The sequence below is a fragment of the Ursus americanus genome, chromosome 21 (assembly GCF_024610735.1).
Source record: "Ursus americanus isolate L20-20 chromosome 21, mUrsAme1.1.p, whole genome shotgun sequence".
Taxonomy (NCBI): Eukaryota; Metazoa; Chordata; class Mammalia; order Carnivora; family Ursidae; genus Ursus; species Ursus americanus.
Genome location: NC_142147.1, coordinates 16,018,371 through 16,162,549, shown reverse-complemented (window position 1 = coordinate 16,162,549; position 144,179 = coordinate 16,018,371). Strand labels below are relative to the sequence as shown.

At 37.5% G+C, this 144,179-nt stretch overlaps 1 long non-coding RNA gene across 1 annotated transcript; it reads right to left on the bottom strand.

Annotated features, from left to right (window-relative positions):
* Window positions 1–38,946: 38,946 nt before the first annotated feature.
* Window positions 38,947–126,318, bottom strand: LOC148108225 (uncharacterized). Its single transcript, XR_015720848.1, has 3 exons — window positions 126,138–126,318; window positions 125,867–125,925; window positions 38,947–40,289 (listed from the first exon to the last, which is right to left on the bottom strand). It is a non-coding gene; the product is annotated as an uncharacterized LOC148108225 (long non-coding RNA).
* Window positions 126,319–144,179: the final 17,861 nt, after the last annotated feature.

The following is a 144,179-nucleotide window of genomic DNA, read 5'->3' as shown; positions in this document are numbered from 1 at the left end:
CATAAATTTAAAGTAATTTTCAAATATTAATGTTAAACATATTATACTGCAATTTTTAATTACCTTTTAGGGGCTATGTGCTGTACTCAGTGCAAGATACTTTCAATGCACTATCCCATTTACTATTATTATTATTTAGCCAAATGACACATGTCATGTGTGGGTAAAGAAACTGGGGTTCATATTTACTAAATATTTAAAGTCACACATCTAATAAATAACACATCCGGAAGTAAAACCCAAGTTTTCTGGTTTTAAATCTAGTGTTCTTTTATCTTTATGGCATCCACTTCTGTATGTGGTTTATTTCCCTTTGAAGAAAATATCTTACATGAAATAATTTATGTGAGAATATTTTATGTGAAACCCATTTACTTACGGATTTCAGAAATTCCACGACAGCACAAACTGAAGGGAAGTACGTTATAAGCAATGATGCCATGAACATCCTCCTCAACATATTTTTATTATCCATTTTTTGGATTAGTTACTACAAGTAGAATTGATCAAACGTTATGTGTACTCTAATTTTGATATATATTGCTAGTTTGTCCTCCAAGAAAATTTAAAACAAACCTTTCAAAAGAAAATTATAGTGCATCTTGCATTGATGGGTAGTCACCTCTGAAATATGTTCCTTTTGATAAATCATTCTACTAATTCCTAAAAACAGACTAATATTGATTTAAGGCCTAAAGTAATTGCAATCAGACCAAGGAATTAGTCATGACCCAGATTCCTTTTTAAATCATTCTAGCCAAGAATAAAAGGGAGCTCTAGAATTGGAAATAACCACTCACTGATGCAAAGCTTACAGCAAGTCTTTACTGTATGCCAAGCCCTGTGTACAAAATGACATGCTTGACTTCAAGGAGATTATGTGACATCTCGGTGAGCCAGGCAGATTGGTTACAATTGTTGCTACAGTTAGACCCCTGTCTGCATACAGGACTCTTTGCAGCGTGACAATGTGGCTCCTCCCATCAAGAGGTAGAGTTTATTTCTACCACTTTGAATCCTCTGTCCCTGTATCTTGTTTTAACAAAGAGGAGGCAACAGAAATGATGTGCCACTTCTGAGTCAGTACATCAGCTCCCTCTTGGAAACCTGTCCAATTGCCATCAGTTAATTGGCTAACCTGCTGGAGAGATACATGGCCCAGTTATCCCTATCATCCCAACCAATCGCCAGCCAATCCTCTAAAACAGATCTACGGATGTATGAGCAAAGCTGGCCATGACCAAAAGACCACCTAGCCAAGCCAAGCTCAAACTGCCAATCAACAAAACCAAAAACTAATATTTAGTTGCTATTTTAAACAATTAAATTTGGGGGTTGATATTTATATGAGGAAAGTTACATAATGGGGCATCAGGGTGGCTCAGCTGGTTAAGCCTCTGACTTTTGGTTTTGGCTCAGGTCATGATCTCTGGGTCATGAGATCAAGCCCCATAATGGCCTCCGTGGTCAGTTGTCTACTTGAGATTCTCTCTCTCCCTCTCTGCCCCTCCCACTGCTCATGCTCTCTGATTCTCTTTCTAAAACTAAATTTAAAAAAAGAAAGAAAAAAAGAGTTACCTGATACTTTCACTTTCTTTACCACAAAATTTAATTAAGAGGAGAGAGGCTGCCTGGGTGGTGCAGTCAGCTGAGCATCTGACTTCAGCGCAGGTCATGATCCCAGGGTCCTGAGATCAAGCCCCATGTCAGGCTCCCTGTTTAGCGGGGAGAGTACTTCTCCTCTCTCTCTCTCTTTCTCTCGGCCCCACTCCCTGCTCATGTTCTCTCTCTCTCTCTCTCTCAAATAAAGTCCTTTAAAAAAAGTTTTTTTTTTTTAAAAAAGAGGGAGAGAAAAAGAGCTCCTACAGCTAGGAGAATAACGAATATTTTTTTTCCTGTAAAGTATAGGTTTCAGTCCAATCCTAGAAGGAGGATCTGAAATGGAATATATGACACTTACAGAGTATTCTGAACAAGCACAAACATCCTATAGTTATCAGTGCTGGAGGCTATTAGAGGAATGTTTGGTGGGCATTACCAAAAAGATGGAACATATTACACCAAGGAGCTAAAGGCCAGTCATGGTACTAACTGTATGAGTGTGGTTAGGTTCTGATATGCTCCCCAGTTTTCACATCTGTAACATGGGGATGATACGGAGCACTTATATCACAGAGTTGTTATAAGAAGTCAACAAATCAATAGGTGCAAAGTACCTAGAATAGTACCTAGTATATACTATTACCTATTAGCCTTGAATGTCAAGTTTAGAATCTGATTTGTTATATTTGGCTATCAGATTGTTTTTGTATTATGTATGTGCACATACAATCCGTATATGTATACAGAAGGTCGTCAAGCACAGCAGATGGGGAAGGAAATTTCTGGAAAGACAGCAGCATGACACAGAAGGCGTATATGTGGCTGCAGATCTGAATAGCAATTGTAGTTTTACAAAGAATCTTCACACAATTATTTTATTTATTAAATTATTGATTAATCATTAATTACTTTATTTATTAATTTAATTATTACTGCCCACAAAAAACTGAATAATTTGGCACATTTATTGAGTGACTTCTATGTTGCAGGCATTGTATTGATAATGTGTAGGTAATGCAGGAGTAACCACATACAGCATTAAATGTAAGGACTCTGAAAATCTCACAACGTGGCAAGCTTCCCTCTTTACATCTACCAACAGGAAGCTTGAATAAAACATTCTACCCAATTCTAGCAAATGAACATGTTTGTGTATTAACACCATCCCAGTTTAAAATTATTCTGCTACCGTTAGCCTTTTATTTTTTTAATACACTAACCCATGTCTTTATTTCAGCTTTTCATTTTTTTTGAAGAGGGAGAAACATAAACACATAGTGAAACTGAGCCTTCACAAAATCAGTCCTGGGTTCCTTTGCTTTAGAATGTGAGTCCCAAAGCTTCATTCGAAACTAACTTTTCGTCATCACAAATCTATGGATTGAATAGACAGGATCAGGTAGATCTGTTTGCATTTATAAATTCTGCCTCTGTACATTTCCTTGTCAGAGTTACTCCTTGCTGTGTCAGTATATTCATGTTTTAAACTCTGCTTTTCGATTTTTATAATTGATATAAGAAAGGGTGTCTCAACTTCGGCACTATTGACATTTCAGATTAGACTGGAGTGGGTTTTCCTACAGAATGTTCAGCAGCATCCCTAGCCTGTGGAACTCCCCATCCCACCTCAGCTGTGACAACCCAAAATAATGGCTACATTGCTAAATGTCCCCTAGGTTTAGAACCACTGATTTGAGGAATTTACTATGTGGTAAAATGTTTTTGTTAAGAGTTTGTTCATTCATTTTTTTGTTTATTGAGAATATTGTTTGCAATAGCATGGAATAATCTAAGAGTCTAAGTGACCTCCAATAATCACAACTGACAATGAATAAACACATGAAATTATACAGTATGTCAATGACTCTCAAATTGTAAAATATAGAACCAAAGTGTCTCCAGAATAACCAAGTGTATAACAAAACAGTGGGAAGTGCATTTCCCTTTTGAAGAAACATGTATGTTTAATTATTGTGTCAAGAGGGGGGGAAAAAACTATTTGTTTAGCAAATAATGGAAAGAACTACTTGTTTTTATTGAAGATTTTCTTTTATTTACAAAATACCCATAATTCAACTCTGCTGAGTTTTTAATGTGCAGCATTTCATGTGCAAGAAGATCATTATGTTAATATAACAGATGTCTTTCAAACTGTCAAACATTAATTACAATTAACTAGAGTGTTTTTAAAATAAGATTAAATTGTAAGTTATTTTGAATTATGGTTCAACAAGCTAATGTTCTTTTTTCAAAGACTGAATATTGACTGATCATGGCAAACAGCAATTGCAAGATAGATTTTTTAAAAGACTATCCTCAGGGAAAAATGTGATACTTTGTATGCTATCTTTGAAACAGTTCTCAGTCTTTTGCATGGAATGAATGTAGTTTGCCACATCCGAAGTATAAATATGTCTGTATTTAATAGAGGTTGAACAAAACGTCATTTTTCAAATCCCGATCAAGACTTACCGAGGGTTCTAAAATAATTTAGTGTAATGATCTTTGATAAACTTGTAACAATTCATCTTTAGTAATATTTAGTGTCTACAGAAGATTGTAATCTTTAATTTTTAAAGATTAAAGAGCCTTCAAACAGAAGCTCAAAATAAAGCTATTAAATACTTTAATATTTGAGATCAATGTTTGCCTCATCAGTGTAAAAATCTCTGAAATGCACTCATATAATGATGTCAATTTCATTTGTAATCTTTTGACTTACATTGCATATTTTAGTACAGATTAAACAGATATTGAACTTGAATATACAAAAACTATATCATGAAAAAGACCATTCCCTAATTTAGATATTATTTGAGCTCTGCTGACTATATTTAACTCCTTATTCATCAACGGTAGGAATTAAAATTATGTGGTATGCTTTAAACTTCACTAGATTTCAAACCAAATTTAATCGCAAATTCCTGATGTACCAGTTACTACAGAAGTCAACACAGGCAACTCGTTACCTTCGCCTATATTCCTTATCTACAAAATGGGGATAATTAAAATAATTCCTACCTGTCACTTTGTTGCTGTTCTTTGTTTTATTTTGTTGTGTGCTTTGCTTTTGCTTGGCCCCATCCTGAACTGAGTAAATGTTGAGTGAATATTATTAGCTCCATTAAGTTTCCATATGGGGAGAACCAAAATTTGACCTATCACACATGTTGCTAAAATTCTTAGTATGTCACTGGTATTTGTAAATGGACCCAGGCATTCTACTAATAGTAACTTACGAGATTCTGTGATACGCAGAATAATAGCTGCCTAATGATGCCACCTCCTAATCCCTCAAACCTATGAATATATTATTTTTCATGGCAAAAGGCGCTTTGCAGATGCATTTAGAGTTAAGTACCTTTTAAGACTTACTATCACACTATACAAATAATAAAATACATGTTACGTTTCTGACATCAACTTCCAAAATAGATGAACTAGCCCAGTAACATTTTTCTCTGTTAAAACAAATGTTAACACTCCCAGACTTCTTTTCTGCCAAAATCATTTTGGCGGACCATGTCAGGTTTTTTTTTTTTTTATTCCCCTGAAAAATAAGGCTGGCCTGGGTGAAGCAGAATACAACAATATTCAATGGGTTCTTTTTCTTAACATTAGCTTGTAGGATAATGGCCTTCCAAAGATGTCCCAGCTCTAATTCCTGGAATTTGTGAATATGCTACATTACATAGCAAAGGGTAATCATGGTAGCAGATGGAATTAAGGTTTCTAATCAGCTGATTTTAAAATAGGGAGATTATTCAAGAAGATCTGGGTGGGTTCGGTGTTATCCCAAGGATCCTTTAAAAAGAGAGGAGGGAGGCAGGATAATCAGTCAGAATTATAGACAGAAAGATTTGACCAGACAGCGCAGTCTTTGAAGATAAGCCAAAGAGTGTGGATGCCTCTACAAACCAGAAACGGCAGGGAAGTGATTTTCACCTAAAGCCTCCATAAGGAAACAGCCTTAACTGATACTCAGACTTTAGCCCCTGAAGGCTGATTTTGAGCTTCTGACTTCCACAACTGTAGGTTAATAAATTTTTGTTATCTGAAGCCACAGAGTTTGTGATCATGTGTTATGTCAGCAATAGAAAATTAATACAGATTTCGGTTTTCCTTTCTCTTAAAAGTATCTCTTTTCAATCTGCCCTCCTATTTGGTCAAATACTTTCCTTGTATCCTTACTTTCTAAAAGAAAGCAAGCTGAATATTTTTTTTTAACTTGATATCCAGCACAATCCAACTTTTGGTTTTAGTTAGCCTTTTGAGTCTGATCTCTCAGTGTTTCTAAACTCAGAGCTACAAGAATATTATAAATGTGAGTTTCATCTGGATTATACTGACTTTTCTTTTGCTCTTAACATTAAATAAATACACAGGATTTGGGGATTATTGCAAAAGAGAAAAATGAACTCATACAAAACATTAAAAATGCCATTTCTTGGCTCATGTAACTGAAAAATCAAGTAATAAAGCTTCCATTAATCAAAGCTCTATCCAAGTCCTTGAATAATATCCTCAGGGATCTGTCACCATTCTTTATCTCTGTGTTTTTCCTGTTGACTTTAATCTCAAACTCTCTTTTCAAGATAGCACCAGGTTTGCATTCTACAGATTTCACAAACTAGCAGAAAAAGTTCTTTCTGAAAAGCTCCAACAAATGTGTCAAATATGGCTCTGGTTTAGAATGATTTTCCCACAAAACAGAGACCACAGTAAGGATTAAAGTACTAACATATTTTCTGAGAGGTTCGAACCAAGGCAGTAAAGGTAAGGGGAAAATAATGATGAGGTAAATAAAATTGTGCTACACTGCAATATAAGGCTTTAATATGCTACCCATTCTTCAGAGACACAGCTGAAGTAGTCCCACTTGGCATATTCACTGGGCACGTGAGACTTCCCAAGAAGGACTGAATGGGAAAACCTTGTCTGAGACTCCTAACAAGACAAAGAAAGGAAATCTATTTCTCATTTTCTTTTGTTGGCATTGCTCCCAGAAATTCAGACCCCACACCCCATCACTTTGGTGTTTTATCCAAATCTCAGAGTGGAGTGACAACCTGTACTCCAAAAAGGCAGAGAAGAGAAGGGATGTGGTTGAAGGAATCTAAGGAGCACAAGTGGGAACATAACCGTACAAGTGGGATCCTGTGCCTATTTCGGAACCTATTGCTGTGGCTGTGGAACATGGAGTTAAGACTCAGGTGCATTTAGCTTCGCGTCTCTCTGTGAAGCCAGAGATGGGTGGGTGTTTGCTCACATGCAAAATTAGTGGACTTAGAAGGCCATGTGTGCTGTTATTCCAGAAAGGGGTAAAGGATGCTGGATAAGCCAAAGCAACAAACCTCAACCTCTCTTAAGGTCACCAATTTTATCTAAAAAATATCCTTCAAGATTCACTATCAACACTTCCAAAAGACCTTCTAAAATGTCTCATGATGGAGCCAAGATGCCCTTCAACAGACGAATGGATAAAGAAGATGTGGTCCATATATACAATGGAATATTACTCAGCCATCAGAAAGAACGATTACCCAACATTTGTAGCAACATGGACGGGACTGGAGGAGATTATGCTAAGTGAAATAAGTCAAGCAGAGAAAGACAACTGTCATACGGTTTCACTCATTTATGGAACATAAGAAATAGCAGGGAGATCGGTAGGAGAAGGAAGGGAAGAATGAAGGGGGAGTAAACAGAAGGGGGAATGAACCACGAGAGACTATGGACTCTGGGAAACAAACTGAGGGCTTCAGAGTGGAGGGGGGTGGGGGATCGGGATAGGCCGGTGATAGGTATGAAGGAGGGCACGTATTGCATGGAGCACTGGGTGTTATACGCAAACAATGAATCATGGAACACGACATCAAAAACTAAGGATGTACTGTATGGTGACTAACATAACATAATAAAATTTTTTTTAAATGTCTCATGATCACTTTTTTTCTCTTAAAAGGGAATCTCTCACTTAGCATTTATTTATCACTTACTGTTTATCTTGTACTATTTTACATCATAGAGTAGACTTGAAGCTCTTCAAGCATTACTTGTTGAAAAACATACATTTAGATACATAAATCATATTTTTTGTGTTTATTAGAAAATACTTATTTAACCTATTACATGCTAGGCACTCGTCTGTACAAAGAGGAATAGAAATCCTTGACTTTCAGAAGATCTCTGTGTAGAAAAAATATTTTAAAAAATGATTTTAATTTGATTTGGAAAGTTATTAACAGTTACATACTGTATGATTCAGGCTCTTAGCAGGAAACCAAAACCATATACAGAAACCATATAGAAAAAAAAACAGAGAGAGAGAGAGAGAGACCAAATACACATGTGTGAGCAGGGTTAACGGGTGTTGAGACACCCAGAAATGAGCAACAGCAGGAATACATTCTCATCCTGAGAAAAAACGAGCAAGAAAAGGAAACGTAGTCACTGGAGCACAGTACGGATTGGAGCCATGAAGGAGAAATTGACTGGAAAGGAGCCATGGATGGACACATCTATGTTTAAACAAATAGAGGGCCAGAAAGAACAACTCCCTCTCCCACCGACTCCTCTCCTCTCCTAGCTTGTGATTTCCCGTGGGTACCTCCCATAGCCTTAGCCCAAGTAGATGCCATCAGGTCAGAGTGGTGAAAGTGGGGAGAGCACTTGGAATCAGCCTCCTGGGCATTGGGGCAGGAAGGAAAAAGTGGACAATGGATCTAGGCTCCTGGAGTGATGGCTAAGCACAAGCAGAAAGAGAAGCATGTACACTCAGTGTGGAAGTACAGGGAAGAATGCGTGCGTCTGGGTGTGTTTGAGTAGCAGGGAAAGGAGACCTTCAGGGAGGAGGCTCAGTGGAAGGATAGAAATGGCATTCCAACTCCACAAAGAGGTGAGAAGATCTCAAAATGTCAAGAAGATGAGCATCCCTCCAGGGAGCAGGTATTGTCTGGAGGGATCGGGAAAAGTATCCACAATCTATACATGTTACCTCTAGTGCTTGAGGAGTCACAAACACGGACAACACCATCCACTGAATAGTACTGGTAAATGGATGACCAAATAGACAACTAAAGTTTCCCTTATGTTGACTTCTACACAAATCAAGAATGATCAGTCCGGTATACCTGATCGCTATATAATCTAATTCTGGTAGAGAAGCTCCTTTGTGAAATATGTCTTGATAATTCAACCTTACTGGATTCCAATTTTTTTTTAATTAGTCTTTTGTCATAGTTTTAAAAAATAATTCATCCCAGGCTAGAGATACTGAATAAAATTTTATAGCAAGATTTGTACATGTTTCTTTGGTAATATTTTAAATTTCAAAGGAACTGGAGAATTAGCACTCCTTGTAATTACTACCCCCCCCTTATTTAATTAAAATGAAGTTCAGAAATTTAGTACCAGATTTTTAAAAAATGGAGCCTAAAAGATAGTATTAATGATTATGAGAACAAAGATAAAAATTGAAAAAAAAGGAATGTATAATGTCATTTTTCCCATTTCAATAGCTACAAAGTTCGTTGGTTCTAATAGATAACCTGGTGTCCCTAAAACCAATATAACTACGGGAGTTAAATCACATTAGGGCAAACTGGCATTTGGTGCCACCCTAGGCACACGCCACGTCTCTCAGCTCAGGCAGATGTCATTATGTTGTACCATCATCACAACTGGTTTTGAGTTTTTCTGCTGCACTTATCTCTCTGATGAGGACACTGCGTGTGCTACTGCAGTTAGCCTTCACAATAACCCCGTGAAGCAGGGACTTGCACAGAGGAGGAAACTGCTTCAAAGAGTTTAAGTAGTTTCTAAAAGATAAACAGGTATTAAACCACAGCGCTGGTACTCGAATTGAGACAGGTCCGCATCCTGAATCATGATGCTTTCCTGAATACGTGGTACATTCTGGGGGTTTTTAACGGAAGCTCTTGGACTTATTTAAGTATGTCTATAACCCAACTCATCTTGAGGCTCTAGTTCAAATGTCTTATTCTCTGAAATCATGCCCCCCATTTCTGGCAGACAGAAGTGAATGCACCCACTTTGCAGCTTCTAAGATTTGTGATTTGAGTGTAATTGGTATTTGTTTTGAGCATGCTAAGATGGAAGCACTGTATTTTACATTTTTAATGAAGAAATATGCTTTTAGGACATTTAAAAATATAGTAAGTATACAGCTTGTTGAATTTTCACCAAGGAAACATACCCTTGTTAGCAGTAATTAGACCAAGAAACAGCATTACCAGGATACCAGAAACCCCTTTTTCTTCTTTGCCTACCTCCATCTCCCCAAAGGTAACTATTATCCTAAGAACATGCCCTAGTTTGGAATGGGTATTATTTTAAGTATTTTACACATAATTTATTTAACACTCACAACTGCCCTGGGCATAGACAGAGTCTACATAACTCACCCAGGTTAATACAGCTAGTAAGTAGTATAGAATTAGGATTCAAATTCTAGCAGTTAGCTGCAGAGACCACCCATTTAATTTATACCTTCTACATGGTTCAGGTTGAAAATGGCACATTATACCGTTTTCTCATAGTTGTGGCTATGTCTTATTTCTCCCAGATAGTAGGCTCCGGATGTATAAGGTTTGTGTCTAATTCATGTTTGTAACTTGTTCAATAGTGTAGCCTATAGCATATTTATTCAATGAATATTTTGTTGGTTGATTAAATAAGAATGAATGAATGAAACAAACCAATGATTACATAAAATGCTGTGCAATGATATTCTAGAACCTTGAGACTAATGAAGTGATTTTAACCCACAGTTTAAAGCATTGGTTTTTTATTTCTCATAGTCACCAAAGAACACATCTCAGTAAACCCCAAATCACTCCGCGGTTTCCAGTAATTGGGTATTTTCCATTAAATATAGTCATGTAAGCAGTAAAAATTTGTGTCAAACATGTAATGCTGTCTGACGGGATTTAGAAAAGTAGAACTTTCCCCTAATATGAATAGTCTCCACTCAGGCAGCATCTTTCAGCCTCAGATTACAAAGTACTTAACTGTTTAATTCACTTTCTTTCCTGTGCTGACATTTCTTATTGCTATAAGCAAGATGCCTTTGATAAATACTTCTCCACCACTTCCTCAGAAGAAGCAATTCTGTTAGTTGTTAAAATGCATTCTTTCCCCCAGTACTTGCAACTAATATTTCCATTAGTGTAAAAGATTAAGCTAGAGAAACAACATCAGTACATCTCAAGGCTAATCCTTCAGGGTCAGTATTGATGACGATTTTAGAGGTCAACAGGCTGAGCTCATTATGGTCCAGAGAGGTAAAGAGAGTTGACCAATGTCACCAACTTGCTAAAGAATGGCATACTATGAGACCTTGTCTTCCAAACTCTGCACTACATTCATCCCACCTCTAATTAAATGGAATATGTTCTCCCCTCCAGTTGAAGACCATCAATGGATCATCTCTCCTGATCCTGCTCTTTCTGTTCATTGCTCATGTCTCCCTAATCTAGCCAAGGCAGGAGAGTCCCTCTGCTCTAAGTAACTGCCCTCCTTTTCCTTCACCTGCCTCTCTCTGAAAGGCTATGGATAGTCCACACAATATTGACTATGCAGTGGTGAAACAGAGGTCAGAAACTTCTTGCAGTTAAAGTGGATATTTAATTATATTACTCTGGGGCATCATGGACTCTGTGTTCCTGCTCAGTGAAGGATTCCAATCTGTCTCAGATTCCATGTGAAAGTTGCTCTTCACATTAAATTTAAAATATACCTCCCACACATATTTAAATGTAATTTTGACCATTTATATTAGCAGACAATGATATTTTGTGCAAAAAGTAATAAAGACATGGATTTTAAGATTTGCTAAGCCTCACGTGGTATGCTGAATAGTGGTCTTCCCAAAATGTCCACATCTTAATCCCTAGATCCTGGGAATATAGTAAAAAGAATTTTTCAGATTTGATTAAGTTAAGGATATTGAGATATGGAGCTTATCATGGATTATCTACATGGGCCCCATATAATCACAGAGTGTTTTTTTTTTAAAGATTTTATTTTTATTTATTTGACAGAGACAGCCAGTGAGAGAGGGAACACAAGCAGGGGGAGTGGAAGAGGAAGAAGCAGGCTCCCAGCAGAGAAGCCTGATGTGGGGCTCGATCCCAGAACGCTGGGATCACGCTCTAAGCCGAAGGCAGACGCTTAACGACTGCACCACCCAGGCGCCCCAATCACAGAGTGTTTATAAAAGGGAAACAAGAAGGTCAGAGTCAGAAAAAACAATGGGATGAGAGCCACAGAGAGAGAGACTGGATGATGCTATGCAGCTGGGAGGAAGGTGGGGTTCCAGCCAAGGAAGGCAGGCAGCCTCTGTCAACCAGAAAAGACAGAGAAATGGATCCTCCCCCTGAGCTCCAGAGCCAAGACAGACTTGATAACTCATTTTAAGTTCCTGACTTTCAGACCCATAAGGGAATGAATTTGTGTTGTTTTAAGCCACTGTGTTTGTGATAATTTGATACAGTGGCAATAGGAAACAAATACACCTTCTGTTGAAAACTGTGGGACAAGAAATGCAGAAGACATTGATTGGGTAGTGGAAGAAATGAAGGCAACGTCAGATTAAAATAGAAAACTCAGTAGCTGAAGTTGGCTAAAAATTTACATCAATTACTTAGAAAGAAATTGGGAAGATATTTGAATTCATCCCTTTATCATGTTTGAATATGATAACGTTCAACTGTACAAAAATGGTAAAATTCTTCATAATTTCCATTGCACAGATCAGTTCCCTCAATCTCCAATTAAATAAAATATTGTCATCTTCAAACAAAAGCTGTGTCAAAGAACTCCTGCTAATGTTACTACAGATTAATGCATGTCCTCAAGTGATTTCTGTAAAATTCAAAATTTTAAGAATGAGGAGGATTCAGAGTATGCTAATTTAGGCAGGTGTGCACGTGTGTGTGCATGTGGCTGTGTGTGCGTGTGCTCACTCACATGTGGGCACGCATGTGTGTTTGTGTGTGAGATAACCGTCTGGTTCTACATTAAGTTACTTTGAGTAAATAAAACCCCTTAAAAAATTTAGAATTCAAATGTCTTGTATTCTCCTGCATGAAATGCTTTTAGTCAGCTAAATTTGAGAGGTTCCCAAGTGTCACATGAAGGCCAGTTATGGAAATAACTTCACATGGAATTGGGAGTAGGCAGAACTAAGGCGAGGGCAAGCATGTGGGAGGCTGAGTAACTGCTCCCCACAAAATGTCCACGTGTTTAAGTGTGGAATCTGTGAATGTTACCTTTTATGACACAGGAGGACTTTGCAGATGTAACTAAATTAAGGATCATAAAATGGGGAGATTATCCTGGATAACCCAGATGGGCCTTCAATGCAATTACATGTATCTTTGTAAGAGAAGGGCAGGGAGATTTGACACAGGAGAAAAGGAAAATGCAGCCACAAGCCCAAAACCCAGCCGCCACTGGAAGCTGGTAAGGCAAGAAACAGATTCCCCTTTAGAACTTCTAGACTGTGTACAAACCTATTGGCAGCCATATATCAGCCCAGTTACACTGATGTCAGACTTCTGGCTTCCAGAACCATCAGACAATAAACTTCTGTTGTTTAAAGCTATCAAGTTTGTGGTAATTTGTAACAGCAGCCACAGAAAACGAATATGGATTTTGGTACTTAAGAATGGGGTGCTGTTCTGGGGCGCCTGGGTGGCTCAGTCGTTAAGCGTCTGCCTTTGGCTCAGGGCGTGATCCCAACATTCTGGGATCGAGCCCCACATCAGGCTCCTCCGCTGGGAGCCTGCTTCTTCCTCTCCCACTCCCCCTGCTTGTGTTCCCCCTCTCATTGGCTGTCTCTCTCTCTGTCAAACAAATAAATTAAATCTTAAAAAAAAAAAAAAAAAAAGAATGGGGTGCTATTCTAAAAAAAAAAAAAAAAAGAACCTAAAAATGTAGAAGTGGCTTTGGAATTGGGTCATAAGTTGATGCCTCAAGTATTTTAAGGTGCAGAATGGAAAAAGCCGATTGCATTCAACAGACTGTTGATAGAAATATGAACATAAAAGGTGAGGACTCAGAAGGAAGTGAAGAGAATGAGAGAGAAAGTCCTTATTATCTTAGAGAATACACATACTGTCATAAACAGAACGTTGGTAGAAATATGAAAGCTCAAAGTACTGCTTGCTGAGGTCTCAGGGAGAAATGAGGAACATGATTTTGAGAACTAGAGGAAAGGCATCCTTGTCATACAGTGCCAGGAAGCCCAGCTAAATTCTGTCCACAATTATGCGGAAAGCGGAACGCCTCGGCAATGAATTTGGGTTTTTAAGCTGAGAATTCCAAGCAATGTGATAAAGTTGTGGCTAGATTTCTTTTCTGTTGTTGGTGCTGATGGTAAAACACAAAAGTAAAGAGATAAATTGAGAAAAAACTTTTGACAAGAAACCAGGTCTTAACGATCCAAGGAATTCCCGGTCTATCTGGGTTGCAAAAGAAACTAGGAAACTGCACACTGTCAGGAAATGTCCCCTGAAGAGAAAGCCAAGGGTGTGGCTGGATAACCATTAGCTAGTGCTCAAAAAGATGAGAAGGAGAAGATATTCCCTTGCACAGAGTTTCTTAGAGACTGAGCCACAGATCCCCTCAAGCATCTTAAGAGAAGTCAGGAATAAAAATGAGATTATATAGGAAAGATCTTACAACCAAGAAAATAATATTTATTGGCTTCATTTTAAGTTTTATTCTAAGCCAGTAAGTTTAATATACATTATTTTATGAAAAACCACGATACTCTGTGAGTAACATACAATTGTCCCCATTCTATACATACAAATATTTCAGTTAGTTTTTGTTTTTGTTTTTTGGGGGCGGGGGTTGTGAGCAACAGAGAACACCAAAATCAAGTTAAAAATGGAAGTAAGTGAAAGATGATCAAGCAGTTCGTAAATATAAAGGAGAACACAGAAAACCAGACACTGGAAGGAGAAAATGCAGGGGACTTTTGGAGGTTTGGTCAACTAAGACAGATAGTGTCTCCAGGAACACTCTACCAGAGTAAGTCAGCTCTAAATCTTTTCTGTATTTGTGTTGCTTTTCTCAGGAGTTTATTTCCCAGTAGGGAGAGGGTGGTTGACTCAATCTGTGTCAAGAACTCATACTGTGTGCCTGAGGAGGGTAGAACAATTGAATGGAAGTCCCATCAAGAACATCTGCAGTGGGCTGAGTAATGAAATCTTACCAGTTGCAACATGTGGATGGAAACAGAGGGTATTATGCTAAGCGAGATAAGTCAATCAAAGAAAAACAATTATATGATTTCACATATATGTGGAATTTAAGAAACGAAACAGAGGATCATTAAGGGAAGGGAGGGAAATATAAAATAAGACAAAATCAGAGAGGGAGACAAACCATAAGAGACTCTTAATCATAGGAACAAATTGCGGGTTGATGTAGGGGAGGTAGGTGGGGGGGAAGGGGTAACTGGGTGATGGACATTGAGGAGGGAACTTGATGGAATGAGCACTGTGTGTTATATGAAACTGTTGAATCACTAAACTCTACCTCTGAAACTAATAATATATATGTCAATTAACTGAATTTAAATTAAAAAAAAAAGAACATATGCAATGGGAAGAAGTAGTTCCCAAAGAATGAAGTGAGATGCTAAAGGAAAGTGGAATGAATGCCGAAAAGAATAAAATACACAGGAAATGAATGGCCTCTACAATGATGGCTAGAGTGGCCCAATGTCTTTCCCAAGTGACCTATCTAGACAATGACTGAGACCTTAACTCAGACTACCTGATTTAAAGAGTCCATGTATCCATAATACAGCTGCTAACCTTATCCCATGGGGTTTCAGTTCCCCCACACAAACAAGGAGGAAATAAGGCATATATGACCTTTAGGGTCCTTCTTATCCAACCAAGCCTGTTACTTTAAGGCATTGAATGGTTCTTATCATTGACAACAGATATATTCACTTCATTCTTATTTACATAGACAGAAGCTAGGTAGTGACAAGGTCTCTTCAAGGCTGGAATACTTCTTTAATAACATGAACAAAACAGCATCTGGTATCAATCTTGTCCCACTGACTTGACTGTAGTGATTTAAAGCTTTCATTCTTTGATTCAAAATCTAATTCTTAATGCACTTTCTGTCAGCCGTCTTCATGGATTCTAAATGAGTTTCTGTCATCCTGACAGACTCATAGATAAATTGAAACTTAACTAGGGAAAAAATAAATGTTAAAAAACAATTTGATTCTGAATAAAATAAATGTGCTATATATTTTGGTTATTTTTGCCATAAATTGTCATTGGCTTCCCTGTGTTGGTGAGCTGATGAGTATGTGGGTTGACCAACTACTTCTGTAATTTACTGTCTGACAACAGACTGTAGGCAAATTGCCAGGCTGACTTTGGCTGAACCCATTAAGCGTTATTCCTTTTCAAGCACACTGACCTGAAGAAAGACTCAATCAGTCTTTTTTTTTTTTCCAGCATAACCTAAAATTACTGAGCATTTCAGCTATTATTTCCTCCAAGTGTTCACTTTAATTGGGTGAGTAATCATTTTACTTGGAAAAAAATCCATATATGGCCAATGATGGGTTAGCAGGCAATATCATGGGTTTTTTTCACTGGTACAGAACCAGAAGAAAGAAATTAAACTAGGAAGAGGGGGCATGAGAAAAGGAAGGGATGGGGGAGGGGAGGGGAAAGGGTGGAAAGAGTGAGGGAGGAAGGGAGGGGGAAAGGGGAGAGGGTATATAGAGAGAGAGATTAGGGAAGTGGGATTTAATGAGTTTCAGTCCAGTGTAGGAAAGTCTAACTACCCAAAGCATTCTACACCGATACTCGAAAGTGCTGAGTTCTCTCAAAATACATACAATCATCAATATTTGTAAACCAATTTACTACTTAAATGCAATGTCACTTCTCTCTTCAGAGTCTTAAAATACACTTTAAGTACAAGGGTTCCATTTATAGAGGGGAACTTGAGGTTCCATGAGGACAAGTGATTTAATCCATGTCACACAGCTGATTGATAGCACAGACTACATTAGAACCAGGTCTCTGACTCAACCCAATGTAAATTCCATATCGCCTCACTGCCTTTATACCAGAGGTCCTAATTAACTTCTGCCAGGTGTTGATTAGATTCTTTTTTCCATGGAACTTCCCTGAAAACATTGTGTGGTTGTTTTTGAGAGGATGTTCTCCAACAAGTAACCCTATAATCTTTGAACACAGCCTTGGATTGAAGCTCTGACAATTGTGGTCTCCACAATCATTACTGCCAACTCTTCCACACGCGTTGAGGAGATAAAGCCTTGGTACAATCTACCCTAAAGAAAACTCCTTAGTTTCCAGAGGAAAAGTACTGCGTGGGCACCCTCAGTTTGTCTTGCTCTTAGTTCTAGTATTTCATTCACTATTTGTCCTTAGAAACACAGTTTATAAACGATTTAGGTCTCATGTCACTGACTCTAAAATGAGAATAGAAATAGCATTCCTTAAAAAATTGTCCAAGCTAATGCATGGAAAAACCAATTGCACATGTAAAGTATCAACGTTAATGAGATAACAATTCTCCAAAGGCTTGGCCAATGTATGTATACTTCAAATATCCTTTGTAATAGCAGAGAGTTGTGCAGGAATGGGAAGGGTAGGTTATAGAATATCAGTAGCAGAAACTGTTGGTGCCTCACCCATATGTCCTCGGACTCACCAATCCTATTCGTACTCTAGCTTCCTACCTCAAGCACTTAAAGAATTTCTGTGGCATTCTTGGCTGGTGAGAGGGACACCAGGACTATAGAATATACTCAGGGAACATCCCTCAGCTGAAACTAAGTGAGAATTAAAGGACATATATGGCAAATTTTTCTCCCCTCAGGTGGAAAAATTCTAAGGAATTTTTTAAACTATAGTGTTTGTTGTACCACAGTGTTAAACATCTTAAAGAAATAGGTTCCAGAACAGCTGAATAAATCAAATGGAAACTTTTCATGTTTACTCTCTCCCTTTGTGACTGCCTGGCATCAGTGCCTTCATGCAGACTGTGCAAACGTGCCAAACAACTAACCACAGCATTTTATGACCCTGTGCGAGGAATGAATGCTAAGTATGTATAAATATTAGCAAACTTCCTTCTACAAATCATAATGCTGGACCTACTGGCGGTGGTGTAAATCTTTAAAAAATCAAAGAAAATAGCCTCTGGATCATCTCTATTTTTTCAAAAGAATGATAGGATGAAAGGAGGGGCAACTAGAATAAAAATCTTGAACCTTATTTCCGTTCTAGAGACTGTAAAATCTCTGTAAAGTGTTTTCTTTACTTTGTCTTTGATTCAAGCTTAAACTAATTCATTGCTTGACTCGTGGGACATATTAAATGTCTATGGCCAATAAAATATCATTAAAAATCTTCTGGTCTACTGATCTATTTCAAATGTCTATTTTAAGTTACTACAGTACACTAAGGTCATGGAAGCAAAGGACATGTCTTAATAGCCACACCAGTATTTGTAAATCTATTTTATCTGCATCTCTACCTACCTTGCTGTGTATTTATTATCCATACACCAACCAACACACAACACACACACACACACAATATGTGTATATACATATTAAGCAAGTTATGTTTTTTTCCTTGAAAAGGGATGGCAATAGTACCTACATCATAGAGTTAGCGTGAGGATTAAATGCGTGTGTGCACATGTGTGTATATTCATATCTCTACATATAAACTGGCATAGAACAAGCATTATATCAGCACTATAATCATCTTAACACATACTCTGCAACCTACAGTATACACACACACCAACATACATAACAGAGAGAGTTCATCCACACATATTTCTAAATACTATATAGGTACAGTATAATTATTATATGCATGTAGTGTAATGAGTAGACAATGTGACTTTGGTGATGATGTTGACTAATCCCATTAAAAGGCAATCTCCCTCCTGTGGGGAGTTAAGCAGGGCCTCTCTGGGTGCTCCATGAGAACTCCAACCCTGAATAATTAAAAGCCCTCTTAGCACCACTTGAAATACTTCTTCCAAAATCATTATTCAATTCTCTCTTACAGGTCAAATTTATTCACTTCCAGTTTCAAATAAAGTTATCAATCCCTTTAAAAGAAATTTAAAAAAATAATAACATAAATAATCATAAGCTATCACATTAATTGGAGTCATTTCCCTCCTGGGTGTCTCTAGATAGCATATTCCTTCCCTGATCAGCTTGCTGATCAGAGATTAATATTCAGTGCACCCTGCAGCTGCCCTTTCCCACAGAGTTGTGATGTGGAGGATCTAACAGAAGAACAAAGAGACAACTCAACTGTTTGGCATCGTGGCCACTGAGGAGCCCCACTGCCATATTACTTTCAGTAAAGGCCCTAGGGATTTCCATTACACGTATCTGAAATCATTGTCTGTTGAGATAAATACATGTAAAATGAAGAAAAACACAATAGAAAATTTAAATCCTACCCACATCTACTTCTCTGGACTTACTTATTTTCCCTCCCACCCAGAGTCTGTTCTCCAGCCAAATCAAACTATTGTCAGTCCTCAGGCAGTCTCTTTACCCTGCACTCCCCATGAATTCCTTGTCTATTCTAAGTAAATTCAAACATTTGCTCCTTATTGGTAGATTTTATCCTAGATAGGTTTATGTCAAGAGAACTGCAGGCTTTATTTGGAGGAAGAAAAGTCAAAGGGAACTACTACTACTTTTTTTTTTTTTTAAAATTGTATTATGTTAGAGAGAGTGTGAGTGCGTGAGTGGGGGGAGGCGCAGAGGGAGAGGAAATGAAAGAGAATCCTCAAGCCGACTCCCCACTGAGCGGGGAGCCCAATGCAGGGCTTGATCCCACGATCCTGAGATCATAACCTGAGCCAAAACCAAGAGCTGTATACTTAACCAACTGAGCCACCCAGGCACCCTGGGAACTACTATTTACTTAAAGCCAGCTATGTGTGAGACATTTTACTTTGTATGCCTTATCTTATTTAATCCTCACCTCAATTCTTTTAGATATTGTCTTCATTGCATAATTGAGTAATCAGAGGCTTACACATATGTTAACTGCTTTGCCCAATGCCACATACTGAGAAATTACACACAGGATTTGAACCCAGGCCTATCTTACTCCAAATTTCATATTGTTCTACTTTTACCACACTGTGGACATAGCAGTAATTTGGAGAAGGAAAAAAAATCTGATAGCCAGATTCACTGAACAGATGAACTTGTCCATGGCCATGTCACCAAAACTCACTTTTATACACAAAAAAATTGCTGCATGGAGAAAAGTAGTGGGGAGTATATTCTTTGATTCTCTACACATCTCCCATCAGAGGCAGGGTCTACATGCCCTCTCCTGGAATCTGAATGAGGTTGTGACCACTTACAGTCAAGGAGTAGGGCAGAAGTGACACTGAATGATTTCTGAACAGGGCCATCAAAGGCATTTGGATTTCCTCCATATTTGCTGAAACATTTGCACTTGGAGCCCTGAACTGCGGTAAGAAATAGGTTTCTCTTAGGCCACCATGTTTTAAGGAAGCCAAGTCATGGTGGGCTTGGCTTTGGTGGGCAACCCTTGTCTTCAAGTTAGCCTGGCCCAGGATCCAGACATGTACTAGATCTCAGGTGAGGATCCAAACATTTAGAGGCACAGATGGACTCTACTCTGTCCCTTTCTTGCCTAAATTCCTGACCTCAAAATCTGTGGACATTAATAGATAGGTTGTCTTAAGCCAGTAATTTTGGCATGATTTATAATGAAGCATAAATAATGGATACAAATACAGAGTTGTTACTGAGCTATAAAAATATATAAGAAACAATTCCAAACACTGTGAAGCAAACAAAGCTGAAATGAATTTCATGGTCCCTGGATACAAATCTATTTCCCCTCAAAAAAAAAAAAAAGGGGGGGAAAGAGAGACATATATGCTATTATTTCTGATTCTGGAAGGAATCAAAAGAAGGAAGTTTCTTTCAAGTTAGGTCTTAAAATGAAAAATGAGTAATACTTTGAGAGAATCAGAAGTAGACAATAATGTTCCAAAAAAGAGAACAGTACGAACAAACTATATAGCCTCTTTTAGAAAGGACATGCAGTACAGATAATCAGAGTACTTAATCTGTGTAAGAGAGGGAGCAGTCAGAAATAGGCAGGTCATTAAGAATTTTGAATATCCTGTTCCAGAGTTTCCATAGACAATGACAGACCCTTGAAGATACTCAGCTTTAGAAGGATGTTTCTGATGGCATACGGAGGAGAGAGTGGAAGTCAAGAAACAGATAATAGGAAAAGAAATTAATAGATTCTTTTGGGGGCACCTGGGTGGCTCAGTTGGCTAAGCGACTGCCTTCGGCTCGGGTTGTGGTCCCTGGGTCCTGGGATCAAGCCCCGAATTGGGCTCCTTGCTCAGCGGGGGCCTGCTTCTCCCTCTCCCTCTGCTGCTCCCCCTGCTTCTGCTCTCTCTCTCTGTCAGAGAAATAAAATCTTAAAAAAAAATAGATTCTTTCGATTTCGTATATCGCAGATAACAGAGACCCAAATAAAGGCAGTATTCATGGTAATGTAAGAAATAGGAATGTACAATTATTTTGATTTGGGGGAAAAGAAGTGATTGACTGAAGATAAGGTGAAGGAAGGCATAAAGCACCAGGTAAGTCAAAGCACGGGAAATGCGTGGTGAAAAGAAAAGATCTTCAGATACATTTAGTGTATTTTAAGACTGAAGGACTTTTTCCTATTTTTTGTGTGTCAAGAAATTCAGTCACTACTGATATGAGTGCATTAGAGATTCTTTTTATTTAACTTGCCTGGGGCCTCCATGGTACCTGTACACTGGGCCTTTGTGTTCCACTTACATTTGTTTCTAGACATAACCCTTGGAAATAGATGAATTTATTTTTTATTTTCCATCTACCCACATTCTTTGCTTCAACGTGATTTCACTTAAATCATTGTCTTCTTAAAACGGCCTGGTTCATGTAATATTTCTGCATTTTCCCATCTCGATTCCAATAAAATTGTAACTATAAGCCTAAAGGCGGGGCGGGGCTGAAGCAGGCCCTAGTTGCATATTTCGTGTGTCTACATGTGTTTCCCAAAGCACTGAAACACATCTGCTGAATCTCATACTCCTTACATGTCTCGTTTCACACCTGATGCAATCAGGTCTGATTATTGTTTAGTAAAATACTTGAAGATTAATTTTCTTACTACAGTAATGAGGCTACAGAGATGAAAAATATGTTTTAAAAATTATAAAAATGGGGAAGGAAACAGATGAGATTAAAGAGGAATTTTTAAAAATATGAATTAATTCACTCGACAAATTCTGAGTACTTACTATTTGCCAAACACTGCTCTAAGAGCTCAAAGTGCAGGAATGAATAAAGTAGACAAAGTCCCTGCCTTCAGGGAGCTTACATACTCTTTGCGGGAATGAGGAGTAAGATTATTATGTCAAGTATATTAAATGGCTATGTGCACACTGGCAAACATTCAGCAGGTAAAAGAGGAGAGGGGCTTCTGGAGATAGAATGGTAGGCATGGACTGACATTTGATCAATCAAATCAGCAAAGAGAGGTGAGAAATGCAAATCACATAGATTTCTGGGGAGAAGACCTTTCAGGCAGAGCAAGTGCAGGGTCCCGGAGGCACAAGCATGCTTGACAGATTGGAGACCTCTGTGGTAGTAGAGGAAAGCTCTAGCAATGAAACAAAGAAGATTAAATAAGAGAAGTGATGGGCGGTGGGAGGCTGTCAGATCACAAACGGTTTTGTAAATCAAAGAAGCTTGGAGTGGATTAAAAGCAGCCTGGACTCATGATTTGGGTCCTGTCTGTGCTACTGCCTGGCTCCGAAATCTTAACAAGTTACTCAACCCCTGAGCCTTGGTTTTCTCTTGCCTTAGACAGAGATCAAATTGAATCACACTTAATAAGGTGCCTGTGGGGGTCAAGTGAGATAATGTAATGCTAAGAAGTGCTTAGAAAAGTGTCTGAAAAACAGGAAAAAATAATATTATTATAGTTACTATTTTAGATAACACTTAAGGAGAACCTCAAATGTACTAGTTTGGGAACTGGGGCTTGGGGGTAATATCCTCAACTTTAAAACTACAACATATCCTGAGGATTCTTTAAGCAGAAAAGATGAAAAGGGGTTCCCCCTATATTTCTGCCTGGGCCCATGAGAACTGGTCAAGAAGTCTCAGAAACGTGATGAGCACTGGAGAAAATGAAGTGCACTTTCTTACTTTTCATTTCCTGCCTAACCGTCCTGGCCATCATACCCATGGTCTATGATTCAATGAGTCATCCGGAGAGTAAAAATAAATAAAATCCAGTAATAAATAATTGTTTAATTAGTATGGAATCAATAGATAAAAATATTTTTGTATACATTAATATATGTATATATTATATTGTCTATATAATTTATACAATTACAATAAAATTCAATAATAAACAAGTTATTATTATCTCTGTCAATTCCATTTAATATTTTATTAGAATCTCAGAAATAGCAAATACTTTGCTTGGATATTAGAAAGAAGGGACCAATTAACTAATCTGGGGTTGCATTTAATTTTTCCAAATTTGACCTCAAGTTGAAGACCAAATCTTTGGAGTTTATGATTCTTTTCAAGATATATCACTCTAAGAACTTGTTTGACTTTTGGAAATTTTCACTATTTTAGAAATGTACACCAATCTTAATCTCTACTTCTGTAATACTGGAAGCTCCTGGCCATTTCTTTCTGCCCTGCATTAGATGACTAGTAACAAGCGGGATGATACTGAAAAGAAGAGGGAAGACGTCTGTCTTTAGTATTGCCCCAACCTGAGGAAATGGCCAGAGACACCCAAGTATCTACTTGGGTAGATAAGTATACTCGTACTAGCTCTAGCTTTCCCACTCCAGGCAGAGATTCCAACCCACTAGATGAGCCTCTCAAAATATTTTGGGACTTCCCACATGTCCAGGAGTACACTTTACTTCCGATGTATTTTCCTCTGTATTTTTCTTTGAAAAATTAAAGTTAGGTATCTCTCTTGCTTCTCTGTTCAATGTCTTTATATTTGAGATAATACCACATGCTTGTTAAAAATCTACTGGGGTTCACGGGCGCCTGGGTAGCGCAGTCGTTAAAGCGTCTGCCTTCGGCTCAGGGTGTGATCCCGGCGTTCCGGTATCGAGTCCCACATCGGGCTCCTCCGCTGGGAGCCTGCTTCTTCCTCTCTCACTCCCCTGCTGTGTTCCCTCTCTCACTGGCTGTCTCTCTGTCACATAAATAAATAAAATCTTTAAAAAAAAAAAAATCTACTGGGGTTCTGAACTATTGCCTAGAAGAGTACTTCCCATAACCCTCCTATGGGACATCTTCAGGTGTTACATATAAAAAGTTTCCTTGTTCAGGGGCGCCTGGGTAGCGCAGTCGTTGGGCGTCTGCCTTCGGCTCAGGGCGTGATCCCAGCGTTATGGGAAGTAAATAATAAATTATGTATAAGAAAGAATAAGCACTCTTTTGTCTGAAAATGCACAAATGTAAACTTTATGAGATTTGATTCACATTTTTCCACAGTTAGAAATTATAAATGTAAATGTATTACCTTTCCATATTTTTAGTCACTACTGTGAAACCAATGAAGGAAGGTATAGTATGTAATGAAGAGAGAAGGAGAGAAGAGAGAGGAAGGATGAGGAAGATGGAGAAGAAGAAGAAAAGGCAGAGGGAGAAGTTTGTGAACATCAAGCAATAGATAAAATAAATGTAATTGATTCCTGGCAACTCAGTGATGTATACACAAATAAAAAACTGGACATAAAATCTGATCCCCCAAATTCAGAAATTTAGCTCAAAGAAATAAACACAAATGTGAGTCTATTTCTATGTATATGGAAAATACTGCTGCTTTACTTGTAAATAACAGGGATGAGAGGGGGAAAATGGAAACCACAGTGTTGTCCAACAATAGACCATTTGTTACATAAATGATAATATTACATTCTATGGATATTTTATGTATAATATTATAGAACAATCTTTCAAGCTATGTTTAAAAGTGTCACCAGAGAATGACTGGCCCAATCCTAACCTACCAACTTAATTTTATAGATGTGGATAGTCTGTTTCCTAGAATGTTAAGTGTGAAAGGCATCTGGACAGTCTATAAAAATGGAATTCCCATTCTGTACACCTTCTTTTAGTGTTGAGACAGGCACAAGATGGACGTGAGCTCACTTTCTCTCTCTCTCTCACCTCAGGATTCCATAAACTGAAATGCTTAAATTCTCTGGGACCATTTTGGAAGTAGAAGGCTCTTGTCAAGAGAGCTGTGTCTGCTCTGCTTCATGGTCCTGTTTGCAGACCTGGAGCAGATGTGCAGGCAAATTCAATTTACCTTAATTCATTCCAGTTTAATTAGCAGCTGGGTTACTCCTGGCTCCAGGAAAGCAAAAGAGTGACAGTTTGTGTAACAGAGCGTCTGTCCTCTGGAAACAACTTTCCCCTCTGGAATGCTACTTGATCAATAGATAAATCTTACTATGTTGACACCAGAAGGGACATACTTTTAACACCAGTTAAATCTAAACAAAAGCACTCTTATCAGCCTAAAGAAAAACTTGTGTCTTATGTGAATGTATGTAGTATTATTAGAAATGACAGGTGCACTAAGACGTAATTCTTTACCCAACCTTGAGAATTAAGTTCACATTTGTATACTATCCACCATTTAGGAAATTTAGTAGGGAAGCATATGCTCTTATGGAAATAAATTTAAGATATAGTGGGGTGAATGAGGTCAGGAATAAATTATACCATCATATTAACTAAATAGAGAAATACAGAGAACCCCCAAATAAAAAGATTAGTCACATTTCTTATGTCTTAAAAACATGACTCTATTTTTTTCAGTTTTTTATTGTGGTAAAATATACCTAACATGAAATTTGCCATGTTGGCCATTTTCAAGTGTACAGTTCAGTGGTATTAAATACATTCATAATGCTGAGCAACCATCACCACCATCCATTTACATATCATTCCATCTTATAAAACTGAAATTTTGCTCATTAAACAGTAATTCCTCATTCTCCTATCCACCCAGCCTCTGGCAACCACCATTCTACTCTATCACCATGATTTTGACTAAGTACTTCATGTAAGCGAATAATACAATAATTGTCTTTTTGTGCCTGGTTTATTATTCTTATTACATCCTCAAGGTCCATCCATATTGTAGCATGTTGCATAATTTCCTTCTTTTTTATGTTTAAGTAATACTCCATTGCATGTATACAACACATTATACTTATCGAATCACTGGTCAATGGACACTCTGGTTGCTTCCACATTTTAGCTATTGTGAATAATGCTGCTATGCATATGGATATACAAATAGCTCTTTAAGGGCACCTGGGTGGCTCAGTCAGTTAAGCTTCAGCCTTCAGCTCAGGTCATGATCCCAGGGTCCTGGGATCTAGTGCAATGTCAGGCTCCCTGCTCAGCGGGGAGTCTGCTTCTCCCTCTGCCCCTCCCCCTGCCTCCCTCCAGCTCGTGTTCTCTCTCTCTCTCTCTCTCTCTCTCGCTCACTCATGAGGGCATGCATGGGCTAAAATAAATAAAATCTTAAAAAAAAGAAAACAAAACAAAAACCAAGTATCTCTTTGAGATCCAGCTTTAATTCTTTTGGGTATTTACCCAGAAGAAGAATTGCGGGATCACATGGTGATTCTATTTTTAGTTTTTCAGGAAATCACCATACCATTTTCCACAGCAGCTGTACCATTTTATGTTCTAACAGTTCACAAGTGTTCCAAACTCTCTATATCCTTGCCAATACTTGTTATTTTCTGGTGTGTTTATTTTTTTCTCAATGGTATCCATCCAAATGGGTTTGAGATGGTATCTCTTTGTAGGTTTGATTTGAACTTCCCTAATGATTAGTAATGTTGGGCATCTCCTCATATGCCTATTGGCTATTTGTATATCGTCTTTGGGGAGATGTCTATTCAAGCCCCTTGACCATTTGGGAATCAGGTTTTTTTCCTTGTTATGGAATTTTATGAACTCTCTATATATTTTGGAAATTAATCCCTTATCAGATATATGATTTTCAAATGTTTTCTCTCACTCTGTGGGTTGCCTTTTCAACTCTTTTGATATTGTCTTTCGATGCACAATTTTTAAAAATTTTCATGAATTCCAATTTGTTTTCTTTTGTTGCCTGTGCCTTTGCTGTCATATCCAAGAAATCATTGCCAAATACAATGTTGTAAAGCATTTGCTCTGTGTTTTTGTCCTAAGAATTTTGCAGTGTTAAGTTTTATATTTAGGTATTTGATCATCTTAATTTTTGCATATGGTGTTAGAAAAGGATCTAACTTTATTCTTTTGCTTCTGGATATACACTTTCCCCAGCATCATTTGATGAAAGGACCATCCTTTTCCTATTCAATGATCCCGACACCTTTGTTAAAAATCATGTGACTGTATACGCAAGAGTTTATTTCTGGGCTATCATATTCTTTCTGCCTTTATGCTAGTAACATTCAGTCTTGATGACTACAGTTTTGTAATAAGTTTTGAAATCAAAAACTGTGAATCCTCCAGATTTGTTTCTCTTTTGTAAGACTGTTTTGGCTATTCAAAGTCCTTGATACTCTATATGAATTTTAGCATGGGTTTTTTTTAATTCTGCAAAAATCATCATAGGGATTTTTGATAAGGATTGCATTAAGTCAACAGATTGCTTTGGGTAGAATTGACATCTTAACAATATTAAGTCTTCTAATCCATGAATATGGAGTGTGTTTCCATCTATCAATGTTTTAATTTCTTTCAGCAATGTTTTGTAGTTCTTATTATAATAATCTTTCATCTCAGTTATTCTGAAATATTTTATTCTTTTTGCTGGTGTTATAAATGGCTTTCTTTCTTAATTTCCTTTTCAGATTGTTTATTGTCAGTATACAGAAATGCAACTGATTTTTGCCCATTGGCTTTGTATCTTGCTAGTTTACCTAATTCATTTGTGAATTCTGACAGGCATTTTTGTGGAATCTTTAGGGTTTTCCACATATAAGATCATATCATCTGTCAACAGAAATAATTTTACTTCCTCCTTTCCAATCTGAATGTCATTTATTTCTTTTTCTTGCCTAACTGTTCTGGATATAACTTCTAGTACTGTGTTGAACAGAACTTCCAGTACTATGTTAAATAAAAGTGGCAAAAGTGGACATCCTTGCCATTAACCTGATCATAGAGGAAAAGCTTTCAGTCTTCACCATTGAGTATATTCATTGTACATTTTTTCATATATAGCCTTTACTAGGTTGAAGTACTTTTTATTTCTAGTTTGTTGAATGTTTTTATCATGAAAGGATGTCAAATTTTTGTCTGTATCATGTGATCATGTATGTGTTTTTTTTCCTCTTCATTCTGTTAATGTGGTATATTACATTGATCGATTTTCATATGTGGAACCATCCCTGCATTCCAAAAAGAAATCCCACATGATCGTGGTGTATAATCCTTTTAGTAAACTGAACTTGTTTTCTTAGTATTATGTTGAGGATTTTTACATCAATGTTCATAAGGGATACAGGTCTGAAGTTTTCTTGTCTTTGCCTGGCTTTGTTATCACAGTAATCTTAGCTTCACAAAATGCCCTCCTCTTCAATCTTCTGGAAATGCTAGAGAAGGATTGGTATTAGTTCTCCTACATATATGCTGGTAGAATTCACCAGTAAAGCTACCAGGTCCAGGCCTTTTCTTTATTGGGAGATTTTTTGTTACAGATTCAATTTCCTTAATATACCTATTGAGATTTTCAATGTCTGTGATTTAGTCTTGGTAAGTTTTATGTTTCTAGGAATTTTCCCATTTCATCTGGCTTATCCAATTTATTGGTGTACAATTGTCCATAGTACTACCTTATAGTCCCTTTTATTTCTACAGGATTGGTTGTAATGTCCCCACTTTCATTTCTTAGTAATTTGAGACTTTCTTTTTTTAGTACATCTGGTAAAATGTCTATCCATTTAGTTGATCCAAAGAACTTTTAGTTTTACTGACTCTATTTTTTCTAGTCTCTATTTTATCTCTAATCTTTAATACTTTTTTCTGCTAGCTTTGGATTTCTTTTTTCTCCCTATATCCGTGAGATGTAAAGTTAGGTAACTGATTTGAGAACATTCTCGTTTATTAATGTAAGCATTCTCAGCTATAAAATTCACCCATAGTACCACTTTTACTTCATCTCTTAAGTTTTAGTATGTTGTTGTTGTTGTTTTTTAATGGTCATTGCTTTCTTCATATTTTATAATTTTACTTGTGATCTCTTCTTTGGAACATCGGTTACTTAAGAGCGTATTGTTTCATTTCCACAAATTCATGAATTTTCTAGTTTTATTTTTGCATTTGAATTCTAACTTTATTTTGTTATGATACTTTGTATATCTTTTAAAATCTCCTAAGACTTAATTTGCATCAGGGTGCCTGGGTGGCTCAGTTGGTTAAGTGTCTGCCTTTGACTCAGGTCATGATCCTGCGGTCCTGGGATAAAGCTCTGCATCAGGTTCCCTGCTTAGGCAGGAGTCTGCTTCTCCCTCTCCCTGTGCCCCTCACCCTCACTCATGTGCTCACTCTCTCTCAAAATAAATAGAATCTTAAAAAAAAAAAAAAGACTCAGGATGCCTGGGTGGCTTAGTCAGTTAAGCATCTGCCTTTGGCTCAGATTCTGATCCCAGGGTCCTGGGACAGAGCCCCACACTGGGTTCCCCACTCAGTGGGGAGCCTGCTTCTCCCTCTCCTTCTGCTTGCCACTCCCCCTGCTCGTGCTCTCTCTCCCCTCCCTCCCTCTCCCTGTCAAATAAATTAGTAAAAATATTTTTAAAAAAGAGTCAATTTGTACCCTAACATATTTTCTACCTTAGAAAATGTACGCTGTGCACTTGAAAAGAATATGAACGCTGCTATCTTTCAGTAGAATATTTTGTATGTTTGTTAAATCTAGATGGTGTGTTGTGTTGTTAAAATTCTCTGTGTACTTACCTTCTATTTGTTCTATTAGTCAGGGTGGAGAATTAAAGTCTCCAACTATTAGGGGTGCCTGGGTAGCTCAGTCAGTTAGGCATCCAACTCCTGGTTTCAGCTCAGGTCATGATCTCATGGTCATAGGATCAAGCCCCACATAAGACTCCATGCTCAGCATGGAGTCTGCTTCAGATTCTGTCTCCCCCCCCCCTTTCCTTCTCCCCCTTCTCATGCTCTCTAAAATAAATAAAGTCTTTAAAAAAAATAATAAAGTCTCCAACTATTATTGTAGAACTGTGTATTTCTCCCTTCACTTCTGTCAGTTTTCTGTCAGTGCTTCTTATATTTTGGTGGTCTATTATTAGGTACTTAAATGTTTGTAATTGTTAGATCTGCTTGCTGTATTGATCCTTTAATTAACATACAATGTCCTCCTTTGTCTTGTGTAATCTTTTTTTTAAAAAATTTAAAGTCACCTTTGTTTGATATTAGTATAGCTACCCCTGTACTATTTGCATGGAATATCTTTCCCATCCATTTTATTTCAGTCTATCTATTTCTTTGGACTTAAAATGAGTCTCTTGGAAACAGGATGGAGCTGGATCACATATTTTTATCCATCTGACAACCTCTGTCCTTTAATAGCATTTAATCCATTTACACTTAAAGTAATTATTGGTAAGGAGAGGCTTACTTCTGTCATTTTGCTATTTATATATTTATAGCTTTCTTTTTGCCCCTCATTTCCTGCATTACTGTCCTCTTTTGTGTTTAGTTCATTTTTTAGTGAAATATTAAAATCCTTTCTCATTTCCTTTTGTGTATATTCTATAGCTATTTTCTTTATGATTATCATAGAGATTACATTTAACATCCTATAGTTATAGCACTCTAATCTGAATTTATACCAGTTAAAATTCAGTGACATAGAAAAACTCTGCTCCTTTTCCTGCTCCATTCCCACTTTTTTCAGCTAGTCACAAAATTCCATATTTATACATTATGTGCCCTAAGCATAAACTAGTAATTCTTTTAAATATATGTTTCTTAAATTATACAGAAAAAAGTGAAGTTACAAACCACTGTAATAAGAATACTGGTTTTTATAATTGTCCATATATTTACTTTCACTGAGATCTTTATTTCTTCATAAAGTCTACGTTACCAACTAGTGTCCTTTAATTTCATCCTGTGGGAGGATGGGATGCTTTTGATCATTTCTTGCAGAGCAAGTCCAGTGGTAATAAACCCCCTCAGCTTTTATTTATGTAGAAATGTCCTAATTTATCCCTTACTTTTGAAAGAAGAAATAGGATTCTTGGTTGGGAAGGTTTGTTTTTGTTTTTGTTTTTTAGCACTTCAAATATATTGGCCTACTGTCTTCTAGCCTCCAAAGTTTCTCACGAGAAATCTGCTGATATTCTTACTGAGGACCTCTCATATGGAACAAGGTGCTTTTCTCTTGTTGCTTTCAAAATTCTCTTTGTCTTTGGTGTTTAAAAGTTTGATTATAATGTATCTCAATTTGTGTCAAGACACCTTGAGTTCATCTTACTTAGAGTTTGCTGAACTTCTTGTATGTTTATTCTCCTGTCTTTCAACAAATTTGGGCAATTTTCAGTCATTATTAGTTACAATATTATCTCTGTACCTCTCTCTCCTTCTTCTTCTAGGATACCAACAGTATGTATGTAATAGGCTGTCTGTGCCAGAGATCAATCTGAGATGTAAATTTAAGGTCTTCTCAGATCCTTTCTGAGTCTGTATCTTTCCCTGGGCATACGTGGTCACTTTCTAACTTTCCTTGTATATGCAGTGTTTTAATATCCTGTCTTTAATGTCTGGTTCCCCCAAGGGGAAAAGAGAAAAATGAAGGTGAAGGGAAGAGGCTGGCTCTTTATTTTTTTTTTTATAGCTATGCTGTTTTATGTTTATTTAGATTAACAGGAAAATGCCTTAATGAGTGGATTTTAAAAATTGTTTCAGGGTCACCTGGTTGGCTTAGTCAGGGGAGCATGTGATCTTGGAGTTGTGAGTTCAAGCCCCACAACGGGTGTGGAGCCTACTTAAAAACTGTTTTAGGTTTGCAGAAAAATTGAAAACTGTACAAAAATTCCAGATATACTCAGATCACCCAAATGTTGACATTTTATCACATTTGCTTTATCATTTTCTTTCTCTGTATATACATATACATTTTTTTTCTGAGCCATTTGAGATTAACTTTCAGATATGATCAAAATCAGAAAGCACACATTAAGAAAATACTATTATCTAATCCACATTTAGGTTTTGTCAACTGTTCCATGTGTCAGTCCCCGATCATTCATCACTTTGGTTACCATGTGTCTTTAGTGTCCTTTATTCTGGAAAATACCTGAGATGGGCATTCTCTTGCAAGATTTGACAAGGTTAAAAAGTATAGGCCTGTTGTTTTGTTAAATGTCCCTCAGTTTGGGTTTGGTTTGACGTTTTCTCGTGATTAGGTCCACATTATGCAGTTTTGGAAGGAATATGCTTGAATTTCAGATCATGCATCTCCAAATTCATACTTAAATCTGACTGTATGGACTTTTAACTTGAAGTCTGGTTTCTCTAATGGTAACTAGAATTTTATTTATTTATTTTTTATATTATGTTATGTTAGTCACCACACAATACATCATTAGTTTTTGATGTAGTGTTCCATGATTCATTATTTGTGTATAACACTCAGTGCTCATTACAACACACACCCTCCTTAATACTCATCACTGGGCTACCTCATCCCCCACTCCCCTCCCCTCTGAAACCCTCAGATTATTTCCCAGAGTCCATAGTGTCTCATGGTTCATCTCCCCCTCTGACTCCTCCCCCCTTCGGTTTTCCTTCCTTCCCCTAATGTCCCCTAATGTCCTCTGCACTATTCCTTATGTTCCATATATGAGTGCAACCATATAATTGTCTTACTCTATTGACTTATTTCTTATTTTTCTATGAAAAGCCCACAGCAAATATCATTCTCAATGGGGAAAAGCTGAGAGTTTTTCCTTTAAGATCGAGACCATGACAAGGATGCCCATTCTTGCCACCATTGTGCAACATGGTCCTAGTTGTCCTAGCATCAGAAATCAGACCATAAAAAGAAATAAAATGTATTCAAATTGGCAAAGAAGAAGTCAAACTCTCTCTTCACAGATGACATGATACTTTATGTGGAAAACCCAAAAGACTCCACCCCCAAATTACTAGAACTCATACAGCAATTCAGCAATGTGGCAGGATACAAAATTATTTGCACAGAAATCAGTTGCCTTTCTATACACTAACAATGTAACTGAAGAAATTAGGGAATTGATTCCATTTACAATAGCACAAAAAACCATAAGATACCTAGGAATAAAACTAACCAAAGAGGTAAAGGATCTATACTCTAGAAACTCCAGAACACTTATGAAAGAAATTGAAGACACAAAAAGATGGGAAAACATTCCATGCTCATGGATTGGAAGAATAAACATTGTTAAAATGTCTATACTGCCCAGAGTGATCTACACTTTCAACAACCTCCCCATTAAAATACCATTGGCATTTTTCAAAGAGCTGGAACAAACAATCCTAAAATTTGTATGGAACCAGAAAAAACCCTGAATCACTAAGGAAATGCTGCTGAAAAAGAAAAACAAAGCTGGGGGCATCAAATGGCTTGATTTCAAGCTATATTACAAAGCTGTGATCACCAAGACAGCATGGTATTGGCACAAAAACAGACTCATAGGTCAGTGGAACAGAACAGAGTCTCCAGAAATGGACCCTCAACTCTATGGTCAACTCGACAACCAGGAAAAAATATCCAATGGAAAAAAGACAGTCTCTTCAATAAAAGGTGCTGGGAAAATTGGACAGCTATATACAGAAGAATGAAACTTGAACATTCTCTTATACCATACACAAAGATAAACTCTAAATGGATGAAAGACCTCAATGTGAGACAGAAATCCATCAAAATCCTAGAGGAGAACATAGGCAGTAACCTCTTCGACATTGGCCACAGCAACTTCTTTCATGACACATCAAAGGCAAGGGAAACAAAAGAAAAAAATGAGCTTTTGGGACTTCATCTAGATAAAAAGCTGCACAACAAAGGAAATAGTCAACAAAACAAAGAGGAAACCCACAGAATGGGAGAAGATATTTGCAAATGACACTACAGATAAAGGGCTGGTATCCAAGATCTATAAAGAACTTCTCAAACTCAACACCCCAAAAAACAAATAATCCAGTCAAAAAATGGGAAGAAGACAGGAACAGACACTTCTCCAAAGACGACATACAAATAGCTAACAGACTCATGAAAAAATGTTCAACATCATTAGCCATCAGGGAAATTCAAATCAAAACCACATTGAGATACTACCTTACACCAGTTAGAATGGCAAAAATTAACAAGGTAAGAAACAACAAATGTTGGTGAGGATGTGGAGAAAGGGGAACCCTCTTACACTGTTGGTGGGAATGCAAGCTAGTACAGCCACTTTGTAAAACAGTATGGAGGTTCCTCAAAAAGTTAAAAATAGAGCTACCCTATGACCCAGCAATCGCACTACTGGGTATTTACCCCAAATATACAGATGTAGTGAAAAGAAGGGCCACATGAACCTCAATGTTCATAGCAACAATCTCCACAATAGCCAAACTATGGAAGGAGCCAAGATTTCCTTCAACAGATGAAATGGATAAAGAAGATGTGGTTCATATCTACAATGGAATATTACTCAGCCATCAGAAAGGATGAATACCCACGATTTACATCTACATGGATGGAACTGGAGGGGATTATGCTAAGTGAAATAAGAGGCTGGCTCTTTAAATCCCCTGGAAGATGCTTCACCTGAAGGGGGAAGAGCTTGCAACAATGGCTGTCTGCCTCTTTGTCTGCACTTCCGTGATCAGAAGCAACAATGAGTGATCAGAGCATGGATCCCCAATATTTAGACAACAGGTCCTATTGGCCCATGCTGGCTCCCACAAGCTATGTGCCAGCTGCTCAAGGAACATCTGCAAAGCTGCCTGCCACAGGGCTGGAGAAGAGATATGGACAGCTGAAATTTACCAAAATATTATATAAAGGAAAATATATTATCTTACCATAAGGGAAAATATCTGGTAGAAATGTGTTAATATGTCAGGGTACACAAAAGTATTATGAAATGGGTTAGCCAAAAATAAATAATGGTTCTTAATATATCTGGTGTTTTCTCCCTAAATTTGTATTTTTATGTTGTACTTACTGAAAAAGACATAAATGTGGATAAGCTCATGATATAGTAGCTAATATCACAACCCGCTATGGTTTAAAGAAATGAGTCATAACCATCAAATAACCAGACAGAGAACCAGACAAAGAACCAAATCAGAAGTAACATGGAGGGAAAAAAAGTCTGCAGCAATATAGAATCCTTTATGATGATGATACTGAAAATCTGTGCATGTATTTTTCATTTATTATGTGCCACGTACTGTGTTCAGTATATTATATATATGCTGTTACCTCCACGGAAACTCTATTAAGTAGTACCATTATCTTTATTTATAGACTTTTAAAGAGCAGCTAAGAATAAGTCATTATGATTAACCCCAAAATAGTGAAATATAAATCACTTTGAATCATTCGTACTATGCTACAGAAGCAAATTTTCACAATAGGGAACAATGCTAGAGAGCAAAGTTAGTTTCCGTACATGGGGGAGGTTTGCAAAGCAGCAAACCACACGCATGGGAGGAATGTTCATTCATGAAAGGCTTCTTCATTGCCCATTTTGGGAAATGTTTCACAGGTGAGTGTTATAATTCAAGTGAGAACTAACAGAAGCCACTTTTGTAATACTGGCAGTACTCTACAATCTTCGTGATGTTAAGACTAAAAAAGGCCATCATTCCTGAGAAGCTAACAGGGAGAAGATGTATTTTATCAAAAAGGGACAACTGAATTGTTATCTGTAACATGGTCCATTCTCAAAGCAACTAGACAAAGACCGGATTGTGAAAGGTCTGGAAAGGACAATTTATGTGCCAATTTTGTGAGAGTTGATTATCTTAGTATGATGGTTAGAAAATGGTCTCTGAAGACAGACAGCCTCGGTTTGCATCTTGGCTTCCCTATTAACCAGCTTGTGAACTCTTAACTGACTGGACAGATGTCTAGTCCTCCAGCCTCTCCTGAAATGCACAGTTGGATTTCCATGGTATTTCATGTGATTTCGCTAATGAGATACTCTCTCTAGAACCGACCCATCATACATACCACACTCTTGTTCCCACCAGTTCAGTTCTCCACAAGACTCAGATATCTCCTTTCTCTCCTCACAAACATGTTTATGACCATTATATCTGCTACTGTAATCATGAGATTTAATTAAATAATCTGTAAACTACTGAAATGTAAGTATTGTCAGAAAAGGGTTTTTTTTTCTCCCATATTGAATGTGCTAGAAAAAAAAATAGATAACTTTGAACCACAAAAGAGAAGACCTTTGATTAATGAGTTAAAAGAGATAGCTGTAAAAAGAGTCTGAACCCAAAAATCCCTCCTAGGTGTTTTGAAGTACTTTTTCTACTTTAAGCAAACTGAAATCATAAATTACTGGCAATTTGCTATGAGAATGTCTTGTAGGGAGAAAGTCTTCATGGGTTCCAATCAGTGGAAACATAAAGAAAAGACTAGGACCCATCTGAAGAGCCTGGCTACCAGAATGAGTATTTATATATTTAAATTAAATGTCTAGGTTATCTATTTTTTAACTGATTGTTCGGCTTTCAAATAAATAAATTTGATTAGGTCACAGAACAGGACTTCTGCTTTACCTAATTTATCAAATTGTTGTTTTTAATAAGACAATGTATATAAATCTCTTAGAACAGTATGTAGCATATATTAATTGCCCAGTAAATGTTGGTTATTATTAGTAGTAATACTAGTAATGGCATTAGTGATAATGGTGATAGGGCAAGATATTTAAAGATAAACAGGTAAGAAAATTAAACTTGTCAGCTGTAGATGCAAATAACTAAAATGGGACAAGTAAGTGACAGGTATAGAAAGGCAGGTCACAGGGGCGCCTGGGTAGTGCAGTCCTTAAGCATCTGCCTTCGGCTCAGGGCGTGATCCCTGCGTTCTGGGATCGAGCCCCACATCGGGCTTCTCCGCTGGGAGCCTGCTTCTTCCTCTCCCACTCCCCCTCCCCATGCTTGTGTTCCCTCTCTCGCTGGCTGTCTATCTCTGTCAAATGAATAAATAAAATCTTTTAAGAAGGAAGGAAGGAAGGAAGGAAGGAAGGAAGGAAGGAAGGAAGGAAGGAAGGAAGGAAGGAAGGAAGGGAAAAAGAAAGAAAGAAAGAAAGAAAGAAAGAAAGAAAGAAAGAAAGAAAGAAAGAAAGAAAGGAAGGAAGGAAGGAAGGAAGGAAGGAAGGAAGGAAGGAAGGAAGGAAGGAAGAAAGAAAGAAAGAAAGAAAGAAAGAAAGAAAGAAAGAAAGAAAGAAAGGCAGGTCACAGAGAGCTTTACTATGAAAATTTCAAATTACTATTTCTGCCCAATATTTGGATGGATTTTCTCACAAGTAACACAAGTGCTGTGTTATAGGAAACTTGCTTATGGACCAGATAACCTATAAAAGTGTTTTTGAAGAAGATGATTTAGGAGCTTTGTGTAAGAGTCCCAAAAGAGTTCCCCTGTATCTGAGCATCATTTCAGCAAGTTTGTCTCCCTCCCCGACAGAGGTGATCCACCAGCCTTGGACACCAAAGGCTTCCAAGCAGATGCTTTAGCTCCTTATAAGCTCTGAAAGGATACACAGATGAACAGAGACAGCAGTGACAGTGACTCCACTTATACCTGGACCATTTATCTTGCGGCATGAGATGTGTTGATTTGATGGGGTGGGGCTGAGGAGTGGGGAGGAGGAGCGATTCTGGAATTTATAAAATATGAATATAACAGCAATGACAAAAATGACAATAGTTGTTAAACCATCCTATCATGGGTTTGCCTCAATTAAAAAAAAAAAAAAAAAAGCCCAACATATCTGCCCAATATCTGCCCAACAAGGTCAGATTTGTTTCTGGAAAAAGTACAAGGAAAAAACTTATCACCCTCTGCCGAACCAAAAAAATATAAAAGACCAATGAGACATTCTAGATTCCATATACAAGTTTGAGAGAAAGATTTCAAATTTTATATGACTTTTTGTGAATGAGGCTACCACCAGCATTTGCTGATTTGCTGATTTTTCTGCCATACTTAGCCCCAAAACTTTTCCAATGTTATGGACAAATGCCTTTAGAATTTCAAAACGACTCTAAAAAGTTAGGCTTCAACTTCTTTGGAATGTGACTTGTCACAACAAGGAGAAAAAGTACTTTGTGGGTATTTAGAGTAAGTTCAGATTTCATGTTTATTTCCTACCTATTTGGGGGTGTTAATGGGGCTGCATTTTACAAGTATATCTCAAATTATGAAGTCTCCTGTCAAAAAGTCATGGTGTCAATCCCAACGACACTTGTCCTACACTCAGCATTTAGCTCTGACATGGAAAAAACACAGCCAGTAGGTCATATGAAGTTCTATATATTTTTCTATTTTCCTACTACTCTGCTATACACTGAGTGGCATTTATCAGCATGAAAATCTTATACCTAGAACTCCATTACATTTGAATATGTTGAAAGACATATCTGCACATCATTTCAAATTGTAACACCTAGTATATGCCAGGGACTGTGCATTGAGTGGTAAACTAATCAAGAGAAATCCCCATTCTTGCAGAACTTAGGGTTTAGCTGAAAAGACAGATATTAACTAGGGAACTGAAAACCTTTTTCTTTTTAAAACTACACGGTTTTGGGTTTCATAAAAGTACTAACAGTATCTTCCCACTCATCTATCTGTATGAAAGGACCTGGTGCCTGATCTGTAACATATGCAAAATAAATGTCCGAGAAATAGACGAAAAATACTTCTTGGAATGTGTAGTGGGGAGGGGGCACAATCCATCAGCTCTGCTAGTCTGTGATGTCCTCAAGTAGTCGTTATTTCACTAACTAGAATTTTTAGCATGCATTAAGTTGCTGAGGAATTTGAAATAAATACACCACATGCCGCTCATGGCCAATTGCTCCTACGCAGGACCCGGCCTTTGGACTACCAAGCGAGGTCATTTGCAATTGGTTTTCCCCAGTTCAGGCCATTCTGACATTGTTTCTCCTGTAAACATGGGACCTTGGGGAAGTATGTAAAATTGTTCCCCATTGTTTCCTCCAGCATCCATCCAGAAACAAACGGTTTCATGTTCTTGGTGGATATACCATGTGCATTGTGCTTTCTTCATTACGATACTTTTATGTCACCTGTTCTGTGGACACCACTGAATTCTCTAATGTCACCTGCTTTCCCAGGCTATTCTTTTATGAGCACCTCCCCCTCCCTTACCACCTCATCCTTCAGCTCAGCCGAGAATTAAATGTAACGCATGTGTAATATGTAGAAAGAATTCAAATAATGGGATGTAAAAGAAATGTGTAGAGAAAAGTCAAATACAGATAATGAACAGCAAAATTTGCCTCAATACCATTAAACGCCTGGTTTTAATAGGCACCAAAAATTATTTCACACTACTGTAACCCTCATGTTACTTTGGTTTACATATGCAGCAAATGTTAAGTTCCTAGGCTTTCACACACGCTTATTTTCACACCACATACCTTGGGGACTACACTGGACAGGCGATTGACTCCTCTCTTTCTCTCTCTATCTTTTTAAGAGAGTGTGTGTGTGCGTGAGTGGGGCTGGGCGGTATGGAGAGACGGAGAGAGAGAATCTCAAGAAAGCTACACAAGTGTGGAGCCTGACTCGGGGCTCAATCTCACAACCCTGAGATCATGACCTGAATTGAAACCAAGAGTTGGATTCTCAACCAACTGAGCCACCCAGGTGCCCCTGAATGAGTCTTCTTTTAATAATTATAAAGACTCAATTATTCACTTATCAAATATTTACTGGGCTCCTCCTATGGGTCAATTTACCTGGGACAAATTCTGTCTAAGCACGCTGTTAAAGAATTTTGGTGAAATAATCATTTATGTTTATAATTACTGTAATTTATCATATATTCCACAAATAGATACATAGAGGATACCACGGGAATGTATACATATAATGGGCCCTTAAACCAACATCAGGGGTTGAGGAAAGATTTTTCTGGACAAAGGAAAATCTAAGCTAAACCATATAAGGCAATTAGGAATTGGCTATTCATTCATTTATCCTATAATAATATATTGATAACTTTGTTTGACAAACACAAAGTACAGTAATCCAAGCATACTAAAAAGAAGAGAGTACAGAAAAAGGTAATGGCATTGTATACAGAAGAGGATAAGTACAAACTGATGAATCTTTTAGGCTCTATGAAGCTTATGAATGGAGAAGTCCTTCCTTAATACAGGTAATGCAGGAGGAAAGACAGGTTTGAGGAAGATAGTTTTCTCTTGGACTTCAATTTGAAGAGCTTGTGTCTCATCTATATGGAGTTAGTTCATTCTAAATTCAGAGCAAAAAGCAGGAAACATTAATAAAAGTGAAGTTCACAGGTAAGATCCAAAGTTTCCCGAATTCCAGTATTTTTTTTACATTCTTCTCAGTAACTCAATTTAATTCACAATTAAGATGGTCCCTCATCCTGTTCTAATACCTTAAATCTGAAGAATTACTACACCTACGCTTTCATACCATATTTTTTGACATTTGCTGTGTCCAGACACTAGGAATACAGAGATACGTAAAATTTAGTTCCTGCCCCTGAAAAGTTCAAGACAGTTATCTGTTCCATGTGTTTTCCTCAAACATTATTCCTTTGATAGTCACTAAGCATTGTCCTCAACACTCTGCTTCTCTAAAATATTAATAGAAACTTTTAAAGAGAAGGTTCCATGGTCAAATGCGTTTAGGAAATGGCTTATATTTTAGCCCATTCCTGTTGCTCGACACTGAAATTAGCATCATCACAGTAACAAGAAAACCTGGGGCAAAGAAACTTGCTTAATTTGGCCGTGAAATCCACTGTTAACTGGTTATGTACTTACCATGTACTAATATCACATTAGTAACATTCCCCTTTGTCTCTCATACCAATTTCCACTAATGCACACCCTTGAGATTATATTCTTTTATCTCTTTCTGGCCACATACACAACGGGACTCTCAGTCACACATTTTCCCAGAGGGTGGTATGACAAACTTTTCAGCACACTAAGCAGAAGCTCAGTTGGGAATAGGAAACCATCTTTCCCCAATAATCTTTGATTTCACCAGCAGTTTGCAAAATTCTATACTGCTTTCTCCAAGTTTCCAAAGCCCATATCATCTATGTATTAATTTAATATGTTATCTAAATCTGCCTTACATTAGATAACTTTTTTGTAATCACCTAAGCAATAATATCTGTGACATAATGGAATTGAGATGCTATTTACATCTACTAATACACATTAGGTTAAATACATATTTTTAAACAAAGTTCATGTACTACCTAAAATCATCTCATATACCACAAACCGTATGGGCAGAACATTTTGAGAAACCATGAATAACAGAAACTCTCTCTTTTCTGTGACCACTTATATACGTGCAAGATACTAAGATTTTCTGGAACAAAATTTGGAATTCTTAGCTGAACAAAAACATGAATTTAAAGTCAGCTTCTATATCACTTTTCCTAGGCAATTCATGTAAAACAAGAAAGGTTATTAATTAACTCAACCAGGTATTTAAGCAGAACTCAATAAAAACAAATCAATCATCATGTCCTGAAGGCAACCTTATTGGGAAAATAAATGCCCTGAAATAAAGATCATAATGAGAGCCTGAAAACAGTCAAACAAACACAAATAAAATACTTAAAAGACTCAAGCAATAGAATGTGCTTGACAAAAAAAAAAAAAAAAAAAAAAAGTCTATGTCCAATAATATTTGGGGAAAAAAAAAAATCCTTACTTTCCATTACAGCCAAGAAAACAGATTCAGTGACTGATGTGAGGCACTTGTTTCTGGGATGGGAATGGAGGCACACCATCTCCAGTTGGACCTGAGATTTGTCTCCTCATGGCAACAAGTTACACTAGAAATTCTCAGTATTTATCAAGTCTCTATCTCAATAGCTTCATGGTATCATCAGTTTGAAGCAGTATTATAAAACATTTTTATTCTTTAAGAAACACTGTCAAGATAGGTTGATTGTAGTTTTCTTGAGAATTTTTAAAACTCCAAATGTTTAGGGTTGGAACTTCAGGATGAAATAACTGTAGAAGATCAGTAGGAGAAGAAAGGTATAAAGAAAGGGGGGTAATCAGAAGGGGGAAATGAAGCATGAGAGACTATGGACTCTGAGAAACAAACTGCGGGCTTCAGAGGGGAGGGGGGTGGGGGAATGGGATAGGCTGGTGATGGGTAGTAAGGAGGGCACGTATTACATGGTGCACTGGGTGTTATACACAACTAATGAAGCATCGAACTTTACATGGGAATCCAAGGATGTACTGTATGGTGACTAACATAATAAAAAAATATTTAAAAAAGAAATAACTGCAGAGTCCCGTGAATAAATCAATCTAGCACTATCACAAGTTAAGCAGGTTTTGTGGGCCTCCCTGAACACCTAATCAAACTACCACCTTTAAAAAATTAAAATGAAATATGCATTTTATATGCATATAACATTAGAAATGTTAGAAACATTTGGAGTACCAAGTTATCATAAGCTGGAAATTGTGTGCCCATTACCGCCACCACCACTACCACTGTAACAACTACCACTAATTATTTTTTATTGAAAACCTACTACCTGTGAGCTATTTTGCAAAGACCTTTATATGATTTCATTGATCTTTAAAGTAATTCTACCATTAAGTAATATCATCCCCTTTTTCCTAGGGGGCAGTGGGGCTTGTAGACATTGGAAGATGGAATGCATTTTTCCCTATTTAAACCAAAATGGATCTACACAACCCATAAGCAAAGACTCATTTACATTCTTCCTCTGAAACTTTTGTGGCAACATTTTCGAGTAAGTGTAAAACACAAAGTCAGTCCTTGGTATATATTAGGTGCTCAATACCCTTTAGCTTTCTAATCCTCTTTCAAATAAACTTGGCAAAGTAACACAGATGGTGGCTATGCCTTTGTGCGCTTTTCTCAATGGACTTCTTGTATCACTGACAATTATTTGAAGTAGACAGAACTAGTGATTAATAAAGGGAATTGCAATTTACTCAAGTCATACAGCCGGTAGATGATGAGGCCAGAATGAAAACTAGGACTACGAATTCTAGATAGAATACTGTATTTGTCTTGGACAAAAAGATCTCTTTCACACCCCCTAGAATTTGGGATGAATTTTGTTACCCTATAAGAAACACAGAAGAGTTTTAGGACACACTTAGGACCATGTAGAATGGGAACAGATAAAGAAATGACAGGTACAATAAATGAAAGGGATGACAATACAATTTCAGGCAAGTCAATCTGCTTGGAAAGCCCACAGTTTCAGGAGAAGTCTCTATAGCAGCGCTTTGGAAATGAAAAATGGATTGTAGAAGTGCCTTACATTTCAACTAAGTGTTCAACATATATAAAATGGGATGCTTGCAAGAGTTTAACAGGATTAAACCAAGGATCATACCAAAATGACAGCTCCACTTAAAGGATGAATTGTAAAGTCACAAAAGTTACTGAGAGAGGTCAAGCCACAGCAGGAATTTATTGCTAAAGGATTGATGAAGTGACATTTTCCAATAAAAGGAGATGAAGATCATTTTGAAAAATAAAATCAGAATTATATTCAGAGCTCCTGAGAAAAAGTCAAGAAGCATTATCAGAAATCTTTTTAAAGGCACAAAATATTTTATTTAATATATGACCAAACAGCTCAAAATGTCTGAGTATATAGGGACAACTATGTCTTAGAAAAACAACACTCTCATTTTAGCCCATTAATAGGGTTAATTAGTTTCATGTTCCAAAAATTAACAATATCTGAAAAACTGTAATTAGTAGGCAAACAAGGTAAGCAAAGGATTTTGTTTTGATATATAAAACCAAAAGATGGAAGGAATTACAAAGGATGCAACTTATTAGTTATTGACACTTACTGCATTTGAGTCTAAAGATGCAAACATCACTTCTGCAGGAGGGTTCCTTGGTAACTTTTCATTGACTTTTGAGACCCTGGGTAACTCTGCATGAAACTTTTTTTTTTTTTTTTAGATGACAGTTTTGGGTATTTTAAGTTCTTTATTTAAATTCAATTTCATTAACATACACTGTATTATTAGTTTCAGGGGTAAAATTCAGTGGTTCATTAGTTGCATGTAACACCCAGTGCTCATTATATCATGTGTCCTCCTTAATGCCCATCACCCAATTACCACAATCCCCCCCCCATCCAGCAACCCTCAGTTTTTTTCCTAGAGTTCAGCATCTCTTACGGTTTGTCTCCCTCTCTATTTTCATCTTATTTTTCCTTCCCTTCCCCTATGTTCACCTGTTTTGTTTCCTAAATTCCATTCCTAAATTCCTAAACAAGTGAAAACATATGGCATTTGTCTTTCTCTGACTTATTTTGCTTAGCATAATACTCTCCAGTTCCATTCATGTCATTGCAAATGGCAAGATTTCTTTTTTTTCATAGCTGAGTAATATTCCATTGTATATACATACCACATCTTCTTGTTTAGGTGACAGCTTTTATTCATGACATTTCAGCTCAAAGTGTTTTAGGTGCTAAGATAAATGCCTAAATTGCCATTGTCACCACTGAAATAATGATGGTGAGATGGGATGTATGAACATGGCATAGTCTATAGGAAAATAACCAGTAAATGCATGGGGAAAAAGTGAATTGACTTACTGAAGGCCATATTACTTTTTAGGAGCCCAAGAGCCACTAGTTGAATTCTATACCATTTAAAAAGGAAATCATGAGTCTGAATCTAGAGAATTCCCTGTGCTGACTTATCTTGCCTTTGTTCTACCATTACCTTGCAAATATTTCCTGTATGCACAAGTTTTCTTCGGTTTTAACTACATGAGGCTAGGACTCTTAACAATTTGTAGGTCTATTTTTATGTATATGTATATATTCTTATTAAAATGTGATTGTTTGCTGTTCTACTTCCTAAAGGGGACTTCCAGAGAATTCTGAGGTACCTTAAAATAAATACATTTTCTTGGAATACAATCTTCGAGAGTTACGTGGCCATCTAAATCTTGGGTTTGACTAACAGTACCTGTATACTCTATGTTTACTCTTGCAAAGGTCCCAAACCTCGAGCCTAATGCTTGGAGTTTGTTTTTATGCTGGTTTCGCTGATGGCTGTTTCCAGTTAAGGTTAAGACCTATTGATATGAAGAGTAGAAGAACTGCAGCATGGACAGTAACAAAAATCAACAAAGACTCTACAACCCTTATTTTACATGAATATATAGTGAAGTGGAAATCACAGTCAACTGAAATCCACACACTTAAACCTTCTAAGTCAATTATCCAATAATATATAAGTATTTAAAAATGTAACATAAATTCCTCTCTATATGCTCAGGAAAGCAAATTCAAAAGAAAGCACAGGATTTGGGGACAAGTACAAGGATATAAAGAGAGATGAGTGATTTAAGACACTTTTATGCCCAAAGAACATAACAGGGATATCCCCTGAGCTCATCTCCCTCTTTCTTATAATGTCTTTTTCTTTTTTCATGAAACTTGGCCTCTTCAAAACAAAGCCAACTTGCTTCATCAGGGATTCAATGGGAGAAAAAGCAGTATGTTTCCATATTAGAGGAAAATGCCCTACTGGACTTACACAGAGAGGCTTTGTCTCTATATTGTACTTTAGGAGTGATTTAAAGACTTTTCAAGGGCAATTTTCACCCTGCCTGCTGACATTAGGACCATGTTCTTTTAAAATATTAATGCTCTGTGGAAGTCATCCTATGCTGATAGAGAATACTGAGAAACTCACTTACCTCCTTGGACCTTAGTCTTTATTTTCTAGAGGAGATAATGATCTTTGAGGTTCCTGGATGGCTCAGTTGATTAAGTGTCTGACTTTAGCTCAGGTCATGATCGAGCCCCACATCAGGCTCCCTGCTCAGCGGGGAGTCTGCTTCTCTCACCTTCTCCCCCTACTCGTGTGTGCGCACCCTCTCCCGTGCTTGCTCACTCTGTCTCTCTCAAATAATTAAAGTCTTCAAAAAGAATAAAGGAGATAATGATCTTTTAAGGTCCCTTTACCTCTAACATTCTGTGATTCTAGGAAATACTGTTGAATGCATGGATCTATAGAGAACATTTTTCTCTATGTAAAATTACGTGTTTGCATATTCTGCTTCTCAGAGTCCCCACCCCTGAAAAGTCTCTTGCTTCACTTCATTTCCTCTTACCTTGTCCAACAGCTGTTCCACGCTATCAGGGATATCATCTATCCATTTGAGAAAGTTCTTTTTTTATCAGCACTTTATAAATTGATTATCGTGACCATTTTTCTGGATTATAAATTAAGTTTCAAAGTTTATATAAAAAGCAAATAATTAGGGAGTATGATTCACATTTATGGTATTAGCAGAAAATGCAGACTGAGATCATTTAAAACCAAAAATCAAAGTTAAAATTTTGGGGGAGGGGCGACAGGGTATCAAAACAGTATACTGCTGACTCCTGAACAACGTGGGTTTGAACTCCATGGGTCCACTTATATATGTATTTTTTTTCCTATAAATACAGTACTGAAAAGATATTTTCTCCTCCTTATGATTTTCTTAGTAACACTTTCTTTTCCCTAGCTCCCTTAACTGTAAGAATACAGTATATAAAACACATATAAAATATGTGTTAATCAACTGTTTATGTTATTGGTAAGGCTTCAACAGTTGGCTATTTGTAATTAAGTATTGGGGAAGTCAAAAGTCATACACTGATTTTCAGCGGTGCTAAGGGTCGGCACCTCTAAACGCCTGCGTTGTTCAAGGGTCAAGTGTACATGTTTTCAGGCCAAACGGGTCACTTTCAGTTATAATGTCCAAATAGTTGATAAAATGTTTTTATGTCCAAGAACAGCAGGTATCTGGTGGAACATCACCTCTGGAAGGATGAGTAATAACAACTCGTATTTCAAAGTGTCAAAACACAGCCTTTGATCATTAGTACCAAAAAGGACACTTGATTTTTGTATTCTATGCTTTTTTTCCCCTTGGATTCACTTTGATTATAAAAATCTTTAATGGTTTGTTATAGCCACAATCTCAAAGTATTCAATAACACAAAGTGTTTCAGGTTAGATTAAGATTATATTAAAAATACATGTGTTGTACCCAACTAATGAATCGTTCAACACTACACCAAAAACTAGTGATGTATTATACGCTGGCTAACTGAAACGTAATAAAAAAAACAAAAACAAAAACAAACCACATTTGTCACCTAACAAAGGCAATTTTGTTTTAGGCAGGAGAAAATACAAAATTTGAAGAAGAAATATTTTTTAATGCAAAGTGTTAAAAAGAAAACCACAGGCCCAAAATGGCACCATTTAAGTTAAGGCCCCAAGTTACTTAGCCAAAATTTAATATCTAACTTAATGCAACCCCCTCCCCCCCAGGAACATAAACTTTAACCAGTCAATGTAGGAATTTCCTGGTCAATACTAAGAACTTTACTGAAAGACCTCTTCTGTTCTCCTTAGGAGGGTGACTTTGCCTAAAATGGTGGATTCTTTGCTAATAATTTTCTTTTTTCTGCCCCCTCTTTATCTTTAAAAATTTTTCCTTTTCTGTAGTTCCCTGGATCTTCCCTCTACTTGCTAGAGGGGATGCTACCTGATTCATGAATCGATTAATAAATCCAATTAGATCTTTTAAATTTACTTGGTTGAACTTTTGCTATTTAACAGAAGTCTTTTTGATATGTAGACAGAAAGAACTAATGTCTGCGCACCCTTTTTGGTGTTCTTATTTTTCTTAATGGGACAACTACCTAATATGCTGGCATAACAATTAGAAGGTCCCTTAGTGATCCCATGTCATCGTACATATGGCTTAGTGAGCTGGGAGAACCATCTGCAAGATGTGGTCCTGGTGCCTGTCTGCCCTCATCTAATCATTGACTTTACAGACAAATCATCCCCTGTTTCTTCTACAGCATTTAATTTTCTGTCTCTACAGCATCGTGCCATCAGCATGTCAACACACTGACAGCTTCTATCTTTAAAATATCCAAAACAAAAACTTCCTTAGGAACCCTTTTTTACTCCAGCTTTCCAAACATATTCTATTCCCTTTTATAGCCAAACCCCAGAAAAGAATGCTCCATCTTCAATGTTGTCACCTCCCCTCTTATCTGTTGTCCCTTCCTAGTCCCCTCCTTTCAGACTTCCATACCTACTCACACCCTTTACCTGTTTCAGTGACCACTGCTGCTGAGGCCTCTTTACATCTTCCTTTTCATCTTTTAACCCAGACTCCCTTCCCCCTTTCTTCTTTACCCTCTTTGTCTCCCCTCTTTCTTCTCCTCCCCTCCCCTCCCTTCCATGCTGACACTCCAGGAGATCCCATGTAATCCCTTTCCTTGGCTTAATAAAGTCTCATTTCTATCTCAGGCACTAACCTAATTTCTAAACTTTGGATTTAAATATCGTACTGCCAATCAACATCTCTATTAAATTCCCCCCCCTCCAGGTTCCTGGGTGGCTCAGTCAGTTAAGTGTCTGCCTTCAGCTCACGTCATAATCCCAGGGTCCTGGGATCGAGTCCCACATCGGGCTCCCTGCTCCTTGGGAGGTCTGCTTCTCCCTCTACCCTGACCCCCTGCTTGTCTTTTCTTTCTCTCACTTTCTCTCAAATAAATAAAATCTTAAAAAAAAATTTTCCTTTGATACACATGTACTCATCTTAATGCTATATCATAGTCAATATAAAATGACTTGATCTTTCCAAACAAAAATAACACGTGTTGTCTGACAACCATAAAATAATATTAATGAGTATAATAGGATGGTTATTAGAAATGGAATAGTTTCAGCAAGTCTGAGTTACCTATATTCTATGTTAGAATACATATTTTCCGCTTGGTTTATGGAATGTTTTCTCACTTATATAAAAGGTAAAAGATTTTTCAACATAACTTTATGCAGTCTGTTATAGAGTTTTGTAGCATGGGAAAGATAGCACCTGTCAAGTCATGTCCACGAAACTGAATTATTCTAAAAGAGGTGTAAGTCTCTTCCTGACTAATTATAACAGCAACCTAATTCAAAACAACTCATATTTGCCATACCGGATAATATACATCCACACAAAATTTTGTAATAAATCATCCTAGAGGACTGTTGAAAGCCTGAGGTTTACTGATTTTTTTTAAACCAATAGATTGTGGATTATTTCCTTTGTTTTCTAGCAAAAGAAACCAAAGTAATCTGGCTTTTTCTTAACAGGAAGCTTTTCTGTTTCATCACTTTGATATCGTGCAAATAATCAACATCATTGTGTGACTTTGATATGAATGCTTCTACGTACTTTTCAATTAAGTCAAAACAGACCATCACAATGACAGACTCAAAGATAAATAAGTATTTGGCTTTTACCTTATTTTACTCTGTACCACTGAACAGTTAACTGACAAAGTATGCAACACTGTCAATGGGATGGAACAATGCTATTTCAAGTTTGTTCCTTTTTTTTTTTTAGTAATAAAAACAGGCACACAAAATTCCATTATTTCATATAATAAAATACAGATGACCATAATAGAGATTTGGGAAATGAATAAAAAGCATTCATTGATTTCAATAAAATAAAATATTTCAGCTTCTAACATAGAAGAGGCACTACACTATTGTATATATTACATTATGCTTGCATTGATAAAATAACTTTTATTTTTTATTTTCCATATCTTTCCCTCAGTCTTACTCTTTCTACTTATATCTTGCTCTTCTCTTATAAAACTACCACTTTTATACTCCTGAAGTAGTTCCTTGAGTTCATTTCTTATAACACTGATCAGATTACAAAATCCAGAAGACAAAAATCTGTTTCTAATTCATATTTGCATCTATTTTATGACTCTTATCTTGGAGGACTTAGGACTTCATAGTTCCATCAGTTAGCTTTTGCTGCATGATAAAACGCTCCCTCCAATAAAAAGGTTTTTATTGTTTTTGTTTTAAGATTTTTATTTATTTGAGAGAGAGAGAGAACGAGCAGAGGGATGGGCGGAAAGAGAACGAGGGAGACGGGGAAGCAGACTCCCAACGGAGCAGTAAGCCCAACAGGGGGCTCAATCCCAGGACCCTAGATCATGACCTGAGCTTAACCCACAGCCACCCAGCCCCCGCGCCCACCAGCAATAAAGTTATTTTTAAAAAAATTATTCAGTTCACTATTTAGGAGGTTGGGATTTGGGACTTAGTTAAACTGCTTGCTCTGGTCCCTACTGAGCTTACCGAAACATACATGGCCAGCTGTTTGAGCAGCTGTGCCAGTTTTGACTGGACTCTCTCACAGGGCTTGGCTGATGGGTATCTGATCTATGCTGTCATTGATCCATGCAGCAATATATCCTAGGTTAGAGCTCAGCATTCCGACAGAGAAACCAGAAGTTTGCAAGGCCTCTGGGAACTAACCCCCAAGCTGGCACAACACTGCTTCTAGTTCATTCTCTTGGCCGAACCAAGTCATGCAGGCATGCCAGAGTCAAGAAATTGGAAAGGGACTCAATTTTTTCCAAGTAGGATCTGGGAAGTCACATTGCAAGGGCATGAATAAAGGGAGGAGAAGAATTAATGGTTATTTCTATCATCTGCTGCAATAGTTTTAGTATTGTTCAAAATAGCATGTCTGTCATTCCATATATTTTCCAAATAGAGATTTCCTTCTTTTCTTTCTTGCATATAGTTGATACACAGTGTTATGTTAGTTTCAGGTGTACGACTTAGTGATTTTACAAGCTTATACATTAATGCTATGTTCACAACTATATCTACCATCTGCCCATTACATCACTATTACAATATCACAGACCATACTCCTTATGTCATGCCTTTTACTCCTGTAACTTCAAAATAGCTATTTTATAAATTAGAATTTATTATTATAAGTGCTATTTGCCATTTAATGTGGGAATAAGTGAATCATGTGCTGGAAGAGCTAGACAGGAAACAAAATGCATTTCCTAAGCCATTATTTTCTGAAAAAAACTGATGCCTGAAGAACACGTGGGACTTGCCTACCATCAACAGCTGAATCTCCCCTAGAAACTGGTCTCCTGACAGCTACTCCAGCTCCAGCTTTTTGTCAATGCACATCACAGCCATGCTGATACTAAAAATTTATCTCTAATATTTATTTTCAGTTAGAAATATTTTAACTGTATTTATCATAATGCAAACATTTATCATTGTCCCGATAGCTGGGATTTATTTATAATTGACATATTTGAAAGACTTTTTAAAAATTAATTATTCCCAAGGAGCCCCACTTTGCATATTTTCTTTGAAACCACACTTCTGTTGTCCTCATTCAAATTTTTCAAGTATGTGTATTAAACATTCAGCTCCAAGCTGCTAAACATAGACACATCAGTGCTGTTTGATTCAAATGGCCCTAATTAAGACATTGAGAACCAGTTAACATGCTATATATTGAAGTTGTATAGAATAAAAGAAATCATGTAAAAATTATAAATTTCATATGTAAAAGGCCCAATATTAATTGCTTCCCTTATTCATCATAGATAATGAAGGTTTCAATGATCTCTTCTCTATGAATTCTGTCAAAAATGGACTCATGATGCCAATAAAAATAAAAATGGGAGAAAAATAAAAATGGGAAATTTCTAAGCAAAGTGACATGAATTCATGAGTAACTTTCCAGAGTATAGTATTTAATATAAGGTATCTAATATAAAAAAGTTATATATATAAGGTCAATTATAGTATTTAATATAAGGTATCTAATATAAAAAAGTTATATATATAAGGTCAATTATAAAGACAAAAAATGGATAGCATTAGATTAAAATGGACTAACTTTCCTATTTGGAGATTTCCAGAAATATAAGAGAAACAGATTTGCTTATTATTGCTAAATTACCAGGAGGGACTTTTTTAGCCACTTATTTATTCTTTCTTTCTTTAATTCATGTTTTCATTTATCCTGTCCAAAATTAACTACCCAGCATTATATTTAATAACAGTCCATGTGCAAGGCATTTGAATGTCAAGCACTAATAAATAAATGAGGTATGCAAATGCATATTAAATATTAAATACAAACAGGACAGTATTTACTTATAAAAGGTGCTGATTATACCACCAATTTACTTAGGAAGAGGTGGCCAAGGCTCTGAACTTTGAGGATAGGAGCTGAATTTGTCTTCCTCCACATTTAATCCCTAGTGCTGAAGAATAAGAACTAGGTTTTAGCTCACAGGAGACATTGAAAAAAGGCTTACTGAATTAATAAGTGATATGACTAACACTGAGTTAGTGTCATTCAGCATTACAACATATCACATAACTTTCAGTTTAGGAAATGGATTAAATCAATGAATTAAATATGTTTATATCATAACAAAAATCAACCCAAGTCATTTCTTCTTTATAGTCACATTTAACACTCAACACTGAAAATATGATCATGAAATGTAAGAAATTTTGTTTTCATGCTTTAGTTACTATTGAAGGTAGAAATTAATTATTAGACCTATAACTGAAAACAAGAGTATATTCTATTTTATAAATATTTTCTCTCATATATTTGTTTTTTCTTTATAACAGCCTACGTAGTCATTTAATTATGATGTTAGAGTGTATGTATCAAAAGGAAATAAAATTAAATTTAGCAGTGAGAACAAGTAAATCTTGACACTTTTGTTATATGAGTTGACTCTGAGAATCAGATAGTTTGTTACACTAGCTTTCTCACCCATATATAGGATATATCGATCTCATGGACTGAACAAGGAAGGACCTTGGTATGTTTGCCTCACTTAAAGTTATGCACACTTTTTTCCATTTTCTCAAAAAAAAAGTTTATTTCAAACTTTGGAAAATCGACTTCAAACAGATTCCAAGCACACTTGAATAAAAGGACAAATGCACTGAATATATTAGAAAGAAAATAAATTAAATCCAAGCACAAATCTCTAGAGAAATTACCAAAGAAATGCAGCATATCCAAACAGGTGAGAGTGAAAAAATAAATATTATAACTGCAATTAAAAATAGAGTATTTAATGGACTGTAAAGGGAGGTGGGAATTAACTGGCTGACAGATTTCAAACTGCTGAGCTAAATCTATAATATCTGTTTGCCTTGCTATAATTTAGAGTCCACAATTGCCTGGAGGTCACCTTTGAGGAAGCAGAGAAAATCAATACATTTCACTATAAGTTAAGTAGTATCATTTACCTCTATTAAATAAGGCTTTCATGAAAACATACACAACAACAGAACAACCAAGACCAGCAGTGGGTTTTTTGGCTTGTGAAAGGACATTCCTTGTATTATTCTTCCTAGTTCTCAATAATCCTTCTGACATCTTCTAATATGCTATAGGGATGAACCCAGCAGGGCTTTTGGTTAGAGTACTAATATTAGGATGGGATTTCCAGAGGTAGAAATGGTTATCAATAATCTCAGACTAAAAAGCCCCAAAGTATTAACTGAAAGTTTTGTCCCAGAAAATTCTGACTATCAGAGCAAAGGGACTACAACAAGAACGTCAATATAGTACAAGAAATGGGCAGAATGTGAGTAATGAAAGACTAGGTCAAAATGATCGGGATGCCAGTAGATCTTAGATCTGAGTCAAGAATGGTGATTAATAATAAGTTATTAATAATAAATCAATTGTTTGGATTCAACTGAGCTCTTATAACGAGACACCCATTGTGCAAAATCCTGCAAATAGGATAATGAACAAAGTAGGCATGCTACCTCTCCACAAGTTTTCACTACTATGTTAGGGAAATTCACATAAATTCCCTGAAAATTTTTGATTACCATATGATAGGATACTAAAATGCTGAATTACACTCAAAATCCTAGCAAAGAGTTTCATTATAGAAATCTTGTTTCTACAGTGGGACTTTTTGAGACCTAGAGTTTTGTTACCTCCTCTAAAAATGCTAATGAATTCACCCCCATCCTTCTGTTCACTGAAAGTTCATTTCAATGGAGTTCATTGGGACAAAATGCATCCTGCCTTCTATAAGCCTTAATTTATTCTGGTCAGAACCATAATCATTATCAATAGATTGACTTGTTGAATGACTCTGTACATGTGGTAATAATCCACAGCAGAATGTTTTCACAAGTCCATTAAAATTCAAAAATGCATTTCATTTCAAACGTAATGGGAAAATGGACTAATTGATTCAAGGTAGGTCATGCTGTTTGCGTTGTAGCTAAGTCACAGACATTGGATCTAAAGAGTCACGTAGGTAATTCCTAACTTGTCAATATACTAGGAGTATAAACTTGGATAATTTCTGAAATTTGGTCTATACAAGTGAAAACAGGGCAAATCTACAGGATTGCTGTGAAGATTAAATTTGATCAAGGAAAATATCTAGCACAGCATCTAGAATACAGGTGATCACTATATGCTGTTATTTCTAGAACATTATTGATAGTTACTAATTATTTCCCTAGCAATAATGATACAATGAACTATTATTTTCAGGTATCATAAATTCAGATATCACAAATTTCTGGGACCTATACCTACATTTATAAATATTAGGGAAACCCATAACCATATAAGAGCATATTGTTTTTTTAATTCAAGATGACACAATAAATAATAAAACAAAGGGAAACAGCAACATAAACAAAAAACAATCAGTTATCTTTTTAAAGAGTTAAAATGGGCCTAAAAAAGCATAAAACGTAAAAACCCCAGTTAACTACTTGAAACAGCCCTTCCTTAGCTAGATGAACTAGAAAAATCAATGCAACTTACCACTCAGTTTGCCTCAGATCAAATTACCAAGGTCAGCATAAATCAAATTTCTAACTGGTAGGTTTGATATTGTTTTGAATGTTTCTGTAATTTTAAGCAAGAATCATCCCAGTAAGAAGTTCAAAAACCATACTTTCTTCTGTAAGTCATGGACATGGAATGGGACCTTAACCTGTACATGCCTGGGGCCGTGTGAAGAAGCTGCTTCCATGGCTTACCCATCTCAGACTCTGGAGAACTTGGTCAGATACACCAAGTGCCTTTATGGAAGCTGTCAATTACCTTCAGAATTTTCAGCATTATGATCAGGCTGAAAACCAAAACTAGTTTTCTCCTATCTGTTCTGAAAAACACACTCCTCCCAAATACAAAGTCAAAAGTTGTCTAATTCTAAACTTTGAAATTTTAAGACAGTGAATATTCCTTTAGGCTTCCCAATTTACCTTTCTAAAAACATGACTGAGATAGCACTGTATTATTTGTCTGTCTCTGTCACTAGACTGCAAGTTCTATTGATAAGTTGATGGTAAAGACAGGAGAGTAGAGAAATTTCTGTTGCTTGGGTGTATATATAACTGCTTAATTTAAAGATAATTAATGCTATCTTTTCAATATTTTTATTCTCAAACTAAAAGGAAAATACGTATGCATTTTGCCATAGTGTGATCAATTAATTGTGCCTCCATGCTGTGCATACCTAATTCCAAGTATAAAAAAAATTGTTTGCAAAGGAGAAGCAAAATATGAAACTTGGCACCTTGAGAGTATAACATTATAAAAATAATTAACAAGTAAAATATACCCAAGTCAAGGAAAAAGAAAATATAGAGGATGATTTGTATGCTCAGGATTAGTTGGAAGTCTCAAGACTGCTCCCTCCCCAAGGGGGGCATACACAGGTCCCTGTTAGCATTGTCCACAGGTAGTAATCCTCCATGTGACATCACACATCTCTTTATAGCAAAATTCTTGCTTTTAGCTGCAAAGCAACAGCCCATTCTTTGGGAAGATTGCATGATTTGTAACCCCCTCAATTGTCAGATACCAATCACATCACTCTGTATGTATTATAGGGAAGCCAAAGAAGGTATCATAAATACCCGTGGAAAGACAAAGTAACTCAAGTAGAAAACATTCAGTAAATCTCAGCTCATGCTCATTGAATACAGACATGAAGCAACTAGAACCCTTGTTCATAAGGTTGTACTGGGAAAGGTTAAAGCCAAACCTCAAAAAAGACCCCAGGAAGTAAGAAAACTAGTTTTCATCGAAGCCAATGAAAGAAACCAGTTTTTTTAAAAATAAGAGGACTGATAAATTTGACTAAAATTTAGTAAGATAAGTAAAATAAAATGACAACAAGGTGGGAAAAAATGTTTTCCACTTACATCACTGACAAAGGATTGGTATCCCAAATATATAAAGAAGCAGAGAAGAAAGAATAAGGAAGAAAAGTGCCCTTAATGCCAAAGAAAAACTGGACAGTTCAAATGAAAAGAAACATGAATATGTCCCAGCCACTTGGAAAGATGTTCAACTTGACTCAAAAAAAAAAAAAAAAAAAAGAGAGAAATGCAAATTAATACTTTTTTTTAAGTTATTTATTAGAGAGAGAGAGAGAATGCAGCAGAGGGAGAGGGAGAAGCTGACTCCCTGCTGAGCAGGGAGCCTGATGTGGGGCTCAATCCCAGGACCCTGGGATCATGACCTGAGCCAAAGGCAGATGTTTATCCAACTGACCCACCCAGGTGCCCCACAAATTAACACTTTGCTGACATTGCTTTTCTCACCCATCAGACTAGCAAAATTCCAGAAGCTTGAGACACAGTCTGTGGAAAAACTGTGGAGAACTAGACCTCTTCTACATAGCTGACAAGAATACCAAATGCTAAAACTCTTGTAGAAGGAAATTTGGCTATACCTAGAAAAATGACATATTCATTTATTATTTTGTGAAACACGCTTCTTGGAATCTATCCCAAAGATACAGTCGCAACATATTAAAAAGACATGAACAAGGCTATTAATTGTAGCAAATGCATAAATATGAGACTAACCTAACAGTGTATTATGCACCTAAGAAAGAATGAGGAATACATCACTGTTAGTAGATACTGTTAAGTGAAAAAATCAAGATGGAATGAATATGTACTGCTTGCTACCACACACACACTTGGATTATCTTTTATTTCCAGAAAAAGAACTGTAAAATAAAAGAATAACCTTTAAGGAAAGGGAGAAAGAAGGATGAGAGCAACAGAGATAGAAGCCAGATTTAATACGTATAGATCTTGTTCAGTAGATTGATCCTGGAACGATTATACACTTTGCACATACTTGTTTTACAACAATTAAAAAGCAATTCCAAAAATTAAAAGTGGCATGAAATTATGATGTTATTATATATCCAGTTGTCAGCATAACCACATAGAGGGAAACTGTTTAATTTTTCTGCACATTTCTAGTAGGCTATAGTCCTCTGGATATACATGACTCTAAGTCAACAAGTAAGTCAATGAACCAAAGTCTTTTCAGTCATCATATTTTAGTAATGTTGATACTGTTATATATACTGTGGCATAAAGAAAATGAGTTCACTAGGTTGTTGGAATTTTACCATGTTTAAACAGCAATGTGATATAAAATGGATAAGTGAAAACCTGAGTTAATTTGGAAATGTCAATGTGAATGCACCTTTAAATTATTATATATATTATCTTTATGCACTGAAAAACCTCAAAACAATGACCAACCTAAAATACCAAAAAACATCCATGGTACATAGACTGTGGGCAGTCTAGCAGTCTGGAGCAGAAAATATAAAAGATCTTATCATATTTGAAGCAGGCAAGTTATCAGAGGCTAGCTAGATCTATTCTAGCTCTGACTACCAATTTACAGAAAATATCAGGTTGAACTACAAAAAATGCCATTTTGTACATCAAAACCAATTGAATATAAACAATTTCATATGATTACAGGTAACATAAGCATTAGAGGCCCATTAAGTAACACTCTAGGAATGTAAGCATTAAAATATAGACTGCACAAAAATCTACAGGACGAGCAGCCCAATTTCTATAACAAAAATATGTAAGAGCAACAGATTAAGAGAAGCCTACAGAACAAAAGGAAATAAAGGATGTAGAAGACATCAAATAATTACAAAACTACAATAAACAGACCTTATTCATGTTCAAATGAATACAAGAATTGAATTAAAATTCAAGAAATGTGAACTTTGATTGGATAGTGATTATTTAAGGAATTAATCTTATTTTTAAGATGTGACAATAAATACTTTTCTTCTTAACAGTCTTACCTTTTAGAGATTGATACTGAAAGATTTACAAGGGGGCACCTGGGTGACTTACTCAGTTAAGCATCTGCCTTTGCTCAGGTCATGATCCCAAGGTCCCAGGATTGAGCCCCATGTTGGGTTTCTTGCTCAGCAGAGAGCCTGCTTCTCCCTCTGTGCGTGCTCGCTCTCTCTCTCTTTCTCAAATAAAATCTTTAAAAAATTAAAGATTTACAAGAAATTATTTGCTTCAAAATAATAAGTGGTGGGGGATACTAGAGTAGAAAAAGGACATGAAAGAAGATGGAAGTGAACTACATCAAGTTTATTGGACTCTCTTCTCTCCTTTTGTATATATCCAAAATTCTTTGTTGTACATATCTTTACTTTTTTTAAAAAATAAAAACAAAGAATGGTCTGGAGTTTTGTCCACTTTCCTACAGAGAAGAAGAAAGCCTGATAAGATCTCCAGGATTTTGATTAAGTAGGAATTTTTGGAAATCAAGTAAAAAAAGAAACTACAATTTGAGTGTTCATAACATGCCAGAAACTATACTTTGAAATTTGTGTGTTAACTCAAAATAAGTATTATTATTTCAGTTTTACATTAGGCTATATTTATGTTTATAAAATAAATTATGTATTTTTTTATTTTAATGTTTTTTTTATTATATTATGTTAGTCACCATACAGTACATCCCTGGTTTCTGATGTAAAGTTCAATGATTCATTAGTTGCGTATAACACCCAGTGCACCATGCAATACGTGCCCTCCTTACTTAAGAAATAAGATGACTACATTAGGTTTGAATGATAAGTGCTGTGGCTCTTTTCAATGTGAAATAATCTGACTCAATGTAGATGTATTTCTGATGCACCTGCAAAACAGTGGGAAGTTAACTTCCACAGGATCCAGGAGATGGGCTGGAGTAGAGGAGGCACAAAATAAAACACTCTAGAAGTTGGTGGTCATGAGGAAGCAAGGACCAGTTTTTCCTCCTCACCACTGAGCTACTCAATTACTAGATTATTCTGAGTACACATATGATTGAAAAGTTACTGAGTAGATAATATTTATCTATCCATCTACCCACCCACACGCTCCTTGTTTAAAATATTAAAATTCTAAAATAAACTTAACCTTGGGGCACCTGGGTGGCTCAGTAGGTTAAGCATCTGCCTTCAGCTCAGGTCATGATCCCAGGGTCCTGGGATCGAGTCCCACATCAGGCTCCCTCCTCAGCAGGGAGCCTGCTTCTCTCTCTCCCTCTGCTGCTCCCCCGCTTGTGCTCTCTGTCAAATTAATAAACAAAATCTATACAAAAATAATCTTGCCACCAAATAATATTCAGTGCCAACACTTTTTTTCTCTTCCTAATCTTACTATTGTTGGATAATGATATGATTAGGAAGTATTGTGGCCCTATGAGAATTTGGCTAGTTACTTATTTTCAGTAAATCATTGATTTCTCATCTGTGCGATGGGAAAATATTTGTTGGCTATAGTGTGACTGCGAAGATTGACGTCTCTAATGCATGCATGAAGTACTGTGTCCCAGGTACCCTAGCAGAGTGTTTATAATAACCACCTCACAAACTTGTTTGAAAAGCTTCAATGAGAAAGTATAGAATAGATAAAGTGCTTATTTCATTGCCTGGCAAATAGTGCCCAATAATAGTGATTCTTCCTTTATAGGCTTTCAATAAGAATTTTATAATATTGTTATTATATTTGATAAGGAGTTTTATGTTCTTCTTTTTTCAATTAACATCAGAGCAGTAACATTTACCACACTATTAAGAACACTTCATAAACATCCTTTTTAATGGACACAGGTGGCTATGTAAGCAGGAGGTCCGTTATGTGATAGAGCCATCTCCCATGCATTTTAATGAGCAAGATTTCTTGGGTGGTAGGTGGTGCCCAGTTCATCATTCTGTCATATGTTTTTTGAGGCTTCGAGTTGTCTAACCACAGCCAAATGCTTCTATTAATTTTGTGCCACTTAATTTTGCTAAATGCAGTGTACCCTTTCTGTGTGTGTCTGAGAACATGGAAAAGCTTTTGTCTCCTTGAACATGATTGCCCATCAAGAAGGGAGTTTCATCTCTGGCTTTTTTTTTTTTTTTTTTTTTTTTTTACAAGGGCAGATATGCTCCTGAGTGACAGTTAAATTTGTTGAAGGTATTAAATTGCTAATGCTAATGCATTTTACAATCTTCTGCACTGATTTAATATATTAGACTGCCACTCAAAGTTGTAATAAACAATACTGCACTCTTAGTTGGAAATCATTCTGTCAGATCTGGAGGCTTTCAAAAATGCCCACCTATGTTCAGAGTTTACAAACACATTTTTATTTCTCTGTGGGCTGCCCCACAAACCAATGACATAAAGACTTCAATTTGCATCTCCTGTTGCACAGTTGGTGCTAGCACAGAGCCGTAATAAACACCTGGCTGGAGATCTCCGAGGCTAGGAAAGAAGTCTCCACTTGGGGAGGTGAGGATGCAATTTCATGCATTGTAAGGGAAGAACATTGAAAACTCACTATCAGTTAACATTATGTGCTTGTCACAACTTCAAATGGATTTCCCGGCTTTAAGTAGAGTACAACAGGCATACATGGGCCAAAATTATGTATGTATTATTTATTATTTATGTATTTATTTGTATATGTGTATATATATAATGTGCATGGCTGAATAACTTGGGAAACCTAGTAATGAAGATGTAATTGAGATAAAGAGATCCCTGTCCTTTTTCTTCCTTAAGGACCTATCTTGGCAGTCAAGACAAAGTGATCCAGCTTAGGTTAAGAACGACATCCCAGCAACACTGCATTTTAAATTTTTCAACATGTTTTATGTATCCTATTTCATTTGATTTTCACAATGAACCTGAGAAAGTAGAAAAGGAGAATATTACTCCCTTTCACAAAAAAGAAAAGTAAGAATTCTAGTCAGGGGGGAAAAAAATCGCATACCCAGACTTACGTAGGCATATCATCAGTGGGACCAAGAGGAACTCAAATACCCTGCCTTGCACTTAAAGTTTCCTTTATTTTTCAGGCAAAAAAATTATCTTACTAGATTTTTTAATTACTAGTGATGGTAAGCATATTATCATGTACTTATTTTTTTATTTTCTTTTCTGTGATTTTTTTCTTTCCTCTTTTCAGCTTTGAGATTTAATTGACACAACTGTACGATATTTAAAAGGTACAACATGATGATTTAATATATGTATACACCATGAAAGGATGCCCCCCATCGAGTTAGCACAGCCGTGGAAACAGAGTAGAAAAGTGGTTGCTAGGGGCTGGGGAGTAGGGTAAATAGGGAGAGGATGGTAAAAGTGTTCAGACGTTCAGTTATAAAATAAATAAGGGTCTGAGGATCTAGGGCATACCATGGTGATTTACAATTGATAACACTGCAGTGTACAATAGAAATTTGCCAATTTCAGAAAAAAAAAGTTCTGACTTATCATTGTCACTCAGTGAGTACCTTTCTGAGAAAAGAAATAAAACTTCCTTGTATCAATCTGGATGGAAACATTTATGAAAGTAAACTGGAAATCTGTTTTGGGTCATGCATATCAAAACAGATTTTAGTCAACAAAGGAGTTCCCCATTAGCCATCAGGGAAATTCAAATCAAAACCACACTAAGATACCACCTTACACCAGTTAGAATGGCAAAAATTGACAAGGCAGGAAACAACAATTGTTGGAGAGGATGTGGAGAAAGGGGATCGCTCCTACATTGTTGGTGGGAATGCAAGTTGGTACAGCCACTCTGGAAAACAGTATGGAGGTCCCTTAAAAAGTTAAAAATTGAGCTACCCTATGATCCAGCCATTGCACTACTGGGTATTTACCCCAAAGATACAGACGTAGTGAAGAGAAGGGCCATATGCACCCCAATGTACATAGCAACACTGTCCACAATAGCTAAATCGTGGAAGGAGCTGAAATGCCCTTCAACAGATGATGACTGGATTAAGAAGATGTGGTCCATATATACAATGGAATATTACACAGCTATCAAAAAGAACGATTTCTCAACATTTGCTGCAACATGGACAGCACTGGAGGAGATAATGCTAAGCGAAATAAGTCAAGCAGAGAAAGACAATTATCATATGGTTCCACTCATTTATGCGACATAAGAAGTAGGAAGATCGGTAGGAGAAGAAAGGGATAAAGAAAGTGGGGGTAATCAGAAGGGAGAATGAAACATGAGAGACTATGGACTCTGGGAAATAAACTGTGGGCTTCAGAGGGGAGGGGGTGGGGGAATGGGATAGGCTGGTGACGGGTAGTAAGGAGGGCACGTATTGCATGGTGCACTGGGTGTTATACGCAACTAATGAATCATGGAACTTTACATCAAAAACTAGGGATGTACTATATGGTGACTAACATAATATAATAAAAATATTATTATTAAAAAACAAAACAAAGGAGTTCCCCAACATGACTCCATGCAGTGGAGCTGAGGACAGAAAACAGACAATGGCCCTGTCCTCAGGGAGCTTAAATTTTGAGGAAAGAAACAGAATACAAATAAATATCAACATGTGGCACTGTAGGGTGTAAGTATTATGAAGAAATATAGTGTCAAAACAAAGTTTGAAGAAATGTGCCAGGTTAGAACAGAGAGGGTTGACTTCTCTCTCAGAAACACTGAACAGAAATAAGAATAGTGTGACAGCGCCAGTAGGGTAAACATGGGAAATAAAAACATTCTAAGAAGTTACAGAGGTGACTGCTAAGACAAAATCTTACTGTACTGCTCATGTATTGAATTTTTTTCAGTACCTACTTTACAAAAAAAGTAAGCAGGTAGCAAGAAAGAGTCAAAATAAGACATCAGATATTGTAATTTTGAAACTACAGAGTTGAACGCAGCCAACTCTCCATTTTATTTACTATCCTGTTTTGTCCAACCCCTAATTCATGAAAATGCTTATCTACCACTGGAAAGGTACTCTTGATGCAGAAGGGGTCACCAGGAAAGGCTTGCTGGCTGCCCTCCAGAAGCCTTCACTGGGATTGCACGCATTATCACGGCTCCGGGTCCAATCTGGTCTTGCAAGCTCAGCAATGCTTTTGTCAACTCAAAGAAAGCAGGTGTGCGTGTGTCTGTGTGTGTGTATTCAGAGACCAGAGGTGGTGGAATGGCGTCTCAGAATCCTCCAACTTATGCAATCAATGAGTAAAATTACAAAGACAATTTATTTACCATGAGAAAGTTAATTATCCATTGCAATAGAATGTTCTTAAACACAGTCAAGGAATTATTTCCTATAAAATACCTGACACTTAGGAGCTTAATTAAATTCTGGCTGACTTGGATGTCCCTGTTGAAGGATAGACTATATAATTAGCCACATAATAATCAGATGGATACATTGTGAATATGATTCAGAGCAAAGAGTTTTGTTTGTTTGTTTGTCTGGTCGGTTGGTTGGTTGGTTGGTTGGGGATCAGGGCTTGAGTAGATTGATTCATCCAGTTATACAATACCAACAACCACTACAACCATAATTTACATTTGTAAGCCAAGAGTTAATTTTCCCTCTACCTTTGCTGAAGCCTGACCAGATAGGGTTAAACAACACTAAGGGGCTTTCAAACTTCTCTTCCTCAAGATCCCATTGCTGGCTAAAGCATTTTAGAGCTTCCATATCCTCTCTCCAGATATGTGAATACTTTGTCAAATCTCTCCCAGAACCAGTAGCCACACAGCCTTTTAATGGGGACTTAGCATATTTCTGATTTAATGAATTCTATGCTGATTGAGGTCCCTTCTACCTTCGTTCCTTTCTTTTCAAATGGAAGGTTCTAGCAAACCTTATAAAAAAAATAAAATCCTCATATAGACTTGGAAATAACTTACCTCCAGGCCTCTCTCCTCATGAAATCCTTTTAATGGAAACATAACTAGTCATTTACTAAATAGGCCAGAAAAATCTGTAAGACATTCTCAAAAAGGATTTTTCATTCCCTTGTGTACTTCCTCATAGGAGGGCCTTTCCTTGAAATGTACAGCTCTGTTGAAATAGTTGTTTAAAAATACAACCAGGGTGCGTTATCCGCAATATGACAGAAGAGAAAATCCCAACCCTCCACCCTACAAAAATACTGATTTCACAATGATGTATGGGTCAAAATATCTTTTTAAGCCCAGAAGCCAATTAAGAAGTTGTAGTTTCCCAGAAGAGCAAAAAACAAAAAACAAAAAAATGGATAACAGTCACACTGAACCAGCAAGAAGAGCAATTGCACTTTACCTGCATCAGCCCCTCCCACAAGCCCCCCACAGCTCAATGTTGAGATTGCCTCAGCTTGTGACTTCTCCCCAGCGGGGAAAGAGAGAGTGAGTATGCATCCAAGATACCTGGACTTTAGAGAGGCTACCCAAGGGACCTGTTTCCACCTCACCTCACTTGGGATACCGAGGTAACCTACATAGTTTGGACACCTGGGAGAAGCTGAGGACAAAAGAAAAGAGAGGACAATTATAACTGGCATGCCTTTGTGAGATTGAGAAAAAGTGTACAACCCTGAGACTTCTTCCCTAGGAGAGAGACAGAAGAATAAAATGTGCCTCCAAATTCTAGGTCTTTTGGTGCACTGACCTAAGGAAATGGGGTAGGTGGCTTACTGTGGCCAACATGGCTCTGTAAGACTGAGAGAATACACACAATCCGGATACTTCTCTCCAAGGAGAAATAAACAAGAGTGGAATGTGCACATTCACAGAAAAATTTTGAGAAGCACCCAGAATCTCTACCAAGGCTGACTGGTAAAGGCCATCCCCTAATAAAGCCAGCTTATAAAGAATGCAAAAAGTTAAACTTCCTTCAAATGCAAAGGCATTAACGTAAAGCTACAAGAAACATAAATAATCAGGGAAATGAGACAAAAATCAAGAAAATGAAATAAATCTATAGTAACTGACCCTAAAGAAATGGAGATTTATGAATTGCCTAAAAATTCAAAATAATCATCTTCAAAAAGCTCAGTGGGGCACAAAAGAACTCAGGCAACTAAATAAAATTGGGAAGATGTTATATGAATAAAATTAGAATATCAGCAAAGAAAAAACCATAAAGAATATATATGCAATATATATTATACATATATAGAAATATAAAATAACTGAACTGATAAAATCAATGGAGAGCTTCAAAAACAGACTTGATCAAGCAGAAAGGAATCACAAAACTTGAATATAAATCATTTGAAGTTTTCCTATCAGAGGAACAAAAAGAGAAAGAATGAAAAAAATGAAGCAAGCCTGAGGGACTTATGAGACATCATCAAGAGAACAAATACAGTATCCCCCCGTTGCCTGTGGGGAATATATTCCAAGACCCCCAGCAGATGCCTGAAACCGAAGATGGTACCAACCATTTACATAGTATGTTTCTTCCTATACCTGTGATAATTTTTAATTTATAAATTAGGCACAGTTAAGAGATTAACAGTAACCAATAAAATAGAACAATACACTATAATGAAAGTTACATAAATGTCATCTTCTCTCCCTCAAAGTATCTTCCTGTACTGTATTCACCCTTCTTGTGATGATGTGAGATGATAAAATGCCTACATAATGAGATGAAGTGAGGTGAATGAGATAGGCACTGTGATGTAGTGTGAAGCTACTACTAGCCTTCTGACAATATGTCAGAAAGAGGATCATCTGCTTCTGGACCAGGGCTCATGATCAGTAACTGAAAGAGTGGAAAGCAAAACCATGGATAAAGAGAGACCACTGTATATGCATTATGGGAGTATCAGAAGAGAAGAACAAGAGAAAAAGACAGAAAAGTTATTTAAAAAAATAATGGATGAAAACCATTTTGGGAAAGGGGGAGGGAAATAAACATTCAGAGTCATGCAATATAAAGGATCCCAATAGGAAAAAAAAAAAAAACCAACACAATGTGATGCACTATTAAATTATCCAAAGTCAAAGAGAGAATTTTAAAAGCCACAAGATAAAAGTTACTCATCAAATACAAGGAATCCCTCATAAGTCTATCATCACACTTCTAAACAGAAACCTTGAAGGCAAGAAGGGAGTGGGATAATGTATTCAAAGTACTAAAATTAAAAAACTGCCAACCAAGAATAGTACGTCTGGCAAAGCCGGCCTTCAAAAGTGAATCGAAGATAAAGAATTTCCCAAACAAAAGCTAAGGGACTTTATCAGCATTAGACCTGCCTTACAAGAAATGCTAAAGGGAGTTCTTCAAGTTCAAACAAAAGATATTAAATAGCAACACTAAAACATATAAAAGTTCTAAAGTGACTGGAAAGGTAAGTATATGGACAAATACAGAATACTGTAATATTGTAATGGTGGTGTGAAAATCACTTTTGATTTTAATACAGAGTTAAAAACAAAACATTAAGAATTACTGTAATTACAAAAAAAAATTTAATGGATACCCAATATTTAAAAAAATGTGAATTGTGACAGTAATGACACCAAGGGGGAGAAGAAGTAAAAGTGCCAAGTTTCATATGTGATTGAAGTTAAGTTCTTATCTGCTTAAAATGGAATATTATGTACTATAAGATGTTTTTATATAAGGCTCATGACAAATGCAAAGAAATTACCTAAAGAGAAGAAACAGAAAAAGAGAAAGGAATCAAAGCATATCATTATGGGAAAAAAAAAAATCAATGAAACACAAAGCAAGCAAAGTAGGAAATAACAAAAAATCTGTAACAGACAGGAAACTGAACAAAATGGCAGTAATGAGTCCTTCCCTATCAATAACCACTGTAAACATAAATGGATTAAATACTCCAATCAAAAGCCAGAGAATGGCTGAAAGGACTTAAAAAAAAAAAAAAAGAAAAGAAAAGACTCAACAATACACTGTCTACAACAAACTCATTTTAGACTTAAGAAAATATATAGGCCGAAAGTGAGGTAATGAGAAAAGATATTCCATGCAAATTTTTAACAAAATGAGCAGGGGTGACAATACTTCTATCATACAAAACAGACTTTAAGTCAAAAACTATCACGCAGACAAGGAAAGACCTTCTATAATGATAAAAGGAACAATTCATCAGTAGAGTCTAACAATTATATATTCACCCAACACCAGAGAATCTAAATATATAAAGCTAACATTGACAGAACTGAAAGGTGAAACAGACAGCAATACATTATTAGTAGGAGACTTCAGTATTACACTTTAGCTAACAGACAGAACATCCAGACAGAAAATCAATGAAGAAACAAAGGACGAACAACACTGTAGACCAGATGGACCGAAGAGACACATATAAAACATTCCACCCAATAGCAGCAGTTTTTCTAGTTCCTTGTCGTTTAAAATTAGGTTGTTTATTTAGGATCTCTTTTTTCTTAATGTAGGCATTTATCACTATAAACGTTCCTCTTAGAACTACTTCTGTTGCATCCTTTAAGTTTTGGTATGTTGTTTCCTTTTTTATTTATCTCAAGCTACTTTTTTATTTTATGTGTGACTCATTGGTTTTTCAGGAGTGTGTTTAATTTCCACATACTTATGAATTTTCCAATTTTCCTTCCAGTATTGATTTCTAGTTTCATACCAGTATGATCAAAAAAAGATATCTGATTTGATTTAAATCTTCTTAAAGAAGACTGGAAATTTAAAAATCAGAAATGAAAAAGGAAACGCTACAAGTAAGACCACAGAAATAAGAAGAATTAGAAAAGATTACTATATAAAAGAACCATTATACACCAACAAACGGGATAACCAAGGAGAAAGGAACACAGTCCTACAAGCCTAAAACCTATCAAGAATCATGAAGAAATAGAAAATCTGAAGAGACCAACAGTAAGAAAGGAGACTGAATCAGTAATCAAGGATTTCCCAACAAAGAAATCCCCAGACCAGATGCTCTCACTGGTTAATTCTACCAAACCTTTACAGAATTAATACCAATCCTTCTCAAATTCTACAACAAAAAACAGTGAACCTTCCCAACACACATTATGAGGCCAGTATTACCTTGATACCAAAGCCAAACATAGATACTACAAGAAGAGAAAACTATACAGGTCAAATGTCCCTGATAAACATAAATGCAAAAATCCTCAACAAATACTAACAAACCAAATGGAACAGCACATGTAAAGCCTCATACATCATGACCAACTGGGATTTATCCTTCAGATTAAAAGACAGTTCAACATACACCAATCAATTAATGTGACACACCACAATAATAGAATAAAGGGTAAAAATCCCATGATTGACAGAGGATTCTGGGAAGATGGCAAAATAGGAAGCACCAGGAACCTGAGTCCGTACTTAGATAACAACCTTACTAGCAGAATTTGTCTTATGGAACTATTTTGGAACTCTGGAGTCAACTGAAGGCTTACAATTTCCAGGGGAAGGCTTGGACCAGTAAACTGAGGTTAATTTTGGTCAAAATCAACTCTTAGCACAGTAGACTGGCCATCTTCCGCCCACCCCAGCCCCATGGCAGACGGTTTTGCACGTGTTCCTGGGGTGCTGTGTGCACAGCTTGCAGGAATCAGGGTGGGCGAAAAAGACCCTGTCCTCCAAATATTGGGGATCTGTGCTGTGATTGCAGATTGCTGCTTTAGTCTTGGAGGTGCAAAGAGGCCAACAGCTACAGTTGCTGTACCTCCCTCTGGCTGACGTGACTCCCAAGGGACTTAAAAAACCAAAACTTCCCCTCTTCCTCCCTTTTTTCTCTTTTTCCCATTTTGGGGGTCAGACATTAAAGACTAGTATGCTCAAAACCAACTGAATACACGGGGAAAACAAGAAAGCGAGGTGAAAAAGGCACATAATACAAATACTTAAAATACCAAGCACAACGGTTAATGGTTCCCCCATGGTTGTGAAAGTCACTTCCAAATGTCTTAGCAATTATTCAGCAAATATTTATTGAGTAACTTGTATGCTCCAAGCACTGCCCTAGCTTCTGAGAATGCCAAGATGATGAAAACATAGCTTTCTGTGATCTTTCCCTTGGGTACCTCTACTATCTAGTCTTGCCGCCATTCCCCTGCAAGTGTCTTCAGCCATACTGAACAATTAAAGTGTGTAGACTCACCTGGCTGTTCCCAACTCAGATAATTTGTAAACATTTTCCTCTCTGGAGAATGCCCTTTTTGTCTCATCTGCCTGGCAAACACTTTTTCTTTAAGTCTCAAGGCTTCTGATTCACCCAACATTATTATGGTCATTGTCTTATCTGCTCTTATCTAGTACTCACTACTATTCTAATACTCATCACCCTATAGCATAATCATTTGTTAATTTGTCTGACTCTTCGTAGATTCTCAATGACTTGAGGTCAAAGACAATCCCATCCTCATGTCTGAAACTTCAGCTTCTTATCCAACGCCTGGCATTCAATACAAGCTGAGCCAATGTTGCCTAAAAGAATCAGTGTGTTATACTAAAAATAAATGCTGTAAAAATTAATAGAAGGAAAGCTTCCAGTTGGATGGGGCCTGTGGTGTGCTGGTAAATATATAACTGACTCTCTGAAAAAACTAAAGGGTCAGGATTTATATTTGCTGCTGTTGAGTTTCTCACTCTGATTTTAATGTGATGTCACCGAACATGGAGTCAGGAAGCAGTAACACATCACTGTATAATATTTCTACCATTCTCATGTAATATTCATAAATAAAACTCAGAGCATAGGCTATAGTAAAATGATTAAAAGGAATGATTTTTCAGTATCTATCACAATTAATTATATAAAAACCAAAGTAAGTTTACATATTTTAAAGTAATGGCCACATTTAGCAATTGGCTGGCCAAACTCCTCAAAATTTTATAATTGGCTCTTGCAAGCTGGTCTGAGCTGGCACCAGCACACCACCAAATGAGGCATTGTAAGAGCAGTAGGTAAAGTAGTAAGGAAAGATTATAGGGGAGGTAGAATTTATTTAAGCTGTTCATTCTGAAGTAATTATTTCAGTAAGACAATTAAGTTGGGTGGAGAATATATGATCCAAAGGACACTGATTTTTGCATACTTGAGTCACTGGTTTATCTCTGGTGTCAAGTGCTGGACACATACTTAATGTTCATTCAGTATTTGTTAAATGAATGAATGTTTAATACAAAGCAGATTTTATGGGCTCCTTATATGAAATGCTTAGTCAACTTATAGAGACCTCCATGGGGGAGAGCTAGATTAAAGGGAAGCTCCCTGAAATTCATTCACAAAGCCATCCCATGCTATCTGGACTCAAAAATGAAGGAGAGAGAGAATGTGAGTATTGTCCAACCAGAGACCTTGGTTATCTCAAAGTTGGTAGCCAATGTTCTAACATGGGGGCATACAAAGGCAAGAAAAGCTGGTACCACTCTATTCGTGAGCAGTTGAGCCAGCAACAGAAACCATGCACTTTAGAATCTGTATTATGTGACAGAAATAATCCATTTTGTTTAAGCTAGTTAGGTTGGATTTTGTTACTTGCACTATCTTTTTAAACTAATGTATTAAGGCAACCTGGCAGAGAGCGGGTTCTCTTGAGCATGTGCGGAGCAGGAAAAGGTAAAGTTGATATGAGCGTTGGCCTGCAGCCCATGACCAAAATACCTGGGACTTCTGAGCAGAGCACAAACTTCTATTCCTCCCTGGCTCGGGGCCACTTTATCATGTAAGAGGTGCAAGGTTATGCAATGCACACGGGGAGCAGAGTACAAGAGGCACATAAATAAGCTGCCTACAATAATGGAAGAATGGCAGCGCAGATATTTGACATTCCCTGTACAGTTTGGGAAACTGATAAAATCATAATTGTAAAAAAGACATGCCGTATTGCCAATCCAGTGCTGCTTCTCGCATACAGTCTGGCACATATGTCTAACTGCTCAGCACAAGCAGCAGAAGGAATGCACAAAAAGAAAAGAGCAATTTCCCCACCGTAAATTGGAAAGTCTGCCAAGCAGCTAAGTGATCTGCCATCAATCAGTGTTAAATTCTCCTTAGCTGCAGAAAATTCAAGGGCTAACTATTACTGAGAGATTTCACACAGTGACTAATGGTATATGACAAACACATTTAAAATCTGCATAGACCAGCACCAGTTTAAACTGTAACATGAATAAATAATTTTAAAGAAATCTTAGCATGCAAAATAAGATATAATCTCTTCACACATAAATTACACAGAGATGATTATAGTTCCAGAAAGGCATTTGCAAACTGACCAAAACAAAGTCAAAAGTGTCATTTATTCAGAAGGCAACGATATTTGCACATCAACAGATTCTGAAAGGGTGAGGCAGATAAAACTATAAAACAGTGGTCACTGAGGTGTAACCAGGAAAAATCTCAGGTCTCTGATCAGTTATAAATGGCAGTCAGTGAGGATTCTGGACAGACACAAATGAAATAGGACAGGCTTTCTGTTTCCCAAGAAATACAGTTCTTTGTGAAAATAAGAAAAAATTTTCTTTTTTTTTTTTTTTTTTTTTTTTAAACCAAGCTGAGTTACAAACCCGGAAGAAAAAAGGAGAGATGGAAGGTGGACACTAGAGGATTTACGCATACAATTCTCCGAAGTTCTTAAGACTTTGGTATTTGGGAAGCACGAGAAATAGCACTGGATTTGGAAACCTAGATTTGAGAGTCTGTTCCAAAACTTTCCAACCACAGATTTCATGTAAATCACATGACTCATCTCACAAGACAGTGGTGATGGGCAAATAAAGCGGTATGTACAACATTTGTTACAAACGGTAAAGGGTTATTCACACATTTGTATGACTGTTCCATTATTCGATTTAATAGTAGGAGAAAATGAGTATTTGTGTGTAGAGTAGAAAGGAAGCAGGGTGGTCTTGCCTGTCTTAAAAAGAAAAAAAAATCTCTAATCAAGTATTTAGATAATAAAAACGAGCTTTAAAGTGATCTCCTGGAGGTTTTGAGAACTGTGGAAACTATCTAAACAAGCAAATAAGTAAAGGTAATTTTTTAATCATGGAAACTAAATTTTGTTAATTCATTTCCAAAATATTAACACATTTATTCTTCATTTAAGGCCCATTTTTCACAGGTATGCCATGATGAACTATTTTTCCTTGATTGGATTTTAATTGTTATCAAGAAGAGTTTAAAATTTTTGACAAAGTTGAAATTTCCATATATTAGGTGAATAGTTAATATACAACTTCTTAATTCTCAAGCAGTGGGAAGCACTGAACACCACCACGAAGATGATTGTATTTTGTCATATAAATTAAAGACCTTAGTAATTTTGAGAGTATAAAAAAATTGAAAAATTTAAGAAGAATATACAAAGATTTTAAATTTCTTTGACCAATTTGGCTCTCACAGTAGACCCGTGATGTTAAATGGGCCATCACGCACATTTCCTTTTGAAAGATGAGAAAAATCAATCTCATCAACTACTGAAATCTTTTTCATCAACTAATGAAATGTTTTTGTAAAATCTTCCAGCAAACTCATAGTATCAGTGAAATAAATATTCGGGTCCTTCCGTGTTGTTCTAAGCTATATTTTTTGTACCAATCTCAGTAATGTTCAAGACAGCAACCCACTTTACTAAAAAAAAAAAAAAATAGCATAAATTGTTAAGAACAATTTTTGGATTTTTAAAATTCAGTGTCACCTCTTAAAAATAGAGTAACTGAAACCGGATTGATGAAGTCATTAAAAACCCACTGTGGTTTTGCTTAAATTACACACTGTATTTATTCATAAACATTTTTTTTCCAAGAGTGGTACAAACTTAAAATTAATGTGGTAGAATCCGGATTTCTAAATTATTATTTTAGGGGAAACACACTCCAGTATTTTGGGTGTTCTATTAAGCAGAAATAGGAGAGGTTATTCTATGGCAACAACCCCAACATTCCAGTGGCTCAACACAACAAAGTTCATTTCTTGGTCATGCACAAACCCCAGGGTCCCAGTCAATCCTCCAAGGACTACCATCTCTGTGCTGGCTCCGCAATGTAGGCTACTGCTCTCTTTCCACTCCACAACCACTGTAACACAGAGAGAGTGAGCTGGAGAGTCCCATCCTCGCAACTAACAGCTTCTACACACAGTTCATTGGCCAGAGTAAGTCAGTGATAAGTTTCACCTCAAAGGGGGTGCTCTGGACCGAGTTGTGTTCTCTTCAAAATTCCTATGTTGAAGCCCTAACCCCCATAATGATGGTATTTGGAGACGTAGCCTTTGGGAGTTAATTGCGGTTATATAAAGTCTTGAGAGTAGGGAGATTTGAGGGGATTAGTGTCCTTACAAGGAACATCGGAGAACTTGTTCTTTCCCTCCATTCCTCCCCACTCCCCCTACCCTACCTGTCTGTCTGCCTGCCTCACCCATGGCAGGCAAAACATGCCATACACATGTTTTAAGCATGTGTATGTATATATGTACAACTTTTTAGCCTAATGTGTAGTGGAATTTTTCCAAGGCCAGATAATAATTAGTATGCATCCCAAAGGAATAAAAACTGCTATCACAGAAAAAATTTTCAAATATTAAATGTCTTACAGTACACCTGATAGCTCTTTTGTCTACTATGGATAGGCCCAACACTGTAGTCGATGCTTTCTATATCTAATTACATTTAATTTTTAGAATGATCCTACAGGTCATGAATTCATATCACTATTTTCAAACATATGGAAATTGAGACACATAGAAATTAATGAACCTGTCAAAGTTCACACAGCAACTTCAAACCAAGTCTGTTTTATTTCAGGTCTAACCTGCTGACAGGCAAGCAGGTCTGGGCTCTTGCAGTTCTTTTCTTTATTTTTTTTCTTCTTGTACATGCATGTTTTATGTATGCTTATATGAATAATATGATCTTGGGCAATAAAAATGCAACATCACATGGTCTTTTGGTTTCAAAGAAGACCAAAACCCTTCAAAGTGCAAAGTTTGCTTGATTAAGTTGATCATTATAAAAACAGATAATATGAGAAAGTAGAAGACTGTGCCACCACATTAAGAATTCCATGCCTGAAATTAGCAGATGGCAGCCACTGTAACTTTCTCTCCAGCAACTCTGTCTACAGCAGACCTAAGTGTTATACTAGCATATTTCTGTTAAGGAACAGGACAGGAACAGTGTATTGGTTTGCTGTAATTGTTCCATGATTCAGAAATTGAGTCACTTAATGACTCCCACGCACATACCAACTCATATAATTTTAAGAAGGGTCTAGTGTGTGGACCATCTGTTACAATAAATCCACAGTGCCTTGAGACATCAGTGGGTAATGCTTATGACGCCCCTACTAGTTACGAGGCTGTACTTCTACTGAAGGTGAAAGAATAAAAAGACTATGTTGGGATTAAGTCTGCTGTGGATTCTACATAGTTCATTTAATTTGTTTACAACACATTAACGATAAAAAAAAGAATCCCACTACTGACCAAAAAATGACATTAACATTTTTTTAATGGAGGCATGGAAGTGCAGGGTGGGAATTTTTCCAGATTCAAAAACTCACCATAGCATTCTCTAGGTGTAAAATAACCTAATTTCTTTTGTATGTATTTGAAAGAGGTGTACAGATATGACATAGAAACTTAGAAGAAATTTCAAAAGACCAAATGTAAGCCATGGGTCAATCATGCATTCACTTCCCACAATGTGCATGACACAATATTAGGCACTGATGTGGTAAAGATGAGCGTGTCCATGCCATCAACGAGCTCTTCTAGTTGAGAATAGAACCCATAATTATGGCACAGTAATACAATGCTACGGTAGAGGCAGGCACAGGTTATTACTGAAGTACAAAAAAGAAGGACTACCTAGACCAAGACTGGCGATGGAGGGAGGAGGTTAATCATCATAAATATCAAATCTAGGAAATGATGTCATTTAATGGATTCTTAAAGGATCTGCATCTTTGCAGTCCATATGTGACATGCATTTTCTTTCAGGCTATAGGTAGTCCACCTATTTTTCAGATAGTCACTGAAGACATGAATTTTGAATTAGTTACCAAATAACTGGTCAAAAGCCCAGGTCAGGTCTCATGCATAGGTAGGAGAATGCAAAATAGGACATGCCCTCTGAAGGAGAATTTGGCAGTATCTGGCAAACTGACATGCATTTACTCTGATCTAGAAATGCAATTTCTAGTAATTGACTGAAAGATACTTAAAAAAAATATTGAAAAAGGTATACACAAGACTATTCACCTCAGCACTACTTGTGATAACACAAGACTAGGGAAAACACATATACGTCACAGGAGGCAGTTTCTGTAACTAGTATACAACTATACATTAGAATACTGTGGAATTGTACAATGTAATACAGAATAACTCCCTAAGTAACTACGAAATCTTTTCCAAAAAAGTGAAGAACAGAGTTGGAAGAAGTCACGGGTAGACTAGTTTACACTACTTTCTGTATCTTGTTTTGATCTGTGAAACCATGTAAATATTTTACATAATTATAACACAATTTAATAATGAAAATACTGGAAAATATAAGAACATGAAACAAATAAACACATAATCATGTATCCCATTTTCAGCAATAGAGAGGAATTCTTCCAAGGGTCCATAAAACACAGGACTTGTATAACACATTCCTAGTGGAATATACCCTAACACAAAAGATTGCAAAACAAAATCTCATGGTGCTTTCTTAGTAATCATATTGTGAGTGGCAGTATAGATAATATCAATTTAACGTTATTATGTATGTGAGTATTCCAAGATAAAGAAAATGGGTATTTATCTTAAAGTCATTGTTAACCAAGTTTTCAAACTGGGAGAAAGAAGATATAAATTTAAGATCAATGTAGTTTTAAAAAAAATCAGTTCTAAAAATGAATAGAAAATTCCAATATGAACACATGGTATATTTTACCTTACAAACAAAAAAAATTAAATTCTGTCTACTGAAAAAGCCTGGAAACAGTGAACAACCCAGTAACCATGAGCACCTCTAAAGACCTTGAGTTTGGTCCTTAAATACCATTTCCCTCTTCCTTAAAGAAGCAGCTCACTCTAGCTCTGGAGTATAAAATAGACAAAATGATAATTTAGACAGGACAATTTAAACATCAGGAAGTTAATATACTGAATGGATTGAGATGCTTAAGTATCTCATTTTTTGAATTCATAATATTTCTAAAAACCAAATTTTATTTTTGGAGGATGACAGGGAATTAACACTATTTTGAAAACTGACCAAAGAGAAAATTCAAGTATTTTTTTTTCTCCCCTACAAAAGCAAAAGGCATTAGGATAAACCAATAAGAAGAGTTAACTATTCACTCCAAGAATTTTTAAATTCTAAGACACAGGTCATGAATCACAAAGCTACATGTAAGAAGTAGACTGTGCTGCTTACTCATATACTTCTATTAGAATTTCAGGTAAAGAGCTCTGTCAACCGTATGCACCTTCTTAGTGAGGGCAGACCTATCAGGAACCTCTTCAGATGTTTTGTACAACTGTTCTCCAGGACATGAACTTTTTAAAAATAATGCTCAATAATCCATGAACTACACAGATGCAAATTCCTCTAAGAGTACAGGATTAAAAAAAACAAACAAGTGTCTCTGTCCTGATGACTGAGCAATTGTTGCTCATAGTAATAGGAGTAACAGTAACACAGAAGTTGTGAATGTATTTCAAACAGAAAGCTACCTAAAAGACTGGTTTTTATTTGTATGCCATATTCTTAGCTGGGAAGATGAATGTGTTGTTCTCATACATCATCTTTTCCTAAAAGATTTGAATGGTGTCCTAGTCTGCTCAAGCTGCCATGACAAAATACCACATACTGGGCTATTTATTTTTTTTAAAGATTTTATTTATTTACTGGACAGAGAGACAGCTAGCGAGAGGGGGAACACAAGCAGGGGGAGTGGGAGAGGAAGAAGCAGGCTCCCAGTAGGGAGCCCAATGCAGGGCTCGATCCCAGGACCCTGGGATCACGTCCTGAGCCGAAGGCAGACGCTTAACGACTGAGCCACCCAGGCGCCCCGCGACTGGGCTATTTAAACACAGAAATTTATTTCTAATGGTTCTGGGGGCTGGAAAATCCAAGACCCAGGTGCTGGCTAATTTGGCTTCTGTTGAGAGCACTCTTCCTGGCTTGCAGATGGCTGCCTTTTCACTGTGTCCTTGCGTGGTAGACAGAGAGCTCTGGTGTCTCCTCTTCTTTTTATAAGGAGACCAGAGCTATTGGATTAGGACTCCAGATTATGACCTCATTTAACCTTTACCACTCCTCATAGGTCCTATTTCCAAACATAGTCACATCGGGGGTGAGAGCTTCAACATGTGAGTTGCTGGGCACATAACAGCATAAAACAAAAGACATGTGTATGAAAAAACAGAAATAGACTAAGAAAACCAAGTCCAAAAAAAAAAAGGGGACAACAGATCATCATGGTGTAATTAAGCATCAGATTCTGGGGCGCCTGGGTTGCACAGCGGTTAAGTGTCTGCCTTCGGCTCAGGGCGTGATCCCGGCATTATGGGATCAAGCCCCACATCAGGCTCCTCTGCTATGAGCCTGCTTCTTCCTCTCCCACTCCCCCTGCTTGTGTTCCCTCTCTTGCTGGCTGTCTCTATCTCTGTCTAATAAAAAAAAAAAAAAAAAAAAAGCATCAGATTCTGAGCTTCCTGGCGGTCAAGGGAAAAGGGGGGATGTGACTGTTCATATTAGTTGTCCTTATTAGAACAGAGATAAACCCTACTTCCTCAAGGCTTTTCCTACGTTGAATTCAAGGACCTCTCTTAAATGCGACCTTAGAGGGGACACAAAAATAAAATGAAAAATATGCTTCAAAAATGTCAACATTCCTGGAACTGTTTAACTGAAACAATGCTCAAGGGCATCTCTCTCTCTCTCTCTCTCTCTCTCTCTCTCTCACACACACACACACACACACACACGCACGCACCCCAAAAGAGAGAGAGAAAGTGGTTTTCCCTGTTCTCTAAAAAAGAGAAATGCAGAATACAAAGTTGTATGTTTCAGTGCTGCAGCTTTTCATGGTTTGCTTCTCCTGACATAGTCTTCCTTTGTCTCTTTCATTACTTGAGTTTGACTCATAATCTGTGCAAATGGTTTATGAATATCTTGTACTCTTGCTGTAAGTTGCTTAAAAACCTTGTTGGAAGTACGCGGGGTTAAAAAGGCAAATAAACAAGGACACTCTAACCATCCTATTGGAGGGAAGGAACTTGCCTCCTTGCTTTTGAATGACCAAGGTAAGAATTTTATTCAAGTCTCCAGGTTGAAGGGAAAAAAAAAATCAGAAAATTAATGAAATGAAAATGAAACCCAAAGAGAAATGCCCGGAGCCTTAGAAAGTGCAGAGAACAAAGGGACAGCAAGAACCATGAATAGTAATGAGATTCCAACTACACTGATATCAGGAGCTATTCTTTCTGACCATTTAACCAAGGCCTCAAGTCACCTCCCCTGTGTTCCAGTGAAAGAAACCCCATCCATTAAGTCTTTCCCAGAATTGAAACATTCAGTGACTTCGGAAATTGTGTAAGCAGCGATCTAAATTTGGCTTTTTGTGTTATTGGGGAAGATTTATGCCCATTTGGTACGAATACATACATACACAACCACATGTTAAATTGAAGAAGATGTGAGAAATATATTACTAAATTACTTTATAAAATTTGGCTTGCTCCTAGGGAGTGGTGTCTTTTCACAAAAATAATCCTTATGCTTATTATCAATTACATTACCTGCAACAATGAGCCCAGCTCTTTCTTTAGAAAGAGCTCAAAAGAGGGTAAACATTTTGTCTTATACTTCACTTAGGACTAAAAATAAACCTATGGAATAAATATTATTTCCATTTTACAGATAAGTAGTAGTATATTGAGTGTGGTGGAGGGTCATGGAGCTAATCATTGTAGGGCTGGAGGAACTGAACTTGCTCTGTGTGACCAGAGAGGCTGAGCTTTTAGCCAAGACATTCTCTCATCTCTCCAAAGCACACTGATTTTGGGAAGAGGTATGGTATAAATTGATTATTCAGGCCTCTAAGATATTGACTGAGACCACCATAGAGCAGGCCCAGAACTTACAGAGGCAAGTATGACAATGATATTAATCATAATAATAATGCTTATAAGTTTTATTAAATTAACATTTATAGCTATGATATATGCACATTATCTCAGCTTACACATATTTTTTTCATGAAGACAGAAGTGTTTTATTCTTCCTTTATTTTTTTTAATTTAAATTTTGTTAGTTAACATAAAGTGCAGTATTGGCTTTGGGAGTAGACTTTAGTGATTCACCACTTACATACAACACTCAGTGCTCCTCATAACAAGTGCCCTTCTAATACCCATCACCCATCTAACCCATCCCCCACCTCCCTCCCTCCATCAACCTGTTTGTTCTCTATCATTAAGAGTCACTGATGGCTTGTTTCTAAAGACAGAGCTGGGACGTACAAGATCCGAGTTTCTATTTCCAGCTAGTGGCAGGGCCAGAATTATCAACATACACAATCGAAATGACCTACCGGGAAAATGGTGTCCTTGGGTTACACTGTCTTCTCTTTGCACTGGCCATGTACTCGTTCAGTCTCAATGAAATTGTTTATCACATGATTTTTATCACAGCAACTGCCCTGCACTTGTCACAGTTTTTCTTTGATGAAATCTTTCTTAATTCCAGTTTCTCAAGAAAAAAATGAGAACAGAAATATTCACGTGGACAGCACAGCCAGGTAATCAACACTGCAGGCCTGAGGCTGGAGAATGGCAGGTGTCCAAGGGCCCATTTACACATGCTTCTGCTCTGGATTATCAGCCTCCTTGGAGATCAAAGGTCTATAATGGTATCAGAATTCAAGAGCCACAGGGAATCAACGGGTGACTTTACGATTCCTTTCATGTTTGAGATGACACAATAGATAAGACAAGGAAACTTCCCTTGAGGAGAAGTTGCTAATCCTAGAGCTCGCATCCTCTGTAGATCCCCATGCACTGTGCCTATGGGTACATCCCTCGTTTAGAATATACAACATGGTTTTCAACAACCAGGAACTGAGTGCCTAAGAAGTTGAACCATGGTAGGTAAAACAGAAACACAGTTCCTGTCTTCTTAGGGCTTAGACTCTTATAGGGACACCTCTATTTCTAACTCCACCACACATCAAAGTATTAAATTATTACCAGGAAAAAGCTACAAAGACAAGAGACACATGAGGTTATGTATAACTCTAAAGGGAAGATTTCCCATGTTCAAAGTCAAGGCAGGCTTCCCTAAGGAAGTGCTTTTGAGCTGAAACAGGAAGTTTGACTAGAAGCAAACTCTACGAAACAGGTGTGTACATATGTATGTATATACACATAAGAGGGAGAAGGAAGCATGCACATAAAAAAGGAGTCAAGTTTCCAGACAATGTAGTCCAAGGAAGCATGACACACCTGAGGGGCTGCAAGAAGGTTTGGGTGATTGAAGCAGAGAACAGGGTGAGAGGTCTAAGAAGAGGCTACCAAGCCTCATACAGGCCAAACCATGATCATACTGCAGGCTGTGTGAAGGATTTCATTTAGGTCCTAAGAGCAATGCAGGCCCTGAGTTGGTTTTAACCAGGCAAATGATCTAATCACTTTTGAATTCTGGAACTACCACTCTGGGTGCAATGTGGAAAGTGGTCATAAAGAAAAGATTAGAAACAGTAAGAGCTGTTAGGCGGAGTCCAGGGCTCAAGGATGGAGGTGACATCTTTCAGAAAATGGGCCATGTTTTATGCCTGCCTCCATAGCAACCATGCCCAAAATATTCAAAGAATATTAACACGACTACTTGTGATATGCTGTGATAAATGCAATAGTAGAGGTAATGCATTTGATACGACACAATCGCATGGGGAGCAATCAGCTGACAGATGGCATTACAGTTAAGGCCTCAGCTTCTGAGACCCATGGGTGGACCTGCGTGTTAATCCTGGCATTGTCGCCTCTAACTCTGACTTAGGACTTTGTTACATTAACATGTGTTACACGGAGCATAAGCAGCTGGACGGTGAGCTACAGTTGTCAACAGCCCACCAGAGAAACTGAAGTAGAGAAGTTTATGACTCACAGGCACATGGCACACGGCACATCTTGAGGGCACATGAGGAGGTAAAGGCAGAGTGCAGACAAGAAGACAGTGAGGACCTGGGGTATGTGCCTTGATTAGAGACCATGGGCGGAGTGCTTTGGGGTTCCCAGACTAGGGTCAGATTGGTCAATTCACACCCCAAGAGTGGAGTTCAGTACAGGGGGCTTATCTAAGGATCCCATAAGACTTGCAGGTGCTGGGAAGCAGCTACTCATCACAAGGGCTGTTGGGGAAGCCCTACCAGGAACTTGTATTTGCTTGTGACCCTGGAGCTGCCTTCCAGGGCACACATGTGCATGAGGGGGCTGGTGCCAGTTTAAGGCTTCTGCAGTCCAGCTGGCCTAACAAAATGGATGGAGCCTCGCTGAACTCTCAACACTACGTTGACTTTCGTTAACTTCTTGGTTTTTCTGAGTAGCCTTATTTTATCCATGAGAAAAACTGAATAACTCATGGAATTTTAACAGAGATTAAGTGACATAACTTAAAGTGGTTTGCAGAACACATGAGAGGTACAGGTACTGAGCAGTCTGTGAATGATAAATTTTTATTTTGTTTTAATAATCACTACTTTTACTATTACCTACAAAAGGAAACTGATCTTGAGTGAGGAAGTAGTGAATAAAATCAATACATCATTATATAGTCTATGAAAAAAAACAAGAAACTCTAATAAATTGAGTGGTACTTGACAGTCAACTACGAAAAACTCCACAAGGTTTAAAAATAATATGAGGGGGGCGCCTGGATAGCGCAGTGGTTAAGCGTCTGCCTTCGGCTCAGGGCGTGATCCCGGTGTTCTGGGATCGAGCCCCACATCAGGCTCCTCCACTAAGAGCCTGCTTCTTCCTCTCCTACTCCCCCTGCTTGTGTTTCCTCTCTTGCTGGCTGTCTCTCTCTGTCAAATAAGTAAATAAATTAAAAAAATCTTTAAAAAATAAAAAAAATAAAATAAATAAAAATAAAAATAATATGAGGACACAGAGGGGAAAATGGCTGAAAACCAAATCTGAATCTAGGCAGGACACCTGCTACCATGACTCAGCCACTGAAACCTTCTGCTTCTTGTTCACCCATCTGACGCTACCTTGTGCCCTAAGGGTTTTTCGTGGTGATGAACATCTTTAACATTTTCAGAGAAATTCCTTAGCTCCATTCTGATTCTGCCCTTTGGCCCCCAAGTAGTGGGACTCAACAGCAGAAATCCTCACAGAGTACTTTGCAATTTGACCTTTAGGGCTTCTACTCTACTTCGCCTTTTCTGGAAAACACTGTTTTACAAGGGGATCATGCTGTGGTTCCAACCAAACCAACAGCTAACTAGTGAAGCGCAACTACCCATCTGCGTGGAACTATCACTGACGGCCCTCCCCCCCCCCCCCCGCCCCGGGTCTGAGTGCAAAGATCCTGGGACCCCCGATGCTAAAGGCAAGGGAATGCTTAGCATAGGCTTTTGAGTTCAAGATCTAATTAGGCAACACTTCCAGTTGGGTTGAAAACTGGGAGGGAGAGGAGAGCTCATTCAACAATGTTGCTTGCCCAGCATTTTAGTTCTAAAAAGAAATACAGAGTACTTCACAATAAGAAGTAATGATTAGTGCTAGGTTGTATGTAGTGGCAATTATAGATGTTACACCATTAGTTTAGAATTCTGTAACTGTACTCACAACCAAAGAGGCCAAACGGGGGGGGGGGAGAAAAATTTGTGCCATTTCCCAAGGACCTAAATAATTATTTATTGCAAATATAACAACTCAAAGTTGAAATTTGTTTCTTAATTCTCCCCACAGTTGCTGTAGTTAAGATTGCTGCTTTTTATTTGGAAGTGTGACTTCGCTTGTAGTTTTGTCTTTTTTTCCCCATAAAGACTTCATAAAAGCTTAAGGGGCTAATATTTTTTGGTGTATGTGTGTTAAATATTAATGGCAGTTTGTTCTGAGACTGTGCCTTCCCCACAGAGTCTTTAAAAGCTGAATTATACCAAAAGTTATGACATTACACAAGAGGAGAAGCAATCTTCACCATAATGAAGTCATTTGTTCATCAGGCTGAAAATATTCAGCAGCTCGGTTATGCCTCTTCTCCCTCCCTCCCAGGCAAGAAAGCATTAGAAATTCGAAGGACACACCTGACCATTACTTAGCACTCGTTTTAGTGTAGTTTTGTTCTCCCCCTTGATGCTTGACTGTTCAACATAATTATATAAAGAAAAAAAAAAGTGTAGCCCTTTTCTCTGAGAATAAGCACACATTTCAATGCTCAGCATCCAGTGGTGAGAGGTGCTCTTTTATTTGACTATTTGAGTAAGCGGATAAAGTGCTGTGCTGGGCACGGCTTTGGTTGACATTGTGGGGGTGAGGTGTGAGGAGGCAGTTTGTCCAGTGCCCACACATCAAGCCTTTTGATGTTTAGGATGATTTGTTCTCTTCCCTGAAGAGGTCAATATTTGCAAGAACTGCTATGAACTACAGCAGATTTGCAGACATTTTCTGAAAGTTTGCAAAGTTCCAAATATTATGCTCAGTGATAGAAAAATAAATATAAATAAAGCACTGATAATCTCCTCATTCTTCTTCTTTCCAGGGAGGAAATGGCCATGTGCAAAATGCTAGGGATATGAAAGGACTCAGACCAGCTTATTCATGAGAAGTATGTGTCTTGGGTTATGAAACTTGCGACTCCAAAGCCCATCTTTGGAAGAAAACCACTCTCTCAATAGCTCAGGTCAAAATCCTGGGTGAGAGTGAGAGTAGGATTAGGACATCTGCCCAGTCTTGAAGGCAACACTTGTAGCCCAGGGAATGACAGTCCCAACAATGGAGAACAGAACATGAAATGTGAAAATAAGCAAGTAATCATTTTCCAAAGGAAAATTATGGTGCTGTGGGGGGGCGGCGGGGGGAAAGGAAAAAACCATATAGTCCCAAACAACAATGCCCTCTTTAGGAATATCTAGTCCACCAGGGCACCTGGGTGGCTCAGTCAGTTGAGTGGCAAGCTCTTGATTTTGGCTCAGGTCATAATCTCAGGGTTCTGGGATCAAGCCCCACATCAGCCCCACAAATCCTGTTTAAGGATTCTCTCTCTCTCCCTCTGCCTCTGCCCTTATCCCCCAATTGTGTGCTTTCTCTCTCAAAAATAAATAAATGTTTTTTAAAAAGACTAATCTACTCAATTTTGCTCATAAACCAAGATTTCCTTAAAGTAAAGTAGACAGGCAATGGTATAATAGCAGCAGTGTTTTATGGTGACAGATGGTAACTCTACCCGTGGCCAACATAGCATAATGTATAAACTTGTGGAATCACTATGTTGAACACCTGAAACAAATGTAACACTGTGTGTCAACTATACTAAAAAGAAAGTAGACAAGTCGGAACAGGCAATACGTTTGTACAACACTTTATATTTTGTGAAATACGCATGTATCCTGCATAGCAGTCAATGCTTGGAAAACTGTGAAATTCACATTTAACGCAAAGGCAAGCAAGTCATATGTGCAAGACCACAGAGATAAATATTCCAGTATTCCCAACCTCTACTCTATTACTGTGATCCTGATCCAAGGAGAAGAAAGTAAAAGATACAATTCACGTCACTTTTCCTAGGTCTGTTCTTTCATTTAAGAAGTGGAAATACTACAATGACATCTAGATCAATTTTGGAGTTAGGTACTAGCATTTAGTCAATGTGTCACATAGATGAAGCAAATTTCTTAGTAAAATGTTTTACAATCATTTAATAGACAAATTTACCTTACTCTGTTGAATGACTTCTATGTCTGCCCTTGTTAAATATATCTCATTCATCTTTCCATTCCTAGAACTGATTATGTTCGCATTTAGTCCTTATCAAAATGAATGAAGAATTGACTGATTATAAAAATGGATGAATGAAAATGACTTCCTCTGATTCAGGGTCCTACCACATATTTTCTTTATTAAATTATGTTTACTAAAATTAAGATGTGAATAATATTTTTTTCCAAAGGAAACTCAAGGCCCAGAAACACACATTGATATCAACCAGACATTAGAATCCATGGACGAGTGAGTGGTTTTACTCCAACAACTCCATCCAGAGTATGCCACATCTAGGTACCTGAAGACTCACTATGAGAGATTCTGATTTGAGACACTTGAAATTGGAATTGTCATCCGAGGCTCCACTCAGAAAATGAATGTAAAAATCTCCGGACACTCTTCTGATGACGCAGACCCTTACACAAACATGAATCATGACTCCTGGATCGAATTGCCTATCACTGAGCTACCATTAGGCTTGATCATCTGTGAGCCCATAGGAGAGCAATCCCCTTGTGAGGGTAAAGGAACCCACATGTGTGACAATTCACGCATGAGTTCTGAGGCCAGACTAGGAAGTTCTGATGCCTAGGGGTAAGCCTTGGCTCAGATATTTTAATCTAGACAAATTAAACGCCAAGTACATAGTAAGTACTCTATGATACAGGCATGGAAACATTTGTCAAGACTCAGAACTGTAGGGGTGCCTGGGTGGCGCAGTCGTTAAGCATCTGCCTTCGGCTCAGGGCGTGATCCCGGCATTCCGGGATCGAGCCCCACATCAGGCTCCTCCGCTGGAAGCCTGCTTCTTCATCTCCCACTCCCCCTGCTTGTGTTCTCTCTCGCTGGCTGTCTCTGTCAAATAAATAAATAAAATCTTAAAAAAACACAACAACAACTCAGAACTGTATACATTTAAGGCTGAATTTTAGTGTACATAAACAACACCTCAGTGAACCTAATGTAAATACAAATTCGTGATTTCTGTTCAGAAAAGCACATGTTGTAACAAGTTAAGACAAAAGACAGATTTGGAGGAGATGCCTGAAGGAACTAAAACCAACAAGGTACTACTCTTACTATCTAAGATGTATAGAGACTTTCAGTAAGTCAACGCTAATGAAAAAAATGGGCAAATAATGCAAAAAAAATTACAGAAGTAGAAACTCGAAAGACTAAAATGCATATATATTATAAATGCTCAAATGTATTGGTCATCAAAGAAATGGAAATTTAAACAAGAATGTGGTAACATTTTGTAACTTAATTAAATCAGCAAAAATAAGAGAGTAGGATAATGTCAAGAGTTGGAAAGATATGGGGCTATGGTGTTCCTCATACTCTGCTGGAGGGAGTGAGGATGAATACAGTGCTACTGGAACTAATATTCCAATACCTGGGCAAGCTAAATGTAATGAAACCCCTTGACCCAACCATTACATTCCTATGTGTTCATCTCAAAAAATTCCTACAAATATTCTAAGAAGATACTATTTTAGAACTATGAGGTTGCTTTTTGGCAGCATGTGTGTGGTAGTGGAAATCTGGAAGAAATTTAGGGGCCTATTACTAGAGAATGAAGAGGTAAATTGTGGTACATACACACCACAGGTCTCCATGTTGTAATAGGTTACGAATTATATATACATAGGAATACAGGTGTATCATAAAAAAGGTACAATGAAAAAAATGACATCATTTATGTAAATGTGAAAATGCACGTGCCTGCAAAACAATACACATTTTCCAAGAATTTATTTCAAAAAAAAATATAAGCTGTATCTTAAGAATCAGTAGAATGGTTGCCAATTAGGGAAGAGGCAAATAAGCCCTGGAATTTATATATATAAATAAACAAGAGAAGAGATTTTCATAGATCAATGGTGGTACTATGTCTTGATTGAGACTATGTTTTAACTCAATCTTCTTTATCTGAAGTAAATAAAATATTTACATTTCCAAGAAGAAAAAAAAAGAGATGAAAAATATATATATAATGCAAAGAATAAGCATAAATTAGGCATGACTGTTTTCACTCCAAATGAAGAGAGACTTCAAGATAAAGAATGTTAAGAAGAGCTGAAGAAGGACATTATATAATGATGAAAGGAACAATTTACCAGGAAGACGGAACAACCCAAAATAGGTACGCTCATCAAAACTTAATTTCCAGGGTGCCTGGCTGGCTCAGTCGGTAGAGCACGGAACTCTCATCCTCAGGATTGTGAGTTCAAGTCCCACGCTGGACATGAAGCCTACTTACAACAACAACTACAGCAACAAGAAAACACAAAAAACTAAACTTCCAATTCATGAAGCAAAAACTGACAGAACTAAAGTGCATGAAGTGACAAATAGACAAATTCAGAACCATAGTCAGAGATTTTAGCACCTCTCTCTCAGCAACAGTAAAGAAAAACATCAGGAAAATTATACAATAGCTAACTCACACAATAAACTACCCTGACCTAATTGACCAAGTAGACATGGTACATTCAATAACTTAGACCATACAGGGGCCACAAAATAAGTCTCACTAGTTTTCACATGAGTGAAGTCTTACAAAAATATATTCTAGGACCACAACAGAATTAAATTTTAAATTAGTAATAGTAAGATATCCAGACAATTCCCATATTAAATGTTTCTAAATAACCTAGAAGCCAACAAGAAATTAAGAAGTTAGAAAATACTTCAAACTGGGGGCACCTGGGTGGCACAGCGGTTAAGCGCCTGCCTTCGGCTCAGGGCGTGATCCCAGTGTTATGGGATCGAGCCTCACATCAAGCTCCTCCGCTATGAGCCTGCTTCTTCCTCTCCCACTCCCCCTGCTTGTGTTCCCTCTCTCGCTGGCTGTCTCTATCTCTGTTGAATAAATAAAGAAAATCTTTTAAAAAAATTTATAAAAAAAAAAAAAAGAAAATACTTCAAATTGACACTACAAAAACATTAATATCAGTGTGATTCAGCTAAAGCAGTTTTAAGAAGGAATTTTGTAACTATAAACTGCTGTACAGGAAAGACACGGGCCTAAAATCAAGTATGTTATCCAATTTAAGAAGCTTGAAGCTTAAGAAACTAAAAGAGCAAACAAAACACAAAGAAAAATGATCAAGATAAAAACAGTAATCGATGAAATGGAAAATAAACAAGTAATAGAAAAATTTAGAAATAAAAAAAACTACTAGGTGAGTTCTATCAAATATTCAAGGAAGAAGGAAGACCACTATTACACACTTTCTGAACAAGGCCAGTAAGCCAGTATCTCTCATAAAAATAGATGCAAAAAAAATCTTTCATAGAACTTTAAAAATATAAATTCAGGAATAGAGATAAAATGGACCATACATCATCATCAAGTAGGGTTTACCCTAAAAATGCAAGTTTGTTTCAATATTCGAAAACCAATTATTTTAAGCCACCACACTAACAGGATAGAAGAGAAAATTATGTGAACATATTAATGTATTTAATGGATAAATAAAGTATCTGGGTTGCCTGGGTGGCACAGTCAGTTAACTGTCTGACTCTTGGCTTTGGTTCAGGTCATGATCTCTGATCTCGGAGTCATGAGATTGAGGCCCCTGTCAGGCTCGGCACTCAGCACAGAGTCTGCCTGAGATTCTCTTTCCCTCTCCCTCTGCCCCTCCCACTCGTGCTCCTTCTCTCTCTCTTTCCCTCTCTCTAAAGTAAACCTTTAAAAAAAAAAAAAAGAGTATTTGATGAAATTCAACATCATTCCTTTAAAAATAGGAAACTAAAACCTTTTGACAAACTAGAAATAATGAAATTCTATCAATTTAACAAAGAGCATGTATGAAAGACCTACAAACAAAATCATATGTAATGAAGACCAAATGCTTAACCCTCTAAAATTGAGATTAAGACAAGAATGTCCACTCTTAAAACTTCTATTCAATATTGTACTAGCAAATTCAATAATGCAAGAAAAAGGAATAAAGTGCATAAATACTGGAAAATAGAAAATAAAACATAATTGTCAACAAAATATCATAAGCTACATACAAAAAAACTGATACACAAGTTAATCTATAAAGGCTGCAGGATACAAAATCAATATATGAATATCTACCTTTTTATATACTAGCAATAAATAGTTGGAAATGAAAGTTTTAAGTATTTACAATAAAGTAAAAAAATAGAAATTAATTTACCAAAAATTTTGAAAACTTCTATACTAAAAACAAAAAGAGAAAACTAAGCTTAAAAAACATTGCTGAGAAAATTTTAAGAAGTCAAAATAAAGAAATATCCCATATGTAGGGAATCAAAGATTTAATACTACTAACATATCATTCACCCCACATTGACCTATAGCTTCAATGAAATCCCACTGAAAACTCCAGCAAGCATTTCTGTAGAAATTACCAAACTGATTCCAAGATTTTTATACAGAGTATACAGAAAAAATTTTTATGCTAGAATAGGCAAAAGTAGTTTGGGGAAAAAGAAAAAGACAGATTGGACAGTTTACACTCCCTAATTTCACTAGTCATTGCAAAACGACAGTAATCAAGACAACATGGAATTAGCATAAGGCGAGATATACAGATAAATGGAACAGAACAGACCCACCCATATATAGTCAATTGATTTTTTTTTCAAACTCTTTATAGAGACACTGGAACAATTTAAATCATACAATTCATTTAAATTGTAAAATTAAATGAGTTTTAGTATATTCACAGAATTATGCAATAGATACAATTAATTTTAGAACATTTTCATCACCCCAAAAACAATCCCCAATTAGCAATCATTCCTCCTTTGACCCAATATCCCCTTCTCCCAGCCCTAGTCAATCATTAATCTACTTTCTGTCCCAATAGAGTTGCCTATTCTGGAATCGAAATAGAATCATACAATATGTGGTACCTAGTTTCTCATATGCAGTATAGTGTTTTCAAAATTCATCCATGTTGTAGCATGTATACTTCATACCTTTTTATAGCCAAACAACATGCCACTGTAAGGATACGTTTTCTTTATCCCTTTATCAGTTGATGGACATTTGGATTTTTTCCCCACTTTTTGGCTATTATGAATAATGGATGTTACGAACAATCCTGTATAAATATTTCTGTGTAGGTATTTTTCATTTCTCTTGTATATCGATCTATCTAGCTAGATAGCTAGATAGCTAGATAGATCGATCTAGGAGTAGAATTGCTTGGTCATACATTAACTGTGTAAATTTTTGAGGAGTTTGAAGATTATTTTCTAAAGCAGCTGCATCATTTTACATTCTTAACAGTAGTATATGGAGGTTCTAATTTCTCCACATCCTAACCAAAACTCATGTCTTTTATTCTTGTTGTTCTTGTTATTATTTATTGCCATTATAGTGGTTAGAAGGAGCATCTCATTATGGTTTTCATTTGCATTTCCTTCATGTTTGATTGACAAAGTTGGTTTTTGATAAAGGTAATTGAATGGGTAAAAGGTAGACTTCGAAATATTGTACTAAAACAACTGTTTTTCTGTAAATAAACGCACACACAAACAAGACCCTGACATCACACATGCAAAAAATTTTAACTTGAAAAGGATCATAGGGGCTCCTGGGTGGCACAGCGGTTAAGCGTCTGCCTTCGGCTCAGGGAGTGATCCCAGAGTTATGGGATTGAGCCCCACATCAGGCTCCTCCGCTAGGAGCCTGCTTCTTCCTCTCCCACTCCCCCTGCTTGTGTTCCCTCTCTCGCTGGCTGTCTCTATCTCTGTTGAATAAATAAATAAAATCTTTTAAAAAAAAGAAAAGAAAAGAAAAGAAAAGAAAAGAAAAGAAAAGAAAAGGAAAGGAAAGGATCATGGACTTAAATGTAAAAGCTAAAACTATAAAGGTTTTGAAGAAAATGCAGAACATCTTTGTTAACGTGTGGTAAGCAAAGATTTCTTAAGACAAACAGCACAAATCATTAATATTTTAAAGCACAAATTAAAATATGCAAATTAGACTTTGTTAAAATTAAAAGACTTCTGTTCTTCAAATGATAATGTAAAATTCTAGAATTCAAAAACTATTCCTTAGCAATAGAAATCAGATCAGCAGTTACCAGGGCAGGTAGGCATAAGCAATTTTTCTGTGGTGATAATACTATCTTAATCAGGTGGTATTGTGAAATTTATACATTAACAAAAATCATCTACTTTATAATTAAATAGTGTGATTTTTTAGTCTAAGGAAATTATACTATAATAAAATTTATATTAAAAATAAAGATTTATAAAGAAGTGACGTTCCAAGCACCATGTTATGTGCTGGGTATACAATGACAATGGAAACATGTGTAGCCCCTGCTTTCATGGAGGTTGTCATCTAGTCTTTTTTTTTATTATCTGGATTATCTTATTCAACCTCACAACAATCTTGTAAGGAAATAAGGGCTGGGATTATTCCCTTTGCAGAAATGAAGAAATAACGGCTCAGAGATTTTAAATGAATAGCTCAAAACAGAGATGGTATAGAGCATAACGGGACTGGAGCCTAGGTGTTCTGGCCCTAAAGACAGCCTTTTTTCCTTCAAACTATGAAGTGACACATTTTACCATTTCACAAGTATTTAAAGCACACACACACACATACAGACACACGCATACCTAGCAATAGAAGCATTAACTTGTAGAAAGAAGCATCCAAGTAGACCTGTACCCAAAGACATATACCAGGTATGCTTCTTTCTAGTTTTATTACCACAGAGAATGTACTTAACAACTTTGAGATTCAGTTTCTTTTCTGTAGGTCTGGAATGAACTACCTGTTTATACATGTCCTAGCACATAAGACCAATGAATCTGGTTGTAGGAAGTTCCTTCCATACTTTCTTTCATGCTTATAAAAACATACATGTATATCATTATAGTAGTTTTTGATAATTCAAAAATGCCACATATGTTCCTATATCCAAGAGACTGTACACGTCTTCATGCATATCTTTGCAGTGCACGTTTTTCACTTCATTTAACATATATCCGGATCTATATATAAATACCTACCTCATTCTTTTTAATAGCTACATTATATTCCTCAGCAATGACTTGATATTTTTTTCCCTATTATTCTACTTAATGAAACAATTCCACAATGTTCTATTTGGAGGTGGGGAGCACTATAAATAATAATGTAGGATGTGTTCTCTAGAAAGGTGAACTGCTAGCTCAAGAGTCATTCATTTGTAATTTTTTAAAGATTTTATTTATTTATTTGTCAGAAAGAGATTGAGAGCACAGCAGGGGGAGCAGGAGGCAGAGGGAGAAGCAGGCTCTCCGCTGAGCAAGGAGACTGATGGGACTCGATCCCAGGACCCTGGATCATGACCTGAGCCAAAGGCAGATGCTTAACCGACTGAGCCACCCAGGCATCCCCATTCGTAATTTTAGAAGTATTATCAAGCCATTATCTACAATGTTTGTGGCAATTCGAACACACTCCCATGGCAATGGATGAGGGTACATATCCTGTACTCACGTGCCCTCTGTTGTTTTTATTCCAAGCCAATAAACAAATTTGTATTTGTCATGGCCACCCCTCCAAATCCACTACCTGTCTTCCTTCGTCCGAGGCAAGTGTGATCATGACATAGGTGGTGTGTGATAAGCCACCCCCGAAACACAGGGCTGGGCTCTGGGCAGAGAGTCACAGCGCCAGGGCCCACGGTGCGGGAACAGCAGAGACCAGCTTTCCTCCACTCTAGCAGCTCATGTATTTACCGTTTTCCACATGTCTGAGCTAATGACTCCGCTGATGTGGAGCAGAGGATTACACTAAGCCACTCTTTGTAATGCTCGCTTGACTGAGGATGAACTCAGGATGAAATGATGTTTGTAATGTTCTTTCAGGAACTGCAAGCCACTGAATTTGTCAAATATTTATATTGGGCAACCAGCATCTGTCTGTCTCTCCGTTCATATATATCTATAAAACCCTGTCCTTTTGTCCCACAGCATTTTCAAAGGCTTACAAATATAACCCATAACCAGATAGAATATAATATCACTCAGAGGTATGGAACAAGATTCCAAATGAGGCTGTTGATATTATTTATGGATTTCACAGGGTTTACATGCAGTCCTTTCAGCCTCAACCATAGATAGCGTGTAAATTGCTCCATGTACCCTTTTCTCTTTTCATGTTCTACTCTGCTTCACTCCCTCAAAGGCTATTACTTATCCTTGAGGTTGTTAGGATTCATCCTGGCTCCATTCTAGGATGCCAACAGTTGATTTAGTGAGGACCATCTTCCAACCTCTACCCTACTATTAATAAAAATCACTCTCTATTGAATAGCCACTGTTCCAAAATCCCTTTCTCTGTCAGGAACAGAAATGATCAGGAACCAAGGTGGTTGTGGGGGGTGGGGACAGAAAACCACAGCTGTCTGCATGTAGGTAAATAAGCTACAGTCTCCCATCTTGAGGAGCTCAACCTCTTGCAAGGTCAGAGGCATTCACAACTATCTCAAATGATACACGTTAGAATGGGACAATGTTGAAAAAAAGGAGTAAGAAACACAAGGTAATGTGGTAGCACAGGGAACTAGATATCTTGCTTTGACTAGAGATGGCTTCATACAGGGGCTGAGCTTTCAAAGATTTGGTAAGAGAGCTAAAGGCCAAGCAGATGGTATCACTGAAATCACAGAGACCATAATGAGTATGGCACTCGGAATCCAGTACCACTGTAGAAAGGTAAACTGGAGTAATTAGAGCAAAGTTCTAAATTTAGAATTAAAAGACTAATGTCCAGACTTCACTGGAAGGAACCAGAAGATACTTTGTCAAGATAATCACGAGGAAATTTTTCAGTTTGTCATTATTCCTCATTTTGTAGCTCAAGCCCCAGTGCACACACTGAATCTCAATATTTCCAAAGATCTCGACACACAAGAGAAGGATGGGCGATTCACAGTCAGGGAAATAAGCCACGTGGGACATACTCAGAGTGGCAATTCTGGGCATTGTTAATTCTGACCCTGTGGCCAGAAAGTCCGAGGACACCAACACAGGCATAACCAACCTTTCCAACTCAAAACCTGCAGGGGAATATCTTCGTAATGATCAGGGCCCCTGTAAGCCCTTGATTTCTTGTACACTTGGGAAGGTGCCTGGAGGCCTGGCCTGATAAACCGGGCTCTCTCTATCCTGAGCATACAGAGAGGTTTATGGCAGGTGACAGGTCCAATTGCTGCTAATGCCAATAAAAGGACACATCTCACTTTCCTTACAATTAAAGCCAGTAGGACCCTCTTGTTGACAATGCATTGGTTTAAAAAAATGAAAAAAACAAACAAACAATAAAACAAAGAATATACGCAAAAACGAAGAGAACAGTCAACTGCAAAAGGACATTTGCTCAAAGGACCTTGCTTTTTTTGGTAACTAATGGACAAATCTGTTTGCACAAATCAAGTGTGAACTCAGCATTCTGCCCTAGATAATTTAAAGGACAGGTAATGGGAACCATTGTTAAACACTGATAGACAAGCTCACAGAAATTCTAGGGGGAAAAAAGTCTGAACACAGCATTTGTTTCAGGTTCAAGCTGTAATTGCCAATATAGAGAATGTATAGGAGATAATGGATTTGGAAGTGCAGAGTGACTGGACAGGTATAGATCCACAGATCTAGTCCTTGGAAACAACTCTTATGCTCACCCCTCTCATCCGGTATTTGACCTTGTTTTTCCACCAGCCCACTAAAAAGTCTGACCATTCACTTTTCACTTGTTTTACTCTATGGAGAGAGAAAGAGAGAGAGAGAGAGAGTGTGTGTGTATACCTGTAAGCCATGAGTATATGCATTTGAATATGTGTGTGACATTGCAGATATTAAATGAGAAGGAATCTTGATGTTCTTCTTGCTTCCCAATAAGATCAAAATCACATTCCCATACATGACATTTAGGCACTACCTTGGTCATTAAAAATATATATATATATATATCTAACACTGTTTTAATCAAAGAACTTCAGAATTGGGGGGAAAAATTATCCAGTTGTGCCCCATCATTTCAGATAAGTTATTGAGACACCCCCCCAAAACTGGTAGCAATAATAGGACTAAGAACAAACAAGATGTATTATTTCTCAGAGAAGCATCTTATTGCTCTCTCATTCTTTCTGTCCTACATCTGTCCATGCATTCAGAGTATTTAACTGCTTATACTGTACACATTATAACAAGTATTATAAAATAGGATTTGAATATAAAAAAATCAATAACGTAAAAATCAATATGGAGCCCTGTCCTCGAAAATTTTGGTCCCCAATTAAGCACATGAAACTAACAGAGTACACCATAGTGTATGAGGTCATAGTAAACTCTTGTTTTTCACAGTAACTCACTCCAGCAGAAAAAGAAATGCCACAAAAAAAAGAATGCAGAGATCAAAGGCAGCTGTAATTAAAATCAGGAGAAACAAATGCCCATCATTGATTATAATGGCATTTACTATCCAGTATAGACACAAACAAAACCATCAAAAATAACTGAAGTTCAAAGGTTGTATGTCTTTTATGAATCATGCCACTGAATATTTTTTGATACTTATTGCAGGAGTTTTACTTTGGGGGTGCCTTTTATTTCTGAGACATATTTTTTCCCGTGTAAAATAAAGAGTATATAGGTATCTGTGGTAGGCAGAATAATGGCCCCCAAAGATGCCCACATCGTAATCCCCAGGAATTGTGAACAGATGTTATATGGCGAAGCGGCATTAGGGTTTCAAGCTATCAATTGATTTTATTTATTTAAGATTTTATTTATTTGACAGAGACAATGAGAGAGGGAACACAAGCAAGGGGATTGTGAGAGGGAGAAGCAGGCTTCCCGCCCTGGGATCATGACCTGAGCCGAAGGCAGACACTTAATGGCTGAGCCACCCAGGTGCCCCCAAGCTATCAACTGATTTTAAAATGAGATGATTTTGGATTATCTGGATGGGCCCAGTAGAACCACAAGGGTCCTCAAATGTAGACAAGGGAGGCAGAAAAGCCAATGTCAGAGTGATGTAAAACTCGACTAAGCTACGGCTGGCTTTGAAGATGGAAGGCAAGTGGAGCCAAGGAATATGGTCAACCCCTGCAGGAAGCTGGAGAACTAAGGAAACAGACTCCTACAGCCTCCAGAAGGAAGGGGACCATGCAGACACCTTGCCTTTAACCCAGTGAGACTGACTGTACACTTACGATTTCCAGAACCCTAACAAAATAAATTTATATGGTCTTAAGCCGCCCAGTTTGTGGCAATCTGCTTCAGCAGCAATAGGAAGACCCTGCAACTTCCAATGGTCTCAGGATTATCATAGCAGTTGTCCTACAGAAACTAATTCATTCCCTCTTTCTCTCCCTCTCTGCCCCTCCCCATTTCCCTCACCCCCATTTTTCTCCCTCTCTCCCAGAAAGCCTTGAAAACTCTCTCCATGCTACCCTGCCTTATTTTATTTGCCTCCCTCACCCCACTCTCATTTCTTTTCTACAGTAGTCCTATTTATATTCCATTAGAAATCAGCAAAATCTGCCTTGGATTCTCTCAATTTTCCCTCTCTACCATTCTCTTAAAAAGTCCCAAAAGAAACAAAGATCAAATATTCCTTAGAAGGAGGAAGGCAAGAAATTCTGTCAATGTATTTCTACTTATATATCTACTTCTCTTGTCACAAATTTTCTGAAGAACCTTACTTAAAATATGGAATCATCATGCCTGCTTCACCAGGATCACATAGGTTACAACTACTCTATAAATTATTCCTAATAATATAGAAAATATCCAAACATAAAAGCTACTTGAAAACAACTTAGTTCAGGTGCAATACCTTGAAATCAACCTTTTCAATACTTACCGAAATTCTCCCTATTCACCACATAAGATGTATATTAAAGAACAAAAGGAAACAAATATAAAAGGATTCAGAAAAACCATCCCAGTTTTGTAAATAATGCAGTTTGAATATACTTGAATTAGCTATTCACTTGAATTTATCAAAATGCAGTATTCATCTAAGCTGAGAACTAATCCTGTTTCAAACATGGCTCAATGTGCACTGAAAAAAAAAAAAAAAAGATGACTTTGAGTATGTGGAAGCCCATCTGAATATGCATTCAATATAAACTAATAGCAGCCGGGAAATAAAATGCTTTTGATGCAGATGGGCAAGTATTCTATAGAAAACATTATCTTTTTTTAATAAAAGTGTTCTTTTCCTCACTTTAATACAGACATAATCATAAAGAAAATTGCAAAGAATTCATTGCAAAGTATGTTCTTCGAAAAACCCATCAAGTTTCAAGTTTTTAAATCCCCTCTCACTCTGTGTGTGTGTGTGTGTGTGTGTGTGTGTGTGTGTGTGTGTGTGTGTGTGTGTGTGTTTTCTACCGAGGACATATATAGCCAGCACCGAGAGGTTAGGTTGTACAAGTTTATTTCCAAGCAGTCACTTGAGACTCGAAGTATTGTTCTCCATAACTTGATTTCTTAGCAGCAAATTACAAGTATATTTAGCCCATAATCCACTAAAAGAGTAGATTTTATCCAAGGAAATAAGAGAGAATGGTATTGCAATTCTGGGAACAAATAGCAGAATTAGTAAGTATTTTGCTTTCTGGTTTATGCTTTTAAAAATGGGAAACATACTAGATGCCTCATATTTGACAACACGAGTCACATTTGTTAGTATCCATATCTGCAATGCTAGAGACAAAAGCGAAGGAAATTCCTTGCACGTTCAAGGAACGTAATACTCCAATTCCATAACTGTAACTCTTCCCACAGTAACCTCTGGTCAGAACAAAGCAAGATGTCCCAATAGTCCAGAAGACCTTCCAAATCTTCCATGAATTTACTTATTCCTCCAATATAACTTGTCAAGTGCCAACTAAAAACGCAAGCATCATGTTGACTGGTTCCCCACAATATAGCCTTGTGTAAGGCTTTTACAGATGTGGAAAGTGAGACTCAGCATTTTAATAGCATAGCTGACTTTCTATGTGGTCTGAGAATATGTTCCACCTCACTTACTCCTCACAACCATCTTAGGAGGCCCTTACTTTTATTACCCTTATTATACTAAAGAACAAAGACTGGCAGAATTTAAGAAACTGGCCAGAAGTTACATAGCATTTTTAGTAACATAGCCCAGAGTCAATCCTGAATTTTTTTTAATGCCTCATCCTAAGTTCGAAACCTCTTTTTAGGTGATTTGTGAAACCTGGAAAAAGAGTAAGAAGTGAAGTTGGGGTTTGAAACTGCAGTTCTTACTCCAAAGCCTAAATGATCAATTTAGGGAAGGAGGTAAGATATGTAACCCAGTAATAATGATGATGCAATAGGAAAGGTGCCATAATCAAGGTGTGAGAGGTGAAGGCAGGGTAGGCTTCACCAAACAAGCTTATTGAACTGAGATTTTAAGATGAAAGTAAGTTAAACAGCAGACAAGTAGAGGGAATGACATTTCAGCAGAGGAAAGATGGGTCCCAGCAGCGCAGGCAAATGAAAGTGGCCTATGTCTTCAGGGAGCTAATGCCAACATCAAATCCACATTTGGAAACCATGGTAAGTTGGACTGTAAATCTCAGTGCAGGTCAGTTGCTACTCTCCTCTTGCTGAGAAAGGAATAGCCAGATGCTGCTAAGAGCCAACGGTTCCTCACCTTCATTTTAAAGAGCGTTTTAGAGGAAGGAGAAGTAACAATTGTGCAGTGGAGCCAGCCTCGGCTTTCATCCACTGGCACAGTCGTGTGTAAGCACTAGGAGTTGAACCTGAAGAGCACCTACGAGGCAAAATTAACTTTCTCAGAAATGCATTGGATTGTCAAAGACAGACTTGATTGGCTCACATGAAAATTGTCAATTTAGCAAGAACACGTTTATGGAGAGAAAACCTAGTTCTGCTCAGTGACGCATGTGCAAGATGAGACGCTGGCAGTGGAATTATGTATTTATGATAATTTTGCTATTGCAGGGCCACGGAGGCCATCTACCAGGGAATTGCAGTAATTAGATGAGGAAAGTGATTGTTCCATAAAACTCAGCTAAAATGTTACAGTGGAGCAGAGAGAAATGAAGAATAAAGAGTATTTCCCAAATCAGAAAAGATTGTTTTATTGTCTATTTTACAAGCATAGTTAGGATGTTAAATTGGAAGCAAATCTAGCTGGAAAGCAGTAACATTCCAGATTTGGCCATCAAATTAATTCTGTCGTAATGAAATGTGAAATTTGACTGAAATGAAGAAGAATTGGATTTAGACTGTCTATGCTGGTGGCTTTCAATTATAACATAACATAATCCATAGCCTTTTGTTAAACATAAAAATAAATGCTGAGCAAACAGAGGCAACAGCTGAACAAGAGACATAAAAAGAGTTGCCAGTCTAGAGATGTACAAGGCTTACCTGGGAGGTCGTCAGAAAGAAGAGATCATTCCCAATGTCATTTCCAGCAAAGCTCTGAATTACCGTAGCCATAAATTTAGGTCTTAAGAGGGACTAACCTGTCTTTGAATGCAATAAAGTATTATAGTTGGCAAATGGTTTACTTCTTTATGAGTTAAACAGGTTCTAGATTATTCCTCTCATAATTTCTTGCTTGCTCTCCTGATTTTAGCTGCACTTTAAAATGGGAAGAAATTATAGAGTGAAATTATAGAGAGGAAGTGTGGTAGCCTATGCAACTGTGATTCTGTTGGAGAAGCTGGGAAGTCTAGGCTACTTACTTCATGGTTTGGACCTAGAACATAGCAGAGAAAACCTACTCCTGTTTCTAAGTCTTCTTTCTACCCCTTTATCATCTCTTCTTGAGAGAGAATAGCTGGCCATACAAAGATGACCCCCTTGCACAGGAGTCAGGGATCTAAGCAGACCATAGGCTCTCATCCAAAGTCCACTTTTCAGGACCAGAGCGAGGGAAAAAGGAAGCACCAGTTATGCTCTGTTTTAACTTTTTATATTGATAGCATATCAAAATGATAATATTTGGGGTAAACTGGGTTAAATAAAATATATTATTAAAATTAATTTTTCTTGTTTCCTTTTTTGATAATATAGTTACTCGTCATCCTTAAAGTATACATGTGTCTTGCATTATATTTCTTTTGAATAATGTCAACCTCGACAATTGCCCCACAATTTTGGGCATCACTGGAGCTGAGAAGCAATAAATGATAAGTATTGTACATGCCTTAGTAAGACACATGATCTCCATAAGTTGGAAGAACCTACAAAGCTTTGGGAGCCTATTACACTAGTGAAATTCTTGGGAGTCTGGCATTCTGGAGCATTTGGAATATCCTCTCCAGAGTAAAAGTTACATCAGTGTACCATGAGCCACCTGTCACTAAGAGAAAAGTCCAACAGTTTGTAGACCTCTTCAGTTTTCAGAGATTTTCCACATTTGGGAACAGAATTCTAATGAGTTTACTGGGTGACAGAAAAGGATGTTGATTTTGAGATAGTGCAAGAACAGAAGACAGCTGGCTCTCTGTTAGGTCTAGTCTGCAATAAAGAAGCCCTATAGCTTGGTCCATACAATTGGATGCATTCCACGTGGTACTGTTAGTCTGTATTAATCACTTCCTCTTACCATTTTCCCAGAAATGTGACCAATCAGAATGCTAGAGAAGCTAGGAATGAATTGAACTGAATGTGAAAAGCAAGTGGATTTGACTGATTCAAAAGAGTGCGCTGTCATAGATGCTTTTGTCCAGATACCCTTCACTGGGCCAGTGCACCCGCCCCCTGGGTACTAAGGATGTTAGCTCTCCAAAAATGTCCCCTACTCCACATTTTTCCTTGAACTGTAGCTTCCTTTTTCAGGACGTTACACTTCACACAGGAGCCAGCCAGCTATCAGTAACTGATTAATAAGGGGGCAAAAATGCTGACACCCCTTGCCTCAAGTGAAACTAACACTGTGGTACAATGAATGGTCCAGATCTCCCTGAGGGACAAGGTTTAAATTATTCCCAGCCAAGTCCACATCCTTGCTTAGCTTTCCTTACGATGCACTGTTTTCCTCACCTTCCATAGTCTTCTTCCCTTACTTCTTTTCTCCTGAGAACACTCTTTTAATAAATCCCTTTAATAACAATTCTCATCTTAGGCTCTACTTTCTAGGAGCTCAATAGGTTTCTGAAGTCACACAATTGAAATACACTTTCTGCTCCTCAGTTTATGCATCTATTAAATGAGATGAGAGATGGAAAGCATCCTACAGACTGATAAGAGCCCCTGGTTCTACTTACTTCTTATGGACCTGGTTTATCCTACCAGGGAAGCCACCTAGACCAGCACAAGTGCTCCCTAGGGATCAGGGAAATCTAGAATGGATGGTAAACAAAGAATATAATGAGTATCAATCTTTATTAGGTTATTCTTATTTTCATTTTCATTTTAGGTTAATAGATGTTATAAATGGGGCACTGGCGGTAGTTGTGAAGACATTTCAGGGAAGGTCATGTTAAAGCTAAGTTATAGATGAGTAGTTGTTAGCTAGGAAGAAAGGTGAAAGGAGGAAGATAGTACAGGCAATGGGAATAGAACAGTCAAAGAGGCCACAAAAATAGGGATGTGTATGATCTCACTTCTTATAGTAGTTCACAGCAGAGCTTACTATTTGTGCCATGCAAAACAATATCCAGATTTAGGTTATTAGAGCATAGAAACTTTTTAATCAGGAGAAATGGGATTTATGCTTCTCCTTACTTTTATCAGAACAGAGACTATATCCTTCTTCATCTCTCCTGTTTCTCTATTGCTCAGTATTAATCACTTCTAGGCTATTGCAACCATTCTACATACCCCCAGTATGAGGGGTTCCTCGTGTGATTTTTATTAGGCCATGGTTAAAAATACTATGCTATCTCTAAAATTTTTAAATTTGTAACTCCTTTTCTAATTTCAACTCTACGGATCCAACCTCCTACTTGAAATCTCTACTTGAATGTCTAGTAAGTATCCTTTTGTTAAATGGATAAATCAACACCTTCCAGATGATTTGCTGAAGATTCTGGAGCTAGCACATAGTAGGTATTCAACAAAGTCAAACAAAAAACAATGTAGTGTGGTTCCGGAAATATGAGCCTATCATCATTAGGAATGAAGCATAAGCAGAACCAATATAAAATCGTGTAGGACTTAGAGGGAATTTTAATGTGTGAATCTGTTCCTAGTGTAAGGACACTGTCGTATATAGTTTATTTTAAGCAAATAGAGAAAGGCCTTATATGTACGTGTCTGTTTGGGGGACTTGGCATCAGTGGAAAGACAGGAAACAGGACTAATATATGGAGCTGGCAGGTAGATGATATATTTCAAGCTTATGTAAAGAATATTTCCCTGGAATTAGAAACACTAAAAGTGAAATGAAATATTTGATATAGGACAGAGTTTCTTCTCTCTTAAAATAGTTACTTCGCTTCCAAGAAGATGAAATAGATGTACCTTTCTCTCTTTCTCCTGCTACATGTAACTATATATAACTAAAAACTTGGAAATTATATACAACCAAACATCAAACTCTGAAATGCAGAAAGAAAAAGACCAGTTAGGGGCCTCAGAACCCAAGGAACTTCATGGTGGTGAGTTCCCTGGATTCTGTGTTTGCCTTATATATTCCAGTACTTAGAGCTTAGGAAGTCAGCCATCAGGAAGCATCAATGGGTGCAGATGAGAGGAGAACAACAAAACAAAACAAAAAAACATCAAAATGGCTTAGACTTAAACTCTAACGTATCACTAATGACATTAAACGTAAATGGTCTAAGTTTATCAATAAGATGACAGAACTTGCTAGAGTGGATTATTTTTTTATATAAAGATTCAAGTGTATCCTTTACAAAGAAATTCACTTCAAATATACAGGCATGCTAAAAGTTGAAAGACAGAAAAAGATATATCATGCTAACATTCATCAATGGAAAAAAAAGGCTGTGTAAGTGTCAGATAAAATAGACTTCAGAGAAAAGAAAATTACTAGAGACAAAAAAAAAAGGATATTATAAAGGATAAAATGATCAATCTGCCAAAAAGACAGTAATCCTAAATTTGTATGTACCAAGCAAAAGAGCTGCAAAATAAGTGAAACAAAAACCAATGAAACTGAATGAAGGAGGAAACAAATCTAAGATTATAGTTAGAACCTCAATGCCCTTCTCTCAACAATTCACAGAACAACCAAACCAAATCACCAGTTCAACAACACCATCTACCAAGGACCCAAGTGATATATATACAATAGTCTACCTAACAACTACAAAATAGAATCCTTTTGAAGTACATATGGAATATAAACTATAGATCATATAGTGGACCACAAAACAAACCTTAGTAAATTTAAAACAACTGAAATTCATACAGTGTGTTCTTTAACAGAACCAGAATCAAACTAGAAATCAGTAACAGAAAGACAAGAGGAAAACTTTCAAACAGTTGGAAACCAAATACATTTCTAAATATTCCTTGGGTCAAAGAGGAAGTCTCAAGAGAAATTTAGAAATACACCAAACTGAATAAAAATGAAAATACAACATATCAAAACTGTGAGACACAGCTAAAGCAGTATTCTAATGAACATTTATAGCACTGAATATACACATTAGAAAAGCAAATATCTTAATCATCTAAACTTCCACCTCCAGAACCTATTAAAAAAAAGAGGGAGCAAAATGACCCAAAGCAAGCGGGTAGAAGAAATAACGAAAGTATGAGCAGAAGTCAATATATGGAATTTAAGAAACAAAACAAACAAGCACACAGGGGGTAAAAAGAGAGAGAGAGAGGCAACTGAGAGAGCCTAGTGTTGATGGAAATGTTCTGTATCTTGGGCTCTCTGAGTACTGATATCCTGGTTGTGATATTGTACTCTTGTTTTACAAGATTTTATCATCCAGGGAAATTGGGTGAAGCATGCATGAGAGCTCTCTGCTTTATTTCTTACAACTGCATGTGATTCCACAATTATTTCAAAATAAAAAGTTTAATTAAAAAATGTTTAAGAGAAATCCAGATGAACAGCAATCATAATTGCTACTGTGGAGGTTTAGCACAATGGGTCAAGAATGTACTAAAAGATCTCTGATGGTCCAATTAACACCAAGGTTCATAAGACAATCATTTTATGAGCATGCAATTCAGAGTTACTTGCAGAATGAAGAGAAATTACTTTCTTCAGCACTGCATTTAGAGCATAATAGAATTTCTATAAATATATGCTAAATAAGTGAGCACATATGTGTTTCACTTTATGAATTTCAATGAGCTACACATTTATAGGGAAATTATTTTGTATAAAATATATAATACTTTAAGTCTAGCATGTATGATCTAAGAAAATAGCACATATTAAAATCTCAGCATCCTCTCTAAACAAAATATACAATGCATTTGATTTATTAGTTTCCAATCCATTCCTTATAACTTATAAGGCTAGTAGAATCTCTCAGTGTATGTCCTAGGTCCACAGCCAAGTAAAGCAAACTGAAGAGAGTCATGTTCCATTCTTCTCTCAGGTACCACATGTTCCACAAATTGACATTTGTTTTTATCACTGTAGAACTCCACCCTAGACTCAGTGCACTTGAAGAGTTCTAAAATTGTCCTTGAAAATACCACAACTGTAGTTCTTTGAGTGTTTTTTATACTAAATCAAAAGTAGTAAAAAATAAAGAGTATCTACTTTTCCCTCTAGTATTTTGTAAGATTTTTACTTCCAGGGCTATAAAAGAGCAATAAAAACTATCTTTATTTACACCAGCTTGGCTGAGAAAGAAGCCAATGTGGATCTCAAAGCTTCTAGAATAGACATTAAAAACCACAGACCTGCCAACCATTCAATGTACCAATCCTAGAAAAAGTGCATTAGTCCTCGTGAAATTTCGAGTTCAAGTAAGAGTAATGGAAATCTTTGAACAAATGGGGAGTACAAACTGCAAGAGAATGGCTCCTATATTCAGGCTTTACCTGGGTCTCTTCCATTTGATGGTAGCTTAGAAAAAAATGGAGGTGGAAGAAATTACATCAACAGGTGGTTTTTCAATACTCACTCATTGTTAGGCACTGTAGAAGAGCGAAAAGTATTGCCCAAGAAGAAAGGATGTTAAGAACTAGCAGTCTGCCTATTATGTGGCAGGCAGATGGTGGGTGATTTACCAATATTACTGTCTTTAATCCACACAACTCACAGTAGTATCATTATCAACCCTATAAGATAACATAGGTTCTACTCACTAAATTAAATTCTACAGACGTGTACTGGGCATTGACCATGAGTCAGCATCATGATTAGACACTTCATTGTATACATTTTTCCATCTGATTTTTACACTTATCCTTTGTAGTAACTTTGCTAACTTTATGAAGGAGAAAACAAGCTCCAAAAGTTTAATTAATTTTTCCAAGCTGATACAACCTTGAAGGAGCAAATCCTAAATTTGAGCCCTGCTATTTTTGCTTCATCCTTTAGGCCTACACACTAGCACAATAGCAGATCAGTAATATGTGGTATAAGCCAACAAAGCCATGAAGGATAGTTAGTACACAGGTAAATGGAAAAAGTCAGGAAGGCATACCTCACGGTTGGAACAATGAATGCAAAGGTAGGAAAAGGAATAGGACAATGCTTACACCATGTGGCTTGAGGAGAACACTCATATAAAGATGGAGATTAGTAGTCAAGGGCGAGTCACTGGTTCCTGTACTCCAAATAAAGCAAAGTTCTAATTTCTTGAGTGGCAAACATCTCAAACAGGACTCATTATGCTTCCCCCAAATCTACCTTAGCGTTCTCTAGTTTATTAAGTGTGGCCACCATTTATCCAGTTGCCAGAAACCAGGAGCTAACCTTGACAATTTTTCCTCCTACAACTCCAACCCCCAATTAAATTCTGTAAGGTTACCTCCAAAACAATATTTAATTCCATTTCCTTATCTCCATACCCATTGCCCACTCTCTCTCCTGCTGGGGTGTGAGATCCCTGAATAAATGGTGTATTTCCTATTTACCTCTAACACAAGTTTGGCATAGAGCAGGCAGGGGCTCCACCACACTGGATCACTTTCATTGTACCATGGTATGGTCCTTAACACACTTTTAAAATATTCTCTCTCTCGATACACTGTTGTGAAGATTACTGCCCTCCTCTATATGTAAGGAAACTAAGGCTCAGAGGTTAAATTATTTGTCCAACTGGTACATGTGGGGTTTGAATTGAGACAGACTTACTCCAGAACCCATGATCTGAGCCTCAAACTCTATTCCCTTCCCCCTGAACCTGTCAGGCTCATCTACGACATCATCACCTTCCCAAAGTACACAGAGGGGGTTCCCTAAACCTAAGACTCTCTGACTGTTTTCCTTTAGGATTTTGGTCCTAAGTTAGAGATTACCTTGGATAAGAACAAAAAGAATTCTGGCTTTGAGAGGCATCATTCAACCTGTGTTACTTAATAAAGAAGCATCCCAGTGGTTTCCTCTGCCTTGCTCCTCTTCTCTGTGACTGTGATGGTGATTAATTCATACCCACTGCCCATTCCAACCCTGGCTAGGTCAGAAGGACAATCTTTCCTTTCTTCTTTATGGTTATTAGAAAGCAGAAGAACAGATTTGCAGCAATGAACTTTTCTGTTGTTAAAGTAAATCATCCAACTCTATTCTTCTTGGTATTTTTAAAGTATCTGATTCAATGGCACCCCAGAATCCATATATCTTAATTATGTATTTCATTACCTATCCCAAGTACACTATTTATAGATCTGGTTACTGAGGCAACAGTTATATAACCTTACATGTTTTTATTGGTTACCCCAAACTAAAATTACAAAGCTAGAGACCGAAGTTGATGTCTCGACATGCTTTTTGCAGATAATAACTTCCCTTAACTATAAAATGGCTTGTGAAAGAAGGGTTTCTTAGACCGCAATGATGTCGCATAAATCACATTGAGAAATTTAAGGTTCATAGAGCCATCCTTCCATTTCTTGCCCCCAGCCTGATACCAAGTGTCCTCAGTTAGATGCTTTTATTACTAAAGTCTTTTTCTTTTGGAAATCGCAATTCTAAAAGGCTTACAGTATTTTTTTATGGCCTAGCAGTTCCACTCAATGATATAACATCATGGCTTAATATTTAGCATAGAATATGGAAAAACACCAGAGGGGATAATTAAGCTCGCCAAAAGGGACACTGGATTCCTTCATGAGCCAGTGATAAAATGAAGGCTATAGTATTAAACTTCCATAACAAAAGTTCCAGTCTCTAACTACTGGAACGTGTGGGCTCCTCTTGGTCATTTTTTTATTCTTCAAGGGAAAACAGCCAGAAAGTTGGTATAATGCAGAAAACACCTTTAATGATGGACATACAGTAACAGCATTCATTTGTGTTTTTTACTTGCCTCAATTATACAACCTCATAACACAATCAATGAGCATCAAGAGTATTTATACAAATTAATATTCTAAAGTCTGTTACATCACCATGATTTTTCTTCATTCATCTTGGAATATAATCTCCAAAAATTTTTATCTCAATGAAATTATTTTCTATTTGGGATTACTTTAATCCCCTAAATAAGGCCAATTACTTTTGTTCCTGTCAGGAAGGCCATCCAAAGTTTGATCAGGAGTAATTTAAATTCCTTTCTCAATCCCATTTCAAATATCTATTTCTGAATGTATTTTAGTGCAAATTTACAGTTAGCAGTTGATAAAATATTTTTTTTTACCTCTTTTATATCCACAATTATGTTGTCCTTTTTCAATGTGTCAAATCTGAAAGTGGGCACATCACACCTGCCTTTTTGTTTTATTTCCCCCTCATTTTTAACACTAACTTTTCCTCTGCATTTCCTACTTGCTCCATCGGGATCTCTAAAACACAATTTACAGTTGCCGCAAACCCACAGCATTGCCTTCCAATTACTATATGTTACTGCTTTGGGATTCACAACTTATACTTCTCCCTTAAAATTTTTAAAAATATCTTATGAGATGTGATGTGTTTCCATAGAGACTCAGTTGTATAAATCATTTTGTATATATCTCAGGTCATTATGGAACTCTTTGGAAGAAGGCTATAATTTTACTAGACTCTAGTGTTTTTGTATATACAATTTATGAGAAGGTAGAAACTGACAGTAATAATATAAGCTTCCACAGATATCTACAGACTCTGTAGAGAAGACTGACAAGAACTTTGAGGACCTAGAAACTGTCATATGAAGAAACAGTTTGCATACAACACAGAGGATAAGGACAGTCTCATTCCATATAATTTGAGGACAATAATTATATCAATCTTCCTAGGTACCATATACTCTCAGTGCCTAGTATACTCATCCACTCATTCAATAAGTTACAAGTCCCAGTGATGACAAAGACCAAATATCTCATTTCCAGACCCTTGAGGAAAATGATATGTTAGTCTGTCACTCAACCTTTTTCAGGTTGATTCAATAAACTTTTTTTTCCAGTCTAAATTTTTCTCAGCTTGGCATTCTTTCCCAACTCTATATCATTACCCAATTTTATATGAAGGCTAAACTTCAGGGAGGCTGATCACTTTTAAACCTAGTTTGAGTCTTCCTAGAATGTTCATCCCTTAGTGAGAAATACTGAGAAAACTGAGAATGTAAGGAAAGACTATTTGCTCTCTTCTGGGAAAACCCTAGTAGACAGTCCCCTCCAATGGATAAAAATTAGGTCAAATAAGAGATTTTTTTTTTTTTTGACACTACCATATGTCTAACACCTTGCTGGGTCTTAATGGGAATCCAAGAGAGGTGCATTCATTCAGAAGCTTTATCCTCCTAAGGAAATATATAAATAATTTGAGGAATGGTGATAATTATATTAAGACAACCAAGAATTTAGCTGATTCTGTCTTCTCTAAAGGCTACATAAGTTCACCTTTAGAAGTTATATTCAAGTCACGTTTTAAGAGTGGGTAAAATTTGGAAAGTTGGAAGATCTGGAGTTGCTGGAGAGAGATGGTTTTGGTTTTAATGCCACTGGAGTGTATTAGATGTTATGATTTAGCTGAAGTTGGATCCAAGTTTCACAGTTTGAATTTTAGGAAGGTCAGATTCAGTGTATGGACAAATTCTTCATTCTCCTTTTTGGAAAAATTCAAGGTCTATTCTGGATGAGTCATGTTTTCCTCTAACTTTGCCATAGCTCTGTCAGTAAGCTCTTTCCTGGCCACGACCTCCATAGAAAAAGACAAATAGGATGAATGCAAAAGAGCTCCAAAGTCCAGCATCCCAACCTTAGCTCTGTATGTCTTAGTCTTGACAACATTCCTACCTGCTTTAGTTGACACCAACATTTCCAGTACAAATCCTTACTCTATGCTTAGCATCATACTTGGAAATGTCCAAATACATAAATGGGATTGACAGTTCCTACCCTTCCAGTTTACTTCTGAGTAGAGAAGATGAGATACATAGAAAAATAAAAGCACACATAAATCACATGCCAAGGTTCTAGAAATTCTGAGTTCAATAATGGACAATCAACAGAAAAGTGCAGGAAGCCAAATCTGTTCACTTAAGCCATAAATCAGGATGATTATTTATATGTAAAAAGATTTCTCCCTTAAAATACACAGGCTGGATGATAAAGCTGTGAGTGTGGAGTCATAAAGTATCACAGGGATTTTTTTTTTTCCCCTCACATTCTTACATTAATGTAGCTGACATCCCTTCACAGAGCACACATTTCAACATCTATGCAAACAAAGTCATAGCAATGTGTCTAATTGAATCTTCAATAATCAAGTCAATTTGTGAAATATCTTACAATTGCCTTTCAAGTTGTACCCCAAGTCTTGTCTGAAGGTGATAATGGTGAGGACTGCTATTGCAGAAGGCAGGCAGTTGTCACAATTTAAAAGCCCTTCATTCCTGACATAGCTTAGCACAAGGCAAAAATGAGTTTGCCCTTTAAATGCTGTGACCATTTTCCTCTCAAGTTGCTCTTTTATTATACAAATGAATCACTCTCCAGTGATTGTGCTAAAATGAGCAAAGCAGAAAACCTCCAGCTCCCAATTTCTACAGAGATGTGAACTCATCCTCAGGACTGCTGACTTGACTCCTGGCAAAGAAATAAGAGTGTCCAAACATCAGTACAAAGAGAACCGTTTGTCAACCCAATTTAAGGACAGGAATGGTTCTGGACCCTTCCGAAGTCTGAGGGGAGATTTTTGAACATGCCACTGAATGCTTTAGAATTTTACATTACTAATCATAATGACCCAGAGCCTTCCTGAGACATCTGCATCCTATTCCAGCCTGTAGAAAAGAGTTGTTTAGCTTAACAGTAACCTGATGGCTTATGTTTGTTTATATATATGGAATCTAAACAACGATCATAGTTAGTCTTCCTCCCTGGTATGAATCAGTGGTATCAACTAATGACCGTCTGTTCTGTATTCAATTGGCTATGTCTGTCTTAGAAGTGGGATAGATAGTCATGGTCATTGTACTCGGGTCCTCCTATGTGAGAGATTCAGTAATTCAATCTGCCCAATATAAAGACAGCATAGCATATGGTATAGGAATTGCCCATGTTCTTACTACTCTCTATCTACATAATTTCCCTAAGCCTCTCTTTCCTCACTTATAAATGATGATACTCATCTTTATGTACCAGGGTTGTTGCAGATTACATTAGATAAAGTAAAATAAAGCACTTATTAGCATGGCACCTTGACGCATTATAGGTGTCAAAGAGTATAATTATAATTGCTCCCTTTCTTCACTATTAACATCTTTAAAATTTTACAGTTCAGTTTTTCAATGCAAATAAACTATTGTAGCTCTCCTCATCATTGTTGCCATTATCATCATCACCTAAATTTACATTTTCAAGGCATTTTACATTTATTATCTCATCAAATATTTACTGCTTGAATACCTCCAATAATAAGAACAACTAGGACAGTCTCATTCATAGATCAACAACTTAGGCTACAAGATAGTTCTTCCTTGTACTGAACAGATATCTGCCACCCTGTAAGTTTCACCCATTAATCCTTGGTCTCCCTGACTCAAGCATTACACTCCATGAGCTCAAGGGGAGATCTCTCCTATATAATAGTCCTTTTGAAATGTAAAGGTGGTATTGTTGCTACACCCTTCAAGTCTTCTCTAAGAAGTTATATGGAATCATCGAAACTCTCCTATGGCCTTTGTTTACACGTGCAGAATCTCAGGCAATGTCCCTAAGACTCAGCAATCTGAATTTTTTGGTACACACTTCCAGAATCCTGACACACACATGGTCCAATGATCCTATCATGGATGGACTAGTTTGGTTTTCTTCAATTTACTGCTGAAGGTTGACTCCCCCCACTTTCTCCACCTTGTTCTATATTCTTGGAGGCTGAATATGGACTAGATTGATGACTCTTTGGCTCTCCTGTGGGTTCCCATGACAAGAAGCACAAGCAAGACATCACGGACTCCTCTCCATGGGATCACTCCAGGCTAGACCAAAGCACAGCCCCTGACAGGGGGCCCAGCTTGCTCTCTCAGATTTACAGTAATCACGTCTTCCTGCTATACCTTCAGACCTCTAGATGGGAAAGACTGCTTACCTTATTATTCTCAAGAAGATGTCCTATACCTAGTAATTTCTCTACATCCTGCCCCTCTTTGTAAGGGATAACGCTGTTCAACTCTCCTCAAAAGTACCCAGATTGTGCTATCTCCCTCCTGCAAGTTCCTGGATGATAGAACGGTTTAGAGGAATCTGGTTCAAATCCCCTCTTGTCCACTTGTTTAATAGTATAGCCCTAGGAAATTTAAGAGCCTCAGTTCTCTCACTTTGAAATGGGTTAATAAGAATATCCACCTCCTGGAGGAGTTACAAGAATTGAATATATATGTATGTGATCCACTTAATGAAGACGCTGCACACAGTAAATATTTGAGGCAACTTAGCTATAAGTGATGTCATTCTTTTCCAGTACAAATAAAAAAGAAAATTATTCAGACTTTAAACCCAGTGAGACAACAGGAGAATTTGTTTACAAAATGTCAAAAAAAAAATAATATATCAAAAGAAAGAAAAAATATAATTACAAGGTAACTATTTTAAAGGAGATTTCAATCCAAGAAATTAGACAAACATATTTCTCATTATTAGTTGAAGAAATTTCTAAAGCTACGGAAATCCTTTCAAAGTAAATATCTGATGAGAATTTAGGAACACATTTCATTAAGGGGAGTTAGGATTCTAAATGAGAAATATAACAAGCTTTAGCTGATGTTTTAAAAAGTCCATTAAGATAAGAAGATCCCCAATACTAGTAATATTCATTGATTTAGTTTGATGAAAGTCAAAGATAAAAATGTGGAAAAAAAATAAGGATTAGACCAAATCCCATATAATCTTTTCAGTAGGATTACTTACGTCTGAGAGTTTTTTCTCATCTTAAGATAGCACCTTGAAAATTCTGGGCTTACTGGGAACAAGAAGATAACATGAATCCTTTCAAATTTATTTAATTTTTTAAAATAACCCACATTGGCTACATGGGAAAAGGGCTTAGTCTGAGAATAATAAACCCTGGGGCAACACTAGGATCCACATTCATTATAATCTCGACCAACACCATATCGTTACTTCAGGTTCAAAGTGAAATCAATAGCAAATCATTTGACTTTGTAATAGCAGAAATACAAGACACCACCTACTTCATCAAAGAAGGCTATCTGGAAAGAGGTAGCTACCTGCGCCACTGAAAACTGAATAATTTCAGCATTGAGGGCAATAATAGTCCAAAATCTAGCTTTTATATTTTGTATTATTTAGGCAGCTAAATGCCTTGATATAAATCTTAATACTTATTAATACCCCATCAAACAAGAGGATGTATGTATTTCTCTCAACTAAAAAAAGGAATTTCTAGGTGCAGGAATCTCATACATGTCAGCAGAGATGGGTCCCAGCTTCTGGTGGCTTTGGCAAATTATGGGCAACATGTCTTATGCCTCCTATTTTCATATGCAGTTCAAATTATTACGTATTTAGTCCACTCAAATGATTCAATGCTCTTTCTTATGATAGCTAGAAAGAAGAGGAAAGGAAGGCTATCGGCTAGAAATGATATTTGCCATTAATAATCTTGTTTATATTTACAAGTGGGCAAATCAGTAACACTACAAGGAAAGGCAGAGGCTCTTGAGGGCAACAGAGATACTTAGCTTCTCATTTGCTGAGATATTTCCATAGAATCTTCTCAGCTGAAAATCAGGTGTTTTTTTTTTTAAGATTTTATTTATTTGACAGAGAGAGACAGCCAGTGAGAGAGGGAACACAAGCAGGGGAAGTGGGAGAGGAAGAAGCAGGCTCCCAGCAGAGCAGGGAGCCCAATGTGGGGCTCAATCCCAGGACTCTGGGATCACGCCCTCAGCCAAAGGCAGACGCTTAGCGACTGAGCCACCCAGGCGCCCCAGGACTACTTCTAAGATGGCAAAGGCAGGGTAGGTCTCCCATTCTAGGCATTAAGACTAGGGAAGGGGACGTGGGGTATATTTGTGTGGGGGAAGTCACTGGAAAGGTTATGTATTGCAAAAAAAAAAATTATAAATTATTTGAGCTTCAAAGAACTTGAGGCAACATGTAATTGAACCCTCTTTAAAATGAGGATAACCAAGGTCTGGCAAGGTCCATGACCTACTAAAAGTTTTTTATTCACTAAAAAAAATAATTAAAGCATTTGATTCATCTATTTTACTTATTTCTCTTTATTCCAACTGCTCTCTTCTCCTCTAATTTTTTTCTTCTCATATGCTAAGGGCATTTGATCTCCATGAGGTCTTAAAATATATTGATTATCTTAGTCTGTCAGACGAGATTAATAATTTTGCATCGTTTTTAAAAAATAACCAAACAAAACACTGGATTAGTAATTTATACCCCCCAAAATCCTAAAATTAAGTAATGGAAATCCACAATAGTTTACATAGCAAATTTTTACCTATTGGCTTAAGGGGTTAAGTGGTGAATATACCCATTTGTTAGTCTGTTAGCCAACACACAGTTTTTGAATATTCACTTTGTGTAGATTTTTTTATTTAACCCTACAATTATCAAACATGGTTGAAACTGCTGTCCTCGGGTCTAAAATAAGAAAGAATATAAAACAAGAGCTCTACTCAAAAAGATCCCTGTCTGTGGGGTTCTTGATAAGATTTTCTGATCAGGTTTTCATTTCAGAGATGAAAAAGCAGAAGGAGCTAGATGCACCTTCATAGGGAAAAGTGATTTTTTTTTTTTTGCTTATTTATTTATATTTGGGAGACAGAAACTCTTTGTCACTAACCCAATGTTATAAAAAGAATTTTTTTTTTATAATATTTGTAAAGATTTTTAAGCTCCTGATCTTTCTTACCGTGGGACAATCTGGCTCATTCTTGAAATACTGTCAATAATAAATTTAACACTAATACTAATTAAATGACTACTCTAAGGGCCCTACATGTCTTTACGTAGCCCTTAGCACAACCCCAAGAGGCAGGTAAGAGTATTACTACTGCCATTTTCAATGTGAGGATCCTGAAGCACACAGTGCTTATGTAACTCAAGTCAGCCTGCGAGCTCAGGAAACAACTGGAATTTGAACACAAGGGTTCTCTCTCCAAAGTCTACTTAAACGTCACTCTGACAACATGTTGCTTCTCCATGTTCTTCTCGTCAGTCAAGTGGTTAAGAGCTTGAGCATGGAGTCAAGCACATGGATTCAAATTCTACTGTGTCCTAAAGGTATAACCTTTGGCAAGTAACATCCACTCAGTTTACCCATCTGAAAATGGTGATTCTATATTTAGGAGAATTAAATGGAACTGTGTGTATAAAGCCACTGGTAGGGTCTTCTTGCTGCTATGGTTAAGTTTGACACTTGATAACAGCCAAAAAGCAGACAGACTTGTAACCACCCAATAAAGCATAGCATAGAGCAGTTGAGAGCAGAGAAAAAAAGGGGTTAATTCTGACAGAAACCACCAGGAGGTATGGAAAAAAGATGAAATGAAATAGCAAAGGATCACTTGCTACAGGAAGGAGGCGAATAGAGAGACTAACTCTTGTCTTGCAAGAACTGGAAGAAAATTTTAAGCAAAAACATCAAGGTAATAAAGTTGATAAATTGGGGCCTGTTACAGACTAAATGTTTATGTTCTCCTAAAATTCGTACATTGAAGCCCTACCTACAGTGTGAGGATATTTTGGAGAAGGGGCCTTTGAGAACTAAGGGGGTTGAGATAAGGTTGTAAGGGTGGGGCTCCCATGAGGGATCACTGTCCTTATAAGAAGACGAAGAGAGACCAGAGTTTGCTCTCTCTTTCCCTCTCTTCCATGTGAGGACACAGCTAGAAGGAACAATCTTTAAGCTAGAAAAGGGGCTCTCACTCAAACAGGACCATGCTGGCCCCTTGATCTCAGCTATCCAGCTTCCAGAACTACGATAAAATAAATTTCTGTTGTTTAAGCCCCCCAGTCTATGGTGTTTTATTAGAGCAGCTGGAGCTGCCTAATTCATGGTCAAATACCAGAAAGGCCAAGCGTAATTAAGGAGAAGGTAAGACTGTCTGCCAAGTAAACTTTCCAACACATGGCAAATGCATGCTTTAAACATTCTGCTATTGTTTTAAATGTGCTGGTGTATTGTCTCTCTTTTAAGAAAGGGAGTTGATATGGTAGACAAGATTTTTTTTAAAAAAATGCTGCATGGTACAGAGTATCGACTAGGAGTGAGGAACCTGGTTTAATAACATGGTGCAGCAGAGCAATTTAAATTGGTACTATTCCCCCACCCTGTTTTCATCTTTTCTGAGCCAGTCCTTTTTCATGTCCAGGATGTCGACAGGGGTAAGGAAGAAGCAATCTGGAGTCAATGGCTCTTGAGACTGAGCTTTATACTGCAAAGGAGCAGTTAAGGTCCCAGCAGCAATATGATAGTACGCTCCTACTGGTCCATGGAGAAGAGCTTAATAAAGAATGTTTGCAAATATATGGGCAGAGCTTTGGGAAAACAACCATGAATAGTGCAAGGCACCAAGGCTAGCAAAAGTGTGGGACTGTTACTACTCTAAGGCCTTAAGGTAGCTGAACAGAATCAGAGTAGGCAGCTGTCCAGAAAGTTCTCCCCGAGAGGAGGTATGTCCTTGAGTACAGCAGTGTAGCCAACCCCACAGTAGCTCAGCAAGGGCAGAGCTAGGGGCATAAACACCCCAACCTCATTTTTCCTCCCTGCTATCCTTTCATCTCCTGCCAAAACATTCATTGACAGAAGTCAACTACCAGCCAGAAAGCAAATCTTTGATGCTGGCGATACACATTAGGCTACCGGGATGCAGAGCAGGGTAGAAAGTGGATCTGGAGGGCAAACGGAAGATATCCATCATGGGAAGAAAGAATGGGGGTAGAGCAGCATGCTGAGAGAGAAAACAGTGCTGTGGGTGCCTCCAACTCTCTGGCAGTGGGGTAAGTGGCCCAGTGCCTCCGCGAAAAAACAAGGCTCACGGTGGATATCTACTTGCAAGCCTCAGCTAGTGGGATCTTAGGCACTAGGCTTCAGAGTCAACCAAGAGTCCAGAGCGCAGGATTTTAAGGGACATCTAGAGGTTTCCTACAATGAAAACACCACGTCTTGTATTATGGTGCAGAGAAGGTAAGTCACTTCCTCAAGATCACATGATCAACAGTTTGAGAAAGTGAGCTTTGTCAGTTCTGGTTTGAATGATTTTGTCCATTATGTCAATGTGCTTTGGAAACGTAAACCCTCCAGCCTTCATTTTCATTAACATATTTTTACAATCATTTATATAACCATACTCTGTTTGATCAGTTGAACAGACTCAGTGAAACATTTATGCAAGCGAGAAATGTGGATTTGGCTTTTAGTACTGTCAGCCTTGTCCTCCAGAAAGAAAGGGGTAAGTGTGGGTAAATTACATGACATTTTCTTCCTAACAAAATTATTTATCTGGATGCTTTCAATTCTTAACTGATGCAAAAGGATTCAAAATCCTTTCTGGCAGTTAGATTAAGAGACAGATTCTTGCATTTAAGATCTAAAGATTAAACCTTACCAGGATTAACCATAGCTTTGTCCAAATAGCACTCTAGGCTTCTGGGATGGGGATGAGAATAAAACTAAAAATTTCTACATAAGTGAATAGATTTTTTTCAGGAAAAAATGTCAGATACTTGGAAAAGGGCAAGAGAGATTACTGGGTATCCTTTCAGAGAGGTAGGGACCTTCTGGGGGGAAAATCTGATTCTATAGGATTAGCACTTCTGATTGTCTTTCAAATGACTGGTCTATACTCCTCTGTTATGGATGGAAGTTCAGTTGTAGGAAAGAGAATATTATGCAAGTGATTATTGTCCATAGCAATAAAAATGAATGTTGTCTAGCAAATATAAATTGATTTTCCAATCTGTAGAAGACATGACTGCAAACATTACATTTTATTGCCCAGTAGGATTTTAGCTAGCTTTGCATCTATTATTCCATTCATTTTGGCATTCTTGATTGCCTGATTATATCTGTCGTTCAAATTCATACCTGAACCCAGTTTCAGCATCTTCCCAGCTCCCCATTAATTACTGTTACATACTTCTTTGACAGGTTTTCATTTTTTATTTGTGTCAGAGTGATGAATTAACCTTCTTATAAATTATACTTTAGAATTTTACACAATCTAAAGTTGTTTAGTGATTTCTGACTAACATTCATTTTTATTCAACAGGTATTTGAGTGCTGACTTTGTCCCAGGTAGTGTGCGAGATACTGCAGATAGAAACGGTAAGGAAAGGATAAAATATCCCAGCCTTAATGAATGTCACAGTCTAGTGTAGATGACAAGCAATGGAATAAATTTTTTTTAAACATACAAACAAAATTCTGGTTTATGTTACAGAGGAAATAAAAATACTGACTTTTAAGAGCAAATAATAGAATTGGACTTGGAAGGCAGTTTTGCAAGGTGTTCCCACTGCTTTGAGATGATATCTGGGAAAAAGTTGCTAAGCTACTGTGAGGTCAGGATGAGCATAAGGAAGTTTTTCCACAAAGAGGAATTAACACATGTAAAATCCTAGAGATGGGAAAGGCAATTTACTTCTGAGCAGAAAGCCAGGAATAATTTGATTCCAGAAGAGGAAAGACTAGGCAGGCTCTTGCAGTTCATATTAAGTATTTTTGGTCATAAAAATACAAATTGTATATATACACTTAAGACTCTACGGTAGGTTCCCATTAGTCCTAGGATTTAAAAATAAATATCTATTTCCACAGAAAGTCTGCTTTTGGATGCTTTTGTTTGGTGGGAATAAGAAGTTTGATGTCACAGAGGATGATAAAAGATTCTCAAAGGGCATTAGTGTAGGCCACTGTATGTAACGGTTCACCAAAACGAGCTAAGGTGAGAACTGGATGTAATGAAAACAAGGAATCCGGGGCGCCTGGGTGGCACAGCGGTTAAGCGTCTGCCTTCGGCTCAGGGCGTGATCCCGGCGATCTGGGATCGAGCCCCACATCAGGCTCTTCCCCTATGAGCCTGCTTCTTCCTCTCCCACTCCCCCTGCTTGTGTTCCCTCTCTCGCTGGCTGTCTCTATCTCTGTCAAATAAATAAATAAAATCTAAAACAAACAAACAAAACAAAACAAAAAACAAGGAATCCAGTGTAGACACATCCAGGATGCCTGTCATCCTCAGTATTTGACTGATGAACCCTACATCTAGAAAATTCCTCCTGGGTTTGCAAGATTGGACCAGCAAGAGTTGAATTTGAAATTATTTGTTACTGTGTAACGAGCAAGGCAGAGACCGCTCAGCAGCAGGGAGGACTCATGGTAACAGCAACAGTGGTAACAGCAATACTCAAAGGGCTAGTACACAACCAAGACGGCAGCGTACCCATCACACAAGCAGTTTTAACACAGATTAGAAGACTCAGTGCAAGGCGACTTGAACTTCTCTGCTGATACAGAATTAGCTGTAGCATTCCTCAGTCTGAAAAAATGAGACTTATTCAATCCTTTCAATTCTCACAGCTCTAAAGTTTTATACCATATTAGAGCTTCACAAGTAACTTGGTCTGATTTACATTATACAAGCTCCCCACTGGCATGCTTTTACATGCTTTAATATAATAACCTTGGCCTTGGCCACTATGGACAAATATATATTCCTAAATCCTGCCTACATAAAAGGGCTTTGAGTATTATACTGGCATTGTTCACGAAACCAGTGTCAGTGACAACATGGTCCCCTTTCAGAGGATATCTCGAGTGAATTCTTGTTTTCAATTTCTTCTTCAGACAAATATCTGTCACTCCAAAGAATGAGAACTACTTAATCCAAACTGTTTACTTCCCTAAAAGAAGTTTAGAGAAAAAGCCGAAGTACCATTACGGTTATTAGCTTGTACTAGGTGCTTTGAAAAATAACACAGTATAATGATTTTTAAATCCTACACATAACAATAATGACAGTCCTTAGTCTGATAATATCTATTACTAGACATGTATTAAATGTCTTAATTTCAATTTTGTGTTTACTTATGTATCTATTGGTCCTGTTCACAATGTGATTTTACTGATTTATCATTACTTACTACATGCCCTCCAAAGGGCAGACACTGACTTAGGTACTGGGAATTAAAAAAAAAAAAAAAAAAAAAAAAGCAGCAGCAATGAGACATGGTCCTTACCTATAAACATTCTTAACTTAAAACTAGAATCCCAGGGGCGCCTGGGTGGCTCAGTCGGTTAAGCGTCTGCCTCCCCTTCTCCATCTGCCTCTCCCCAGCTCATGCTCTCTCTCTCTCTCAAAATCTTAAAAAAATGTTTAATAAAAAAATAAAAACATTAGGGGGCGCCTGGGTGGCACAGCAGTTAAGCGTCTGCCTTCAGCTCAGGGCGTGATCCCGGCGTTCTGGGATCGAGCCCCACATCAGGCTCCTCTGCTATGAGCCTGCTTCTTCCTCTCCCACTCCCCCTGCTTGTGTTCCCTCTCTCGCTGGCTGTCTCTATCTCTGGCAAATAAATAAATAAAATCTTTAAAAAAAAATAAAATAAAAAAAAAATAAAAACATTAGAATCCCAGCTGCTGGAAATCCTTTTGGAAATAGAATAATAATTATTTTGAACTAGGATTTAGGGATATTCTCTTTTTTCAGAGTATGGTACCCAGAAATCTCTAGTCTTTTAAGAATTTCTGTTAGAATTCCAGATTCTCTTCTCTCCCAAAAAAGGGCCAACTTACCGTAATGAATTATCCAAATAATTCAAACAAAGAATAAAAAACAAAAGAAAATGGATTGCCTGTTTCATCAGTAATGCACAGGGCATATTTAAACTTTCTAAATAAAGCCTTCAGTGCCGATATTATCTGTCTCAAAGGTGAGGAAATGGAGCTTCGGAAAGGCTAAGTTGATTGCCAAAGGCCATGCAGCTCATTAACGCAAAAGCTAGAATGTGAACATCATTTCATTTCAAAGCCCATTTTCGTTCTCCTACACCAAGTGATGTTATGTTGTAGGGAAAAAAAATTTTAAGGATTCCTTTGAGGAAGATAATGTAAAATCGACAAACACTTCAGTACAATGTGCCTGGACACCCTGTTTAATCTTAGGGACCATCGTTCAGCTACAGTGTGGGGACACTGCCTGAGGCTTCGGACCAAATACGACGACAGCTCCTAAAACCCATCACGTTACAAACAAGGAAGTCAGCCTGTTTTGAGAAAGCTGTTCAGAGAATTCCACGCTAGGAGGAAAACGGGCCATCGTGGAATCCACAGACACTGCAGCTAAAAGAAGGGTCTACAGCCCCACTGAGGAGAGGGACAGCTGTTGGAAGTGCAAGGTTGCTGAAAATGGTCCAGGTTTCTGTTTTCCTGCAGCCCTTCCCATAGTTTTCATCATGTTACATGACTGTTTAGCCCAGTCTCTCTCCCTCCCTCTCCCTCTCTCCTCTCTCTCTCTCTCACCAACTTAAAGGTGTTCAAGCAGACACTCTTTACACTAATTTTTTCTTCCTCTTTATCCAGTCATATTATCTTAGACTATAATTGACTTTTTAGTGGGAAAGACAGACAAATTATCTAAAATCCCTGAGGTCTGGAATTTTGGTTTGTTCACTAGCTTTTTAAAGCCTCAGATACTCAACATTAATTGAATTAATGAATGAATGTGTCTTTTCAGATCATGTCATGTGCCGTAACAAGTCACTGAGCAATTTAAATCAGAGACAACATGATTCGGTTTATATTTTAAATTATACTATATTTTAGACCCACTTGACGAAGTGGGTGAAAGATGGGTAGGAATGAAGGCAGAGGCATAGTTAGAACATTAAAAGAGTCCAGGTGAGAGAAACAAAAAGCTTGAGGATAAAAATCCTTATTACATATGAAATTCATTATTATTTTTAAGAAAAGGTCTTAGATTACATTTTCTGGTGTGATATATACTTCAATTTATCTTCATGAATACCACCAAATACTTCATGGAAGATAATTACATCCCCATTTTTCAAAAGAGACAAATGAGGCTCAAAGGTTTTAAGTAATTGTCCTAAGGTTTCACAGGTAGACCGGTGATCAAATTCCAGCTCTATTTTATGCTAAAATCCTCAGTCTGTATTAGGGTGCCTACAATAATTACATGGGAACCAACAATGAACCTGAGGCAGGAGATCTGATCAAGTGCTAGCTTGCTGTCCATGTAATGACCCTCTTTTTAATTTATTTAGGCTACAAATACATAAACCTACATAAATAATAAAACCATAGTTACATTTTTTTACATGAACTCCCAAAATGGATAAGCCACCCCCATGCCATTTCTGATATCACCATTTTTAACACTTTCAGATTTCCTTTATGCTAAAACTTATTTTGAGGGAATATCCACATTATTTTTTTCATTCCCCTGAGAATTAAGGTTGGCCTTAATGGGCCTCAACAGACTATTATTCAAGGGACACCTTTGCCTAATGGTAGTAAACAAAATAATGGCCTCCCAAAGGTGTCCAAATCCTAATCCCTGGAACCTCTAACTATGTTATATTATGTGGCAAAAGGGAATCATGGTAGCAGACGAAACTAATGTTGTTCATCAGCTGTCTTAAAAGTTGAAAGATGATCCTGGATTATCTGGGTGGGTCCAATGTAACCACAGGGTCCTTTAAAAGCTCCAGAGAGGAAGAGTCAGAGTGAAACATGATGAGAAATACCTCAATTGACCATCGCTTGCTTTGAAGATGAAGGCAGCTACAAGCCAATGAAAGCAGACAGCCCCTAGAATAGGGGAAAGGATAAGAAACAGTTTCCCCTAGAACATCCAAAGGAACTAGCCCCAGTGATACATTGACTGTAGCTCAGTGAATCTAATTTTAGATTTCTGATCTCCAGAACAGCATGATGAGTTTCTGCTAAACCACCAAGTTTGTGATAATCTGTTATAGCAGCAATAGGAAATTCATACACCAACTGTTAAAACTATTTTTTATAATAATTTTTTATTATGTTAGTCACCATACAGTATATCCTTAGTTTTTGATGTAATGTTCCATGATTCATTATTTGCATATAATACCCAGTGCACCATGCAATATGTGCCCTCCTTAACTCTTTAAAAGAAAAGTTGTCTGTCCTATGACAAAGCATGGGGCCATGAGCTCAGTCCCATGCAGGCCTTCATTTGGTCCATCTGCCACAACCCACCACCAGCCCCCAGCCCTAAAGAAGTGATGGAGCTGAACCTAATGGTCGGTCTTCCTGGTACTAGATAAAAATGTATCTGGATATAGGTAACAGACTTTATTCAAAAACATTATAATAAAGGAAGGGGAATTACAGCAATAGGGAGAATGTTCTGATCACGATATCTGCAAGGATCTCAAAGGTCAGGCAGAAAAGGATTTTACTTTTATAAGGAGGAGTAAATAACACTATGAATCATGTCTTTTTTATTCTTTATTGTTGATGTTTTGAGGTCTTGGGGACTTGTTGACCTTGGAGGAACTGTCCCCACTAGGACTAGCGAATTCCTAGAGCTAGTCAACAACGTGCCTAAGCTACCTGGAGCCTGTGCCCCCAACTACCTCCTACTGGGCTTTCACATAACTCACTCTCTGGGCTACTCTTCTCCTACTCTGATCACCCCAGGACCAAGTACCAGAAAACTAGGAACAGCCTCTATGCCTCAGAGCCTGCTAATATTATTCAAGGTAGCCCACCCTAAGTCTGCCTACCTGTCTCACCTGTTCCTTCCTACAGAAACCATAATAAATGCTCTTGTCCAAGTTTTCCCCTTACTCCCTCCACCTCCTGCCAGCAACCCTGGTGCTTCCTTGTATGGGCCTGTGTGGCATGCCATATTTCCTGTTTCTAAGTATCTGTGAGTATAGAAAACTTCTTTCAATGACAATAACTCCCGTCTGATTGCCTCACCATACTTGATAAAAACAATTCCTGGGTACTCTTATAAAACGTGGAAGCTAGAAAGAACTGGGTGAGGAAGAGTGATATGAGTGGGTGGCACGATTAAAACAATAGATCAAGGAATGTTTTAAGTTCAGTTAACCATTTATGAGACTAAGAATGGGAATATGGAGGGCCTCTATCTGAGCTTGGCATAAGTAAGCAAGAAGTCATATTCGAATTTGATATAAGTCTCATGGGGAAGATTAGTCCTTTGCAGTCAGCGATTTCCAGGAACACGAAAGGGATGAAGGAGATTTCTTGACTGTTGTTCCCCGTTTCCAGAACAGGGAGGGTTCAGGTAAAGTTTGACATTGTCACTTGCCTTTTTGGAATAGAAGAATTCTGATCATGGCAAGTCATATTATGTAACTGCCTTTTTACTTTTCTCTTTACCCTTGAGAGCTTTCACAGTGCTTCTGGAGTGGGATAAAATAAAATTTGAGTATAAATTGTAAATATTGTTCGTGAGAACCATTAAACTCAAAACCAGTTTTGCTGAAATAACTTGGGGTTAAAATGAAACAAAGCAAAAATTCCTTCTCGTAGGAATTACTACATTCTGTCCCAAAACACTTGTGGAATATTAACTCACTTTATAGATCAGACTGGGCTTCAGAACGTTAAAGCAACCTAGATCATCCCTGAGATTCTTTCAGAGATGATTCTAAGATGAAGATGTCTTTGTGTTTCTAAGTCCACAAACCATTAAATTCCACCATGGTCTGCCTCACTTCCATAAAACGCTATGCCTCAACCCCTACCCCACTGAGAGGGTGCCAACTAGTAAAAGGGAAGAGAGGGAGGAAAGAGGATGTGCAAAGAATTAACTTTGATGGATGAATTTGCCTCCCACCAGGTCTCAATCACAGAACTGAGAGGAAATCATAACATAATGAAATTGCATTCATGCATATTCACTTAGAAGGGATTTTATTTAATATTAACAATATCCTAAGTCGTCATGATTTAGCTAATAAACCAGCAAACAGCAATTCATATTGGGATTGTTTGACTTCCTGTCAAATAGCTGCATTCTTGTACATGCAGAAAGAATGGGATAAACAACTTAACTGAGAATTAATGAATTGAGAAATACCTGAAAAGCTTTGTCTATAATCTGGGTTCTTGGAAGAACTCCAAGTAGTAGTCTTGATTTTGATTAATATTACAATTTATCCAGTTAAAGAAGTACCTCATAAATACTCATGAAGCATTTTATTAGATGATTGTAAATACTTAAAATCTTATTTTGCAGTCCTTTTCATCACAAAGAAAAAGAGGAGCAGTCTGGGAGCCGTATATCATTTAGCCTTGTTCATTGCCAGCAAAAGTCATATTGTATGTTTTAAAAAGGAACTATTTCAGCACTTATGGGGCTATTGTACAAGGTTGATGTTCTTAGATTAGTACGAGGACTAACGTGAGGTTACACAACAGGTGCTACGATGGCACATGCTCCCTTACGCCCTCTAGTGGCCCATCTACCCCAGCGTCATCCCCGTAACAGGCAAGACAAGTGTGTCTGCTTAACAGCAACTTTGGTAACATTTGAGGGCTCAACATATGCCCGCAGTTTGGAGAAAGGAGGTTTAAAGGAGCTCTCAAAATGACCTCACAGGAGTAAAGCTTTGCAAATCTTTTAAAACTTTAACCGGTCTTGTCCCCTCAGCCCACCCCGTCACCACGACCGCCGCCTACGCTACAACCAGCATCCCTCTGGTTTCTCTTCTCCATAGCCACACCCTCATTATCACCACTGTGCACATCACAAAACAAGCAAACAACGCTTCCGCCGGCCAAAGGGAAAAGGAGCAGGTGACACAATGATTCTGCCAATCTGAACGGGTGCACCTCTGATACATCAGAATTCGCAGTTCTTCCCAATCTCTGTCTCCCTTTCAGTTTTCCTGCCAAGGATACTTTTGTCCCCAACATCCATTTATACACAAGCACGAGTCCTTTGAAATCCCTCTGAACCACCTTCCTCTTTTACTGAAACTTCTTTGGACCTTTCTTCCCTCCTTTTTCCACAATTTTCAAACCAATATCCATTAGGTCTCTTTGTTTCTCCACTCAATCTGATCCACTAAGTGCTAGGATAAAGCTCAAGCTTTATTAAACCCGTTTGTTCACTGTCAAGGCTCTGTCGGTCCAAGCACTCTGAATCGAGAAATTATCCAGAACATTCTCTCCAGTTCTAAGATTCTCGGATTCGCTTTATCTGACCATCAACTGAGATGCTTATTCAAAATATAAATTCCAAGGAGTGACATCAGCAAGGCAAAAGTTTTCTACCACCGTCCCCCCGCAGAACGCGGATTTTGACCACACCCCTCGGCAAAAGTACCTTTGTGGGAGGTCCGATGTCCAGCAGAGAAGTCCCAGCATGCCACGGGATCAGGAGATCTGAGAATAAATGCGTTGAAGAGGGTAAGAACAGGGTCATTTACCCATGTCTTCCTCCCTCAACGTGGCACATCTCAGTGCTGAGAGACCCCCTGGACCCACAATTTCTCCTACGTGGGAAAGTGAGAGCACAGTGAGTGCCTGGCTTCCCTACCATGGAAGAAGGTCCCCCCCCTTTCCCACCCAAGCCAGGATACTGAGGTGATCCGCACCGCTTGAGAGGAGCTGGAGAGCAGCCACCAAGGCTGTATATCTTCGTACGTCACCAACTCCATGACGAAGAGACCCTGTAAGTCCCTTCAGGGACGTCGCTTACAGACACGTCTCTTGCGAGCACGTCTGAAACCGGACAGTAGCTGCCCCCAAAGCTTTATGTGCCTGACCGACTCAAATCTCCACCCCCGGTCTCTGTGGCTGGCTCTCTGCGCATGCCCTGGCCCTTGCGGACGTGCTTGTGAGCACGTGCTTGTGAGCATGTGCAGAGAGTCAACCTGATTGCTGCAGTTTTGCAGGTGGGGAGAAGGCGTGCAGACTTCAGGGCGCCACCCCAGGGAAACAAGCAGCACCTGGCCTGGCTTTGTAGGATTGAAAGAAAGCATACAGTCCTAAGCATTCACCTCTAAAAAGGTTACAAGAGATGTGGGGCGGGGGCATCCATAGGGATGGATGGCCCCTGCGAGAGCCTCAGAATCCTGCACCGGTTACATGTTAACTTAAATGACAACTTTTGTTTTTAAAAAAGTGAGAAATGCGGCATTGTTTTACATTTTTCTAAACGAGTTAATGTTTTGCTAAATAGAATACACCTGGATTCTCATCGGCTTCTACATTCAGTCGGCTGCCTAAGTCATTTTGGCTGAAGTAAATGAAGAACGTTTGGCCTCCCAGATGTGTGTAGTTGGAAAGGGAGGGACCTCGGTGACCTCCAGAAAAGGTCTCAGGGAACCCCAAGCTTCGCCAGACAGGTCTTTGAGGACCTCTGCTCTGGAAACAAGAGGTACATTCTAATACCTCTGAGGAATCCCCTATTAAAAACAAATTTAGGGAATGCCTAGGTGGCTCAGTTGATAAAGCCTCTGCCTTTGGCTCAGGTCATGATCCCAGGATCCTGGGATGGGTCCTGCATCGGGCTCTTTGCTCATCAGGGAGCCTGCTTCTCCCTCTGCCTGCTGCTCCCACTGCTTGTGCTCTCTCTCTCTCTCTCTTTCTGACAAATAAATAAAAATCTTAAAAAAAAAAAATAAGCAAACAAAAATTAACAAAATTTGAAAAGGTGCTGAATTCTCAGAAGTACCCAAGCAAAGAAAGATGTTATGTGTCTCCTACTAAGAAAAATTGTCTTAGATACCTACATATGAATGACATAAAAAGAAACTATGAAAGGCAGGAGGGCAAACTGTAATTAGTTCAACTAGTATATCGATTACCTATTTCATGCTGGGCACTAGTACAGGTATGTTGGGGGATTCCAAGCAGAATAAGCTATGGTCTGTGACCACTTGGAGTTTATAATCTACTGGGTAATACAGAACTATACACAACTCAAACTGCCAAATTGGATTACTACTATTATGGCAAATATTAAAGTATACAGAGTGAATAAAGAAAACAACATCATTTAAATAGGTTAGGTTACAGTCTATAGAGAAAGTGATAGTTCATCTTGTTTTTACAGAAGAGACTGAAGTTTTATTAGTGCAGTTTCTAAGCTGAAAAAAAATAATGGGATCACCAATATGACTATAAGAACGTGTAAAGTATGTTTAAGTATATTTGGGGAAATTTCTGCTTCAAAGATTTGTTGATTATAGTCAAGGCATTATAAAGGGTATTTTCCCTTATGAACTGTATTCATTCAGAATTAGATTAAGGACTTTATAGGCCAGAAGTCATTCGAACTCAGTACGGATGAGCAGTTGTCAAAAGTTAATAACTTGCACTGATTATTTATGATCCCATTGAAGTTTCTTTAATTAAGCTGGCTTTCATAATCCCTGTCTAATGCCTTATCAACTTGATTCTTATCTGTGTAAGCACTAGCTGCTACAGACAGGAGATCCGTTAGGAGACTCAGGATGATACAAAAGAATTTTAGACTTAAATGAACAATTGATTGCTAATGTTAAAAAAGAGAAAACAGACCCAAAATGGAATCACTTGCGGTAAGCCCCCACGTCAGCAAACCAGAACTTAATACCTAACCGAATTGCAGCTTCAGCCTCTCCTAGGAATGTAACCTTAATCAGTCTGTCCAGAATCTCCTGGCCAGCACCAGTGAGGGCCCCTGCCTTCCCCCAAAGTTAGATGACAGTGCTTGAAATAATCCTTTCTTTTGTTTCTGACTCCTTTGTCCCACCCCCTTTCTGCCTTTCAAAACTATTCCCTTTCTGCACCTCTTTCGAGCTCCTTTCTGTTTGCTAGGTGGGATGTTGCTGCATTCATGAATCACTGAATAAAGCCAATTAGGTTTTCAAATTTACTCAATTGAATTTTGTTTAACAGCATTACTAATTGAATTTTGTTGTTTTTTTTTTTTTAACAGTAACTACCCATTCAGCAGGGGTTGTTAGTCTCTCTAACTAAAGTTTTCTATCCCCAAATTCTGGTATATAACGCTCTCCTCCTGAAACAGAATTCACTGTCCTAAACCTGCTAGACGGTCCTTTGCCCCTGTCCAATCCATGGACCTAGAAGAAACCACCTTAGCCACTTGACTGTTATCAGGCCATCACTTTGACATTACTTTTCGGACTTTTAAAATATTTTCCTAAACAGGACTACTGATGTCATCTGTCATGAAGCTACTAGGCTTCAGCAAACTTCTGTAAAGAGCCAGATAATAAATAAATATTTAGGCTTTCCAGATAATTAATATTTGGTCTCAATTGCAACTTTTCAATTCTCCCATCGCAGCACAGAAGCTGCCGTAGACAATATGTAAATAAATGGGTGTGTCCAGATTCAACCTGGGGCCATCGCTTCTGATCCCTGCCCTAAACTATCAGATTTCCGGAGTGAAACACCGAATGAGAGCTCAGCAGAATAAAATTAAGAGGAAAAGTAAAAGAACTCTGAAGTTAAAAACAAGAAAGTACAGAGAAGAGTTTATAGCTTCAAAGCAACTGATACCCTAGAAGAAAAGAAAAACAAGTAACACAAAGAAAAGAGAAAAGGTCAGTTGTACTTTATCAACTCCATTTCTATACCTCAAAACAGAGTATGACAAATATCCCCATCATTAGATTCACCCAAGAGTCCCCTTAGACATGCAGATCCTCCGGATCTAACCCAGGCCTCTTGGACTGGAGGGTCTCCAAGGTGGAAACCTGGGGATAATCATGTTTAACAAGATTCCAAGGTAATTCTCATGTAACTCAAGCTTGAGAAGAATGATTGTATAGCCTCGATAATTTACCCTGCATTCGTGAGCTCCCTAATTGTTAACTCTTCTTTTTGTGTGACTTAACTTCATTGTGTGAAGTCTCAGGGAAGAGGGGAATGTGTTGTCCAGTACCTTGAAACTAACACCTCGGTTCAATGGTTAACTTGTCCCTGGAAAGTTGTCCTTTGACTCTACTCGTGACTGTTAAGGGCTGCTCCTACTAACAGACCCATCTGATCCTGATTCCCAGACCCAAACAGGATCAGAACACCCTGGCCTTCCACTTTATAAGTTTCCTCCTATTACGTGTGAGCTGATCATTAAGGAAACAATTTTTATTTTTTTTTTAAAGATTTTATTTATTTATTCGACAGAGATAGAGACAGCCAGCGAGAGAGGGAACACAAGCAGGGGGAGTGGGAGAGGAAGAAGCAGGCTCATAGCAGAAGAGCCTGAAGTGGGGCTCGATCCCAAATCGCCAGGATCACGCCCTGAGCCGAAGGCAGACGCTTAACCGCTGTGTCACCCAGGCGCCCCTAAGGAAACAATTTTTAATTATGGGAAGATTCTTAGTAACACCACTGTCCTAGGTAATGTCTTGAAAGTAATATAGTTTGGATTCTGGAAATGTCCCATTGGCTAGGAAAAAAACAAAAGAACAAACCAAAAAAAAAAGAGACAATAAAGATATGTATACACCACATGAATTGTAAACAAAACAAAATTAAAAACTTAGAAAGGAACACTTTTAGTTTCTCCATGCTTGAGGCAAAAACAACTTTACAAGTAGAAAGACAGGAATTCTGTCTCATTCTATCTTTAAGTTAGAAACAAATTTGCAATTTGGGGGCGCCTGGGTGGCTCAGTCCATTAAGCAGCCAACTCTTGATTTCAGCTCAGGTCATAATCTCAGGGTCCTGGGATAGAGCCCCAAGTGGGGCTCCACACTCAGTGGGGAGTCTGCTCGAGATTCTCTCTCTCCCTCTCCCTCTGTCCCCCCCCCCAGTCACTCACTCACTCTCTCCAATAAATAAAATAAGTCTTAAAAAAAAAAAAAGAAAGAAATTTGCAATTTTGGATGACCCCTTGATATGTTATTTAAAAAAAAATAGGCAATTACCATGTAACATGATACAGGAAATATCAACATAGAGATAGTAATATATAGAGAGGTGAAGTTATCAAGTGGATGGAGTCCTAAACACTATTTTTTAAAAAGAATTTGCAAAGGACTCAAGAATAATGGTAAATCTCATGATCTGGTATCTTCCTACCCAAATGAAATTATGTACTCTTTTAAGCCAATTTACTCTTAGAAGCAACATTCAATATAAATGGGGCTCAGATTTAATTTCTCTTTGTCCTGCAAATAGATTTTTAGAAGTGACTTTTGTTTTCTTTGATTTCAGAATAGCTTTGAACAATCTCCTCTTAAGGATACAGAAATGGCTTTGCAGGGGCGCCTGGGTGGCATAGCGGTTAACCGTCTGCCTTCAGCTCAGGGCGTGATCCCGGCGTTACGGGATCGAGCCCCACATCAGGCTCCTCCGCTATGAGCCTGCTTCTTCCTCTCCCACTCCCCCTGCTTGTGTTCCCTCTCTCGCTGGCTGTCTCTATCTCTGTCGAATATAAATAAATAAATAAATCTTAAAAAAAAAAAAAAAAAAGAAATGGCTTTGCAGTCCTCTGTTGTTTCCTGGTGAATCCCCTAAGATTTCTGAATTCTATTAAGTAATTTTAATCTCATTTGTCTTTTTCTTTTTTTTCTTTTTGGTCCACTTTTCTCTGTTGGACTTTGGGATTTATGCAAATCTCATCAAAAGTGGACCATCCTGTTTAAGAATAACATTGACTTTTTTCTCCTTCTGTTTCAACCAAAGTTTCTTGATCCATCACTTTTGGTCCAGAAGCTCAAGTTCATCGTGAAGAAAAGTTATTTATTTCTCAGGGGATATGATTATATCATTTTTCTCTCTCCTCAAATGACTTGTTGAAATAGATTTCTGGGGACTAATTTCTAGGGCATGAGCATTAATTGAAAGACTATTTTTATCACCTTATGCTCTCCTTTAAAAATAAATGACATTTTCCCTAGATTTAATTCAACTTTCACTTTTGACTAGGGTATTAAATGTCAGAAATTATACTTCTGTGTGTGTGTGTTTAATAATTCTCCAACAAACGCAATTAGTCTTAAGAGCATCAGGTTATGATGTGTTACTTTTAATTCCGTAAAATAAGTCATTCTTGTTGAGGCAGAAGGTCCCTGGAAGTACATTAGCCTTAAACAATGAGTAGTTCATAAATATACATACCTGTTAAAAGTGGACATTTTTGAAGCCCATATAAACAAACCCTTAAATAATTTAAATGTAAGTTTTATAGCACCAACACATCTGAGAACTATGATTGATATATAAACTTTCAGCTTCAGTAGGAGAAAGCAGTAATAACGATTATGCTAACATTTGTTGAGTGATTAATAAATGCCAAGTATGGTACCCATTTAATTAAATTTAATAATCACAAAAACCTTATGTAGACATTCTTACTGTCCTCAATTTATATAAACTGTCGAAAGTTACACCTCTCATAAGTAGTAGAGCCAGAATTCAAATTCAAGTATTTTAATTCAAAAAATTCTGTCTTTCGCTCTACGTTTTACCCGAGTATCTCCAGGAACTTTAAAAATAAATAAATAAAAGTAAAGCAGTGGTTCTCACAACTCTAGCCTGTTGTCTCTGCAGAGCTGAATGTGTTTGTCTGTAGGAAAGATTCTGGTGATGGCATCCATAGCAGAGCAAAGTCTGTCAAATTCAAATTTGGTTAGAGAAACAGTTTGCCATTTGACCAGGAATCCATTTTTTGGATAGGTCTATGCACTATAAGATCCCTTTTACATGGAGAACTATAGTACTGCTACCCACTCATCTGCTTTGGACTTTCTTTAAAAAAAAAAATCAGAAATTCAACAAATACCTGTTCATGAATAATTGAAAAACAAACTCATGAAATGAACCAATGACTATTGAAATAAATAAATCCAAAATGTATACACCTGAATCAAGATAATTGGAGAAGACATTTCTGGATAAAGTATAATCTTTTCTACTTCAAAACCTAAAATCACATTCTATGATTTCACAAATTGAGAGCCTTTTTTTCTACTGGGCTTATTCACACACACATACACACCCACACACATGTACACACACAACACGTTAATAGGAGCTTGATCTTAAAGGAAGTTCTAGGGGCGCCTGGGTGGCACAGCGGTTAAGCGTCTGCCTTCGGCTCAGGGCATGATCCCGGCGTTCTGGGATCGAGCCCCACATCAGGCTCTTCCGCTAGGAGCCTGCTTCTTCCTCTCCCACTCCCCCTGCTTGTGTTCCCTCTCTCGCTGGCTGTCTCTATCTCTGTTGAATGAATAAATAAAATCTTTAAAAAAAAAAAAATAAAGGAAGTTCTATGTAGGCAGTTGTGGTACACCACAGATCACTATAGGGCATACTGTAGGGAATGTTTCCAGTTTATGTATATACGTTTATGGTGTGAGTTCTATCATCTACTTCCACTAAGAACACCATTAGCCAGATCAAGACTACTGTAATATTAGCAAAATTCTAGGACACAAAGCACTGAGTTTTTCATTTCCTGTTTTCCACACTGAAAGTGGTAATATGTCAATTCTTTAATGTCTCTTTATTATACAAATCCAATTTATCCTGATACATTTAAGAATTACATAAAAAGATAAAGTTCCTTAAGAATCCAAGAAAACCACAAATAGTCTTGGTACCATTTTACCACTGAAGAAATTTGTAAACTTTGGTGCAACCAATGATGCCAACTTATGTCAGGCTTATTAGTGAGGTTTTATTGAAATTATCTGATAGACAAAAGCCTAAATTTATCAACCTCAGGTATTAATTTGGTGCCATTTGGGAGAAGAAAAAAAAATTACCACAAATTCCACTCATACTCCTGTTTTCAGGATTCCTGTGGGAATGCATTCAGTGTATTCAAGTCAAACAAACTCACTTTGAGGTCAACGATTACTTCAGGTGAGTTTCTGAAGAAAGAATTTTGCCATCTGTCTTGATATATTATTCATTTAAAATATTCAGAGAATTACAGATGTGAGCAGAGGACATTAGATTGAATGCAAGGCCTCCTTTGCATATTCAAGCTGGTTTATATACCCTTCATGAATCAAAACACAGTGACTAAACAGGGAAGTACAGAGAATAGACCACCGTGAACAAGATGATGCATGAAGTCTTCCGTGTAAAATCTAAACAACATTAAGTCACAGCAAGATTTTCAAGGTCAAGTAAAATAACGAAATTTAATTTTATACTGTGTATCCTACAGTCTTCTAAAAAGTTTGTCTTTTTTTTCAGATATGGGTTAAGCTACCACTTAAAATGTAATTTTTGTCAGTTTTTGAACTTATATTGTGCCAAATAGTACCCTAAATTTTTCACGGTACTAAGGCCTGCCAAGAGATTTTATATTTGGAAATATATTTTCTGTCACACATTATTCTCGATTCAATAATATCAGATATTGGGTTAGCAGAAGAGTGAAGACTCTGGCCAAGCATGCACTGGTATGTATGTGTGTATATGTGTGTGTTTATATGTGTATGTGTATAGTATATGCACATGTATACATATTTTATGTTTTATATTAATTTATATGATTCATAGATGAAAATCACAAATTCAGTATATTATAACTGGAGAATAATTCTCTTAAAGATTACTTTTATAAACCAGCTGGTTGTATATTAAGTATTTCAATGGGGCTGTTTCTTAATTACCCACCTGGGAAGAGGATAATATGTTTGTATGAATGAAGCTAAAATGAACATTGGTTCCTTAAAAAATAAATAAAATAAAATAAAATAGAATAGAATAAAATTAAAATAAATAAAAACATGTTTAAGCAATGAAATAGATAGCATAGATTGTTCCCCTACTTAATTATCTTGTTCTCTGGTTTCCTCATGAAAGTTTCCAAGCCCAAAGTTCATACTTTTTACACAAAAGGGCAGCAATGCCCATGAAATCACTCCAGGTCAAAGTAGATCTCTTTTCTCACTTTCCTTACCAGCATCAACTATCTTTTTTCCACTAAAGTGATTTTACCATATTTTATTTACTTTAATTCCTTGCTTATCCAAAGATCATTTTTTCTAACAGTTTCATAGGCACCAACCCACAGAGAAGTAAAGAAATAAACAAAGCTGTGGACAGTGAAAACAAATAGGGCAGGGGCGCCTAGGTGGCAAAGCTGGATAAGCATGGGACTCTTGGTTTCAGATCCGGTGGGGTCGTCATTCCAGGGTCCTGGGATGGAGCTGCTCTTCTGGTTCTGTGCTCAGCCTGGAGTCTGCTTGGGACTTGCGCTCACTCTCCCTCTGCCCCTCCAGTGCCTGCGCCCTCTCTCTCTCTCTCTCTCTCTCATACACAAGTAAATCTTGAAAAAAGAAAAGAGTAGAAAAATAAAGAGAAGAAAAGAAAAGAAAAAAGAAAAAGAAAAGAGGAAAGGAAAGGAAAGGAAAGGAAAGAAAGGAAAGGAACAAAGCAGATGGACTTTGATGCCCATGCAGATGTAACGATTTGTCTTTTCTTTGCCCAGCAGGGCTCTAATGAATAGAAATAATAACAACTGAGAACATCAGGAAACAAACTATCCAGCACATCCTGGTTACCTAGGACAGGGGCAAATCCACCACCCCCGCCCCCGCCGCCCCCAGCCTAGCTACAAACCCTGCAGGAATTCTAAATTACGGAATTAGAATTGGTAACAATATTGACCCCAGTCTGTGAACAACTGAAACTGCTTAGTTAGGAATTCTGTCCATTGGATGCTCCACTGTAATCCCAGCCTCTGGAATACTAAGCCTTTGTAAATTTATTTAGCAAATATTGTTTGACCTCCAGCCACAAAGAAAAGACTCTGTGTTAGGCATATTTTGTGTTAGAATGTAGGGAAGTGTGCACTGGTGTATGCATTTATGTATTCATATGTTGTGTAATGTTGCATAATATTGTATTCATATGTATGCACATACATTTATATTTACGTATATGTACATTTGTGATGTGTTCTATGATAGTAAACCTTTCATCACATAGATAAAATATAAAGGAGAGAAAAACGTCTGTTTCCTGAAGAAGTAGGTTTTTTAGTTTCCTTTGTGGCATTTTGCTAACCCGTTGAAATGATCGAAGAATCAGCAACCGAATTCTTATCAAAACATTAGCCATTAGCATTACTTACATTACTTCCTGATGTTCCATCTCCCTGTTGATCAGAGATCTCTAACTTACTCCCTGCTTGCTTCTAGTAGGCAGGGTTTTTTCATGACAACTACCCTTTGCCTTTTCAGCTTCCAGCAACTTTAGAGTATCTGCACTAATTTATCTCTGCTTTGGATATAAATTGCATGATAGCATTAGTAGCTATGATTTGAGATCTGACAGTACTCTCAGATCCACTGACATGACTTGGTCTGATTTATCTGGATTTCTGGGTGTCCTGTACTGTTTTCCTAGTAAGTGGCCTACATGTAAGCTGGGCTGGACCATGTTTTCTGGTAGAAATATTGTTCCTACGAATTGAAATAGACTTGCTTCTTTCTTCCCAGAAAGATTTATTTCGAGGTGGCATGACTTCAACAAAGGACCCATGTGCTCAAAGGACCCATGGGCTCTGTTTAAGTAGGAATAAATGTAAGGCTTTATTAATTGCCTTCCATCATTACTCAGCTGTGTTTTAAGGAATTGTGGGTTCTTACACAGAATTTGAAGCTTTCATTTCCTACCCAGTGCCTCAATTCCTCTGCTAATTTTCCAACCAAAGGTCATGCAGTCTTCTGTTTGACCACCTTTAGTAATGGGGCAGTATTCTTTTTCTTCCAGGAGGCACCCAGTTAAACTATTTCCAAAGATAAAATTGTTAGACTGTAATTCTTTAGCTAAGTAAGACTCTGCCTTACTTTTTGACTCAGGTTTTCCATTCTAGTTCCACACAAAATAAACTGTACCCCTATATACTGCAATAAATCTTACCTACTTCACTTGTTAAGCATGACCTTCTCTGAGAAACACCTACTGTACCTCAGTCAGCAGGATGGGCAGAGTTCCTCAGAGATAAGCCAACTGAGGAATAGAAGCACAATATCAACCTTATGTTACAATTTAGTGAAGCCATCTGTACTTGGGTAATTTGTTTATTTATTAGAATTCGGAGAAATGTTTTTATATAAAGGGCCTGATACTAGGAACTCTGATTATATTCATTACCCCTTTGTCAGAATTTTTCCTTTGGCAAGTTTTTTTTTTAATTAACTAATTTGAGAGAGAAAGAGAGAGAGAGAGAGAGCATGTGCTGTGCAGGAGAGGGGGGAGGGGCAGAGGGAGAGAGAAAATCTGAAGTAAACTCCCTGTTGACTGCAGAGACCGACTCGGGGCTCCATTTCATGACCCTGAAGTCCTGACCTGATCTGAAACCAAGAGTCAAATACTCAACTGACTGAGCCACCCAGGTGCACCCCGGCAAATTCTTAAGTGAACTTAAGAAAAAAACTTTTTTAAAGATCATTCACCAAGGCAGGCTTAATCAGGTCCCCTAGTGATGCCGTCAGGGATCTGTACCCCTCCTTTCTCAACTCAACGCCTGAGTTTGATTGTGTCTAGTACTTCTTAACATGCATTAGGAAAGATAATCATTAGGAGTTCTGAGCTCACAGCCTGTGACCCCAGCAAATACACTCTCTCTTCTATAGTCCAGGTGTTACATTGCCTGGAAGGGCCCTGATTAGCCCTGGCAAAGGACATGGCACTGCTGGAAAGACCCAACAAACCTGCATGCCAAGAGGGAAGTTCTTGAAAGGAACAAAATCTGAGCAATCCACAAAGCTCCATTACAAAGGGTATGCATCTTTAGAATATGATTCAACAAGGAAAGTCTGTCACCCTATGTCCCACATAATCCCAAAATATGACTTTGGCTAACTAGTAGGAATATTGAAGCCTTTCATTTTCTTTTTGGAACAGTTTGAAAGTGGAGGGTAGCATAACATTTGCAGAAGTCACATTGCATGCTTGTCTCCTGTCTGTCATTTCTTGCACCCGAAAGACTTTTCCATTCCGTAAAGTGAAGGCGTGGATAAAGGGATGGAACTGAAACAATGAAGGAGCTGAAAGGTCACAATTTCTCAAGACTCTAGCATGCCAAAAATCAAGGCCAGGCAAGTGTACAATCACGAACCTAGAGATTGGTCAGGGTGACATAAGAGGAGGTTACAAAAATCCCACAAATGGCATCAGGACATTACACAGATAATCTAAAATCGTTATTGAGACAAAATTTGTTTCCACATAAGGATTTTGAAATATTTTGTGTTCTACTACAATAGGCTTATTTTCCACCATCCTAAACACTTGATTCTTTCAAACCATCAAAGATGATTTGGGTTCACATATCACACTCTATTAAAACACATACACACAGGGGCACCTGGGTGGCTTAGTCTGTTAAGTGTCAGACTCTCGGTTTCTGCTCAGGTTACCATCTCAGCCCTAGGACTGGCTAGGCACTCAGCAGGGAGTCTGCTTAAAGATTCTCTCCCTCCCCCCGCCCCTTCTCAAGCACACACACACCCTGTCTCTTTCTTGCTCTCTGAAATAAACTAATCTCAAAAAAAACCACGCACATATACACACAGAGTAAAGTCTAGGGAATAAGTGACCTTGTCTCAGCTATCACTGGCATTTTACTCGGTGACTGGCCCACTGAGTGTCTTCTCAGAAAATGTTACATCAGAGATAGAAAATCTTGGGCCACGTGATTTCTAAGGTCCTGACCATTTCTTAGTATCTGTGTTTCTGTCGGTGTAATTTTGCAAATCAATCCATGAAATTTGTATCAGATCCTTTTATACTGTTTTCATTTATGTTTTTTTTAGAAACAGCACATTTTCAGAACTATAAATTGGTGAACGTATATTCGAATACAGTTGTATGGGCAAAGGTGTAATTCTTAAGAGAATTTCCTTACTGGGACATTTCCTCTTCAAAGGAATCCCATCCTTGGGGCACACAGTACTGCCGTGTTTTCAGATGGGATAGGCTGACTCTAGGGCCTTAAACAGAATAGTTCAGGAGTTTTCCTAAGTGATTCAGCTGGAACTTACTTCATTCTCCCATTCTGATTTCTGACTAGAAACAACATTCAAATGCCTTCTCTGCATAAAATATAGGCAGAAAGATATTGTTGACAGGAAAAAAATTAAAAAACCAAAAAAACTTCCTGTCTAAAACCTGTGCCAAACAGGAAAGACAACAACAACAAAAAAGAATGCCTAATTATGTAAAGTTTACTGCTTAATTTAAAAGCCTTTCTATTGTTCAGGATCCTTTTAATTACTGCTGTGAACTGCTATCCCCTGTGATCTCTCATGTATACTGCCATCTGTTTTTGAAATATCTTATGATCTTGAAATAACATTGCATGCAATCCACTGTCTTTTATTCAGTCTACCGGGACAATGTGAAAGACCCCACACAGTGTGACTGCAAATCTCACTGCTATCTATGAAAGAAGGAAAACAAAGTCAACTACAAAAACCCAGTATGTTCTCAAGTTTCATCTGGACTGTGCCTCCAGATGAAGAAATTGTAGGAGACAGTCCTGCCACTAATTAGCTGCATGACATCCAGTAGGTTAATGTGTCTTGCTGATTTTCAGTTTTCTCACTTGTGTAAAGATGGGGGTAGACCAGATGAAGACTGAAGGCCTTTCCAGAGCTGGGATGTCCGTGAGTCACAGACTCCAGTGTTGTGGAGTGTCACCCACCCATCCCCAGGAGTTCTTGCTCTGTCTGCAGACACACACACACACACACACACACACACACACACACTTAAATCAAGGCACTAACATAATCACAACATGAAATCTTTGTTTAATGGTTAATCGCAGACTTCATTTTACAGCATCCAGATTTTCTTAGGTTACTGAAAGACTACTGTAGTGGAAAAACATGGACAAAATGATTCTAATTCATTTTACCAAAAAAATTCCCTGTGTGTAAGTGTGCATGTGTGTGTGTTATGTTATTATGTTGTTGTGTATGTTTATGGTATTTGGCATGGTAGAGCCTAGGAACTCATTAACTCAAAAACAATTAAAACTCAAAGCTCAACTGGATTAAAGGTCTATTAAGTGAAGGAAGTTGGGCTAATCCATGTTTATGCCTTATTTGAGTTTACAGCTTTACTGTGCATATAATAGATGCTAAATAGAGTTGACCCTTGAACCACATGGGTTTAAACTGCATGGGTCCACTTATATGTGGATTTTTTTTTCAGTAAATATGGTGTAGTACCGTAAGTGTATTTTCTCTTCCTTAAGATTTTCTTAGTGACATTTTCTTTTCTCTAGCTTACTCTACTTAAGAATACAATACGTAATACGTATAATATATAACACATAAACTGTGAGTTATCAACTGTATCAACTGTTTATGTTACCAGTAAGGCTTCTGGTCAAAAGCAGGCTATTAGTAACTAAGTTTTGGGGGGAGTTAAAAGTTATACGTGGATTTTCAACTGTGTGGACAGTCAGTGTCCTTAACCCCTGTGTTGTTCAAGGGTCGACTGTAAATATTTACTGATCTTTAACATTCTGTGATTCCATGATTATAATTTGAATGGAAGAGGCAAGTTAATACATGTCAAACAGTGCAGTCTGCTCGGTACCTGATGCATGGTGAAGCTCCTTTTAATTAACCTATTTTTTAAACAAAGAAAATTTGTCAAAATACTTGTTAAAAAGACCCAGCTATTTTACTTATTTCTGGGATTATATTGTGAACATTCTAAGGAAATAATCTCAAAATATGCAAAAGATATATGTATAAGAATGATCAACGCCAAAATTTATGATAGCAAAATTTGATACAACTTGTTAAAAATTGGGTTGGTGAAAATAATTATTGTGCATCTATATGATTTTTAGAAGAGTAATAATGTATACGTAGTTATGTTAAGTAAAGAGCTGAATAGAAATTGTACAGCTATTGTCTGACACTGATTTAAATTTATTTCTAGAAATATAATTTGCTAATACATTAAAATTTCTTGCATAGTAAAATAATCACTTGTTTTATCATATAATTAATCAATTACATATTATATTAAGCAAAATTTATTTAATATATTATATCATAAATAACATATAGTAAAATGAATAACACACTATATATGTGACAGATAAAAATGCTTCAGTATTAACATTAGCAATCTTGGGTTCTTGATCTACGGATATATTTTAATTTTCATAAGCATTACAAATTTTCTCTGCATAAAAATTAAAAACAGACTTTTTTTCCTGATTCACTTTTTCTACATATTTCCATTTCAACTTTAGTACTGCTCTTCAGTATTTGTGGCGCTTGAAACAACTCAAGTTTTTTTTTTTTTTTCTATTTATATTCTCTGAAAACTGAAGGGAGAGGCTCAGTTGAGATTAACTTGGACCAATGACCTAATCAATGAAGAGAATTAGCCAAATGGAGGGGGCTTATCACCCAACCATTACTGAATCCTTGTGGAAACATAGATTGAAATATCATATTAATTCCAGAATGTTTGAACTGCACAAATATACCACCCATTCATTATAAGGCCCATGAGTGCAAACTTAAATGTCTATAAAGAATGCAAAGTATTGCAAGGAATACAGAAGCCGGAAGCTACCCATAAAGCAAAAGAGAAACCCTAGGACTGATGATGAGTGCAGTGATTGCAAAGTGCATCTTCCAGGTGTCCAAAGGGTACAAACCCATGCAGTTCTTGCTGACTGTTGCCAAGTAGGAATGTGGGTTTTAGCATTGCTGGGTCACTGGCAAGAAATCCAGAATTTTGGGTAGTTTCTCAGTGTTGACCACCAACTATGTTGCTAACTTTTGTCTTTGCTATTATTTTTAAGACCCTCATGGCCATAATTTTGTGTACAATATTTTGTGTGCAATCATCTAGGGCCAGTAATGCCAGAAGCACGGAAAGGGATGAGAAAGAGGACATTTACTACTCTGGAAACAGGGAATCCTAAAGACCAAAACGGAGACCTTCAACTGAGGGACACAGCCACTCTTCGCGGCATCACGGAGGAGTGAGTGAGTGAGTGACACAATACCCTGACGTCACTCTCCTCTCACGCCCTGACCTTCAGCCAGAGATCCTCATTAGCCAAACCCAAAGAGAAGCCAGTCATCAGGGAGCCCACTGATGTGGTCATACAGGTCTGGCCCCTGGTCAGAGAGCAGGGTGAATACAGTCAGGGAGAGAGGATCTGGAGGGCCGGGAGAAGATATCTGGCACAAATCCTAAATGACTTTTCATAAAATATTAAAGCCAGGTTTTATCTCAACAGTGCTTTGTACCTTTCACAAGTCTGCTCTTTTTCATTCCATCCAGGATATTTATAACCAAATACAATCATTTTGCCGAAGTGTAACCAAAGATAAATTAATGTATGACTTTATAGCACCACAATCTAACAGGCTGTTAAACAGCATGATCGAATTAAAGGTCCTGAAAATGGCATAACTAATGGCACTGTCTTGGAAAAAAAAAAATAGCGCTAATGTGGAGGTTCATGAAATGTGTATGAACCGTATAACATATTCATGCCCTATTACTGAGAATTTCAAAGTGTCTCACTGCTCAAGATAATAGGCCTTGATTCAATTCAGTCTGATGTGGCATAAATTTTATGTGCTAATTAGTAAAGCATTTCTTAATGATTAAGGGGAAAAAATCAGATAACATTTGATTGGAAACCCAACTGTCAGAGATAAAACATAGCTACAACTGAGGTTAGAATGAATGCCATTCATTTTGAATTCAGGTGTCTTAATTATGATAATTAATGATTGTATTCTCTCTATAAATGAATTCAACCAACATGATAAGCATATGGTAATTAAAGTGCTTTTTTAGGGTAGGAAATTTAAACCGATGACATCAATAATAATTGTGTCCTTTTTTGCGTCTTAAGGTTAGTTTTCTATCAAAGTCTTTTGTGAGTTTTATGCACTGTTACTACTCTAATAACAAGTGTATTTCAAGGAGCTGATATCTGTTGACATTGGATTTCTGGTAAGAATGTAAATGATTTCCTATTCCTTGAAGTTAGAGATAGTGAATCCTGCTCTCTGTCAGTGCTATGGAAGTTTGTTAAAAATGATGTTGGATTTATAAGACTCCAGTGCCTAGAGTTAATAAAAAATAAGTAACTGACCCAGGAGATATAGGTTAATATGGATAGCATTACATAAGGATGATTACATAAAATTTGATAGGTCATTTAAATTCTGAATATTCTCAGTGTAATCTAATCCCAGGAAATGGTTTTGAAAGGCTCACATTATCATTGCAGGCTTTTCACACCAGCACGTACAGATCCAGACTTGGGCAGCTGGCCCTCCCACAGTAACTGTCCTGCCTCCATTATCATCCAGACCTGTTCTTACCTGCGTTACCCAATACTTTCACCCCACTTCAGGTGCATTTTAAGAGTCTCCATGAGAATATGCCAATCTTCCTATCCAACCTCACCTTCCACTTTTACTCTGTGCCTTACTCTTCTGGTCAATTTGCTTGGCTGTTTAAAGACCCCTCACTCCTCTGTCTCCTTGGAAATGTCCTTCTCCTCCACTTGATTTGGCTCCATCCTTCAGGAAGATGATTGTAGACCTTCTAAAAGACCTTTCTGGAATATCCCTCTGGAATTGAGCCATGTGTGATTTGAATATCCCAGTAAACATACTCTATTCTTCCCCACAGAACCGTGAGATGCTTGAGTACAGGCATCCTTCCCTCTCCCCAATGCCTAGAACATGTTTGGGCATCTACCAAATGTTTTAACAATTTCCTCAGTAATAAGACAGATCCATCGATTGTCTATACCTTGATAAAACAAGAGAGGCACCTTTAAGTAATTGTGTTATTCACTATTTAACAATACTTACTAAGATTTGTGGTTTTTTGTATCTAGAAGAGTATGAGACCCATTCTGTATTGCTCTGATGTGTTACTGGACAACTACCAACCACTAATCTACTAAGAGAAGGTAGTTAATTGCTCTGTGGGAGGAGGGCAGGTGAAGAGGTGATGATAATAAAGAGATATTCCTCCCAAGCCCCAAAACAAATGTATCTATAGAAGGAAAGGAAAATCTAGCTCATGAATATTCTGTATGGGGGGAAAAAGTGGAAAAATTACATTTTTGTTTGCTCTTTTGCAAAGAGAGCATTTTCCAATCTCAATTCTGTGTGGCCCAAAAAAGTCATAGAAATAGAAACTGGTCAAAGGAATGGAAAGATTGCTCCAATGCAGAAAAGAGATGATGCTGTGACCCTATTTCCTGGTACAGAGCTAAGGTTTAAGCAACGTTATAAACTCATGGGTATGTTCCTCAGTTCAAAGTGCAAATTCATTCATTCTTTAACAGAACTTCTGCTGATTATCTAAAGCCCCAAGTTAAAGAAAATTGTTCTCCTATTTGCAGGCAAATAACCAATCAGGGTAGACCACAATGGAGAGGGAGAGGCAAAATTCTAGTATGTTCTATGTGGGAAAAACTGGACATGCACAGATGTTTGAGGACCTTAAGTGGGGGAGGGACTGCGGCAAACTATAATTATTCCATTTTCCTTTCTATTCCATAGTAAATTTTATCTATTATTAGGATGTTTTCATACGGAAAACACACTAGTCTGTTACTTTAACCAGGCTGGCTGAAACCACTACTAAATCCATACTTCCTAAATATTGATGTTCAGTAACTATAT